General features: G+C 38.9%; 2 protein-coding genes and 1 pseudogene across 2 annotated transcripts; 1 reads left to right on the top strand and 2 right to left on the bottom strand.

Moving 5' to 3' along the window:
* Positions 1-4,008: 4,008 nt before the first annotated feature.
* LOC140155715 (uncharacterized) lies at positions 4,009-68,291 on the bottom strand. The gene is given in 24 exon segments (XM_072178649.1): positions 4,009-4,459; positions 10,201-10,327; positions 11,774-11,938; positions 12,611-12,814; positions 14,369-14,389; positions 16,106-16,150; positions 17,255-17,335; positions 17,337-17,696; positions 18,557-18,739; positions 18,934-19,047; positions 19,709-19,849; positions 20,474-20,908; positions 22,549-22,836; positions 25,545-25,708; positions 38,308-38,451; positions 39,906-39,929; positions 42,543-42,602; positions 43,442-43,609; positions 45,577-45,733; positions 46,627-46,747; positions 48,067-48,165; positions 48,684-48,808; positions 49,565-49,610; positions 67,916-68,291. Coding segments are annotated over 24 exon segments (3,576 nt in total). The 5' UTR covers positions 68,038-68,291; the 3' UTR covers positions 4,009-4,277.
* Positions 68,292-68,804: 513 nt separating this feature from the next.
* On the top strand, positions 68,805-93,290 carry LOC140155716 (uridine 5'-monophosphate synthase-like). Its single transcript, XM_072178650.1, has 11 exons — positions 68,805-68,978; positions 81,134-81,232; positions 82,160-82,321; positions 82,791-82,894; positions 83,572-83,761; positions 85,189-85,320; positions 86,999-87,132; positions 88,657-88,871; positions 89,617-89,715; positions 90,769-90,881; positions 91,607-93,290. Exons 1-11 carry the CDS (start codon positions 68,841-68,843, stop codon positions 91,682-91,684), a joined length of 1,464 nt encoding a protein of 487 aa, XP_072034751.1. The 5' UTR covers positions 68,805-68,840; the 3' UTR covers positions 91,685-93,290.
* A 1,028-nt stretch (positions 93,291-94,318) lies between these two features.
* LOC140154661 (uncharacterized) lies at positions 94,319-96,090 on the bottom strand (annotated as a pseudogene).
* Positions 96,091-110,922: the final 14,832 nt, after the last annotated feature.

The raw sequence follows: 110,922 nt of genomic DNA on the forward strand, positions 1-110,922 counted from the left end.
GGAGAACAGTGTTTGAGAATGAATGATTCACCCAGAAATAAATAAGAAATAAATTATTGAAAGAGAAAAAAAAATAACATCAATTCCACCTCAGCCTTAGGGGTAAAATTGGAGCTAGGGGATGTTAGATTTGGTGAGAAACTTAGTTCAAACAAATTCATTGACACATACATGTATATGCTATTTTTCCACACTGCATTCAAAGACTGACCCATAATACCAGCCTGGGTGCCAGTGGTGCATGGCTTACTTTCTTGTCCAGGAAAAAGAATTGTATCTGTATGACCAACTGACAGGAAGCATTACAGGATGAATGCAAGTGCTTTAATACTTATGAACCCTTTTCGAATTCTCTTAGGAAGTGCCGTCCAGAGGTTTTTTGAATTGAATACTTTGCCACACTTTTGAGCATAAAATAGGCACGTTTGATAATAGCACATAATTTTTCTTAATGTAGCGCAAGTAACTCGTTGTAACATATATTCCGATGTCAAAAGTTTAGCATGGTTCTGAATTGGAAGAAGTTCAGTTTATCCTTCATGTAAAACTGCAAAAAACTTATCCTATACTCTGATCAGCTCGTAATAGACAGGACTCATAATATCGTGGAGTGATATAGAATGGCGTATACACAGCTGGACGTAGCACCTACGCAAACCAACGATTGGTTCTTAATGAAGATTGCATTTGAGTCATTTATTCTAGGTATTCCTCATAACTGATGCCACCATAATGTATTATAGAGAGAGATAGAGGGCACTCAGTCTGACCTTGTTTGCAGAGGCATGTTATACCAGGGTTGCACCCACATTAAGTAGCAAGTTGCTCACATCGAGTCTGCAAAATATATTCTTCTATACAAGTATTACATACTTTTGATACCAGCTGTACAAAATATAAACTTTCCATGCATTTAAGCCATGAAGCATTATAATAATCAATTTGTAAATGTTGCATTTCATACTCAAAAGTTCCAAATTTGCACCAAATCTTGACACACATAGTCATTGCTCACATGCAACTTCAGTTTGGGTAGGGATGTGCTGCTGAGAATCACAAAGTGCTCCCATCCATATATAAATTTTTGAAGAAATTTATACACCTCAATCTATGGATCGAGCATGAAATGCAACCTTTAACTTGAACCAAAGTTGCTATATTCATAAAGCACACTAATATGTATGTTTCCTGAGGGATTTCCTTTATTAGTCTGGCTGCAAACTATTGTTTTATTGGGTTACATGGATTTGCCAGTTAAAGTGTTTTTCTTCAGTGATTATTATCTATAGGTGGTACAAAATAAAATTATGAATGCTGCAGAATTGTCACCCCTGGCCGATTCAAGATTTCCTTGGTTAAAGTTTAACAGGGGTCAAAATTCAAAACTGCGCAGTTCTTTTTAAAACCCATACGTTAAAATATAAAGTCTGACCAACCAATCGGAGTTATAAGCCAAACGATCAAAGGTTAAATTTGAAGAGCCATAGGGGCTAAGAGATAAAATGCTCCAATTTTCAAACTGTTGGCACTGTTATCTCAAACTAATAAAGAATAATTATAACCAACTGTAATAACAGACTTGTTACCAAGGTAACCATTCAGGGAAGTACCAGTCAACATATTATGTGTTACCTAGGCAACAAGTCATTCTAGGTGGTTCAAACTATTCTTCAGAGTTGATGTACAGAAAGAACACCATTAGACCATTTTCATCAAAATACAAGCATTTTTATATTTTAACCCCTGTGGAGTTCTCCATTTAATCTTCAACCTTTAACTTGAACTCCACAATGATAGTCATAGATATGTGAAACTGTATATTTTCTGAATTCGTATGACAAGTTTTGTATTTTGACCCCTGTATAAACTTTGACCTTGGATATCTCAAATTGCCCACGGGTGACAATTTTACAGCCCTTGGAATCTGATTTAGTACCACCTGTAGAACAATAATCCACAAAGAAAAATCAATCAATCAATCAATCAATTTATTTCATCCATTCATTATACAACGCATAAAACATATAACTGGCAAAACTAACCTACCTTGGTCTGCCATTGGACTATGTAGATGATGTTAGTGCATACGTTTGAGACCTTATTCCCTTGATTGATTAAATCATTCTAAAAACTTTCCATTTACATTTTCTTGCTTAGTTTTATTCTTGTCTTGAAGTTGAGTAAAATGTTGAATAAGGACAAAGGGAAAAATTGTGAGCAAGTCTGATATCATGAGACCCTTAAATATATATTTTAGAAATATAAAATATCCTGGTTTTAACTTGGAATACGAGTTAAATTATTGAGTATTTCATAAGCTTAAAAAGGAAACCCTTTATCTACCAATTAGGAACCAGCAAAGAGTACCAAATCCGCCACATTTGCGTGTCACTCATGGAGGGCAAATAGTGTACCGGATAATGTTGCAAAGCGCCAGGCAAATTTTGATTCATAGTGCGTTGTAGTTTGCATTCTGCATGCAATGACTTGCGCCAAAAACGCTTGCTAAGTTTCAAGTACACAGACTTTTGCAATGCTCCAGCTTTATTTTACAAATTATCGTTAGAACACTAATTGCCCCCAAAAAAGGTGACAAACCAAAATAGCGGATTACAATAGCCTAACAAACAGGGTAATTTGAGTTGGTACCCTTTGGGTATAAACTCTCTACAGAAAGATTTGCACATGCATCAAGTTAGTGTCCTTTATGAATATGGCTACTAATGCTAATTGTATATATAATACATGTTGTTGCTTTTGTCATTTTCACTTGTACTAATCATGCATCTCCTCATCACGAATTACCAGTCATTAAAATAATCACTAATACCTGTCTATTAAGCAGAGCCACAGATATTTCAAGGAAAAAAAAAAAAAGATTACACTTGAAAAGATCGTCTCATCACGTTCACTGCAATGGTACCACAAAGTTGTAGGCATATGATAGGCACCGGAGTTTCATAGCGATTTAAAACGGCAAAATGCGCGCCGTTTTTTTATAAAGCTTGAAAATCGCGAAAATTCAAGTCAAAAAGCGAAAATGCGCTTTCCAGTATTTAAATTCACGATTATGACGATACACACGCACTCGGGTCTACACCTCATTAAAATTGTTGATTGTTAAAAAAAAATAAAAGTTGCATTTTAGCGTGATATTCCATCTCCGTTTCGCTATGATAATTTTTCTCATTTCTGTGTCAGTTTTGGTCCAAAGCGTGGTCAAAAACAGGTGCAAAAACATGAGCAAAGTCTGTCAATCTTGAGCAATTTTTGTTCGTACTTTCACTTCCGCATTCCTTTTTTTAAATTAACGTGTAGTTGATGCTACAAAAACTAAAACACGCGCTACCACAAATAATACGAAAAAGGGGTTATCATTTGGATTTTGTCTTTAAAATTGCTTTTATTCATCGTAACAATAATACTAATAAAGGAAACCTAGATTATTTATGAGAAAATAAACTTAAAATCTTAACAATTGAATATTGTCAGGTTGTGATAAATAATTAAATAAACGTTAGCGGCACGTGCTTGGTTGTAAACAAATCAATCGGGACTTCCCCACCATCAAGCCAGCGATCGTTTGGAAAGCATGCAAAAAGTGCACGATTTCTTGACGTTGCATTTACAAATATTGCAGAATTTACTTCAATTCTCAGCAGGTGGGTCAAAATTTTGGGGCCTTTATTATCTGGACGCAATGACGCACACTAACGGGAAGCATGTTATGTTGTAAAAAGGTTATTATTGGTGAATTTACATTGAAAAGTAGTGTGTTTGGCAAAATTCTCAAAATTCACGATGGACCACCAAAATCGCGATGGACCCCCAAAATCGTGATTTTTGCGCTTTTTGCGCGATCGCGCGAAACTCCGGTGCCTAGCATATGACAATGTAAATTTATTCATTGCTTTCAATGTGCTATTTTTTAGAAACCATTACAAACTGAAAATACTTCATGCGTCTATACTTTGTGTAGTATCAAACGATATATCCAAAATGCCGGTTGCAATTCACCTTGATATGTTACTACCAATGCAGTCACCTATTATACTAAATGGGTTGGTGCCATGAATGATTTAGGTGAATTTACTGCCCGTAATGAGCATTCACTAACTGGACAAACATATTCAACACAAAAAGTAAAATCTTACTGTGAGTGATCAATAATTCATCTGTAGTGAATGAGATGTATATTAGCACATGTCTGCAAGCAACAACTTGAACTATATAAAATCATCACAGATTCATAAATACAAGAAAAAAACCCAACTTTTTCAGCATTTCAATAAGTCAAAGAGACTAACATCATCTCCTATTCCCCCACCCTGCTGTTGTCCTGCTGTTGCTGTTGCTGATTGCATGTTACCTGGTACCTGTTGCCGTACTAATTGTCCCTGTTGCATCATCAGCTGTGGTTGAGGAGTTTGCTGGCGAAATGGTGGTGGTGGTGGCTGACCTGCAAATAAATGAAGAAAATTATAAAAAAGTTGTGGGGAAAAATAACTTAAATGATTTGTTTGCCCATAATCCAGATAAGCAGTGTGCTTCAAACTATTTTTGCATTTTAAATAAAATAAGTGATAATGTGTTTGAATGGATGTCAAAGAAATTAGAGAACAATCCAAAAGATCAATGACATCATATAAACATAACTACATTGTAGTTTTGTTTCATAGCTGACACCTTATACCTCCCTGTCAAAGTAGAAATATAACATAATATATCACATTTTAACTCCCTCCCTCCCTAACAGAACTAGTTTCCTTCATAGGACATCACTGATCTTTTGTGTTGTTCTCTTACAGCCTGCTCTTGTCCTAAACAATCACATGTTCGGCAAACTGGGTGGAAATTGGTCTGTTTATCTTGCATAATAAGAAGTAACTTCAGCATAAGACCATATTATTACCTTCACAGCAAATTACAGAAGTTCTAATCTAATAATTAGGCCTTCCCGTCACACTAGGTTACAATAAAAGTGTTAAAGTTAAAAAAAATAGTGCATGTAACATTTTTTTTCTATTATTAATAGAGAACGTGTGTAAAGCTAGTGGTAATTCTATGAATGAACATGATGGTTTTAATGTTATGAAGTATCTCTACATGGACTGTACCAATAGGATCCCTTTCAAAAATGGAAATTTTGTTTATTGAAAAGCCTGCTACTTTGCAGTATTGGGTTTTTAAAAAAATAGGTAATGGTGAATTCAACGGATGAGGCCATAAAACACATCAAGGATCAATAAACGAAACAAGAGGATACCTTGAATATGAACTGGAAAGAAAAAGAACAACGTATACAAACTTGATGTGGGGAAACAAGTCAGATACAGACTAGACGCTATGCAGAGGGGAACAAAAACAACAACAAGTGTAGGCATAGAAGTAAGTTAAGTTCTACAGCAAAATATTACCAATTCCAAGGCCCCAAAAAGTGTTAAATCTGCAAAAACAACAGGGATCAACAAAAATATAAAAGTGGACTGGAACAAGTGATGAACTATGTGTGCATATAAGTAGACATACTAAACCAAAAAACAAATGTAGACACAAAAATAGGCAAAGTTTGATGGCCAAAAATTACCAATTCCTGAGCCTGTCAGATAACAACACAAAAGTAAAAAACAATACACTGGAACACACAGGATAAAAATCAATGTGCACACGAGCAGACAAACTAAACCAAGACAAGACAAATTGGGTTCTGTTTTGAAATGACTAGAATTTGTAGTTTTATAACCTCCTATAACAACATTAATCTTCATATTATGCGGATTCTAATTCAGTTGGTGCGTCTTGTCAAGAATACACGCAATTTGATTGGTTTTTACCCATCTATTATGACACAATAGTGGATAGTTATTTAAGACAGTGAGCGCGCCGACACGCAATGGCGGCACGCTTGTAGATCCTCAATGATCGCGCGATAATGTGTTCGCGTAATACACGTGCGCGAATTAAGAACGCGGCTCGGCGTCTTAGATGTTCGTGATGGTTTTGTTCATTTAAAACAATGGGGATGTCCTCACAAAAGTAACTGTATTTTTTCTGGAAAATAAGGCAGGTTTACTTTTAAAAATTATACTAAACTGAATAAGAATGAGAATAAGAGATAGGATTTTGTCTTTTGCCTATCCAATATCGTGTCATAATGGATGGGCTGGCATACATGCACCATGTATCACAGGAGATTTACCTTTGCTTTGCAACTTCTGTACCTTCAGAACTTTTCTGCATTATTTCCTGTCACTGATTTCTCAAATTAAAGTAAACATCCTTGCGGTCATTGTGGTCACCTTGATTTTTGAAACCGTCCCTCTGTCAGGCTGTAAGGTTGTGACTTATGAACTCCCTTATTTATTGTGCTGACTGTTCTTTGACTGTTCCAATGACATTGATAGTCATTGCAGAATAAGAATACTTTACTTAATCATCAAATGGCTGATATTCTGGTCTGAAATCTGCGGCAATGAAAGTCTCATGTGTGCAACATGAATTGACCAATTTATGGATACGGCTATTCCAGTTGAAATCCATACACCCCTATGGAATACATGGCCTTAACCTCCCACACAGGGGGTGTAGATTTCAAATGGTGTCACCCATTCAGGGCACCTCATTTGAAAATCACACTCCCTGTGTGGAAGATGAAGGTCATGTCTTCCATAGGGGGTGTATGGATTTCATCTGGAATAGCTCAAAGTGTTCACTTGAATAAATGAAATGACTAATGAGCAAACTGACTCAGTGTATTCATTAAGTGACTAGCAACAACTATATTCTCTATAATAAAGGTCCAGTGGTGATTGCATTTTCAAGAATGAGACTATTTTTGAAGGTCATTTGAAGGTATTAGTTTTCCATCAAAAAACAGTTGTTTCATTTTTTTAAATTTTATTTCAATTTTAATGCTTAAGCAAAAGGGTACACAAATAGCAATGCTAGCGCCCCATCAACAAACTAACAAACCTTCGAGATAGCTGACCTTTGACACAGCAGCCCTTTGACATAGGAGGCTGTAACCAAAGGGGTAGGGGCACTTATTACAGAGAATACAATGTACATTATGCTGAAATAATATGTATGTGGCACAACACCCAGCTTGTTCAATGTTAATTTTAGAAACATTTTCACAGCAAACCACAGTGATTAATAAATAACAATCACTGCACTGCAAAATGTATTGTATCAAGCAAACTCTCATAAGTGAAGACGAGGGGGCTTATCATCTCAAGTCAGCTTTTTATGATTGACACTCCAGAGGGCATCATTAGGTTATGACACCACTATGTCAAGACCATACACCAGCTGTCAGGTCAGAGAAAGCATCCTGAAACATTACTGCTATGAAAATAGTAAATTTCGGATTTTGTATGAAAACTATTAAAAATTGTATTGTTACCTGTTATACTTTACCAACAAGTGCAACAACATTTAGGGCACAAAGGATAATTTTGTTGTTGTTGTTCAGATTCAGTACCATACCAAAGTTAAATTCTTAAATCATTTTGTTTTATAATGCCTTCGGTAAAGAAATAAGAGCCATACTACAATACTAGTGGCTATGACTATAGGCTGGGGAAACTTTCAACTTTGGAGGCGCATCCCCCTCGTGTTGATAATGGATAATGACGTATATGTGATGTGAGCTAGCAAAATGAGTAAAATGTTGGGAATATTGATTTTGAGATATAGCCAATAATGGTACCGGTATTCAACTTCCTTTGTATCTTGTTATTCTGAGCAATACTAAAGTGGCCATATCTCTGGGACTGTAAAATAAAGCTTGAAGAATGGCGCATGAATGGTGCATTTTGATTTTGATTGATATCAGATTCATTTAGCTTGATCGCATCACATATATTGAGAGGAGTGGATTTCTGCAGAAACGGTTCCCTCCAAAATCAAAATGCAAGCAAAATAGAGAAATGTAAATACATGTAATTAATAACAAGTTAATAAAGAAATCAATGAGCTGGCACAGATTCCAAAACAAGCACTATTTATTTTTCTTATCTAGGTAAATATGGAGGGAAAGGGGGAGGGGGTATGCATATAAATTAGTAATCTAGCATCAGCAACTGAAAGTAAAATTTGGTAAAAGTCCACATGCATGCATATTCCCAATGATGATATTTCAAATGGTAGGACATTATTCAAAATAAATAAACTTGCTTGTAAAAAGTAGTTAAAACCAAAATAAGTATGCTTTGGAATAAAGTAGTCCTGGGGTCATTTGTGGCATGTTGTAAGGCCAAACCCACCGTAACAATAAAATACAAATCCTACAGAAGGACCCTTGGTTTGGTACCTACAATGACTCTTAGGGCTTGTGATGCATTGTAATTCTTTGCAAATTGACTCCAATTTCTTTAACAACCTTTTCTTATGTGTCAGCACTTGGAAAGTGACCTACATGTATGTGAGTCCACACCACTAAATTAAATATTCTGGCAGACAACGTGGGTAGCCGTTGCCCTGGTCAAATTGAGAAAAATTGTGTCAAATCATGAATAATGGTCTATTCCAGGAATACTTGCATTGAAATAAGCCAAATCGGCATTGGAAGTTTGCAATGCATTGTAGGACAGTTTTTGCAGTTTTAGGACACTTTGTCCTTTGACCTTTCAGAAAATTCAGAAATATTGGGTTTGTGTACGTACAAAATATAATCTAAAATGTTTCACAATAATTAAAACAAATATAAAAAATATTAGTATTTTATAAATTAATTATTTAGTATTTTTAATGATCAACATTATGACAATAATAAGAAAATTAATAATAATTACGTAGATTTTTCTGATATGTCAGAGGTCAAAGTGTCCCAAATCTGCTCTCAAAAACCGGAAGTTAGAATGGCGATTGGGCTTATTATCTTCTTTGTTCAATAAAAAGGAATCCCATTCGACGGGTTGTTTCTCAAAATTTTAGCCCTCATTATACCCTTTTTTCCATCTTTTATGAATACCTAGACCTTTAAAGCAAATGTATATTTGAAGCAACCATTCATTCTACAGCTGAGAAAAATGCACCTGAATAGTTGCCATTTTACAGAGTACTGATAATGTACTAGTGGTGTAGACCCATGTGTGGTTAAGTACTGAACTATGAGAGCACTATTGAAATGAATGATAAACAAAATAAAAGGTGAAATCCCAAATGATAACCCACAAGTAATAACTTCAAATGATGTTAAGGGATCTGGAATGAGCGTTTCGACAGTATATTTTGTGGGACATGAGAGCACATCAGACATATCGAATTGCATTCTGAATCTGAAGAATGTCTTTCTGATATCAAATAATTTTCATTTTTGAAAGTCACAATATAATACAAATTTTATGACAAATTTTTAAAATTTGATATTTTTCACATTTTTGATATATGAAGTAAATTTTATAAATCTAATGATATATTCTTAAAATGTATGTAGCTGGGAGGAAAAGCCGACGATCAATTGAAAATTTTGACCATTCATATTGAAGATATGGATTTTTTTCCCAAAAAGACCTAATTTTTTTTTGTGTTTTGGGAAAAAAATTCATATCTTCAACAGCATTCGAAATAGGGCCGGTCAGCCGGCCATTGGCCTGTAACTTTTTGGCCTGGCCGGTAACTTTTCTGCCTGGCATCTAGTTGCCGGCACGGCTGGCCGGTAACTTTTTAAGAGTAAGCCCGGCTGGCCTGTAACTTTTGAGGCATATTTGAACACTGATCTTCAATACGAAAAGGTCAAAATTTTCAATTGATCGTCGGCTTTTCATCCCACCTACATACACTTTAAGTATAAATCATCAGATTTATAAAGTTTACTTCGAGTACTGTTAACTGTTAAATATCAAAAATATCAATTTTTAATCATTTGCAATAAAATGTGTATTACATTGCTAATTTCAAAAATCAAAATTATTTGATATCAGAAGGACATTCTTCAGTATTCAGAATGCAATTTGATATGTCTGATGTGCTCTAATGTCCCACAATAAATACTGTTCAAACGTTCATACCCCACCCCTTAACAAAAAGCAAAATGAAAATCAGATCACAAACACTAAATGCAAACTCAAACAGCAAAACAAAAACAAATAAAAGTGGTGTTGATTTGAGGAAAGGTCGGAGGGATGAGGAGTCCACTCCTGCAGGACTTACTCTGTTGATTATTTCATTTATAACTTGAACTTCATAGGGACCAACCTTGCGGCTGCTGTTGCTGCTGCTGCTGCTGCTGTTGTTGTTGTGTCCATTGCATTTGCTGCGTCTGCTGTTGAGACGGTTGCATTTGCGAAGGAATGGTTGGTTGCATTTGTGATTGTGGTTGAGTCTGCAAAAAGGACAAGTTTGGTAAACAATGATTATCAGAGATTTCATGTACAAAGTATTTTGTCTAACTGCACCATCAAACGATAAAAAAAACACCAGGAGTTGGTCATAATATCTTGTGTTTATTTCTTTGAAATAAAGCACCCCAGCCCTGTAGGTGTAAATTACTATCCCCAGTGTCCACTACTAGCATAGAGGGTTAAGCAAGGTTTCCAAATTCGACGCAAAATCGGAATCAACTGAAATTTTGGGAATAAGCTTTTTTTGTGGATATCTACTGTAAAATTTCACAAAAAGAAGATCCTAGGATCACGAAATACTCCTTTAACCCAGTTACACCAATTAGACATTAATTGGCATACTTCAAAATTGCTAATATTTTTGAACTTGTCATAAGAAGTAAGCTTAATTTAACTTTTTGCATATTACTTCTGTATTAATATGGTAAAAGGAACAAACCATCCAACAGTTTGATGACCTTCCAAAAACAAAAGTCCTTTCATCAGGGGACAGGTGGTCAAAAAGACCAATAAGGATTGTAAAAAAAAAACTATTTGAATATCTGTCACAGTGGATCTTTTGGGTTGGAATTTTCAACATTTTACACTAATGTTTCAGGGAGGGCAGGTATAGTCAGCCTTTTAGTTGGGGGGGGGGATGTAGCAAATTTTTGATTTTGACCCCATTTATCAATTTTTTGTCCCATTGCGAGGGGCAAAGCCAAATTTTTGTCTCCATTTGTCAATTTTTTGTCACATTTCAAGTCATTTTAATGACACTCAACTCTTTGCAATCTCCATTTTATCCCTGAAAAATTTCTGGGGGAGGAGCAAGGGAATTTTCCTGGGCCTGGCTACGCCACTGACGGAGGGAGTCCACATCCTAACAAAAACACTTTCATTTATAGGTAATCAAAAACCTTTTTGTTTGTTCCCTAAAGGGAAGTATCTTATATTTACTTCATTAACATGTAACTTCATTTTCCAATAGCATCATATAACTTTTACCAATGACCATCACATGGTAGAGTGATGCAACTTGATTGATTGCCAATGTGCCATACAGTTAACAAACCTATGGGAAAAGATAACTTGACAATTGACCTTTTTGGTAAATCCCATAAGCCTTTGCGAGTACACCCAAGATGTCATCATTTGACGTCATGCCGATCTGTGCCGATGTGCATCGTTTATCGAAAAATCGTTACTTCGCATTGCAAGTTGACGTGACATCAAATGACGACATCTCAGGTGTACTCACAAAGGCTTATGGGATTTACCGAAAAGGTCAATTGTTTTAATCTCTTTGTATGTTCAACCCTTTTCCATGCAAGTCAAATAGAAAAGTAAACTCAATCATGGCAAAAGGAAGTAAATCACTAGCTTGATGCAAATACAAGATACACCCTCTCACCATATCATTATTGGGACTGAATTTGTTCACTTACTGGAGGTTGATTCATAAGTAAATGTCTTAGTTGAGGATTGTTAGTGGGTAACTGTTGACTCTGAGGTCCACCAGTTCCGACCTGTGGTTGCTGCATCTGTGCATTCTGTGGACGTAATTGTGGCCCTTGTGTGGGCTGCTGCTGCGGTTGTGGTGGGGCTACCTGCTGTCAGTTGATAAAATAAAAAACAAAACAAAATGATACACAACATCCAGATCACTAAATCAGTCAGGGTGTATTAAAGGGGCACTTGTGATCTACAGCCTCATCCCCCTACTTACTACAAGTGAGTGAGACAATAGGGGTTTCAGAGCCATGTCTGTGGGCACAACACCGCCAGGATTCAAATGCGCAACCGCCTGATTATGAGTCAGAGCCCTTACCGCTATGCCACCGTGCCCCCATACTAAACCTCATTTCAGCATTCTGAAGGTACACACAGTTGGATATAACAAAGCCTGCTTGAATGCATTATACCAACACATCAAGTCTTTTAACCCATCATTAGTCCAACCTCATTGCAACTCTAACACATAAATCCAATAAAGGAGTCAAGATGGGCTTGGGACTTACGAATAGTTTAGGACATACGCTGTGTCGCAACCATTACACTTGCTGACAGAGAAGAACGGCACTTGTTTACATTTTGAGAGTGTACACGATGTAAACACGGAAGTGGGGTTCTGACTCTCTAATTCAATTATTACGACACATTACGAGTCAAAGAAGCAATCAGCGCAGAATGGCACTCATCAAAGCCCAGCGCATGTCACTCATTAACAGGGCGCACACATCAGAGCGCCATACTTCTCTGGAAGCTAGTGTATTGAAACTCACCCTAGGTTCATTTCTTACTTGTTGTGGCTGTTGTTGTTGTTGTTGTTGTTGTATTGACGGGTGTCTTTGTTGAACCTGTTGTATGCCTGCCTGAGGCTGTGGTACCGGTATTCTCTGTTGCTGGGCTATCATCTGTTGGGTCTTTAGTTGGATATCTCGATGCTTAGCAGCCTCCAGGTTTTTGTGTAATTCTTTAATTTTTAACTGAATTGTCAAAATAGATCAAGGATTATAGAATTAATATGATTTAACCCAATATTATGTATTATGACAACATCTAGAACACACAATTTATTTGGTAGTGTAAATATTACAAACAGTGCAAGAAATGGGCTATTCCAGTTGAAATCCATACACCCCCTATGGAGGACATACCCTGAATCTTACACAAAGCGAGTGGGAATTTCAAACTGAGCTATCTGAATGGGTGACTCCATTTGCAATCTACATCCCCTATGTGGGAGATTAAGGTCATGTCTTCCATAGGGTGTGTATGGATTTCAACTGGAATAGACCAATTAAGGCAGGGCCCTCGAGCCAAAAGCCTGTGAAAATTGAAAAAGGCCTGTAGATTTTCAAAATGTCCCTGAAAAGTTTCCAACACTGCTGTTAAATAACCATAAGATGTGCTAAATTCTTTCATTGAACTGTTAAACATTACATGTCAATTTTAAAATTTTTAACTTTGACGAGAGCCAATAGATTATACATATATCTTATTTTACATATTGTATATTCATTTCAGTTGCCTGTGCAAAAAACTTATATTGATTTTACATCTTTTTAAAAATAATATTTATATTTATTTTCTTTATTTATATACTTGTATAACTGTCAAATCACAAAATATGTATTGCCCATCAGAAGAATATGCAAAAAACACAGGTGTATTTTCATGTAAATATACAATACGTACATAAGGGAACAACAAAAAGTTGATGACGTCCTATATACGAAAGTGCTTTTGTTAGGAGGCTAACCCCTCCCCCGAAATGCAAGTGTGAATGTTGGAAATTCCAAATCCAAAAACTACCATATTTGTTCCATTGACCGCCCAGGATGCTTAACAAAGTCATTTTGGGTGCGTGCTTACTTTTTACATTGTTTACAATGGCTCAAAATATGGATTTTATGTGTAGATGGTTCCATGTTTGAAACATGTGAAGTTTGACCCATGATGATGGAAGATCATTGTGTAGTTGGAACCTGCACCGTAATAATGGAGAATCAAATGTAGTAAAGTTGCTGGGTGGCATGGCATGGGCTGTAAATGGAACAAATACGGTAGTTTTATACCAAGGCAATCTGACCTTTTGACCCTCTCCCCTTAACGAAAGGACTTTAGTTTATAGGTTTTAGTCGAACTTAAATGGGCTGTAAATGGAACAAATACAGTAGTTTTTTACCAACATACTCCGACTTTTTGACCCCCCTCCCCTTAACAAAAGGACTTTAGTTCATAAGTTTTGATCAAACTTTTGGTTTGTTCCCAAAGAAATGTATGGACATGAGCCGCAAAGCTATCTCTTTACTAGATGAGATGTGGATATAAACTGTTTAAAACAAATGAAAATATAAGTGGTAGTGCAAATTGTGATATTGAAATTATTGATGAAATTGATGATCCCAAAGGAAATATAAGTGTGCCAGATATCATAATGGATAAATATATGACAGAGAATGGTTTTGAATCCCATTAGATTTTACAGTGAAGATGATGAATTAAATGAAATAAATCCTGTACCAGAGTGTAATTACCTGACACCTGTAGAATTCGCTCTGAAGTACAAAGGTAATCAAAGGAAATTTTCAATATTGAATGCTAATAGTAAACAACTGAAACAATGGGCTCTTCCTGTTGAAATCCATACACCACCTATGGAAGACATGACCTTAACCTCCCACACAGGGAGTGTAGATTTCAGAAGAAGTCACCCATTCAGGTAAACACCATTTGAAATTCACACTCCTTGTGTGGAAGATGAAGGTCATGTCTTCCATAGGGGGTGTGTGGATTTCAACTGGAATAATAGCCCAATGTTTAAAAATATTAGAACATAAATTTACAATAATTGCACTCTTTCTGACACCCAATTAAAGGAACAGTCATCTGGTTACTATAACTAATGGAATGGACAAAATGGAATTGACAAATTGAATGGAAAGACAAATGGGTGGGGTATGTCTATTTTGTTTCCAAGTCCATGACATACAAACATAAACCTGATTTATATATATGCCAAATTTGTTTTATAGAGAAAGCAAATAAAAATATATGAAATACATAAATAGGTATCATATATCAATCACAGAGCAATTGATCACTTTGTTAAAGATATTATTCATAATTCTGAACATAAAACAAGCAAAGAAAGGAATGCTACATTATGGGCAATTTCAATATTGACTTGCTAAAGGATGACAAACCAATTTACAAATACTTGAATCTGGTTTATTAACATTCTTTCACACCAACTATTTATAAACCGACTAGAATAACTGAAAACTGCTATCATTGATAATATTCTTGTAAATAATGATGATGATGTAAACTCTGAAATAATTGTTACCGATATCAGTAATCACCTACCAACCATTCATTATTGATTACAAATTACTAAGTCGCAGTCAACAAGAAATTATTTCTTTGAAAGAAATTAGTCCAGATAATAGATAATTGAAACAACATCTTTCTTCTATAAACTAGATAATAGTGATGCTAATGATTGTTACAATTAAAAGTTAAAATAAAATAACATAAAATATATGAAAAATGTATGAGAAAATATATGTGTATAACAGAAAAGAATCAAAGTTTCCCTGGTTCTACTCTAAAGGTATAAATACTAAGAATAAGTTGCATAAGAGGTATGTACAAAAACTATGGAATAAAAGGATTTGTATATTCAAGAATGATAGAAATAGGTTAAACAGTATAAAGACTATGAAGCATTTGAGAACCAAGAGAAAGATAACAATATTCTTTACATCAGGTAATCTATCTAACATCCTTGTGCTGCTTTAAATCATTTCATTGTGTATCTTATAATAGCTGTAGTTAAATGGACTATTCCAGTTGCAATACCCACTATGGAAGACATGACCTGAATCTCCCATACAGGGAGTGTCAATTTCAAAATGGGATTACCTATATTAGCAACTCCATTTGAAATCTACACTCCCTGAGTAAGAGATTAAGGTTGTATCTTTCATAGGGGGTGTATGAATATCAACTGGAATAATCCAATGTAATTGAATTTATCATGATAGTTTCTTGCATATTCTTCCTCACAAAAACAGACTTTGGGTTTGACAGTGTTATACAGGGTGGGGAGGGGCTGTATGCTGACATGTTGAGGGTATATATTTTGTTGTGGTTGTTTTGAAACTTAATTTAGGCCAGGAGAATTTGATTCAGGCCATCTGGCTTTCTGAGTAAAATGTTTGAGAATGTTTATCTACAATCCTACAAATGCATCAATTTAATGTACATACCAAGTTAGCCTGCCTTTCCTGTTCCAGCACACTTTGTCCAGCTCCCTGAAATCAAAGGATATCAAGTATAGCTTCAATTTGGGATTATCTTTATGCACCTCTCCTCTAATAACAAACACACAGAAGTGTGAGTGGAGCTTATCTAGCTTCTGCCCATTGATTGTACTACATAATACAGTCATCGCTATTATCCATCACTGACCGTGGCAGATTCGTGATGGCCAGCGCAATAGTCATGGCTAGCTATTCATGGTCTTATCCTCCCCAACTTGAGGGGTCTGTGGTTCAACTTTTCACACAACTTTTTTCTTTATCTTCTTTCTTTTTCCTTCCTTCTTTTTTCCCCTTTGCCAAAGAACAGAAATGGCCTTAGTGTTAATACATCCAAACTCAAAACAAGCATTTCAATGTGCGTGCAACTTTTGTCGCTGACCATAGTTTTGGAGTGCATGCGTCTTACCCTGCAGCTGTAACATGTTTGTGTACTGCATGTACTAAAATTATGTACCAAAAGCACAGTCATTGCACACAACTGCACCAGTTCACACAGATTCTGGGGAAAAGTCCTACGCAAAATTAACAACATAATTTACTCAGCCGTCAACCCAGAACATTGACAACTGAGGGCGTCAGTCTATCTAGTCGAGTGTCATCAAAACCGTTAGACTGAGAAAATCTAGACACTCTGTAGCCATGTTTGTAATACTATTGGAAATAATCCATTTTGGATTGTCATGATAGAGCCTAAAATAGTGCACCTCTAGCATTCATTTGTCACAAGCCTGAAACTGTGCGATAATTTGTATCTTGAAGCATGAGTGTTACCACAAGTTATTGCCTCCAACACATTACTCACAGACCATAAACAATCCAAAAGTATATTATTTTCTCCTCTCCGAGTGACATATAAACATGACAGAGCACAGATTCTCAAAGTGTAACCTCTTTTCAATGTCACATGTATGACATTAAGGAGTTACTGCAAGTAAGTCCTGTCTGCAATAGCTGCCATATGCACATTTGACAATTTTTATGTTCCATATTGTACAAATCTAAAATCTGACACCTGGCAGCTATTGCAGATCAGATCTACTTGCATTAACCTCTGAATGTTATGATATTACAAAGAATATTAGACTGCATTCTTACCCTTCCCTGTGGTCTAGGCCCAGGGGGTCTAGGCCCAATATTGACCCTTACCTGGGGTCTAGGGCCAGTATTGACAGCCATTCTCCCCAGCGGTGGTAATACCTCCCAATGTTGTTGTCGCTGTTGACACTGTAGCTTGAGGCATTCCAATATTACCCATAGTATTTGGCAACCCAGACATAGTGCCACCTGGCTGCTGCTGCTGTTGTTGTGTTTGCTGCTGTTGTTGTTGCTGTTGTTGTTGTTGTTGTTGCTGCTGTTGTTGTTGCTGTTGTTGTTGTTGTTGTTGCTGCTGTTGTTGTTGCTGTTGTTGTTGCTGTTGTTGTTGTTGTTGTTGTTGTTGTTGTTGCTGCTGCTGTTGTTGTTGCTGCTGTTGTTGCTGTTGCTGTTGCTGTAATGATGAAGTGGAGGCAAATCCCTGTTGCTGCCGTGCCTGTTCCATCTGAAAATATTTCATTTTTATATTACTTTGTGCTGGTACGATATTGGATTTGCATGAACTGTCTCCAGCTGTTTCAATAAACATTCAATGGAATAACTGAAGATACATTCTGCATCTGAATTAAACCCTAACGCTAAGGCAGAAAACAAATTGCTTGGTCGTCCTCAAACTGACCTGAATTCTCCAGTTGACCAGTATTATTTTTTTACTTATACATTATAACATTATATTGCCACAGTATGAATTGAAGACAAAATTTTCAGGGCATATTATTGAAAAAGTTGCTAATTTCACATGGATGAGTAGCTCTGACACATGTTTCTTCACCAATCTGGATATGATATTTTGCAGATCATGTCTAATAATGTAATATGCAGTATAATTAACTTTTTGCACTTGAATTCTGCTACTTGTAGTAACATGTACACCAAATGGTTGACCCTCAAGTGGGAAAAATGGGAAGGTTAGGTCGGTTGGTTGATTTTTTTTAAACCTTCCATTTTTAAAAATCCCTACAGATATGGAATAATGCTTCTTCCATTAGGGACATTTTGTCAATTTGGACTACTGGATAGGCCTACTTGTTAGATAATCAATTTAAGACTAGTATTTCCATTAATTTTATGTGAAAGACATTGAATTTTTGAATATATCTGTAAAAATCGTCACTCAAAAAAAATTGCGACCCTGATTTAGTCGGTCGCTGAGGTCAACAGAACAATTTAATTTTTAGGCCCAATTGATAATAACACCTTTACACAAATACAAGTTACTCCAAATAAATGTTGGATGAATTATATCATATTGCTTAATTACTTGAGTTGGGATATGGCTTTTAACAGTCCTGACCTGTAACTCACCAGTATTTGACTCCTTTCCACCTGGTTCTTTTTATGTTTTGTAACTTCCATGCGGAATTGATTGACAAAGCCAGCTTGGTCATTGGGTATGAGGCCAATGAATTGCCTCTTGTTGACAGAATACAACAGTAACATCACACGGATATTGGAAGGGCTCTCCGATGGGAAATGGACGCAGCCAGCCTGAAACACGATTGAGAAAAAGGTATTAGTCACACAGTTGAGGTGGGGAGGGCATAATAATATTTCCCTTCAAGAAGCATGAAGGGCAGTAAGCTACTTTGTGATGTCGTCCCTTGGATTAAAGTTGCACATGACTAGTGATGCCATTAATGTCTTTGCCCTCGGACAACATAAAATGATTCAGTCATACTTACAAAATGTTGCTGCATCACTCTCATCAAGGCCTTCATTGATTCTGGGTCGTTGTTTTGATTAGGGAATACAAAGCCAACATTCTGTGAGTTCTGAATCATCTGTCTCAAAGATTGCTGCAATTTTAAGAGAAACATCAAAACAGAATAATGAATTACATAAAAAACACCAAACCCTGTTCTACAGGCTAGACTGACCCAGATTTGTGCTTTGGGGATTTAATGCCACTTGTGTTAGGATGGTAATATAAATCTCAAACATGCAAATTCTGAACATGCGATTGTTCTTTTAAATGGAAGTGTATGGATTTCACTGATGTCACATCTCGATCACTCCCAATGACCATTTCAACAATGCAATTCACAGCTTGCCAAGAAGCCATCAGGCAGTGATTGACCACTCATTTATAAAAGACCTTCTCCCAATATAAACCTTTAAATCTTGGGGAAGAAAACACTTTTCAAAGCATATAAATCTATATGAAAAAAAATGAAATTAATATTTAGTAGCAATATTTTAGTGAGTGAATCAAACATAACCAAATAATATTTGCATTACGCACAATTAAAACAATTACAAACTGTATCATTTTGATACAGCATGTACATACTTTTTGAATTATGAAAACTGACTGTGTCGTTCTTGAAATATTATTTTTTTCTCCAAGTCACATGGTGTAGGAAATGACATCCACTTCAGTTGAGTCTGGTGTTTATTCCTAGCTATTAGGTAAATAGTGACACACGGATGTACACATAAGATACCAGGTGTACTTACCAACAATGTTTGTGGCAAGAGCTGCATGATGAGTTTATTAGGCCAATTGTCAGCTTTCAATGGACTATCTGGCTGAGCCATGACATGACATGTTAACGTACGAGTTATCTTGTTACTATTTGGACCAACAGACTTGGGTTTCTGCAAGAAAAGGGAAAAAAGAAGAGAAAAATAGGGGGAAAACAGGGAATTTTATTATAAAATGAAAAATTTATATGGAACAAAAGATAATGTTGTATTTTGTGATTCTACCTTTACTCCCAACAACCAAAAGTATAAAAAATAGTGTTTTTAACATGTACTGATAATCATGTTTATAAAGACAAGTTGATAAAACCAAGTTTATCATGACAGGTATTCAGTAATTCCATACACTTAGTTTATCTTAGATAAGCTCAGTATTTTTCTGATAAACTAAGTTCATCACGGCAAAAACAATTTCAGCAATTACATAAAAACTATGTGAAAAAACCTTGTTTTTTGTCAAGTTTGTCAAATTACTGAACACTTGGTTTCCCACACAAGTGTGCATAACAATGCTCTAGATATCAGAGCAGAGTAGGACAAATGGGCTATTTTAGTTGAAATCCATACATCCCTATGGAAGACAATAATCTGAATCTCCCACAAATGGAGTGTTACCAATTCAGGTAAACCCATTTGAAATTCACACTCCCTGTGTGGAAGATTACGGTCATGTCTTATATAGGGGCTGTATGGATTTCAACTGGAATAGCCCAATAATACAGTCATGTATCACCCTACCTCATGCCATTCCAATGTGCCATGCCATATACTTGTACTGCCTTGCTGTCCAACTGTGTTCATTTGACCAGACTGTGTTGTAAGTTGTTGCTGTGTTTGAAGTTGTTGTTGTTGAAGTTGTTGTTGCTGTTGCTGTGCCTGTGCATTCTGGACTGCAGCCATGGCAGCTGTAGTTGGGTTCAGTGGTGGACGTTGCGGGCCTTGCGGGCCTCCCACAGCCATTCCAGGCTGTGGGGTAGGGGTAGGGGTGGGGATTTGTGTTTGTGTTTGTGGGATGGAGGTGGGTTGTGGAAAGTTAGGGGCTTGCATACGTTGTGCACCAGTTACTTGTTGTGGCGTGGGCCACCGTTGTCTAGTTGCGGCCATGATAGCCTCTTGAGCTGCCCGTAATGCACCTGGGCTGGGAGCTGCTGTTACACTGGCTGAAGTGCCAGCCTGAAAATAAATTAAACAATATGATAAATAGTGATGATTTATGCCACCTATGAAAACTTTTATTAATACATCTAAGGAAGAAAGCCTCCACTTGATTGGTTGGCCCATACTGCAGAAAAATGGCATGTTGCCAATGGGGGTTGATGCTAAGTCAGGTTTGCATGTACAAACTTAAAAATAGCGCGCGCCTACACAAAAGAAACATTGTGCATGAGATGAGCGTTGTCGCAAGGACTGAACGCTGTACTGGCGTCAGCTGAATTCAATTACATTTAGAGAACACAGGCATGGAATATTCCAATCTGTGTGTTATTAGGCTAAAAAAAATTATGTTTGGTTGCCCTCAACCAACCGACCGACCCAAAAAATTGGAAATCTTGGGTCGGGTTTTTTTTTTTTTTTTCAATCACTTTTTTAGAAGAAACCTTAAATTTGGACAGAATCAAGGACTTCTATATTTGTTATTCACTCATTTTATTTATTAAATGCATATTTGATCGAAAACAAGAAGTATTTCCATTTAAATCCAGTCCAAAAACACACAATTTTTTTACCATAAAATTATCAAGCATTTGTCAATACTAGCCTTTTCAAAATGGTGGAAAAATCGAGGAAGAGTCCATGAAAAAAAAATCTACCTACCGACCCTCCAAATTTTTGTCTCGGAAGGGTAACCAAAAAATTTTTTTTTGGGGGGGGAGGCCTTAATCCAAGGGTTGGCCATAACAACTGATATATATATGAATGTGAGAATTTTGTCATAGCATACCGAAACACCCTAAAACACATGTTTTTGGCCCTTTCAAAATAAATGATCAAATTTACAAAATTGCCACTTAGCTCTCAGTAAGACTAAGCCATGTTTCATCTGGCATAACAAGATAATATTTTTTAATTAAAAAAAATCAGTATTATTCAGGAATCAAGAGTTATCAGAAGTCATGTTGGGTTATTCCACTTGAAATCCATACACCCCCTATGGAAGCCATGGCCTTAATCTCCTGCAGGAGTGTAGATTTTAATTGAGTCACCCATTCAGGTAACCTCATTTGAAAATCACACCCCCTGAGTGGAAGATTAAGGCCATGGCTTCCATAGGGGGTGTATGGATTTCAAGTGGAATAACCCATTGAATTGCAGAGATGTCACAGGCTGACCCAAAAAATCCTGAACTTGCGGGCGTAGCTCGCTGCAACACGGCCGGGGTCGCTTAAGGGGCCCCCGGTGGGGTCCATGGGCGAGGCCCCGGTAGGGGTCGAGGGGGCGAAGCCCCCCGAAGCCAATGGTTTCTGCACATTTAGCACCACAGTAAAGGCCATTTCAGAGGGTAAAAATAACAGTTCAAAGCTCCTGGCTTGTTCTACACTTTTAATAAAAAGTGCTTCCTTCTTCCAGAAAACATGCTTTAAAGTTTTCAGTTTCCTATACTTTTATGTACAAGAGACACTCTTAAAAAAGTTTTTGGCTTTATTACATGGACAATGTGGCTGATGTTGATATATGTGAAGCAGAAAGATAAGACAATAGGGCCACTCCAAAAGCGGAAAAAAAATTTGAAAATCCGAATTTTTTTTATCCCCAAAATCCGGAAATCTGGATAAATCCGAAATGTGACATCTCTGAATTGGAATAGTCATTACCTGCTGCTGTATTGACACAGGTTGTTGTGATGTGATGGTTACATTAGGTTGGATTGACACCGCAGGATTCGCTTGAGGTTGCTGCTGCTGCTGCTGCTGTTGTTGTTGAGCTTGCTGTTGCTGTTGAGCCTGCTGTTGCTGCTGCTGAACCTGCTGCTGCTGCTGAACCTGTTGTTGCTGCTGAACCTGCTGCTGTTGCTGAGCCTGCTGCTGTTGTTGTTGCTGTAATTGTTGCTGTTGTATTTGCTGCTGCTGCTGCATCATTTGTTGAGCTCTTTGTTGTTTCTGCTGGAATAAAACCAATGTGAACAAAAACAAATGTCTAATATTTGCTATATTTTGGTACACTGATATAGTGTGTGTAAACATTGTGTCTTATGCTGTTTCATACTGTCATGCCTCTTGTTGACGAATGGCCGCACTCTGTGATTGGCTGATACGTCATGCCTCTAGTTACAGTGGCATGAAAGTCTGACATGGGACATTAACTGTGTAATACAGGACAATGAAACATTTGTGACTAGCACTATAAGAGAGTTGTACAATCTATATTCATACGAGGGTCAGTCAGTATGTAATAAGAGTTGACTTGTGACATTATATGTGGATTGTTTTCATGACATTTCTCAATGATTACATAAAAACTGTACCTTTGTCTTTCAACAACACATGTAAAAATTATATCACACGGCATGATTACATAACAGCATTAGCATAAAATCAATGGTCTAGAGTCACCTGCTGAAATTGAGTCATTTTTGTTAAGGGCAATAAGAGGCTGAAATGAGGTATTGTTGTATTTATTATATTTTTTTGGGAATTAAAGTATGGAGAATGCTGCCTTTTGGAACAGTAATAGAACACAAACTACCAGTTCAATAAACCATGTTTGTTGGGCTGTAAAGGTTTTAGTTGATTTAAAATGTGTGGTCAAATATGTCTTATTTTTGACAAAAACAAGGCTTTTCTTTCTATAAAAATCTTGATATTGCCAACAATAGCAAACATGGAAATTTAAGTTTTTTTGCCAGTTCTGTTGACTAATCTCCAAACATTAAAACAGAAGTCTCCCTAGAAAATATTTGAATCTGTGATTAAAATATAACTGTTATTCTACTATTGTTACATTTATACAAAAAGTAGTGGAACAGAGAGAGAGGCCATCGTTTGAATGAGAAATTTATTTTTAAAACTTTTCTGTTCATTTCAGGTTCAGATCATCCATAAAAATTCATATGAATATTAAAATTAAAATTTTCATAGCATTTTGTGATATTTTAGGCCCTATTTACATGGCATTATGCAATTTTTGTGCATTTCCAGCATGTTCTATCGGTCATCCTACCTACGAATGCGCAGCTTGTTGTTTGATTTGCACCAGTTATCATCGCACTGAGTACCCACTCTCACACATGACCAGTCATTATATTTTAATCCGTTTCATTTTGGAGATAATTAATGTCATTTGTAATAACTGCATTTTCATTTTTGCCATTTTTGAAGAATAATTTTGCTTCCATTCAAGCCCTAAAGTTGTTGAAGTTTCCAGACGCCCCATTTCCACCCAAGTTTAATGGCAAGTCTCATATTTTACCAAAAGCAAACTGAGGACCTAGTGTTTATTCCTGCTCAAAACTAGCCATATGCACTTTGTACTTTTGCTGTTCTCGGACATTTTAAACATGTGTCTTTGCTGTAATTTAAAAGGCCTGCCTTTTTGTGTGATTTGGCAGTGTTCCTAGTCTATTGATTTTATGCTAATGCTGTTACGTAATCATGTGTGTGATATAACTTTGACATGACGTCACAAGTCAAAACTTATTACATACTGACTGACCCTTGTATGTGATCGTCCACCATATATGGGCTGTTATGTCCGCATTTTAACTTTTTGAGATACGCTATACAATGATATATTACATGTCCCTATTGCTTGATTGAAAGGGAGTCAATTCCTTGTTTTCTCTTGTTTTTTAAGATGTTCAATGAAGCATATCTCAGAACATGCTCTGCCAACATTGTGGCTCCTTTTTGTATAAGAGAATTATGTGTAATTCTGCATTGACTATCCATGTGCTCAAATTGGGGCAACAAAGGTTACTCAATATGGGGCAATAAATAACACTGAAAGATGGTATTTGAGTGCTGTGTGCCATATAGATGTTCATATAAATAGTTTAGGTGTTAAAGCATTAGTTTTCTATGAAGATCACACAGCCACATAACAGAGAGATCTGAATAATAAGGCAAGTTGGACAATGGTGAGAAGGAGGTCATATACATCAGAGTAAGCCAACCATCTTTCAACCTTGACATGGCTGATACCAGCAATTAAGAGTGTATGACAAAGTGCCAGAGGAGAGAGAAAACAGAGAGCGTACCACCAGTCAAAGTCTCTGCATCACCCGATAATGAGGGCAGATTGTTCCATGAAATGCGACAGGCGAGACTGCTATGCAATTACTGCGTATTTTCACGGTCTATTGCGTAATCGCGAAAGTACGCAACGCTCTATCGCGTAGGCACGCAGCGCTGGCGTGATTGTTAGACACGGCATGATCGAACAATCGGCCCTCATGAATATGCGAGAACTTGCATCATATAATACACGGGGACTTTGACTGTTGATACATACTCTGTAGTACTCTGTGCAAAGTGCCTAACCTGAACTTAGGTTCAGGGATGTGAGAGGCCACAGACCAAAAACGAGGAAAATCACTGAAAACAGCGTAAAATCAGGGTAAAAACGCCAAATATGGGCTGAAAATAAAAGAAAAACGCGTAAATTTTGGCAACAAAAAAGAGGAAATCAGCTGAAAAGAGGAACTCTCACATCCCTGTAGGTTGCCAGTCTTCCGATGAAGATCAAAGTTGTGACCAAGAATTAAGGTACTGTTGAGATTAATAGTTAAAAATACTAAATTGTGATATCTTGATTTATTGTATCTCAATTCAAATTCAAAAAAAGCAGCCCAATGATTAACCAGTATATCTACCTGTTGATAGCGTTCTTTCAACATCTTGAGCTGCTCTGGAGTTGGTTGAAATTTACCTGCAGCTATGTTATGCACAATACTAGGAGGAAATGCACCTTGTTGTCCAGCTGGTTGCTGCTGCTGAGGCCGTTGCGGATGTGGGGTTTGCTGCTGCTGCTGTAAACCTTTTTTACGAGTGAATAACAAGCATCAAATAAATGTTAATAAATGATAGCCCAGTACTACATGTACTTGTTGAAAATGAAATGAGGTAAAATGTGCTGTATGGATTGGACTAAGGTTGAAAAACCCAGTTGAAACACAACCCACCTAATCTGAATCTCAAAAATTGCTATAACTTTTACTGTTTTTTATCTTTCCTTGTCTGGTACATGTAAAACAGTTGTAGGTAACAGCACCTTCTACACTAGATATACATGATGTAAGCATGGGAAATTTAAGAACCTGTAATTTGAAACAATGTTAAAGCCAATAATAACTCAAATGTTAGTGAAGTTTTTTTTAAAATATCTCATGAGGCAACCTTTATAAAAGAAGACCACATGTATTATTGTATTAATTCTGCCATCAATATAAAAAACAAAACATCCCCATGTTATTATACTGCTCATTATATTTTGTTTATGTGCAACTCCCAAGCAAGCATTTTTTATTACGTATATGAATAAATCTGTCCACCACCTGCTTTTACTCCATTGCAAGTGCCTTCTTTAAGCAGTAAGCTGAATTATCAGTTTCATTTCTTGTGAAATTTATTAATTGGGAGATTAACCCTTGACCCCACTGAAGTGCCAAAACCATATACAGGCTGGGTGCATCTACTTCAACAGGTGGGGGTGGGCAAGACAGAGGACACCTCCAAACCCTCCCCCCCCCCAAGTGAGTTAGGGTTAATGGACCAATAGAAAGATTGCTACCTCTTAACACCATGTACGAGTGTGTGATCATTGGAAAACGCTTCTCGATGGGACATGAAATGTGCTGTTTGGATGATGTTGTATCAAGGTCATGCTTCATTCCATATTGAAAAGCCTTATCCAATGATTACGCACTGCCTGGCTTATACACCAAAGGATACCATTCACATCATCGGCAAAAGCAATCAAACTATAATTATGCCTGTCACTCTGTCAGCTCAGTTCAGTATTTGTGAAGTACTAAAGGGCGCCTTCACAGAAATATGCAACCTGACCCGAGTATTAAGCTGTATCACAATGCAAAATCCACTCCAAATTTATCTGTTGCAATTGCATACTTTAATTGGGAAAACTCACACTCAGACACTGATGCAATGCAAGATTTTCCATGTGCTCATTAAGAGTTTGAGTTCTCCAAGTCATGCAATACAACTTACAAAGTGGGGTGTGTAAACTTGTGATACATCTTTCTCTTAAGATCAGTACCCCGGTAGTCACTTCAATTCTCTTTCAAAATAGCATTGCACCTGTACCTTAACTGTGGCATGCAATTTTACAACACAACTTAAAGGAGTATTCAGAGATTTTCTTGGAACGGTTGACTCAATATAAGTGAAAAATCTATTAAGATCCAGGCAAGTTTCATCAACCTTTTCTTACCACTTAATTTGATTGGATATTGGTCTGCGATGTGGGTAAGCAGTAAACACTCTAGCTTATTCCTGATGCTACAGAGAGCTACAGTCATTATTTCATTATTTTAAGTTCCAGTAAAGGTATATTTTACAATTGTGATCACAGCCAAGGGGGTACTCAAGTACTCAAGTTTGGTTTTGGTAACATGTGCCTCTGAGAATATTTATACCAATTTTCTCAAATATAGGGCCTAGAATTTTGGCAAAATTTAACACAATTTCGTGAATTTTTCACATTTCAAAAGATTGAAATTTGGGCTCCAATCTAAGGTGAATTTGGAGTATATTGTCAAAAAAATGGGAAAAAATGACACATTTATATACCAAAATTGGCCATTGTTATACCAGAGGCCTGTAATGAGACGCATCCCATTTGATCATTCGTCGTAATGAGTACCCCTCTGGGATTTTTTACTACATGTATGTCTGTTTGGAGCCTCACTACATAAACTTCAGGAAAAAAAATAAAACAATTTGACTTAAATCACTGAATGTCCCTTTAAAAATGTATTGTATGCCTTATTTTTACACCACCTTGCTTGAGAGTGAATGTTAAATTATAAAGCGCCACAAAATACAGCGAGTCAATTTGCTACTTGATATGAAACTGAGAACCTACCCTTTTGTTGCGGAGTTGCTACTAAAATCTGCTTGCCTTTGATTATATACTTTCCTTCAGCAGATTTAGAATCATACCTATGATTAGCGAATCGGTATTTATTATTTCTATGTATATTACTAACATGATTTTTACGACTACATGTAGATGCAAATTCAAGGGGTCTGAATTGAACAGCAAATCAAGAAAAGCTATCAGCAAGGGGACAAAACATATCAATAGCACAGCAGCAGAAAGATGTATCTCTATTAGCCGATGTGTGTATACATTGCCTGTGATATGCAAATACACAGTCAGGCATGACTCCATGAGAATGATCATCCATGAAAAAAACCCTGAAAAGTTTGAAAAAGCCTGAAAAAGTGTGTGCCATTAGGCCAAAAACAGGCTGAAATTAAAAGAAAGTATGGAAATTTGGACCAAAAAAAGCCTGAATTCAGGCTTAATTCGCATGCCTGACAGTACATGCCCTATATGAATGCAGGCAAGCATGCACCATTCAGGAGTAGAGTCATGTATTTCACAAATCAGGGCAGTGACAGTTTTATCCATTCTTATCCATCCTTTTTAGCTGAAAATTTATATGTGCAGGCAGCAATGATTTACTCCTGAAATATTTGATTGAAAGTTACCAGGCATTATTGTATACTCCTGGTCAAAAATCCCCCCTGCTTGAATGAGTAGCAAACCTATGTTACGTAACCGTGATGATGTTCAGTTTGCAGTAACCTATTTTCCTGCAACTTACAACAAGGAAAGAGAATATTCTTAGCTTTATAATAACTAAATTTCATAGTTATGCCTGTCACTCTATCAGCTCAGTTCAGTATTTGTTCAACATTTGGAGAAAAACTGAAATTACCACATATCAAATATTTCATAAAAAGTGTAAATTACATGTTTATGCAATCCAATTTTATTTCTAGATTGTACAAACAAATTGTGCTTTGCAGCAAAAAAAGAGGGTGTTCTCTGCTTAACAAACACCAAGTTTCATTGACATCGGTCATCAACTTCTGGAAACAAATTTAATTTATCACATGCACACATTTTGTACTTGGATCACTATGCAGTGTGCATGGAGGGGAGGGGGATATTTTGAACAAGAGTATATAAACCAAGTTTATGTATTACGACTATGGCTTGCTTTTCATCAATATAATTTTTATAGCCAGTACTAAAGAATAACAGAACTTGAAATAGTCCCAAACAAAAATGTTTGGTAGACTCATAACGGGTGCGATCTTACCTTTCCGATGTTGATTAAGATACTTCTTGCATCGATCCCGAGATGCGGAAAAAACCAATAGTCATTTTGTCCCACATAAATGAATAAATAACAAAAACCCCGATCCCCGAGTGGACTCACCCATTCGGTGACGCCACACACGATAATCATCCCTTATCCGACTTGGGCAGCCCCTACTCGCCAAACTTGTAGGGGCGGCGGGTTCGGGATAATCAATATCGAAAGGTAAGATCGACCGGTTATGAGTCTACCAAACATTTTGTTTGGGACTAGACTCAGTACACCGGTCGATCTTACCGCTTCCGATGTTGATTAAGATACTTCTTGCATCAACATCTGAAAGATCGATCTAGCAAGTAACCGACGGATGGAGGTACAAGATTGGCCAGCATCTGATAAGGATCGGGAGAGTGGGTAGCATGGTAATCGCGAGGTCAAACTATTTCCCCCCCCTCACGGCCGGAAACAGAAAGACTACGTGAACAGACAAAACCCTGAACTGAAAGTGCAGTGGTTAAGAATAGAAACACTGGTTCTTACCATGTTGGAATTCTGATTGTCCGCAAAACACCTGATACCCAACCACCATGTTATCTCCCCAGAACAGCCCTGGTGAACTTATCGCCTGGTCGTTGGTTTACGTTTTTGTAGTAAACCGTGGAAAAGGACGACGGGTTCTTCCAGGACACAGCCTGACAAATCTCTTCAATGGGGACCCCCCTATGGTAGGCCCACGAAGATGAGATAGATCTGGTTGAGTGGGCCTTGGGGCGAGCATCTTTTGCCGCGCCCGAGGCCACCAACACCTGGAGCAGCCACCGTGCCAGAGTCTGTTTAGCGGCTGGACCGTGCGGTTCGGCGTGGGTGATAAATAAGCGGTCATGAGCCCTCTTAAGGTTTGTGTTCGCCAAGGTAGTGCTGTAGCGCCTCACCGGGCACCACAACCTGTCTTCGGCTATTGACGAACCCTGCCCAATACTGGGTAGGAAGAGGGGCGAGTGTCGGAATGTACTTCGCTCATTTTTTGCTAGGTTATCCGCGCGAAGAAACAGCGCCGCTCCGTTGTTAGTAACACGGAGGCTGACTTCGAGACTGCGTGCAACTCCGAAAGCAGCGCCGTCTCCAAGCCAACGCCAGAAGAAAGGCCGCTTAAGAGTGACGTATTTAAGGGTCGCTTTTGACAGGGGCTCAAAGGGGACCCTTAATATACCCAAGACTGTGTTGAGGTCCCATGGAGGGACCACCTTCCTTTCAAGCGGCGCCGTTGAACATACCGTCGAGAAGAAGACTTAGGGACCCATCTGAATTGATAGTCGACCCGTCTTCAAATCCCCGATGAATCGAGAGAATGGCTGACTTGTAGTTGGCTATCGTTGCCTGCTGAAGTCCTGACCTGAACTTTTCTGTCAGAAAATCTGCCACTAGAGGCACAGGGGCTCTAGTGGGAGATGTATTCTCTCATCGCACCATGCGTAGTAGGGAGCCAAACGCTGACTATACGTGACGGAGGGTAGACTCGTCTACCCCGGCGATGAGAGAAGCAGCTTCTGATGAAAAGCCTCCCTCCGCCGCAGACGTTCCTGATAAGGGCCATGCAGCTAACTGCAGGTGCTCTAGTGGTAGACTTGGTACCTCTCCTCCGGGCATCCGGAGTAGATTTGGTAACTCGGGGAGTACTCGCGGCTGTGCCGTTAGTAGATCCACCATCGGTCGAAACCACAGGTGTTTCGGCCAGAACGGTGCTATCAGAATGACGTTGCAATCCTCCTCCCGATCTTGGTCACCACCCTTGCGAGCAGTGAGATCGGGGAAAGCGTAAGCAGTCATTCCTCCCCAGTCTCACGGACAGAGCGCCCACGGCGAATGCCTGTGGGTCTGCGACCCTCGAGCAGTACACCGGCAGCTGATGATTTCGATGAGATGCGAACAAATCTATCGAGGGGTGGTACATCACCGCGAAGAGCGTCTGGGGGACCTGCGGAGCAAGGGACCATTCTGTAGGTCCCGACACCTTTCCTCGTGACAGATCGTCCGCGAGGATGTTGGTGACTCCCGCTATGTGCATCGCTCTCAACGTAATCTGCCTGGCCTTGCACCACCCTATCAGGCGAAAAGCGTGCAGGCACAACCGTGGTGACCTGGTGCCCCTTGTCTGTTGAGGTAGGCTACCACGGTTGTGTTGTCCGCTTGGACAACGATATGAGATCTCACGATCACCTTCTCGAAATGCTGGAGAGTTCTCTCCACTGCCCAAAGTTCGAGAAGGTTGATATGGAACTCCGTCTCCGTGGCCGACCATAGGCCCGAGACTGAGTCCCGTGGATGTGGCCCCCAGCCCAGCTTTGACGCGCCGGTCGTCACTACGTGACGCACCGCTGGTGCAGGAAACCTGACACCTTGAGTCAAATTGGGCTGATGGGTCCACCACCAGAGTTCTCTCGCGCGATCTCCGACATCGAACCGCGAGGGATATTGGGTGACGACTGGGCCTGTAAAAGGCTAGAAGGTGTAGTTGTATAGGCCTCATGTGAAAGCGGCAGTACGGCACGAGGTCTACCATACTGGCCATAAGGCCCAAAACCTTCATCCATGCCACAGCGGGTGCTCCTCTGACTCGCCAAGAGTCGGGCACACTCGCCATGTTCGTCACCCTCTCGGGTGAGGGCGCGCGATCCCCTCCTTGAGGTTGATCTGGGCCCCTAAGAATAGTGGTGTCTGCGTCGGGACCAAATTGGATTTCTTGACGTTGATCAGAAATCCCAGGTCCCACGAGACACTGTGTCTCCAGTGGGGTGCGTCCGTAAATGAACCACTCGTCCAGGTAGCAACACATCTTGACTCCCCTGCGCTTCCGGTACGCTGCCACCGCCCTGACCAGGAGTGTAAACACTCTGGGGAGGTGGACAAGTCAATGGCAGGCATCGAAACTGGTAAGTTTGACCTGTACCTTGAAACGTAGAAACCTCTGATCTTGAGGTGCGATCGGAACATGCAGATATGCGTCCGAGAGATCTAGCGATGCCGCCCACATACCCTTGATGGGGCAGGCTAGCACCGAAGCGAGAGTCTCCATTCTGAACCTCTTGGGCCTGATGAACTCGCTCAACGGCTTGAGGTTCAGAATGGGCCTCAGTCGCCGGTCTTCTTTGGAGCCAGAAAAAGTGCTCCAAAACCCCTTGGTGAAAGGGGGTAGACCGGGACAATCGCTTGCTTCGTGAGAAGCTGAGTGACCTCTGACAGTAGTGCCCGACGCTGGGGGCCGTCTGGCGGCACTACCGTGGACCTCTGAATCGTGCAGGCGACGAGGGGTGGCTGGTAAATTCCAGCCTGTAACCCCACTGACCACTGACAATACCCAGGCGCCCGGTGAGATGGCATGCCATCTCTGGGCGTGTAATGCACAGCGGCCGCCCACAGGGGAATCCTGTGGAAGTCCAAGGCCTGCCGGCATGGACTGTCGACCGCCGTGCCCTCAGGACCGATCTGGTTTGCCACCCTTAGAAGAACGGCTCTTCTTGGGGGCTTGCCATACTGATCCAGCACTACTCTTGCGCTTCCCAGTTTTTTTGGGAGGCGCTGGAGTAGCCTCGGCTCGGGTGTAGTCTGTGGTGCTGGCCCTGCTGAAGCGGAGCTGGCGCTGAAGAACGCTTAGAAGACTTCTTCTTCTTGTGCTTCTTCGCCTTTACTGCCCTTCCCTTGGTCAGGGCAGCCTCTGACTTCTTCAGAGTGCTCTCATTGGTGGCCTTCTTTGCCCGGTCCTCTACCGTGAGCGCAAAAGGCCTGTCCAAAGAGTAGCCCCTGTCCCACCGAGTCTGACTTCTTCATTGCTTCAGCAAAGTCGGAGCCGTAAGTTGACTGGAGGGACAGACAGGCATTCTCCGGCGGCGAGATGACATCCTATGGGCTAGGCCCATAGAACTCTCGTTGAGGTTAGCTGTTAGCACCGCTAACAGATTAACCTCGCGGAAGAGTTCGACGTTGCCCGTGGTCGTTCGCTACCTTCCTACCGAGGTGCTCGGCAAGCGTGGTAGCGACGCTAGAGACTCTGATAAGCGGCGTGCTCGCTTATCGATGAGCTTTAGCTCCTCCTCCCACTGGGGGAGAACGACCCGGCGCCTTGGCCGCAGCGGCAGGCGCTGGCAACGCTCTGGATCCATGTCAGGGACCCTGAGGTAGGTTTCAGAGTCCTCCTGCGAAACACGCAGTGGAAGCGTGCAAGCACGCTGCGTCGAAGCTCCAGCGAGCCTGACAGCCCTACAAAACCTACCCTTGAGGTCCGCCGGCAATGCAAGTGCTGGCGACCCTTGTGTGGACGCGCTAGCTGGGCATCCTACTGAAAGATGCCCTGGTCCTCCTGAACGGACTCCTCCTGAGAGAAAGCCAGGCCCAAACCTTGGGCCACACGGCTCATCACCTCAGCGGTGTCCGCAGGCAGACCATTGCTAGCGAAGTTCCTCACGGGAAGCGGGGAAGGATACCTGAAGCTACCTGCACAGCCTCATCAGACTGTGAGTCGCTACTGGTTTCATCTTCCGACTCCTTTCCCTCGCCTTCAGACTCTGACTCACTCTCTGATGAGGAAGAGATCTGACGACGGGCATCTGAAGGTGGACAGGGAGGTGTCGCCACCGTGTGGCTAGCCAACTGAACACCAGCAGAAGAGGGAGTACTCCCGCCAGACCCCGAGATGCTAGCCATAGCACCCGGGATCTGCCCGCTCTCGCTGCTGTCGCCCTAGCCATAGCAGCGGGCGGCCTACCCTGAGCTGTATCAGGGTTAGCCACTCGCCGCCCAGCCTGGGTAACAGCTGGTGGTACTGCTTGCCCATCGCTAGGCGGCACTTGCCACGGTGCTAGACCGTGGAAGAAACCACCCTGCGGCGGATACCACGGGGCATACCCTGTCAGTAGCTGACCCTGAAAGGATCCGCCACCAGGGGAACCCCATGGAACGGCAGTACCAGTACCGCCCCCCCTGTTGCCACAGAGACTGTGGTAACCAGGACGCAGTACTGCGGTACCTGCGTGGTTGTAGCGTAGGTGCCCGGTAGGGCTCCGGCCGCGCACCACTGTACCCATGCCTCACAGCGTTCCCCGCTAGAGGATCAAGCCGCAGTGTATGGGTACCCGCTATACTGGCTGTCCCTTGGCTAAAAGGAGCTTGCCTAGTATCACGGGTAGCTGAGCGTGTATACCCTCGATCAGTCACCTCGCTACCTGAATAGGCAGTATCAATCAATGGAGCCATGCTCCGCTGAATAGATAGTGATCGATCATAAGAGGGTAATCGACCCATTGACTGTAATGGATCACCCACGCTCTGCTGGCTCTCGAGGACATAAGTGGGTTGTTGATCAGCCAGGCTGTTCAAACTACCTACCCTAACCTCTTGAGCCTCACCCAAGGTCGCTGTGTGTGGCGGACCACCACGGCAGCTATGGGGCGTGCATAGTGGCTACCACTGAAGTCGAGCCGTAGCTCGCCTCGGTAGCTGCCAACGCTTGCACTTGGGTCGCTGTCCCGAACCCCGGTATAGCCGCTTAGCCAGTCCCGGAGGACAGCCGCAGCCATTCCAAGGCCCAGGGCATCACTCGGCGGTCCCGCCATGGAACGCTGCCGTGTGACAACCCCAGTTGGTTCTGCTAAGACTACACCCAAGCGTTAGCCCCGGTATCGTTTCTGCTAAACCCATGCACGTTTTCATTCGACCCTTGGGAACGAACGAAGCGTGCTGCGTGTCGTGGATCAACCCAGGCAAGCCCGGGTTCCACTGGCACGCTGCGTGCTACAGACCGCCGAGGCAAGCCCGGAGGTCCGTTCGCACGCTGTATGCTAGGATTCAACCCAGGCAAGCCCGGGTACCCTTGGCATACTGTCCGTCGCCGGCTACTTCGCTGGTGCTAGACCCGCCGTTCGCCAGCAATAGACGGGTGTCCACCTGCAAGAAACTCGCTAGAGATCTCACTGGTAGACTGGTACTCGCCTGTTAGGGCAAGTACCGCCTGCTGCCTGCTACTAGCTTAGACGTTAAGTCAGTGCTTTCGCTGGCTGTTAGGCCTTCGGGCTCGCTAGCAGTCCCCGGAGGGTCCGCCTGCTTGCCCGGGACCGAGCCCCAGAGGTTACCTTAGCGTGGCCCTTGCCGGGTCAGCGCTAGTACCTACCATATCAATCTTACCTGTAGGCTTCTGTTTCTTAGTCTTCGTTTTCTGTCTGTGTCGAAGACCCAAACGAGCGCTACTTTCTAAATCCTCGAAGTGGATGTCCGATAAGCCTATGCAAAAGGAAGCACACTTATTTGATTTAGAGCAATCCCTGTGAGTGTAGCAGAGTGGATGCGGGTCCCACTCTGCCACAAGGGAAGGGCATGATTGACAAGGCCTGGACATTGTAGTAATCGGGGAGCGTACAGCACTACCCCCCCGAACACAAGCTCAAGCCCAATAAACAGACCCACACGCACAGTGGCTGACGCTGATGTAGTGGTATGATATAAAAATATATGTACAAAGGGATGAAAAACTGAAAACCTTTTGGTATAGATTTGTCAGGCTGGTCCCTTCGGAAACCCACCGAACTCTTAGCAGTAACTCGTCATCAGACGCAGCATCTGAAAGATATAACGATAGAGCACACCATAAACATAGCGATAATCACTCACCATACATGTATACACAGTACTGTACAAACATCTATTGTAACTTACTAGTCTGCTATAGTTGTTTTACGTGAGAACAAAAATAAAATGGCGTCCTAAGGGCGGCCATTTTGAAATGTGTGTTCCGTATACGAACGGGAACACTCATACAAGCTAAGTTTTTGGATCGCTTTTTGTCACTTTTCTAGCCGAAAAATGTCGTCAAAACTATCTCCTAGCGCACTATACTGGTTGGTTTTACCTCAGGTGTAACAAACAAACTGTATATCTCGTCCTTTGGTTCGTAATGATACTTAGCGTTGGTAAAGAAAAATCCACACGTCTATCTCATCTAGAAACCAAGGAGGATAAGGGATGATTACAGGGCATGAATTTTAAAAAACAGCAGGTGTGCTACAAATCGCACTCCTGGAAATAGTCAGGCGAGCTACAGGTGTGCTGTTAATTGCACTCGGTGAGGATTTTAGGTGTGCTATCATTTGCACTCGGTAAGAAGTTTAGGTGGGCTATTTGAATTATTGCACTTGATATTCAGATAAGAAGCATTGGTGTTGAATGTGGGACTACAATGTACAGAAAGACAGGGAAGGAGAAAGAAAGAAAAGGAAAGAAAAAAGAAAAGGAGAAAAAAGGGAAGGAGAAAGAAAAGGAAAAAAAAGGAAAAAAAAAAAAAACACGGGCCTAAATAAAATAAAACATAAATACACTGCTTAAATACATAAAATTATTTATTATTTCATACATAATCATAAACCAACAATTACTATGCAAACCACGCCCGTAAAACATGTTTACTATATTCACCCATTGCAAAAGTCGCCAAATTAAGTATTTACACAAAGTGCCACTTCACTCACTTTTTGCGCAAGGCACCCTCCAATCTTATTTAACCAAACATTTTATGTACAAAAACTACATTTATTCACCGTGTGCACAATTTAACTCACCGTTAAACTCTGTTAGTTAGATATTTGGAGAGTAGTTTCCGAAAAATCAGTTCGAAATCGCCACTTTCAAATTCACTAGAAAGTCGCCAAAATTTGCCGCGAACAAGTGCCAATCATGTGTGTTGGTACCATGCGCAATGGAGCTTCAGTTTTCACTAGACTTGGAAACCTACGGCATGGAAACACCGCGGTTATCAGCGAATCGCAAATTGACCTTTTCATTGTTGACCTGCTTGTGAACTGCGACCTGACAGTGCAAGTGACTTGTTTTAATTACGTTATAGGAACACTTTCATCAGTACTATTTTCGTTACATATTTTATGCATGTGAAGAATATTACGGGGATGAATTTGAAGGCTGAATTTGATGGCTGCAACTTTGGAAACTCCTTCAGGTGACAAGGTGCGCTATAAATCGCACTCGGTAAAGTGATTTAAGGTGGGCTCTATGCGCGCGATCGCACTCGCGCGCCTTAAAATGCATGGCCTGTGATTATCGTGTGTGACGTCACCGAATGGGTGAGTCCACTCGGGGATCGGGGTTTTTGTTATTTATTCATTTATGTGGGACAAAATGACTATTGGTTTTTTCCGCATCTCGGGATCGATGCAAGAAGTATCTTAATCAACATCGGAAACGGTAAGATCGACCGGTGTACTGAGTCTATACTGTGTGCAAAAAGTATCCAAACACTTAAAGCAATATCTTATAGATACTTAACCTAAAGTACCATTATAATGTAATCATTAGATAAATAATATTGTTCTGCGTATTTTGATACCTCATTTGGCACGGTGCAACTTTATTTCCCCAAGTTATACCAAATTGAATGGAAAAGGCCAGGAGAGCATTTCAAAAGTGACAAATTTGAGCTGTTTCCTCCTTCAGGGTGATTCCTATACGGGCTCATTATAGCAGGGTGATTCCTATACGGGCTCATTATGGGCGCACACCACTAAATAATCTTCCCATTGAAACACGTGTAAAAACACCGATTTTCTTTGCTCATTTTGAGGCCTTTTGGGCTCGTTGTAAAATATTTTATGATGACCAGTCGATTGCAAATCGATGAAAGTTTAACATATGTTTCCATGTATGGGGGTCCTTCCACCTCGTTTTCCCGCTACGAGGCCGCGAACAGCGCCATCACTGTTTTTGACATGCTCTCAAGACTGCAAACCCGATTCTGCCATTTTTTAATTCATGGACCTATTTTCTCAATAATTATAAAATGCAACTTTTTGGCGACTCAAATTTATGTATAGGCTTTACACTTTTATTTAAGCTATAATTCGCCACTCTTTCTGATTAATAAGTCTAAAGACCAGCCCAAAATACCTCAAAAAGTTTCTGTTTTTTACCGGAACTCATTAGGGTTACACAAATGGCGCATTGATTTAGTGGTGTGCCCCCTTATAGCAGGGTGATTCCTATACGGGCTCATTATAGCAGGGTGATTCCTATACGGGCTCATTATAGCGTGACAGATCAATACTCACTTGCCATGCTCATAATAAATGTGTTTCGAAAGAAAAGCCTATGTAAATTTTGTCACTTTTCATTTAAATTGGTATAATTATCCATCTATTGATTACTTCATATGGTAAATAAGTTTTAGTGTATTTAAGATATTCCTTTTGTTTGAAGTGTTCAGAGACTTTTTGTGTGCAGTATAGAATACCTCCAGTTGCTCCTGCTTTCTGCTGTGATTGCTGTTGCTGCTGCTGCTGTGGCTGCTGTTGCTGTGGCTGAGCTAATGGAAAGTTTGATGTTGTTGTTTGCTGTGGTTGTCCCGGTGATGGTTGATTTACGACCGTGCTTGGAGCTGGAGAAGAAATAGGCAGAGTATACAATCAGGAATAAATATTTGATTTATTCTCTTGTCTTTTATTAGTAAACAAATGCTATTGCTTAATGGTTCCCAATTAGCATATCGTTATACATAGCATATAGCTATCCCGTACTGAACAGTACAACTTTCATTTCAATTTCTTTCCTTATTTTCCCAAACTTAAATCATCAATTACTTTCAGAAGCAGACTTGCCCACCTTCTAAAACAATTCTCAGTATTCTCAAGATAATTTGTATTCTTCCATATAAAATCAGTGTTTTCATACTTCCATGTACAAAATTATAGCATTTTTAGAATTCTTCAGTATTTTATCAGTGTTCTTATACTGAATTTTAGTATTAGTTGCCAGCTTGCAAAACTATTAGCCTATTCAACCTAATTAGCACCCCGCCCCTGCAGAATTTTTAGTGACAACTGTCGAAGCGCCCCTTTTCAATGCACAACTAATTTCTATCAAATGTCTGAATAAAATTACCTCTTAGACCTCACTCAAGAACTCTAGCTTGGAATTTGCACCCGATAGTTACGCATTCGAGGTTAGAGTTCTAAGCTATCGTTTTTGGTAGATCAGCGTTGCAATTATTTGCAACGCATGTGAAATATTCTGTTAATTGACTTCTTGAGTAACTTAAACCTTCCAGTTTATTATTATGCTGACTTCAGATACATTGTATTTTGAATATTTATGCATGTAAATTCAAATTTATCAGTAGCTTTCATGTTACCATTTGATTAAGCGCCCCTTGAAACTCAAGTACCTGGGTGCTAATTAGGTTGAATATACTAATGCATGCTTATGTATCCTTCGATATGGCCAAACACATACCAATTTGAATTACAAATTTCTCTTTGGCATTCAAACTTTTGATGTTCAATGATATTCTATAGCAAGCCCATATAAAAAAGGCAAAATATTAACTGTTAAGTCCGCCCTTAACCAGAATATTTTGAAAAAGAACAAACTATTATACATGTTAGTGGGAAGCATATTTGATTTATTACATAACCAATTCACCAAAGCAATATTATGCAGATGCTGTTGCCTTTGCATCATTTTGTTTGTACCATTGTATAACCTTCAATGCGATTTCGTAAGTAATGAGCTTGTGAATAAGTATTTCCCTTTTTATTTATTTTTAAAAATATCTTTTCTTGTACATGTACATTTTGTTCAGTGTTGGCTATTTTAAATTGAGCACACCATATGATGGATATAAACATAGTTTTCTCAGCATGTGGACTGTTAAGCTAAGCTTTCACCATTAGAAACATGCTGATAACTTCTTGTTGTGGGAATAAACAAGCTGGGGTTGATTTTATGTCTGTTGCTTCTTGATCAAAGTATATTAGTGGCATCTCTGTATAAATAATCATAAGCAGCACTTAGCAATATAGTTATATGGGTTATAAATCAAATAAAGGTTACCTGGTATGCCAGTGAAAGTAAATACTGTAATTGAAAAACACAATTTAATCACAAATGTACCACAAATATTATAACATACAATCCTAGTTCTCATAAGCAAACTCTCAGTCATCCATCTGACTGGTGATTGCCAACTTGAGTGATTGCATCAAGTGATTGCTTAGCCAGCAACACATCCATCCATGGGGGTTTGCGAACTTGGGCAGCTTGAAAAATGCCTAAGCTGTTAATAGCCCCTTCAATAAAAACCCTGACAAAATGAATTTATAGTAGAATTTTGTTTAAAATCAACAACTTAGAGCTTTTGTATATGGTCATTTTCACGGTAAAGGGTGTAACTTTGGATTTTTAACATTTTAATCCGTAGTGTTCCAATAAAGCCACAGAATTCCATGATTTTTGGCCACATAAGTCATCTAGTTAGCAGCTACCTTGGGTAGCATAATCAGCTTTCTGAGTTACTGCGTTCAGTTTTAGCAGGCTTAAATGTACTTAATATTGCCATTTTGAAAAACTATAAAAAACAGTAACATTTTTGTAAAACCCTGTGTTTTCTTCAGTTAGTTCATGGATAATTTTTCTTATCCTGAAAGTACAGTCATATGTTCAGTAAACACTGCCACATTAGATTTAATTGTGAACGGCCCTGTATTTTTGAGAACCGGACTTGATATTTGTCGTTTCGAGGCTTCATTTTCCGTTAACAATTGTTAACAAACTTTGTGGGTGTAGCTTTGGTTCATAATTCTTGGTTATTTCTTCACTTCTTCTTGATTTATAACAGTTGTTATCTTAACTTGAAATGGGTAACAAAAATTAGCCGATTTGCAAGCTTTTAAAATTTTTATAAAATCTTGACTTCAAATAGCCGTTTTCCGTTAACTTTTTGAAGCCTCGAAACAAACTGTTCAGCAAGCTTGTGCAAATATAAATAAAAGAGCTCATCCAATCTATTTATCAAAATGTAGCAAAGTAGATCCTCAAGTCACATGTTTTTAAATCGTGGAGATATATATCACCGTTTGAAAATGGGACCCAATACAAACTTTCCGTTAACAATTGAAGCCTCCGAAACAAATGAAGCCTCCGAAACAACAGTAAACTTAATTATCATCTATGCATATCTAAATTGGTGTGTTTCATAATGATATATGCATTGTAATTATTACTTGATATGTGCAGAATGTCATAAATTTAAAAAAAATTGACATTATGGTTAATGTTTGAAAAATATACTGATACCTTAAAAAGCCTGTTTCGGAGGCTTCACATGCAAAAAACACCATACTTAACAAATGGGTGAAAAAATTAATGTGTGATAAATCTACAATATCTGCCGCATAGAATCATTGATTCAATACACACAAGAAAATAACAGCTTAGATGATCCCAACACTGTTGTTTTCAAAAAACTACTTCTGCAATGTTTAACAATTGTTAACATTAAGCCTCCGAAACAAAAAAAGTGACTTGCTGTGATAATTTAATTTTTGTCACAACTGAAATTCAATACTTTAGAAGCAAAGCATGAAAATTGGTAATTGTGATATTTTTTACCTATTTTTTTATGTCAACTTGTAGTAGTTAGCTGAATATTTTACTTTTATGATCACCTGTGTTGTTAACTGAAGCCTCCGAAACACAAATCGCTTGAATTGCCAATTCTAAAAAATAACTCCAATTTCTGTGAAACTTGGCTGGGAGGTTCCTTTCATCAAGTAGTATTTGTACATGAAGTTAGACATTCAAATTATTTTAGGAACCCAATTAAAACTTAAAAAATATGTTTAAGGTTTGGAAATTTCCATTGTATGACACTTGATGTTAAAAATTTTCAAAACTGCAATTACAAACATAGCAAAACATGGTATAAAATTTAACTTATATCTGTTGACTTACTTTGGAATGGAATTTCACATGTATTCCAGCTTTCATGTCAAAATTTTCTGAGGTTATGTAAAATACATTTTTTCTTAGATTTTAACCAAAATGTTATGCAAATGTCAAATTTTTATTAGAAATCAAAAGGTTTAAGCCTTGAAACATTATTTTACTTGAATTTAAGTTGCTTCTATGCATGATTTCAGTAAACAGAAACATATTTAAGTGGTTTGAAATTTTGACCCTAAAAATCAAAAGTTACACCCTTTACCGTGAAAATGACCATATAAGAAGGCAATTTCTGATGTATTCATCTATTATCGCAGTTGCATCATGATGAAGAGCCAGCAGTTAAAATTTTGATTTTACTGCAAAATATGTTGGTTGTAATTTACCATGTGATGGCACACTCACTGGCAGCATAAATTCCATGTCAGATCAGACTTAGATCACCCCTAATAAAATCATGTGCTGAAATATGGATACTATGCTTGAACTTGAACAAAGATGACTCCATAATTAAGACCTTATATAATTAAAGGAGGATGATCCAATCAACAATCTCATACACATTTTTTCTAAATCATAATGGAGATTTTGGTTCAGTGGAAAGCCCATATTTTTCTCACTGACCTTGTGAAATATTAGGACTGAAACATATTTTGTATGGATTTTGCCAGTATCGGATGTGATAGTTCTGACATTGCAAAAAGGCTTCCCACCTTTATATCAGGGTTATTTTTATTGCATGCTTACCTTGCGATGTTGGTTGACTCGGTGCTGGCACTTTAAATGGGGCTGGTGCTGGGGATCCTCCTGTTATGAAACAAAAGCAGCTTATTAGGAAATGGAAAACAAATTCAACTATTATAATGCAACATTTCTAAAGGCATTATTATCATCTTAGTTAGGAGGTGTGGTTTATCTTGTACGCACTGAATTTCATTGGATCCTGGGTGTCGTCTATGAAGCAATTGAAGACAGTGGCCATGTCATTGTGGAACATGTTTGCTGAAGCGCGCTTATGTGGTGCAATGTAGGCATTTGCCTAGTGTGTATTACGTACACTATCTTGGTACGATTATGACGATTATCATTCATCCAGGTATAAATAACTATGAAATGAAAGTTATAATCTGATCTACTGGACTTACGTTTTTTAATGGCAATATTTCACATCCTATCTCGGATGCATCGTCATGCCATCTGATGTTAAAGCGGCAAAATTTCGTAGACCTGTGAAGAGGATGTTACGTCACATATCGAATATGAGCCAAACCTCTGAGGGATCTTCTTTATTGCTGAACAATAGGCCCCTGCCAAGTTGTGTCATAGCCCACCTCCCTTATTAAGTGATAGGATTGAAATATTGCCACTCAAAAACGTAAGTCCAGTAGATCAGATTATAACTCTAATTTCATAACTATCTTGGTGCATGCAAACTAAAGTTGTGAACAAGTTAATTTAGAATAAGGGAACTTTTCATGGCAGTAATTTGTTTTTTTGCTAAATAAAATAGTTTTTACAATAATATTTAACTTGATTAAAAATGAGAAGTAGGAATTTTAGTTTTTACATTCCCCCATAGTGTCATAGAGGATAGGCAGGTCTAATAAGTTGATACTGGCTGATATAAAGCACTGTTTGTTTCCTACCTGGCTGCATTCCCATAGGGCTAGGTACAGAAGTTATTGTTGTGGTAGACCCCTGTTGTGAAGGCGGCACTGTTGACGACACTGGTGGATTCACCTGACTCGCTTGCTTTTTGGGTGAAGCCATTTGTTTGGCTGCTCCATCTTTTACATCACCTCCCACTGTTTTATCTGCATTTATTGAAAGATGTTCAAGACAACACAATGATGATTATTAGCAAGTATGTGTATATTAAAGATAGGGATAACCATCAAAAGTTCATGTTGACCCTATTGCTACAAAAGATTGTTTTCTGAGTAGAACTAATCAACAGAAGTATTTTGGTGGTTAAATGGTCAAAATCGGTCAAAACTTTTGAATTATGAATTATCAAAGTTTCCCATTCTGACCGGTCATTGGAACGAAATAAAATGACAAGGTCCAAAAATAGCAGTTGGGAGCAAAATTGGCATAAGCATATATTTACCTTTATATATTTCTTTATTTTAACATATTTGCAAACATGAAACAAGCATATTGTGAAAGTATCAAAGGGTTTCTTATGAAATGGCACTTAACTAGTCACTGGCATAACTTATTTCTTCAAACCAAGGCATTGAAATCATGCATTTAGAGGACATTTGCCAAAAATCATCCAAGATAGCCGATATGGCACAAAATCAAAATTGCACTAAGTAGGTGAACTTTTTTTTCACAACCAAGAATTTCAATGTTATTGGGTTTAATATGACCAATTAGTAGGTGTATGTAAACAAAATCTTAAGTTTTGAAGGTCATTGACTCATTCACAACAATAGAGATTATCCTCATCATGCTCATGTGTATTCCTGTAGTATTCCTCATTCAAACCAAAGTAGCACTCAATACATTATGAGTATCTTTGTTCAAACCAATTCAATGCTTGACCTCGGAGTTACCTGCATGACTATCGCGGGCTATTTTGAAACAGTTATGGTTGCACATTCAGGTACTTCTTTTGAAAGTCCTAAACAAGGTATAGCCAGCAGCAAGTTGTAGATGTTATAGGCCTAAATATAAGAAAGCGTTTAGGGTTAAGATCAGGTGAACAATACATCGAATGAGCACGAAACTTCACATTTATGTTCAGAAAGGTGTCTTCTTAACATGATTTGAAAGGAATATAAAAATTCCAAAGGGAAGCTGGTGATTTAATTTGTAACTCGAGATCTACTTGTTTAATTTTTTAACCTTTTTACAGAGGGTATGATAGAGGTATTACTGGCAACTCTGCCAAATTACAGCTCAGTAGGCTACGTTTTTTACCTGATCTTACTGATTTGAATATGTTGTGCCATTCTTGAGCAGTGCTAAACTCAGCCACTGGCAATTAAGCGCACTGTGGCGATGGACCAATTTTGACTCGCACTTACAGAAAAACAAAATAAGTTATGTTGCTGTAATTTGCAAGATAGTTACAAAATATAATTGGCAGTAACTTCCCAAATTTTACAGAAAAATATTGAAAAATAAAAGAATGAGATCAATTTAGAAATGTATGTGCAAGCAGTGCACAGTTGAGCTCCCTGCATGTCTATGGGAGTGTTCTATCAATTTGATGGTTCATTGGTCATCCCTATTAAAGATGCACTCAGAGCATTACAATGGATATGAAATAAATGCTGAGAGTCTGGTCCATCACTTGCATTTTCAGTCAAGTTTGCTAAATCGGAAAGGCGCTAGACTCCGGTGCATTGGTATTTGACGATGTGAGTTCAAGAGACTGCAGTCTCTCTTTGTTCTTGTGAATAATTGAGCTAATTTGAAATTCCCCTGGGCAAGAAATAACTGCTTGTTTGTCTTGGTTAACAAATTGGGGGAGCTGATCCTGGCTGTAGTATGTATAGGGTGTATGCGCTTCTTTGCAAGTCCCTGATTGTTGCTAAATGGTTTATGGTGTGTCTTGGGTCACAGTGGTCAAAGAATTCCTGTCAAGTGTGCTGAGGCTTGTGGGTTTTTGCCTGTGTTTAGCGCACTATAAATCATTGCGCTTTTTCTTTTTTATCTATTATCCTATTAAGTAGCTTGCAGTCATGTTATACAAAAGGCTAACCAGGAGCAAATTTTATGGTAACCGGTGGACAAATAAAGCCTAGAGCTGGTGTATTTGTTCCCTTACCTGATTTCAGTTCATATCCTTTAAGTAACACAAGATGTCTTGGATCTGTGGTGTAATCTTTGATTGGTAACATCTGCAGTTCCCCACAGGCTTTGTCATATAAATGCTGTAGAATTGGTAATTTACGAGGGGACATCACAGACAAGCTGATATTTTTCTGCAATAGTGAGAGATAAAGAGATGAATAATGTCCAGTACCACAAAGAAGTAAATGTGTCTAGTCAGGCTACTCTTAATGGCAAGTAAGGGCCAATAGAAGGGTGTATAACCCCTATGTCAAGGGTTAGCAATCAAGTTAGCTCAATCGATAAAGCCTTTGACTATGGTGCAAGAGGTTGCGGGTTCAAACCCTGGTGGTGGTTAGTATGCTCTCATGTTACAAATTGGGTTAGCTTGAAATTCCCGAAAAATAAATCAATCCTACACGACGCGAATGTGTGCGAAAGCAGTGCGCATAGTACACAGAGTGCCATTATACAATCAATGCACTCTTTGTACTTTTCTAGCTGCTTTTCTGACTGGCTGATTTGAATCCTATATCATATAAAGTTGTTTTCTTAAAACTTCCGTGGTCGTGCCTGTGCGTATCGCGTACACGAGCGTAAACACAAAAGCAATAAACAATCACGCTGATTGCACTTGACAACAAGCCGGCTGACCCATTGGTCTTCGGCGCGGCGCGGCGCGGCGCGTAGTAGGCGACCTTAATTCGCAATTCACCAGCGCGTACTCGGACCACGGAAGTTTTAAAAAAACAACTTTAGGAGTGTATGAAATAGAGTTTAATAAAGTTTTGATGAGTCAAATTCTTAATTATCTATAACACAGATGTCACATGCTGAACTGAACTGCTCCCAAAGAATGCATTTAAAACTTCCAACTGCCATAAGATGCAAAGGTATAACATTTATTTACAGTAACTATGGGTGTGTAAGAAACATCAAATACTAACAGGAAAACTTTCAAACCTAACCCTACTCATTAAGACTTGATGACAAGTCTTGCGCAAACCAGCACAACTATCTGAATAACAAATAATCCTGACCTTACCTGTGCCATAAATCCTGCTAATTGGTCAGCCGTATAGCCAAAGTATGTACTACCTTCCATACAAGGTGAGGAGTAAGGCGGTGAGTTACAGATTAGCACACATTGTCTGTCACGAGATACACTAAAGAACAGAAAACAAAAAGTAAAGCAGGTTATTGTAAATGAAAGGTCATGTGTCTAAACTGACTGCACAGACAATTTTGAAATATTACGACTTTTTGAGTGATCTATAGTATTGCTTCTTTCCACCCAGATGTACAAATAAATGGGAACTAATTTAGGCAATAGAAACAAATTAGTTTGATCTTTCGATTGACCAGTGATGCTTGTTGATCCTAATTATTTTTATATGAAATCAATTAGGGGTGTCTATTCGTCAATTTTTTTTAATTATTCCCTCACGCTACCATGCTGTGGCCACAGCCTTCCCCAGATTCTTACCCATCCTGAATCCCACAGAAATACACCCAAAAGGGAAAATATTAATTCATACTTTACATTAACTTTGATCTACTCCCTAAATGACTAGTTTGTTTTATTCTGTCTTCCCTACAAACCTCAAAACTCTCCCTTAGATGGTGCAGTCTGGACACTGAACCATTGCATCAAGGGAAAGACTAATGGTTCCAAGGGAAAAGAGATTTGGGACTGTAAAGCACTTCTAGGGCTCTTTAGTATCTATAAAGCTTTCTAGTCAGCCTTACAGTAGAGTGTTAAATGGTAGTCGAATGGCAGTTTTAAATCTTCTTGGAACTCCATTTTTTGTGTGTGTGTTTTTTTTTCTCTCGTTTTTTTCTTCTTTTCAAAACACAAAATTATTCCCCCAAAGGGCTAAAATTATTCCCTCCCCTTTGGGGGAAAATGAATGGACGAATAGACACTCCTGTAAAGAATATTATCAAGTTTTATATCACTCATACATAAATTCTAGACAGTTCATTGGTTGATTGCCATTTATCATTTTTACCATCAGCCTCTCAGTGTGATAGTTTTTACCATCATACAATGTAGTGCTGCGCCGTAGTGCGCCTGCGCCAGGCCGTGCGCTGACTCTTAGACTCGCCGATTTAGTTATGGGGTGGACACCGAAATTGGTAAAACATGGTGTTATGTTGATGGAAAAATGTATTCCCTATCTTAAATAGTATTTTTAAATAATAGAATTTATGCATGAGTGATATAAATCAAATATTAACTGTCTTAAATTTGTGTCATGGTCGAAATATAATCACTTGGTGAAAGATGTATTGTTCCATTCCACTCGCTGTTCCGGCTTGTGGAATGGAACAATCCATCTTTCACCTCGTGATTATATTTCGACCATCACACTCATAGACAGTTAATATTTATATACTACCAAATGCACAGGGTTCGCAGGTTTTCTGACAATCCGAGTGACAAAAATCAAATCCAATTCTTGTTTATACATCTGAATGTTACCTAGGATTCCTTCGTGAACTTAAGTCATCAAATATTTGCATAGCAGCTCCCATGCCCTCAGCTATCAGGCTAAAGCTTTCTCCTCCACCACCGATAAACCTGCAAATAAAAAAATAAATAAATAGATTAACTAGAGCGCTTGTAGCACTATAAAGGTGGAATTAGACCATAATGAACTGGCTTCATGTTCTTACTTGTCTTAGGAAATATGCTAGTGGCTGCACATAGCAGCTATCTCTTAATAGCCTGTACTGATGTTAACATCCAAATGGCTGCCTGGTGTCAAGCCTACTGCAAAATATCCCTGTCTCAGGTAAGATCTATATAAAGTTCTCCTTGCCAGGCTTTTTGCACAACATGCCGGGCTTTTTGCACAACATGCCGGGCTTTTTGCACAACATGCCAAGCTTTTTGCACAACATGCCGGACTCATTGCGCAAGACCCAACTGTAAGTCACATACAATATACACAGTATTTAGGGTGGGGGTCTGCTCAGACAATATACACAGTATTTAGGGTGGGGGTCTGCTCAGACAATATACACAGTATTTAGGGTGGGGGTCTGCTCAGACAATATACATAGTATTTAGGGTGGGGTCTGCATCAGAAAACTTACGGTATCCTATCCAGCAGTCTGTTCAGCTCCCAAGCATTACTAGTAGGTGCAAAGCAGCTGACAGCTGGTTCAGGGTAGCAATCGGCTGAGCCAAATATCACCAAACTGTACAGGGTACCACCATACTGAAAAAATAAACAATGACAAGTTTTTTTAATTACACTTGCTGGTTGAAACGCAGAGTCTCTAACTTACACTTTCAAACTAACCAGGGATCGCATTGCATGTTTGAAAAATCATAGAAATTTGACATAACTATGGTATTTTGAAGGGCAACATGAGGAAATAATAAAAAAATCAAACAGCAAGCCCTCGCCCAGACTCGCATGTAATCGAAGATCGTAAAAGATATTTCAATAACAATACCCATCAATAAGCCACTTCCAGTTCATTCATATACTGTTCCTTAACTAACACGCTCACGATGTCCAGTCATCAAAAAGCCACCCTACTTTGCAAACACACAAAGTTTTAAACAAATTATGGATGGGCAAATGTGGATGCACATATGTGACATGATCAAGGGAAATGAGTCACATGTCGACCCTGGTCGAAAATGAGTTTTACAAATGTTTCTAAAGAAGACATCTAGAGCTTTCAGAAACTGAAAACCCAGTGTTGATACAACTTCGCAAAGAAAAGTTACGTCAATTTATCAATTGCTAAAAACGATATAAAACAAAAGAATTTGAACACTGTTTTTGCCAATATCTCAAAAACAATATTAGCGACATCCGACTCATTTCCCTTAATCGTGTCACATATGTAGGTGCAGATCTGTGTGCTACGGTTCTACTATTGATTGCGTGGCTTTTGGACACAAGTTAAATAAGCATCCTTTTTGAAAAGTAAAAACAAAGATAATCATTTGCTATACTTACAGCTCCTGAAAAATCTGTTTCTATCAGTGGGCCATTGTTGTAATGTCTGCAAAAAGGGAAAATTATGCATTACAGAAAATATATGATAAAGTACCAATTTGATTATAATTATAAACACAAACTTAACAAAATGATTAGTACTTGGCATAGAGCAGTATTCAAATTAAGTGGTGTCCTGATGCCCAAAAATTCACTGGAGGTTATCCCAGGGGTGTGAGTGACGGCAGTGACCTCTATTGAAAAAAGAGGAACTTTGTTCAAAAAAGAGGGGAAAGGAGGAAAAAAGAGGAAAAGCACTGAAATATGCTCAAAATGGGCTGAAAGTGAAAGAAAAAGCTAAATTTTGCCTCAAAGAAATTACCAAAAAAGAGGAATTCAGCTTAAGGCCAGAGTAATGGAAGACACATTCGCCCACGCCCGAATTTGAGATTTCTTGATATTTATCAACACTAAGATGTATTCTTTCACTTGAAACTGATAAAATACAACTCGCTAATATTTACTCGTATTTTTGCTTGATTTATTTCTCTCTTTTCAACTCTAAAAAGTCACATGGCGGGAAATTATGAGTCAGAAATGTGTGAATGCGAAATATTGTGATTACACGCGTGATCCGCATCGCGTGACGCGGCGCATCTCTGCGCGTATGTCCAACGCAGTCAAGGCGCATTCGTTATGTTGTTAACACCAGCAAATGTGGTGTAAACAAAACAAAAATTTGCAGTCAAAATGCCTCTTAGATTTATTTTGAATTTTGGCGCACTGAAAGCAGACATTATAGATTCATTGGTGCAAAAGGATGCATATTTAGATCATGCACCAGATGCAGCTTTTACAAGCGTGAAAGTCTTACCGTTTTAAAATATAAGGACGTTTTGTGCATAATTTTTGCTAAAACATTGATTTCTCAGAGTTCACTTTTGACAATATTGCACGATTTTTGTGACAAAAAAAAAAAAAAAAATATGCAAGCAAAAGGTAAACTTTTTGCACTATCGTTTAGAGCACATCAGAGTCTAGGTAAGGTTTTCTCATTTTTTAAAAATATTTGTTTTAAACAAAAATATACACCATTATGTGCAATTTGTAGCTTAATAGAGTGACAAAATTGCTTTTTTCACATGTTTTTTTTTCAATATTTCGAAAAAAGAGACAAATAAAAAAATAAAAAAATAAAATAAAAAAATAAAAAAATAAAAAACCCTTCCCTAAGTTCATTTCTCTTCTTCATGAAAAGCTAACTGAATTTTTTTGCTCCGAACGGATTTTTTTCTAAGTTGTCACAAAAAAATTGGGGTAAAAAAGTGAATTTTTGTGATTTTTTCAAAAACTGACATCACCATGAGATTCCTTGACTCATATCCTTTCTAAAAATGTATAGTTATATATACTTTGGACATACAATTCAAGGTTACACTATTTTAGCCCAAAATAAAGGTGAAATTGTGATTTTGTGAGTGTTTACTGGAACGAGTGTTTACAGTGGAAAATTTTCAATTTTACACGGGGGGATATGTGTGGTAAAAAGTTTGCTTCGGGTGGTTTCAGGGGGGTTGAAATTTTCTTTTAGAGGGTTGAGTTAACAAACCAAATCATTTTGGGGTTTTAAACTACCCTGAACACCCCCCCCCCCATTATCCTCCTGCAAAAGTCACATTGCCCTTCCCTCAGGAAAAAATATTTAGAAATAGGGTCCTACATGTTCACAAAATATTTATCAGTATATTTATGTATACTCTAAGTCATATGTCAAGTTAAATAAGCATGCAACTGTACATAGTCACATGTACCGTATTTACAGCAGGAAAATGGAAATTGGCAAAGCCATCAATCATCTATTCACCCAAGCCACTTCCTGTACTTGATATTGCAGCTAGAGCTATACAGCTTATTAAAACATTGCTTATCAGCTACTACCCGACCAACCAACCGGGTACCCTTGCTTACAGCAATGTTGATAGGGCAAATTGTTATTAATTCTGAGTTTAAGCTAGCCTCTCTTAAAATCAAATAACAAATGTCATTCTAATATTGCGGTTTAAATATGCACACCCACTTAAATGTCACGTTTTTCATTCACACCTTTTTGTACGCAAGAAATTTTAAGACAAATTCTGAGATATTCATGGAAATTGATAAAACCCCATGTCATATGCAGCAAATTTACATTTCTGTATGTTAATTGTTATGCAATTAATGAAAAAGAGTGCAGATGTTGACATATGAATCCATTGATTCAAAATCAATGTATACCCGGTAGCCTACATGTTTATTATTCCATAGGAAGCATGGGAAATTAAAATTACTTCTACTAACTATTTTATTAACTCCCAATTTGTTAAATTTTAAGTCATTTATGCCTTTTGACTTTATAACAATATTTTACTTTTATAACTTCTTTTAAAAATTGTTGTTCTGCAAAAATGGCACACAATATTACAAAATAATATTTAGCCATGAAAGAGCTTCAGATTTGTACAATAACATGGAAATTAACTCAACTGAGTGACCCGCACTCAAAAAGGAAGGATGAAAAAAAAATCATTATAGTAGTATACTATGTGGGCGTTATTGCACAATGATTTTATTACACCTTTCACCATCAATTTTCACACTCAAGTTAACTTTCCTTTTCTACAAGTATCAATGTGTTTTTAGGTTCACTAACAACGTTCTAACACTAACAATAAAATATATGTTTGTGTGTGTAATTTTTTGACCTTTTCCATTTAAAGGAACATACATTTTATTTTCGCTGAGTAAGCTGTACAGAGCGCAAAAAGTGTACAAATTAATGTCTTGCAACATTTTCAACTTAGTTTTATGTATAAAAATGGTATCAAAAAATGACAAAAAATAGGTTTTTGCACAACTGCTTTTAAATCAGTGCATGCCAAAAAAATATGTAACATTATGTTTTGCCAGATGAAACATAGTAGCTCAATTCTAAATTAATCCTTTATTTGATAACCTACATGTATGTAACTGGGAATAAATATTCTATCACAAATTTTCAGAGAAAAGGCCAACAACCCTTTTCTTGTGCTTTGCAAGTTTTCTGACAACTAAGAGGGCTGTTATTTTCTTTGGAATGGGGGGGGGGTCATGAATATACTGGGGGGGGGTCATGAAAATCTTATACCAAAAATAGGGGCCATAATTTTTTACACAAAAATAGGGGGGATTATAAAATCATTAAGGGCTGGTGACTCAACATTTCTGCACGCTACATACATGTGCATTAACTTACAATACAATGCAAAATTTAAACAAGTTAGTCAGCCTGAATCACTTGCAAGTATTTTTGTGGAACTCCGACTAGGGGTCTAGCCCCTCATAATCTTAAACAAAAAAGGGCCTCATCCAGGGTTGTAGGGAGCCACGCTGGTGTTGGGTAATTTTACTATCCAAATCGTTTTAGTGAATGTGAGTAATCTGAGAATAAGCTGCAGGGGTATCACCCCCTAAAAATGATTTTTTGCTCTTTTTATGATCATCATTTTCATCGTTTATGATCATTGTTTTCCTGGCAGATGCTGAAAACTGCTAGCAATGTCAATTTTTATGTGAAAACTGGGGACTGCGGTTCTTGTCTTGGTGGGAGATGGTCTTGGCATGGTCTCTTTTTGCTCTGGGGCCTAATTTAACACTGTGACTTACATGGGCAAAGGTTACTGGGCCAAGGGCAGACAGGGACCAGGGACCCCTGGCTCGGCAGCGGCATTCCCATCAGGTGGAAGTATGGCCTTCCGTTAATGCGAGTGGACTTGCCCATTTGGTACTTAATAGTGCAATATTGTTTTTATAGCACTTGAATTTTAATGTGTTTTTCAGGGCAACCTGGGTGTCTGGCATGGGAAGTGTAATCGGGGTAGTATACTATGGGTGCACGACAGTGGACCCAGAAGGGTTCATACCATAAAATACATGTCAGCTTCCATAGACATAACTAAAAGTATAATAAGATGTTACCTGAGTAGTATAGGTATACTATTACTAGTCTCAGGATGTTACTTATTCTTTTTTTATCTTTCCACAGAGCACACAAGGTGCCCTGTGCATTTATTTATCAAACATGATCTCAGTTATACATAGTTATATCTGAGACTAGTATACCTAAAGGTTATATGAGCCACAATTATACAAAACAAGTGAATTACAATAATATTACATTGATGAAAAAACAGTTATTACATATTTATAGAGTTCCATCTTTTATTCCATTCATGGTATGTTACTTATTCTGGGAAATGTTGAAATTTGATTGAAAGTTATTTCAATGAGTCATCTTTTAAGTAAAGGTTGCCTATTTTAAACAAACAAGGGAAGAGGCTTACGCATCATACATTGGAACATAAAAATATCCAAACATTACAAACTAGCGCACCAGATCAAATTAATGATCATGCTTATTCATAACTGAATACTTGAGTGGAAGAAGGGCCCAACTCCATCAAAACTATTTTTGAGACCTAAAAAAAATAGTTGGAAAAGTTTATAGGTAGAATGTTTTCATCTTCAGGGGAGCTTTAAGGGGGTACTACACCCCTGCCCAATTTTGTGCATTAACTTACAATACAATGCAAAATTTAAACAAGTTAGTCAGCCTGAATCACTTGCAAGTATTTTTGTGGAACTCCGACTAGGGGTCTAGCCCCTCATAATCTTTTAAAACAAAAAAGGGCCTCATCCAGGGTTGTAGGGAGCCACGCAGGTGTTGGGTAATTTTACTATCCAAATCGTTTTAGTGAATGTGAGTAATCTGAGAATAAGCTGCAGGGGTATCACCCCCTAAAAATGATATTTTGCTCTTTTTAGGATCATCATTTTCATCGTTTTATGATCATTGTTTTCCTGGCAGATGCTGAAAACTGCTAGCAATGTCAATTTTATATGTGAAAACTGGGGACTGCGGTTCTTGTCTTGGTGGGAGAACTTGAGGTCTAAGGAACTAATAGGACAGCCAAAAAGGAGGGTCTAGGGAACTGATCCGAAAAATCCGAAAAATCTCGGAAACTAAACCCGCAGGCCTAACCAGGGTTCAATTTTGTTGCGTTTTTGCCACACATTTTGGAAGGAATCGATTTCACTTTGAATTGTGCATTAAATTATTAATCAGGAAAACCATTAATGCAAAATAGGTCTGGTTTGGCCTATTACGATGGAAACCTCAACAAAGCAAAACAGCATTCAAATCAAAATTACTAGACCCTGTAGTAGACCTACAATCTATGCTATTAGCCTACTGATAATTATAGCAGCAGCTAGCAACATTACATAAAAGCCCACCATAAAAACAAACCCACAAGAATTATTTTTTTCAGTCCGAAAAGAAAAACATTTAGACAACATTGAACTGCCATGCTTAACATGAGATGATTGAGTGAAGTGTGCAGAATTTGACAGCCATACTCCCGATTTCACTAGACCATTAGATCGTAAATTACCTTTTAATTCATATTATTTATGGAGAGCTGCAAGGATGTGTACATAATTATTTAAGGTACTTTTCCTCATATTTGGCAATTTTATTCCCAAAAGAGATCTCAAAATCATTTATTTCTAGCTAAATGTCACCAGCTGGAGGCATCGCAGTCGGCAGGCACTCGGCAGTGCTGCAATGTTTATAAACAGTCAACCAGTGTTGCCACTACTATTAAGGAGCCCAAAATCCCGCCCAAAGTTCACCTTATTCCTTACAATGTGTTTCAATGGGGAAGAAATTAATGGAAAATTCCCTTTGAAGTTTTGGGCTCATAAAAAGTAGCTTTTGGGTCTGTTTTTGGGCTTGAAATAGTAGGACAGAAAACACGCCTCTCAAGATGCCGATGAGAGCGGAAATCGATGATCTGAGGGTCTATGGAACGGCTAGAAAATTTTTTTGGCTTCAGAGCGGGCAAACAATGAATTCAGAGGGTCTAAGGAGCGGCCAGTGGCTCTGAAAAAGGGGTCGTCGCCGGCACATACCCGTATACTATAGCTGGGAAATGTGAGTGCCCCCCCGGGAGTGAGACCTAGTTGGGTTAGGGTTAAGGAGGCCTAAGTCTAGGAAAAACATGCATATTTTAAACCCTAACCCTACCCGTGTTTTTTTTGCTATCGGAAGGGAAAGAAGGAACGAAAAAGGAGGGAAGATGAGAAAAGTCACTTGGCACCCCCGGGATTCGAGCCTGGGACCCCTCGCAAAGCCACGCAGAAGATCCCAGCATGTAGCCACACAGGTGGCGTTAGGCGCGCCAGCGATTCCCTGGGTATATATGACTTGGGCTGATTGCATCATCAAGTCACATGGAATGCATGCACGCAGAGCGGTTTTAATAGTGAGCTTTAGTGAGACCTAGTTGGGTTAGGGTTAAGAATAGGGTAAAATACATGAACATAGAATAGGGTAAAATACATGAACATACAATATTACATACATTCGAAATTATATATGTTTCCATGGCAACGGTACATGTCTTAATTAATTAATACGAGCTGGAGTTGGGCCCTTCTTCAAGTAATATACTGCAAGTGCCAGTTCCGTATTAAAAGCACATTAATCGCGCAAGTGCAAGCATGTAATACATGTATGTTAGCAAGAAAGTTTATTGTAGTGAAAAGCAGATATCATGGATGAACAAAATTCCTCTTTAATATTTGTGGAAGGGCTTAGCACTAGTTACGTGCTCAGTACAGTGCTCAGTACTGTAGGCCTACCATGCAGATGACAATGCAACTCCTAAACCACAGCTGGCGCGCTCGGTCTCACCATCCATATATATTTCACCAGTTTTGCTTCATTATGGCAAATTTTTTCATACCATAAGCTTACTTTGTTGCCAAAAGGTGCTGGATTCACATGTATATCACTTCAAGAAATGTTTCCAACCCCATCCCCCCAATGTCAACAAGAAATCTAGGTGCATAATTTTTACTGAGAGAGGCATTTTATAGTTTTGGATATGTGATGAAACCCCGTAACAGTATGTTTAGATATCGGACTGAATGTAAACTTTTAGGCAGTAGAGGCCATGTGACTTTTAAAACTGTGTCGGTCAGCATTCCACAGGGGGAAAGGTGTCCGAGGGGGGGGGGGGAGGGGAGCTTCCCCTTTTTCTTCTTTCTTCCCCTCCTCTCTTTCTCTCCCCCTCCCTTTTTCTCTCTCCTCCCTTTTACCTCTTTTTTGCAAATCATAGGGGGGACCTGGGGAAGCCACCCCCTGTATAAATGTCACAATATATTTCAGTCTGTGTAGCTCAGTGGTTAGACTTAGCGCGTCCACCCGGCAAGTCCCCTACGCCTCGGGGTTCAAGTTCCCTCACAGGCAGAAATTTAAAAAAAAACATTTTTTAAAAATTTTTATTCAAGTTGTTTTTGTTTTTTCGGTTTTGTAGTGTCCCCGGACCTAGACCTAAATGCTAGGATCATTCATGGTTGACCTAGATAAAAAAAAAAAATTTCAAGATGTTTTGTATTTTTAATATGAAAATTGATAATTTGTATTCATCGTGTCATACTCTATTAATGATTTCAAAATGCATTCAAATTCAATGTATTTTGAAATCATTAATAGAGTATGACATGAATACAAATTATCAATTTTCATATTAAAATACAAAACATCTTGAAAAATCTTTTTTTTTAGGTCAATTTTTTTGCAATTTGGTACCCGGTTACCCGCCGAAAAATGCGCGCTGGTACCGGGTACAAAATTACCGAAAATGCCAGGCCTAGTAACCATATTATATTTGAAGAGTCCAAAATTTTGTTGCAAATTTGACCAAAATGATTGCAATTCAATTATAATCAAAGTATTTCTTGGCCAAACTGGAACACTGTGAATGCTAGTGGCTCCGCGATAAACACAAGCGCACATATAGCGTGGTACAGAAGAAAGTATACACGCACCTTACACTGCGTACACGCTTAGTACACTACATGGACGCAACGCGCATGTTCCAGTTTGGCCAAGAAATACTTAATTTGATTATAGTTATATGCATCTGATTTATTTTTTTTAATAGGCCTTAGGTTGATCAAAAGTCTATCCTCAATCCGCCAGGCCACAGATAACTGACACTGACAATATGTGACTATCCACCACAACTGAGCCTGGATGTCGCCAGTGCCACTATTGAGATATGCTCCATTGAACTTAACAATAAACAATAGGAAACAAAGGATTTATTGACTGTTTTATTGATTTTTCACTACTTAAATAGTCCCAAACAGAAATGTTTGGTAGACTCATAACGGTGCGATCTTACCTTTCCGATGTTGATTAAGATACTTCTTGCATCGATCCCGAGATGCGGAAAAACCAATAGTCATTTTGTCCCACATAAATGAATAAATAACAAAAAAAACCCGATCCCCGGTGGACTCACCCAAAAGGTGACGTCACACCATATGATAAATCCCTTATCCGACTTGGGATCCCCTACCGGACCAAACTTGTAGGGGTGGCGGGGTCGGGATAATCAACATCGGAAGGTAAGATCGCACCGGTTATGAGTCTACCAAACATTTCTGTTTGGGACTAGACTCAGTACACCGGTCGATCTTACCGTTTCGATGTTGATTAAGATACTTCTTGCATCAACATCTGAAAGATCGATCTAGCAAGTAACCGACGGATGGAGGTACAAGATTGGTCAGCATCTGATCAGGGATCGGGAGGCGGTAACGATGGTTTTCGCGAGGTCAGAAAATATTTTCCCCAACGGTCGGGAAACAAAAAGACCACGCGATCACAGACATAAACCTCCTTACTTAATAAGTTTGGTGGTTAAGAATAGCGACACTGGTTCTTACCATGCTGAGTATTCTGTATAGTCTGAAAACCTGGTACCCGTACACCACCGTATTATGATCGCCCGAACAATGTCCCGGTAAACCTCCCGCCCGTCTCTGATAACTAACGTAACGGAAGTATCGTAGAGAAGGGCGAAGGTGGCTTCGGGACACCGCCTAGATCTCCTCAAGGGACACCCGAACGGCATACCCAAGATGATGAGATAGCCCGTGTCGAGTGGGTCGTGGGACGCGAAACCTTCGCGAGCCCCCGGACCCCACCAACACCTGGACCAGCCCTTGCGACAGCGGCTGGACCGAAAGGCTCTGTAAGGGTGATGAATGCGGTCGTGAGTCCCTCGCAAGGCTTGTGTTCGGAAGAAATAGTGCTGCAGCGCCTATCGGACACCCCAGCCTATCTTTGGCTTCAGCCGAACCTTGCCCAACCCTGGGGATTGGAGAGGGACGAATGTCGGTATGCACGCGCCCGTTAAGTAGTCACGAGAACAGAGCGCCGAAACAGAGTCGCACCAGTGTTTGTGAACACGGAAGCTAACCTCGAGACCGTGTGTAACTCAGCACCGCCGTCCGAAGCCAACGCCAAACCGAAAGCCATCTTGAGAGTTACGTATTTAAGCCGCTTTTGACGGAAGGTCAAAAGGGTGACCCTTAAAGTAATCGAAGACTGTGTTGGGATCCTTAGGAGGGTCACTTTCCTTTTTGGTAGACACGCGTTGAGCATAGCGTGGAGGCGTAGACTAATAAGGTAACCATCGGCTATGATAGTAACCGCCTCGAAACCTCGGTGAATGGAGAGGACAGCTGACTTATAGCTGGCCCCAGTGGCCCGCTGAAGTCTTGCTTGGAACTTTTCTGTCAGAAACTCCGGAACTAGCAGCACAGAGGCGCTAGCGGGAGAGCTATTTGTCTCATTGCACCAAGCGTAGTATGGAGCCAGACTCTGGCTATACGTGACGGAGGGTAGACTTCCGTCTAGCCCGGCGATGAGAAAAACAGCTTCTGATGAAAAGTATCCCTCCGCTGCGTGTTCCCTGGTAAGGGCCATGCAGCTAACTGCAGGTGCTCTAGTGATAGACTGGGTACCTCCGCTCCGGGCATCCGGAGTAGATCTGGTACCTGGGAGTGCCAGCGGCCTTGCCGCTAGCAGAATGACAATGCAGTCTTCCCACCCGATCTTGGCCACCACCCTCATGAGTAGTGAGATCGGAGGGACTGCATAAGCTGTCATCCTCCCAGTCTATGGACAGAGCGCCCACGGTGAATGCTTGGGGTCCGCGACCCTTGAGCAGTACACCGGCAGTGGATGATTGCGATGAGATGCGAACAGATCTTTCGAGGGGTGGTACATCCCCTTGAAGATCGCCTGAGCGACCTCGCGGAGCAAGGGACCATTCTGCTGGTCCCGACACCCTTCCTCGTGACAGATTGTGCGCAAGGATGCTGGTGACGCCCGCGATGTGTATCGCTCTCATCGTAATCTGCCTGAACTTGCACCACCCTGTCAGGTGTCATGCATGCAGGCTCAATCGTGGTGGCCCGGAGTCCGCTTGTCTGTTGGGGTAGGCTACCACGGTTGTGTTATCCGTCAGGACAACGGTATGTGATTCCACGATCACCTCCTCGTAAGCGAGGGAGGTTGATGTGAAACCCTGTCTCTATGGCCCCCATAGGCCCGAGACGGAGTCTCCGTGGATGTGGACCCCCAGCCCCGGTTTGACGCTATGGTCGTCACTACGTGACATACCGGGGTGCAGGAAACCTGACACCCTGGGTCAAATTGGGCTGAGGGGTCCACCACCAGAGTTCCTCCTCTCGCGATCTCCGACAACGGAACCGCGAGGGATATTGGTGACGACTGGGCCTGCAAGCAGGCTAGAAGGTGTAGTTGGGTAAGCCTAACGAGAAACGGCAGTACAGCACGAGGTCTACCATACTGGCCATTAGGCCTACCACCTTCATCCATGCCACAGCGGGTTTTGCCCGAGACTCGGCCAAGAGTCAGGCACACCGCACCATGTTCGTCACCCGCTCGGGTGAGAGCACCGCCATGAACCCCTCCGTGAGGGTGATCTGGGCCCCTACAAATAGTGGTGTTGCGTCGGGACCACGCTGGACTTTTTTGAGCTGGTCAAAAAATCCAGGGTCCCGCACCCCACGGACTATCAACCCCATGAGACCCGTAGTCTTCAGTGGAGTGCGCCCGTATATGAGCCAAACGTCCAGGTAGCAACTGATGTTGACACCCCTGTGCTTCAGGTACGCTGCCACCGCTCTGACCAAGAGTGTTAAACACCCTGGGAGAGATGGACAGGCGGATGGCGGTATCAAAACTGGTAATTTTGATCCTGTACCTAGAAGCGCAGATGCCTCCGATCTTGAGAGGCGATTGGCATATGCAGATAGGCGTCCGAGAGATCTAGCGATGCTGTTCCCATGCCCCTGATGGGGCAGGCTAGCACCGAGGCGAGAGTCCCCATTCTGAACCTCTTGGGCCTGAAGAACGTGTTCAACAGCCTGCGGTTCCGGATGGGGCTCCGTCGCTGTCTTCCTTGGAGCCAATGGCTCCAAGATCACCGTAGAACGGGGTAGACCGGGACAATCGCCCGCTTCGTGAGAAGCTGTGTGATCCCTGTCAGTAGTGCCCGACGCTGGGGGCCGTCTGACGGCACTACTGTGGACCTCTGAAATGTGCAGGACGAATGTGGGGAGACTGGGTTGCCAGTCTGTAACCCCACTCACCACTGACCATACCCAGGCGCCAAAGAGATGGTTTCCCACCTCTGGGTGAAAGCCATAAGCGGTCGCCCACTGGGAGATCCCCTGTGGAAAAACCGCTGAGCCCCCAGGAATGCTCTGCCTAGCTTCCCTTGGAAGAGCGCTTGCTCTTCTTCGGGCTTGCCAGCTGTTCCTGTGCTACCCTTGCGCCTCCCAGAAATGGGTGCTGCAGAGGTAGTGGGCTCGGGTACTGTTGGTGGTGCACGGCCTGCTGAAGTCGGAGCTCCTACCCATGGTAAGGGCAGTTTCCGACTTCTTCAGAGTGCTCTCGTTGGTAGCTTCTTTGCACGGTCCTCCACCGTAGCGCAGAAGCATCCAAAGAGAAAAAGGACCCTGCCTTTCCATCGCGCTGAGCGATTGGAGTGGCAGGCCCCTCCCCGGCGCTGAGTGGACACCCTATGGGCTAGGCCCATGGAGCTCTCGTTGAGGCTAGCTGTTAGCACCGCTAATAGGCTCACCTGGAAGAGCTCAGATGTTGTCTGAGCGTGATACGCTTGACGACATCTGGGTCCCTCTCGGATCCCCTCAGGTAGGTCCGTGGTCCTCCGCGTTACACGCAGAGGAAGCGTGCAAGCACGCGGCGCCATAGCTCTACTGAGCTCGACAGCCCCACGATATCTACCCGTGAGGTTTGCCGGGAATGAGAGTGCAGGCGCCCCTGTGAGGAAGCAGCAGCTGAGCATCCTACTGAAAGGATCCCTGGTCCTCCTCCATGGACTCCCCTTAGGGGGTGTCCGGAGGAAGATCAGTGCTGTTGCTCCCCTCGGCGGGGCAGCGGGGAAGGAGATTGTAGTGATGTCACTACCGGACTCAGCTTCCGACTCCTTTCCTCGCCCACAGTATCCGTGATCATGCTCCGATGATGACGGTAACTGAGGACGGCATCTGAAAGCGGGTAAGAAGGCATAACCACTGTGTGGCTCGCCGACTACCTGCCAGCAGAAGAGGGAGTACTCCCGCAAGACCCTGAGGTATCCGCCATGGCACCACTGGGTCCGCATGCTCGCAGCCGTCGCCCTAGCGCTAGCAGCACGGGGCCTACCCTGATCAAGAGCTGGGTTAGCCCCATGCCGGCTGGCCTGGTCAACAGCTGATGTTGGTACTGCGTGGCCATCGCTGGGCGACACTTGCCACGGTGCTAGGCCGTGGAAGAAACACCCTGCGGCGGGTACCACGGGCATACCCAGCCGGCAGCTGACCCTGAAAGGATCCGCCACCAGGGTAACCCCATGGTACTGCAGTACCAGCACCGCCTCCCCCCCCCCCTTGTTGCCACAGATACTGTGGCGACTAAGGCGGGTGCTGCGGTACCGGTGCGGTATCAGCGTGGGTACCCGTGAGGGTTCCCAACTGTGGACCGCTGTACCCTCGCCACACTGCGTTCCCTGTTTGGGGGCTCAAGCTGTGTGCTGGCGTGGTACCGGCGCGGTACAAGCATGGGTACCCGTGAGGGTTCCCGGTTGTGTACCGCTGTATGCGTGGTTCCAGCGTAGAGGTGCCCGTGAGGGCTCCCGGCTGTGTACCACTGTACCCATGCCTCACTGCGTTCCCCGCAAGGATCAAGCCGTGTGTATGGGTACCCGCTATACCGGCTGTCCCTTGGCTAGAGGGAGCTTGCCTAGTACCACGGGTAGCTGAGCGCAGATACCCCGATCAATCACCTCGCCACCTGAATAGGCAGCGTCAATCAATGGAGCTATGCCCTGTTGATTTGACAGTGATCGATCAAGAGAGGGTAATTGACCCATTGACGGTAATGGATCACCCACGCTCCGCTGGCTCTCGAGGACATAAGTGGGTTGTTGATCAGCTAGGCTGTTCAAGCTCCTTACTGTACCCTCTAGAGCTTCGCCCACGGTCGCTGTGTGTGGCGGACCACTCACGGCAGCTATGGGCGGGTGCATAGCGGCTACCACTGAAGTCAAGCCGTAGCTCGCCTTTGTAGCTGCCACCGAATGCACCTGGGTCGCTGTCCCGTGAGAGACTGCGAGCCCAACCCCTGAATAATCGCCAGCCAGTCCCTGTGGACAGCCAGCAGCTATTCTAGGGCCCAGGGTATCACTCGGCGGTCCCGCCATGGAATGCTGCCGTGTGACAACCCCAGTTGGTTCTGCTAAGACTACACCCACAGCGTTAGCCGCGGTATCGTCTCTGCTGAACCCATGCATGCTAGGGTTCAACCCAGGCAAGCCCGGGGTACCCTTGCATGCTGCCCGTCGCTGGCTACTACTGTGGCTGTTTGAGCCCGTAGATATGCCTGCAACAGACGGGTGTCCTCCTGCTAAAAACCCGTGAGGATTTTCGCTAGAGGACTGGTATCCTCCTGCTACAAAACCCGCTAGGGTTTTCGCTGGTGGTTACCGCTCTGCTGCTGCTACTTTGCTCCGACGTATAGTCAGTGCTTTCGCTGGCTGCTGAGCCTTTGGACGCGCTTAGCAGTCCCGAAGGAACCGCTTGCTTGTCCGGGACCGGAGCCCCTTAAGCAGACCTGCCATGACCCATAGGGGCTGTCACAGCAGAATCTACCGTGATCGACTGGTATCCTCCTGCTGCAAAACCCGCTAGGGTTTTCGCTGGTGGTTACCGCTCTGCTGCCTGCTACTTTGCTCCGGACGTATAGTCAGTGCTTTCGCTGGCTGCTGAGCCTTTGGACGCCGCTTAGCAGTCCCCCGAAGGAACCGCCTGCTTGTCCGGGACCGGAGCCCCTTAAGCAGACCTGCCATGACCCATAGGGGCTGTCACAGCAGAATCCACCAGATCGACCTTACCAGTGCCCTTGGTAGATTTCTTCTTCGTCTTATGGCGATGACGGAGCCTATCCCAATCGTCAAGCTGGAACTCGGAGAGTCCTAAGCAAAAGAAAGACATCTAGAAGATCGTGAGCACTCCCTGTGGGTGAAACAGAGCGGTGTGGGTCCCGGCCCGTCACCAGGGAAGGGCAAGCCCGACAGGGCCGAGGCGGCGAGGAGAAAGGGGGGGGCACCCCCCAACACGTGACTCAAGCCCAGTAAGCAAACCTGAGCACGGAGGCTGGTCGCTAACGTTAGTGGTAAAGTAAGGACTGGCTAACTTTATTACTAAAATGTCAGGACGGGTCCCTACCAATCCCCACCGTATGAATATCTGATTAACTCGCCTTTATTGGACGGTAATGAAGACATAACGATAGAGTAATCACCCTAACATAGCAACAATAACCTACCGTACATGAAATACAATGTGTATGTACAAACATCTATTGTAACTTACAGGCTGCAATGGTTGTTTTACGTGGGAAACAAAATGAATGGCGTCAACGAGCGGGCATTTTGAATTGCTCGTGTGTCCCGTATACAAACGGAGGCACGATATGTAGCTAAGTTTTGGATCGCTTTTTGTCACTTTTTCGCCAGAAAATGCCGTCAAAACTATCCTCAGTCGAACAATACCGGTTTGGTTTTACCTAAGGTGTGAAACTACAACCGTATATCTCGCCTTTGGTCGAGAAATTGATACACAGTGCTATGAACAATCGATAGGCACGTCTGTGTCAGTCGGAGACCAAGGAGGATAAGGGACGATCATATGGTGTGACGTCACCTTTTGGGTGAGTCCACCGGGGGATCGGGTTTTTTTTGTTATTTATTCATTTATGTGGGACAAAATGACTATTGGTTTTTTCCGCATCTCGGGATCGATGCAAGAAGTATCTTAATCAACATCGGAAACGGTAAGATCGACCGGTGTACTGAGTCTGTCAAGTACTATATAGACATGATACATCATTTTAAAGCTAATTTCAAGCAGAATATTTTGGTTGAATATCTCAAAAATGATGATTGGCGATTTCGGGGCTCAGTTGTGCTGGATGGTCACATATGAGGATAGAATGTGGAGTCATGGGCGTCAATCCAGCGGGGGACGGGACAGGGGACATCACTTTTGGCAAAATGATCCACTTTTGTTTTTTAGCTACTGTACTTTTTAACAATTTTGGGTGCCCCCCTCCACATTTCAAGCCGGATTTTTATTTTGGCACCAATGCGTGGAGCTACATGTACATTGTATCTCAAAATCCGTCAGAATCACTGAAGCATGCATGACACCATGTAAACAGTGCTCAGAATACCATGCATACATGCAGATGCATGTAACTTTGACTCTGTATATATAGAATTTGCCTGTGCATGTAAAGTTTTCAGAGTTGTGCATGCGTGTAAATTTTATTAAAATTGTATTTCGACCCCTGCATGTAAAGTAATGGAAATTCAGAAGTAAAACAACGCCAATCACAATGGGTAGGCCTATAGCGCCCGAAAAAGTAGCTCAAATTACACATCGGCGAATTGTAGATTTCTCGATCAAGCCAAAAATCCAAGTCTCAACCACAGCAGTTCAGCTAGAACCTAAAATAATAATTTCTCGATCATGAGAGTATGAATGTACTGCGCGATCGATTGTGCACGCACAGGAAATGCAGCGTTACCCAAAGCGTGTGTGGTAGGCATTGTATGCCGACGAAATTGTCATTGCATGCCTAGATTGAACTCTCATGATCGAGAAACTATTATTTTAGCTTTAATTAATCATAATGCGGAATACAGTTTTTTAGTTTTTTAAATGTGTGTGTCAGCACTAGACTGCGGAACTCAGTCCTCAATGATAGTCATTTATCTTTTGGTCGTTATATGACTATCATTTGAGGGACTGAGTTGTTATAATATATCTTCCGAGGTGCAATTTCAGACAATAGCTGGGGATTAGTGGGGCAGAGGTTATCTATTGAATCCTTTCATGACCACTGAAGCATAGTCAAGTCTGCCAAGGACACTCGGCACAAATTGAAAGACCACACGACACATGACACCAATTTGGTGTTTGTTATGACACCAATTTGGTGTTTGTTATGCTCCTCGAAATTAGTACCTTACGGTCTATGTCTGTGTCAGCACTACCTGAGCTGAGACGAATATACCTAAATATATATATTCGTCTCAGAGCACTACTACACTCAAGCTGGTTTTATACTACCCTGCCGCTTGCCGCTGAGCGGCGTGGCGCACGCGCATTGCAGACAAACGGACACAATCAAGGCTTGTCATTGGTTGAACCGCCCTGCCGCTTGCCGCAGCGGCAGGAAAGTATGCTGGGGGCATCAGGCTTTGGGACGAGCATTGTCATTGAATTTGAACTTGAAGCATTTTCATTCAAGTAGTGCAAAAAGTGTCCAATAAGGCTAATGAAAGTTGACTCCCAGTTTCCCGTTACCCGACTCCGGTCAGAAAAAAATGCCGATCAAATATTTCATTATTTTCCATTATTTCATTATTTCACATTTTTCAAGTTTTTAAGAAAAAAAGGATAGTTTTAATGTCATCTTTCACGTCCGACATGTAGTTTAAGAACTTTTACGCCGACCCTGACCGGCCCGAATAGTCTTTGCAAACGCTGGGTTAAACTACATTGGTAAAATGGCGATATCAGAGGGCATTTACTGGAGACTAGGAATTCCCTGCATCTAAGTTTCTCCTACCACTAAATGGATAGACCGAACACAAAGAGAGGCAGCCAAGTTCGCGGGAACCAGCGTATGAACAAATATGAAAGCATTTCTGAGAGCGCACCACCAATGATTGCGCCATTGGATTACACAGGGAAGTACGCACGTTTGGATGGCGTTTTGTCACTGCAAAAACGTAATATAGATAAAAAGTTTGGTATCAAATTAAAGCTTATCACGTGTAGAATATTATTCTTTTAACAGAATATATTGGTGACCATCTACTTTTTTTGCTATTTGGCATAAAGAAAAAGCGTGCAAATTTAACCCTAAAAATCACTCAATTTTTGAAACCGGACATTGTCCAAATTCAAGCGCCAAAACTCCATCTCTGAAATAAAACATTGCGACTTTTTCTCATATTTTGTCATGTAGACACTTGTCGGAAGCAAATGAGCTGAAAATGGGCAAATTTTGACTATACGTTTTGAAAATAAAGCCGCAACAAGCTCAAATAAGCGGTGGACTATTTTAACCGAATTTCACTGGTACATAAATCGTGGAGTGAGTTGGTGGTGCGCCCTCTTCTACCGTGCACTATGTAGCGCGCTATATATAGACAACATCAAAATAAATAAAATAAACAAAATTTGAAGTCAAATTTATTCTGCTTTTCTTACAAATATTTATGTATTTAATAAAATAAACTTATAAATAAAATGATTTATTTGTCAATTTCTTGCATGGTTGTTTTATTACGTGCACCCTGTGATGATTTTTACCAGCAACCTCCAGTTTGTGCAAGTAGACAAACTAATTTCCGTATAAATATTGCTTCCAAAGATGTGCTAGTGGAGAGTAAGTTTGGTTTGTAAAAAGTAGTGTGCAATAGAACACACAGACACAGTGTATTTATGGAAAAGTGGTTCTCCAAAGACTATCATGGACTTCTGGTGCTTTCATATGTTGCACAACCTATAGGTTAATTTGAAGATTCCAAAGAAGATGTGCTTAATTAAAATTTGTTTTGAAGTGAAGCATGGTCATTACTAACTATACTTTATTATTTTATTTGGGCCTCAAAACATAGCATTCCGTAATTAACTTTGCACCGATAATGAAAGTTTGAAAATAATGAATAATGAATAATGAAACAGTCACCTACCCAGTCATGAAAAACTATGTAACGGGAAACTGGGGATCAACTTTCATTAGCCTAATGTTGCGAATGTTGAGACTCTGGTTTTAATTTGATAAGGTGGCCTTATTAATTATATTATTCAAACAAAAATTTAACTCACTCAAGTGTTGGCTGAATGTAGCTACTTTTTAACTCTTTGAAATATGCGCCCAAGCTTGCTGTTCCTTCTACGATGAACACAACATCCGCATTACAAGCGATGTCTGCAGATCCCACCACCATTTTTGTTCGTTTTCTAGCAGTCTTTTAACCATATAACCGATGTCAGAAATGTTGGCTCCAAGTAGATAAATGATTCAAGGAAGTTTTTGCCGATTTTGCAGCGAACTCTATTCTTGTCGGACTTGTAATTTAGTCGGGGAATTCGCGTTATTTACCCACATGTTTACAAGTTCACACTCGACGGGAAATTCATCCTGATTGACCGATCTTGTTTGTGTTGTGTATCTTGTTACGTTAGCAGCTAAGATCAGTGTGCTTACTCCCGGTGATTTACCATCCCTGAAGCATATTTACGAAAGGAGTGAGTTTTCTCATGTGAAAAGCTGTAGGGGAGCCGTTTTGCGACGGTGAGGGACTGAAATGTCATGATTAATTCGTTTATATTGTCGTTTGAATACAATAATTTTAATCTAATCAAATCAAAATGTTATATTTGATGAATATTTTGCCACATTTATCCAAGTTTCTTTCAGAGAATTATTTATTATCAAGAAATAAATACATTATTTTTAACCGTGTAAAATAAGTACAGTGTACCCCGTAAAAGTTCAAAGGTGAAATGTGTTTTTGACTTATAAAAATAATAAACCTAAAATCAACCTAGATTTTTCTAAAAAATAGCTCTTATTGATTTTAACAGCAACTTTTTTCAAAAGACTTATAACATTCCTAAATATTCAGCAGTTTTTTAAACCAATTGAATATTATTTCAGGTGTTTTCTCCTTCTTACTTAATGTAATGAATTATAGGAACATCAAAACAGAAAACTTGCTGTTGCGGGAAAGTGCGAATCTTGTCGAAAATGGACCGTATAACCAAACTTGTTCTTCGTTTGTACGAAGTAGAGGCCGTTAAATTCGGTAACTTCAAACTTAAAAGTGGTATCATGTCACCTGTGTATTTTGATTTGCGTGTGATGGTTTCTTATCCTGATATAATGGTATGTGCATGCATGATTTGTAAAAATCAATCGTGTGTCGAGGCTGTTGAATTCTGCATCCTCAACAACAACAACAACAAACCAATGAAACCATGTAAAAATTGCCATGTAATAAAAATGGTTTGTTGTAAAGTGTTATTCAGATTTCCTTTGACGTCTTCTTCTTCTTCTTGCGCATACTGCCCAACACCCTCTATTGAGGGTCAGACGAGCAGGGGTTAGGGTTAGTTCTACTACACTGCAAGATTCTCATCTGTGTGACGCCGATGTCACATCAATGTCACTCCATCGGAAACTACACCTCGGTTTTCCATATCGCCGGTCCGAAATAGCCGGGTAGCCAGCCTCCTAGGTTTCTACAGAGTGACTTCGCGACGCAGTGACTCATGGACTTCGCAGGAGAGTCACACCGGTGTGACTACGCGACTGAGCCTGGGTGCTCAGTACCGGCGTTTTGGGTTGCCGGTTTTGCTTTTAGGCCTATTGCCATATTTTTTATATTCTCTTGATTTATTCAAATAATATTCTTTATTTCTTGCTTTTTTTTAGGGGATTAGGGAGGGGGAAATTGCAAACTGGACTTTCAAAATAAGGGAAATATTAGATGAATAAAATAAATTTGTTAGTAAAAGAAATAAACATGATAAGTAAAACAAAGTATAATTCAATAAACTAATAGGCCCTACGATGAATAAAATACATTTTTGTTAATTGATGGTTATTTGAATAACTAAATAAATAACAAATTAAGAAATAAATAAGCAAGAAGAAACCAATAAACGAAGAATGGAAGAAACAAAAAAACACTTCGAAAGAAAACAACTTGAGAAAAATTGCAAATAAAGAAGTTAAAAGTAGGAATATTATAAGAAGCATGTAGGCCTATTGATGAATTAAAATATTAAATGTGTAAAATAAATTATTATAACAATAATAATTCATAACAAGCATTAATAATTGTGTGATAAAAAATAAGACACAATTTCAAACAAACACTGCAATAGGCCTATATTGATTTATAGGCATAATTTGATAACGTAAAAAAATCAACATGAAAAACAAATCAAACTAATAGGCCTATAAAAACACCATTTTGAAAAACGGAAAAAGAAAATAGCACAAGCCAAAGTTTTGCATAAACTTACGGCAGTAAAAAGTATAACTTTGCAATAGACCTTTCAGTAAAGTGACAAGAAGTAAAACAAAATGCATGCTAGGCCTATAAATCAATTTTAAATATAACAGAAAAATTCTTGCTTCAAATAAGTAAAGTTTTGGCAAATCAAAATGTATAAATTGAAAATGCTAGGCTCATAATAGGCATACTTTGCGAACCCGCTGAAAATTAATATCTCTTTTAAAACATTTAAAAACATTTTTTGTTTAAAAATAAAAAAAAGTTTCAATAGGCCTATATAACGTTATCATGCAAAATATGAAAAAATAGGCCTAATTTGATAGCAAAACATGTCATCTAACCACTGAAGTAAACAAAGCAATGAAATAAGTTTTGTGGGAAAACAAGCAGAAAAATAAACAAAATAAAAACGTTTGAAATGAAACAAACAAATAAACCAAGAACAAGAACTGCAAATATTGAACACACACAGTTGATGAGATTATTAAACAGGCAGCACGAAAAGAATTAAAATATTATAAAAGAGAACAATAAATAAATGAAACAAAATGAATCGGAAGTCTCACAGTTGAAATATAAATGATAATGCAAAAGCACAATAAAAAAAAACCAAAGACGGCAGTAGAACCACAGACCCACTGTACAGCATGCATCAATCAATTAATTATAAAACCAACTCATTCCAGTCATGAGCCTATACAAGCAAGCAGTAAACAAGCATGATCGCGTATTTGTCATCATCAGCGGCGTATTTGGTAGATATCGTGGCGTCCCCAAGTGTTGAACTCATAACAGGGTTCGGTCAACGACCTTTCGGCAGCGTAGTCACCTTGAAGTTCACCGACTGGGCACCGAGCAGGCGGCGCATGGGACACTGGCTACGGAAGTCACTTTGATGTGACTACAAGATGTGGACCACTGTCGGAATCTAGTCGGTGGTGTACATCATGAGTCGCCGATCTGCATCGAGCAGGTAACACATCGGAGGCTAGCAGTTAAAGTCACTCACGTGATGACACTGCTGCATAGTACCCTACTGCCTTGTTTCCGATGTAGTCACTCTCCTGTAGTGACTCTGTCGGCCACCATAGGGTAGGTTATTCTGGAGTGACGGCGGTAGTGACTTCAGAGTTCCAGTGCGATGTAGTCACTCTGTCGCCAGGAATTTTGCAGTGTACTACTAGTAGAGTTCCAGTTCCAGTGCGATGTAGTCACTCTGTCGCCAGGAATTTTGCAGTGTACTACTAGTACACTGCAAAATTCCTGGCGCCAGAGTGACTACATCGCACTGGAACTCTGAAGTCACTACCGCCGTCACTCCAGAATAACCTACCCTATGGTGGCCGACAGAGTCACTACAGGAGAGTGACTACATCGGAAACAAGGCAGTACTAGGGCACTATGCAGCAGTGTCATCACGTAGTGACTACAACTGCTAGCCTCCGATGTGCTACCTGCTCGATGCCGCATCGGCGACTCATGATGTACACCACCGGCTAGATTCCGACAGTGGTCCACATCTTGTAGTCACATCAAAGTGACTTCCGTATCCAGTGCCCCATGCGTCGCCTGCTCGGTGCCCAGTCGGCGAACTTCAAGGTGACTACGCTGCGAAAGGTCGCTGACCGAACCCTGTTATGAGTTCGAACACTTGGGGACGCAGCGTATATCTACCAAATACGCGCTGATGATGACAAATACGCGTATCATGCTTGTTTTAATGCTTGTATACGCCATGAATGGAATGAGTTGGTTTTATAATTAATTGATTGATGCATGCTGTACAGTGCAGTGGGTCTGTGGTTCTACGGCCGTCTTTGTTTATCATTTATATTTCAACTGTGAGACTTCCGATTCATTTTGTTTCATTTATTTTTTATTGTTCTCTTTTATAATATTTTAATTCTTTTCGTGCTGCCTGTTTTTAAACAGGCAGCACTATTAAAATTATTAAAATTATGAGATTATTAAAATAATCTCATCAACTGTGTGTGTTTTATTTGCAGTTCTTGTTCTTGGTTTATTTGTTTGTTTCATTTCAAACATTTTTATTTTGTTTATTTGTTTGCTTTTTTTCACACAAAACTTATATCATTGCTTTGTTTACTTCAGTGGTTAGATGACATGTTTTGCTTTTTTCATATTTTGCATGATAACGTTATATAGGCCTAGCTATTGAAATGCTATTTTTTTATATTTAATACGAATTGTGTTTTTAAATGTTTTAAAAGAGATATCAATTTTCAGCCGAAGTTCGCAAAGTATGCCTATTATAGGCCTAGCATTTTCAATTTATACATTTTGATTTGCCAAAAGTTTACTTATACTTATTTTGGAGCAAGAATTTTTCTGTTATATTTAAAATTGATTTATAGGCCTAGCATGCATTTTGTTTTACTTTTTGTCACTTTCCTGAAAGGTCTACTGCAAATTTATACTTTTACTGCCGTAAGTTTATGCAAAACTTTGGCTTGTGCTATTTTCTTTTTCCGTTTTTCAAAATGGTGTTTTTATAGGCCTATTAGTTTGATTTGTTTTTCATGTTGGTTTTTTTACGTTATCAAATCATGCCTATAAATCGGTGTCACATCAATATAGGCCTGTTGCAATATTTGTTTGAAATTGTCTTATTTTTTATCGCATAAATATTAATGCTTGTTATGAATTATTATTGTTATAATTATTTATTTATTTTACACATTTAATATTTTAATTCATCAATAGGCCGACATGCTTCTTATAATATTATATCTTATAATATAAACTTCTTTATTTGCAATTTTTCTCAAGTTGTTTTCTTTCGAAGTGTTTCTTTGTTTCTTCCATTCTTCGTTTATTGGTTTCTTCCTGTTTATTTATTTCTTAACTTTTTATTTATTTAGTTATTCAATTAACCACCAATTAACAAAAATGTATTTTATTCATCATATTAGTTTATTAAATTATACTTTGTTTACTGATCATGTTTATTTCTTTTATCTAATATTTCCCTTATTTTTAAAGTCCAGTTTGCAATTTCCCCTCCCTAATCTCCTAAAAAAGCAAGAAATAAAGAATATTATTTGAATAAATCAAGAGAATATAAAAATATGGCAATAAAAGCAAAACCGGCAACCCAAAACGCCGATGAGCACCCAGGCCCAGTCGCGTAGTCACACCGGTGTGACTCTCCCAGAAGTCACGGCACGTGAAGTCACTCTGTAGAAACCTAGGAGGCTGGCTACCCGGCTATTTCGGACCGGCGATATGGAAAACCGAGGTGTAGTTTCTGATGCAGTGACATTCTGGTGACATCGGCGTCACACAGATGAGAATCTTGCAGTGTACTACTAGTAACTATAATAACTCAGGTCCGTAGATATAATTTATGTTTATGATAAAGACTGAAGTCTTGCTGGCAAGACTAGGGTTGGGGTGTGCGCATTGAGGAGATTAGTAAAAGTTGTAGTAGTTTCTGACTGCTGTTTTGAATTCTTCTTTCTTTTTGATGGTTGTAATGTGACTAGGTAGGCTGTTCCACTGTACCAATGTACGTGGAATAAATGACTGCTTATAACAGTTCTTGTTGGCTGTAATAGGAGTAAAGTTGTTTGCTTTTGGTACTGTATGTCTTGTAGTCCGTTGGACTGGGCGCAGAATTTTTTCGTGCCGGAATGGCGAGTTGACCCGTTAGTACATGATGGAATGTTATTAGGCGGGGCACCTTCCTTCTAGTTTCAAGCTCCTCCCAGTTTAAATTAAGTCCTTTTTCATAGCTGTTACACTCATGTGCCTACTGCCTACTGTATTTCCCGGATACAAACCTGGCTGCCCTGTTTTGGACAGCTTCAATTTGCTTCACTAAGGTTTGCGTGTGTGGGTCCCAAACTGAGGAACTGTATTCCAAGATTGGGCGGACCAATGTTTTGTATGCCATGTTTTTGATCTCTTTGGTACATGCATACAGGTTCCTTCTCAGGAATCCCAGCGATTTGTTGGCTTTCGCTGTTATGTTCCCCACGTGTGAGTTCCATGTTAAATCACTTGTAATATTCACACCCAGATAGGTATGGATTTTGGTTTCTGTCAGAGTTGTGTTGTTTAATTTGTATGTGTATTCAGATGGTGATCTGGCGTGGGTTAGCACGTAACACTTTTCCGCGTTAAACATCACCTGCCACTTATTTTGCCACTGTGTGAGTTTATCTAGGTCTCTTTGTAGTCTGTTTGCGTCTTCCTCGTTGGTAACATTGGTATACAGAATACAATCATCTGCAAAGAGACGTACGATACACTCGAGGCCCTCTGGCAAGTCGTTTATGAACATGAGGAAGTCCAATGGCCAGTGTTCGAAATTTTGGTTGTCCGGTTGCCCGGGACAACTAAAAAAGTCGCCGGACAACCAAAGATACTGATTCTGTTGTCCGCTGGACAACCATAAATTTGTAGCCAAAACTCACCTTTATATGTGTATCTTTAAATATTCCAAGATCGGACAACCAAAAACTTAGACGGACAACCATAAATTGTAACCTGGTTGTCTGTGGGACAACCAATTATTTTTCCTTAATTCGAACACTGCCAATGGCCCTGTTACAGTGCCTTGGGGGACACTGGAGTCTACATCCACCCACGATGAGCATTCGCCATCTACAACGACCCGTTGTTTCCTGTTTGTAAGAAATGAGTTGATCCAGTTATGTGTTCTGTTTCTAATACCATATCGCTGCAGCTTGATCAGGAGTCTTTGGTGTGGAACTTTATCGAAGGCTTTGGTAAAGTCCATGATAACGACATACATACATACATACATAAAGGTGATTTAAGGCGCTTATGCAAAAAATTGATCTAAACGCACAAAACTACATTACCAACAACAAACAATAACCAGCCAGTGGAAAACAAGAAAAGTCAATGTAAAGACAAAATGAAAAATACTAAAAATTGTACAAGTGAGTTTTCAGCAGCTTTTTGAATTGTGTGAGAGAAGAAGCTTCTCGTACGTTCCGTGGTAGGCTGTTCCAGATGGACGGTCCAGCAGCTGTAAATGACTTATCACCACAGGTTAACTTGCACATGGGAATGTTTAGGAGAGTTCTGTCCAGGGCAGATCTTGTAACAGGGCCACTGGACGGTGTTGGCTTAAGACTAATTGAATCGATGAGGTATTGCGGAGCAGAGTCAATCAGGCACTTATAAATCAGAAGACAGAGTTTGAATTGGATGCGGTTGCTAATCGGAAGCCAATGAAGATTGTTCATGAGAGGTTTTGGATCAGTACGTCTAGGGACGGAGAAAATTAGCTTGGATGCTTTGTGTTGAAGGGATTGAAGGCGGCGAAGATCTTGAGACTTGAGTCCATAGAGAAGGCTGTTACCATAGTCCAAACGCGAAAGTATAAGGGCCCGGACAACATGATGTTTAGTGTCCGTATCCAAATGATGCTGTATTCTTCTGATGTTGCGAAGCTGGAGGTTGACAGAGGAAACGATGGAGTTCACCTGTTTTGTCATAGACATATGACTGTCAAAAATCACCCGAGGTTACGCACATTTGGAGATGGTTTTATAATGCTTTGGCCAACTTTGAGTTCAAGATTCGGAAGCTTTTGAAGGCGATAATGGGATCCAGCAATGAAAAATTCTGTTTTGTCACTGTTCAGTTTGAGTTTATTTATATTCATCCAGTTTTGCAGTTCGTGGATACAGGCTTCAAGAGTTTGTAACGCTTTCTCAGCAGCGCCGGGATGTTAGGACAAAAGGAAACATACAATTGAGTATCGTCTGCATATATATGAAATGAGACATTATGTTTACGAATTATGTCCCCCACTGGCAAGGTATAAATAACAAACATCATTGGCCCAATCACAGAACCCTGTGGAACACCAAATACAAGAGGGCTTGAATTGGAAACACAACCATCAATAAATACACGACTACTTCTACAATTAAGATATGTACGAACCCATTGCAATACATTACCAGACAAACCAATTCTATCCTGTAAACGTTTGAGCATGATACCATGGTCGATGGTATCGAATGCATGAGACAGATCTAAAAGTGCAAGAAGGACAACTTCCCTCTGTCTCACGGCATTCAACACATCACTTTTCACCTTTAAGAGAGCGGTTTCAGTACTTGTGTTGGCTTTGTAAGCCGATTGATAGATTTCACCTAAATTACAGTCATTGATATGATTTGTTATTTGCTGAGTTACAACCTTTTCAATGAGTTTGGATATAAAAGACACATTTGATACCGGCCTGTAATTTTTAAGTTCATCATGATCAAGAGAAGATTTCTTAATGATAGGAGATATAACAGCTTTGCCAAAAGGTTCCGGGAAAATACCAGATGAGAGAGACACATTAATGATATGAGTAATTGATGGAATAAAACGCTCAATGTGGTCTTTCATCAACCAAGTAGGGATTGGATCAAGGATACAAGTACTGGTGGAGGAAGCATTGACAAGTTTGCAAACATCTTCCTCAGAGACCAACATGAAATCACTGAACACATGTTCAGTGCGGTAGTCAACAAATTGAGATTGGGTACCAGGATGCAAATCAAGACATTCTCTGATCGTGGTGACCTTATCATTGAAGAAGTGGCAAACTGGTTGCACAAACTCACAGTGGAGTCTGAGGAAGGGAGGATACGCGTATTTTGGTTCAGAAGGGTTTTTACATTCTGAAACATACCCTTGACATCGCTATTGGCAAATTTGTTTTGATAGAATTTAGCTTTCTCAGAATCAATAAGATTATTAACAGCATTCTTTTGATCAAGATAAGCTCGCTTATCCTCATCAGATCCGGTCTTGCGCCATTTACGTTCTAACTTTCTACGCACTTGCCTTTCTTCTTTGATAGTACTATTATACCATGGAAAGCGGGTTCTTACCGTGCGCATTTTAACAACCTCTGGGGCGTGGTGATCAAGAATATCCCGGACCTTGCTATCAAATAAGATAACCAAGTTGTCAATAGGATCATTAAGTTCAGTTAAGTATTCCAGTTCAGTAATAAGATCACTTCTAAATTGCTCGTTATCAATGAGTTTGTAATTCCTTACTCTACTGGGTTTCTTGGTTTGAGGTGGCCTTTTCCGATTCAGGTAACAATGAACCATGCTATTGTCCGGCAGGAAAATGCCTTGAGAAAGACAATTGTGAACAAGATTATCTTCAGGTCTTGAAATAATCAAATCTAAAATGTTACCAGACCTGTGAGTGGGTTGGTTAACGTGTTGGTGAAACCCAGAGACCTCAAGGCATGTCAAAAATCGTCTGACATCAGATTTCCATGGTTTATTAACATGCACATTGAAATCCCCGGGTAACACAACCTTATTAGGGAACAAGGCTATCTCACCCATGAAATCCTCAAACTCATTAAGAAAGGTAGATGTTAATAATCCATTCTTTTTGGAATGAGGGGTCTGTAGATGACAATATATTGAATGCCATAAGCGGGTCAATTACAGAAGCAGATTCAAAGGTGGTAACACTATGTTGAAGCTGAACAGTGTGCAGTTTTAAAGAACTTTTGAGATAATTGCAATGCCACCATGATCACTTGTACCTCTGGGTACATTAACAAACGAATACCCTGGAGGGCTACATTCACCAATTACAACATTATCATTCTGATTTAACCACGTTTCTGTTATAAACATAATGTCAACATTATCACCAATAAGGCAATCAGATACAGATGTAGTTTTATGTCTAACTGATGTGGGGTTCCATAAACGCATATTAAGACAGTCTCTTGTGTTGATGGATGTTGTGGGTCTACTTATTCTGGAATCAATATGTTCTGATGTAGGCCTTGATTTGAGTTTTTTGCCACCTCTATTTCCACGGTGACGCCATCGTTTTCTCTTGTTAGTCTTTTGGGGTGGTGTAGATTCATGATGATGAGTTAAACATGGCTGCTTTAAGAGATTAAGTGAGTCCAGTTTTTGACAGGTTTCAGTTGTTAGCGGGCAGTTGGTATAATTGGTAGTAGACAATCCACATAAGAAGAAAGCTGTGTATTGAAAACTTAATGTCATATTTGACTGAGATGATTTGGATGAGGGCTGATCACACTCCATATTGAAAATACATTGATTAGTCACTGGTAGTGGAGGATAATCACTTCCACTTGGTAGGATGATAAGTGGGTGATCAAGATGATAATAATGATCACCCCACTGGTAGTAAGTTGTAGTCAATAAGTTGTTTCCAGGCTGACTTGGTTGAGTAGGCAGATCAATCAACAGGTAACTGCATGATACTCTGTATACTGTCCATGTAGGCTCATAATAATACAGAAATGTTACCCAAAACAGGCACAAAATACAGAAAAATAGCCATCTATTTCTGTCTGTCTTGCCCATAGTGATGTTCTAGAGGTAAAACACTTCCATCAGTAAAAAGTTGATAACATATCATGGCCTGAATCAGCAGTAATGACTATGGTATTAGAGAGATCTGTGAAAGCAGCCTCTCGGCGCTGCAGCAGTATACTCCTGTTTGAAGTTTATTGTCCAAGTCATGAGCTATGTCCTGTATTGTGGAAATTAGTTGGGTTTCGCAGGAGTGGTTCCTGCGGAAGCCATGTTGTTGATGACATAATATATTGTATGAGTCAAGGTGGGACATTAACCATCTGTATACGCGCGCGACGTCATAGCGTGTGCATTGGACCTTGTGCAAAATAATACGCGCTGGACGGCTAGCATGCACGCTTAATTTGTAAAAGGAAATCTGAATAACACTTTAAGACCTCACCTAACGAGTAATTGTGCACTCGTGTAGTCAATTGAATTTTCGACAGGAATCCTGTACCTTTGGTACCTGAAAAATACCCTTTTGCTTTTCCTTTTAAAAAAAAATTAAATTGAAATGAAAAAAAGAAAAGAAGAATTAGAAGTACAAAGAGTCCGGTGGAAATTATATTTTTTCATAGAACTTTAACAAGTTTGGTATGGATACCGGTACTGGAAAAAAAATTGTCATTGTCTATTGACAATAGTAAGTTGACATTGTTTTCTTGGATCACAAAAAAATAATATAAAACCAGTATTCGAAATACCACATGCATACATATGCACAGATGCATGTAACTTTGAATCTGTGTCTGTGCATGTAGAATTTTGCCTATGCATGTAAAATTTTGTAAAAATCATCTAATTTTTAGGAAAAATCAGAGTTGTGCATGTAAGTTTTATTTTATATTTTGACCCCTGTATAAAACACTGGAGTAAACATTTACACATTACACAACAAATGAGCGTTGTGAAAAACTACTGGAGAAAATATTTTTACACATTTTACACTTTTACACATGTTTTAATACCTTTTTTAATCTGCAGGTTGAAAGGGGATCATAGATATTCTTGAATTATATGTGACCATCCAGCACAACTGAGCCCTGAAGTCGCCAATCATCATTTTTGAGATATTCAACCAAAATATTCTGCTTGAAATTAGCTTTAAAATGATGTATATCATGTCTATAGTATTTGACATTTAGTGAAAATCAATAAAACAGTCAATAAATCCTTTGTTTCCTATTGTTTATTGTTAAGTTCAATAGAGCATATCTCAATAGTGGCACTGGCGACATCCGGGCTCAGTTGTGGTGGTGGTCAGGCACATATGTGACCATCCACCACAACTGAGCCCGGATGTCTCCAGTGCCACTATTGAGATATGCTCCATTGAACTTAACAATAAACAATAGGAAACAAAGGATTTATTGACTGTTTTATTGATTTTTCACTACTTAAATGTCAAGTACTATAGACATGATATACATCATTTTAAAGCTAAGTTCAAGCCGAATATTTTGGTTGAATATCTCAAAAATGATGATTGGACTTCATCAGGGCTCAGTTGTGCTGAATATTAATGGTCACCTATGTGACGTGTCATGTCAAAAACAGACACTTTTGGGCAGGTTATCAATTTTGAGGTTTTTACATATTAAATATAGAGATATTTTGCTCCACAACGCCGTTTTCCCCAATGAAATCGGACATTCCTAAGCGAAGATATTGAATTCGTAAGTTATGGTATTATAAAATTGGAAATTGAGATATATCGGCCTTTAAAAATATTATTGACCCCCAATGAAATCAGACATTCCTAAGCGAAGATATTGAATTCGTAAGTTATGGTATTGGAAATTGAGATATCGGCCTTTAAAAATATTGACAATGTTAAGAGTAGGAATTATCTTGAAAAATGTCTCAAAAAATACCAGATGCCAGTTCAGACAATATTTTAAACATTAATAACATCACAAATTCGCAACAAACCCAAATTGTGAAAAAATCACCCCGGACAGATTTTTGGCTATTTCTCCATTTACGATCCTGCCCAAAAGTGTCTGCTTTTGACATGACACGTCACATAGATGCAGAAATATGATTTATTTTGTGTGTGTGTCAGAGAGACCCACTGTAAATTCCCATTCCAATTTGCAGCAAAAATGGTATTTTTGTCATTTTTGTCAGTGATTTGTTCATATGTACGATCGTAAAAATCATCAAAATTCAGATTTTGGTATCTTTGTCATTGTCATAGATGTGCTAACATAACCTGCTAGTGGTTCAGCCGAAAGCTGTGAATTTAAGACAAAATAAGACATTTTACATGTACATGAATATCTGTAATTTATATACTGACAGTATATAAATTGGCTACATGTATTTGAATGGGGCTTCAACTTTCATCAGTATTGCTGTTTTCTTTGTTTTTTGCCAATTTTTTCATTTCATTTCAAAAATACCAAATGACAATTTGAATGACTTATCCTTCACTTCTAAGCAATTTATAAACAATTTAAATTTTTTTGTGCACTTGCGCTGAGATCACTGAATGGGTCTTTAAAGACATGGATTTAAAAAACAACCAAAAAAATACATTTTGCATTTGACTTTTTTGACCTGCTACAGGAAACAAACATGTTTTTTTTGCCTACATTGTAATACTGATGATATCATTTTATATAAATGGTAAAATGTTGCATTTTCAGGATGAAACAGCCGAATTATTGTGGGAAATAGCAGAGAAGAACAATGTAAAAAGCAGTGTCCTCTGTGGAGTACCATATACAGCCTTGCCATTGTCAACGGTAAGAAATACACTCAGAAGATTTTCAACACATCTCATAATATTACCAGGGATTGAGTTTTAAGGCGTGCAAGTGTGATGGCACAGACAGGCACACCATCACACACCTCAAATCCCCTGTCTGAATGCGATTTATTATAGCACACCTCAATTCTTCTTACTGAGTGCAATTTAATAGCACATCTGAAAGCCCGCCTTAAGATTTCCAGAAGTGCTATTTGTAGCACTCCTGCTATCCCTGCTGTATTACATTACAAAACATAATAATTATGCCCACCACGAATGGGCTGTAATGTCGGCAGAATTGAGATCTACATGTATATGGTCTGCTAAACTTCTCAACAAAAAAAAAAGTATTTTTCACTTCTTTTAAGTTCTTTGCACACAAGCAACAGGGAAAAGTTATTTTTAGGAGAACTTACCTGTCCCATATCTCAGAAAGTGAAAACACTGACATTACACCGAGTAAATACAGCCTATTTGTGGTGGATGGTCACCAATATGCCTATGTACTGAACAAACTTCAAATTATTAAATATGGATGTCCAATAAACTGCGCTTTGTGTGTGGGGGTGTGTGTGTGTTAACTCGGTTTCCAGAATCCCACGTACCCAACTTTGGGTTATTCCAGTCATAGACTATGAATAATCAGAGTTTATGTTCCAGTTGAAATTCATGTAGCCATGACATGACCTTAATCTTCCACACAGGGAGTGTGAATTTCAAATGAGGTTACCTGAATGGGTGACTCCATGTGAAATCTGTACCCCCTACTTGGGAGATTAAGGTCATATATTCCATAGTGGGTACGTGTATATGGATTTCAACTGGAATAGCTTTATCCAAAGTGAAGAAGAGAATATTAGAATGTTGAATAAGCTGTCAATTGGCCTTGTGCCCTACAACTTGTCTTGTGTTGTATCTGTAGTTGATGGCAGTGAAACAGAATAAGCCCATGGTGATCAGACGTAAGGAAGCTAAAGATTATGGCACCAAGAAGATGATAGAAGGCGTGTTCACGGCTGGTGATAACTGTCTGATTATTGAAGATGTAGTCACTAGTGGCTCAAGTGTTTGGGAGACAGTACAGGTAAACAGGTTATATAAAACATGATACCCAAGAAAAAGGAAACAGTGAACCAAAATGGGGTGTCTCTAATGTGAGCTATCATTATTGAAAGGAGGCTATTAAACTATGCCATTGGATATTAAACCATTTGGGCTTCAATTCTGACACCTATTTTAAAAACAAATTAAAGTGAGTTCTGTGTTGTAAAACTCAGTCCTGGTTGCGACTAAATTCAGTTGAACCGGGACTCGCTTTTTCCCAAAACTGAATCCTTGTTGAAAAGCTCTATGTATTTTCACAATCACTATTGGAAATCTACACCCCCTATGTGAGAGATTAAGGTCATGTCTTCCATAGGGAGTGTATGGATCTCAACTGGAATAGGCCAATGTAAATAAAGATACACCAGCTAAATCATCATTAAAATAGAATTAAACCCACATCCAGCAATGTATCTATAATCTGTTTTCAATTGTTTTCATATTTGTAGTCATTAGATACAGTTGGACTGAAGGTAACCGATGCTGTGGTCTTAGTGGATCGTGGTCAAGGAGGCTCAGAAAGGCTAAAGAATCAAGGAATAAGCTTACACAGGTAATTTGTCATCTCTTTTGTAGTACTACACTGAGGATTTGGATGTGTGAACTTATCTAAGTAATGGATTTATAACACATGCAATCATGCATACCATCAAAACAAGATGTTCAGGGCACAGTACAAAAACAGTTAAGAAAAAACAAAAGTATAAACTTAAATACATTGAATATATTGTATGGAGATTAGATTTTCATTTTCATATCTCAAATTAAGGAAAATGTATGTGTAATGACTGTATCCTCTAAGGCCACCATGATTTGATTAAATAGAACAGTCTTAACGCTCCACCGGGCATAAATAAAATTGTCCGCTTTTTGCATGTTATTCCCGCTGGATTGAGTAAATTACACAGTTTTTTTTCTGTTGTTTCATTTTTTCTTCTAAATCCACCACACAGAAATATTACGTCTGATACCTAGCCTAAATCGTAAATCTCAATAAAAATCTTCATCTTGACTATAGTGGAACCTCCTTGACAGATGAAAAGGTGGTCTATTCTTATCAAAAAGCCTGTATCACAGATTAAAAAAATTAAAATTAAAAACCCTAAAAAAAACGCATTCTGCATTAGGTTTTCAAACTTTGAGGAGCTTTAAGATTAACTATTTAATTATGGTGGCCTAATTTGCATATTCAAATCGTTTCCCCCATTCTTTATTGATTCCTTTTTGTAGTGTCATTACTCTTCCAAAAATATTGGAGATTCTTTGTGAGCAAGGGAAACTAGAAGAGAGTGTTGTGAAAGAGACGGAGAAGTTCATCCAGGAGAATTCCTTTTCTGCAGCAGCACCGACCCAGCAAGCAGCTGAGAAGACGTCTAGTGGAGACAATGCCACCTCTAATGAAAAGAAAAGGGCCAGAAAGGTAGGACATGCCCACAACCACAACTATTAGCCATCACCATCATATCCTTCAGCTGCAGAGCAAGCAACCTCAAGATTTTTCTATGCATAATGATCATTGGCAAGTGTGGCTATCTGTTATACTTGAATCATGCCTTCATCATACCATATATCATTTTCACCCAGCCCTCGAATTAACCAACGGCACCCACAGCATTTTGCCGTGGGTGCCCATCCCCACTGCCGTAATGCCCTCAAAATATGTCCTTTACCCAAGGCAATCACTTGCCGTGCCCTCTAATGAAGTTGCCGTCGGTGCCCCAGCTCTGCCCCTTCATTATAAAATCATCTATCTATGTTTGTGTGTGTTTTTTTCACTTTTGATAAATAGCCTTGGTGCCCTTCTCAAATTTGCAACAGTTGCCATGATGCCCTTTTGAAATATTACGAACTGCCGTGCTGCCTTGCCTTTTCAGTGAAAATCCAAGGCAATTATCAACTTGCCCTAAAAAAGTTGCTGTGCCCCTTCAGATCCTTAATTTGAGGGCTGTTTTCACCCTGATTTGGCAGTGACGTCAATACATTGACACAGCTATCCATGCACACATCTATGCTGTGTCTTGAAGCGAGTGTATGTATGCCAGTGCTTAGAGTAAATCCTAGCGATTTGAAGCTGCGCCCAATGAAATGTACACTAACGTCACTGCCATATCAGGGTCAAAACGTTGGTTGTAGGTTAAATGTGACATCCAGAGACTCTTTCGCCATGGGTTGGTATGTAGAGAGCATATCTTCTATATTGTAATCAGCTTATAAAAGGTGATAATTATTTGGTTTTTGTTACTGCACGCATCAATAACTTTCACTCATGCAATTTCACAAAGTACATGTCAGTCACAGAGTATGCAAAGTGTAGTTTGTGTAGGTGCTGCACCCGCTGTATGTACATCATTCTATATCAATCCATGATATGAGTTCCACCTGTTATGAGCTGATCATAGTATATCAGGCTCTTCCTTTGGCAGACAAAGGATATGCCATACGAATCTATGTCTGCTGGGAATTCATTGCATAGTGAATAAGATGATCAGAGTTGGTGCATATGCTGGTACTTGAAATGCCCAACATTTTACTGCATGTATATCAATCCATGATGTTATGGGTCACGCCTATTACAGGCTGAATAAAGCATGCCACTCTTTCTCCTGACCAAATGACTGTACTGCTTAGAGATTGGTAGTGATTTAGCTGCATGTTTTTATCACACCATTCTTGGAATTGAGCATAGAGTCCAAAGGTGACACAATCATAATGCTCTCTCACACACAGAGGTCTATGCATTTGTTACTACCAATCTCGAGGGGTTGTTCAAGAATGCCCATTGCCCAACCTCGTCAATACATAACGATTTGAGTGTAGAATAACATGTGTGTTCTATTTGCATTTCAGTGTCTCTGCTACAGTTCCAGGGCTGATATTTGTGAACACCCGCTTGCCAAGCAGCTATTCAACATTATGGAACAGAAGAAATCCAACTTGGCATTCTCTGTTGATGTGACCACCTGTGCTGAACTACTCAAGGTAGGTATTGGGATTGATCAGGGATATATCTTAATTGGAAAAGTCAAGAAGTTGTCTTGTTTGAATAAATGTGACCATTGTCTAAGCTGCCGTCTAGTTGATCCAACTTCTAGGATATTCACTCTTTGTATAATTGTTGCTTGATAATTATTCCGATATAATAATAATCGATCAACTATTATACAAAGAATATGAATCAGGGGTGTATGCTAGTTTTTCTTTTACCCTAACTAGTTGGTTGAGTAATTCTTAGAGCTGTCGACAAAGCAATACACCAATTAAGTTCAGAGACCACATTGTGCATTGATAATTTACACCAAAACATTACCATATACCACATACCGTATTTCGTCAAATAAACGCCCCAGGGGCGTTACATTTTTCCAAGGGGGGCATTTATTCAAGGTCAATTTTAGAACAATAATTCCCCGTAAAATCAAGTAAACTTAAAACTCCCTCTAAAATGACGAACTATGAACTAGAAACACTGACTTCTGGTTCACTTCCGGGTTTCCAATCCAGATTTTCGCCAAAAAGTGATGCTATTATCGACCATGTGGGCAACTTGGTAAGCTTACTACACAAGATAACATGGAAATATTGGCATTTTTGAAACATCTTGGTTGAAAAAGTGGTGTTGGCGTTTATTTGAGGGGGGCGACTATTTGACTAAATACGGTATACGGATCATCAGAATATTGGGGTTGTAATGGAAAGATAATCTGCACCTCTTACGAATGAAAATAGAAGACTGATGCAGTTATTTTGCAAATAATGGTGATGTTTAGCATATCTTAAGGCTACACAATCTATTGTTAGTTGAAGCAGCCATAAAATCTATTTTAATTATCACAATCAATACATTATTAAAAATAACCCTTTGATGTTTTGCAAAAATTCACTCTTAATCATACACTTTGAAAACTTGCTTGATTTATTGTAGTGAATAAGTTATATACATTTCACAAAAGTGTTGTTGTTTCAACCTACAACATAACTCAAGAACCACAGGCCCTACAAGAGTATTATCTGTGATATTTGAATTCTACACACTCGCTATGAAATGATCAATGCAAATTTTGCCAAAGCTCACTACCATTCGCAAGATACTGTGAACTACTAAATTGCAACAGTTTAAAATAGTTGCTTACCTTATCCCTAATATTTTATTGACTTTGTCAACATTATTGTTCCATGCTTGTTGATAATCAGGAAAATTGCTTTGTCAACAATATTGTCGTCAACAGCCTTGTCGACAACAGCCTTAGTAATTCTATAGTGTCTTGTGTAAGGACATCTGTGTGTAAAATCCCTTTATTTTATTTACTTGTCCATGTCTAATAGATACTGGGTACTAGTAATTTAAGTTTACTTGGGTGGTTTGTTTTTGCTTGTATGTGTCATTGCATGATGGAACTAAAGGCTAGCCTCGAATTCTTTTTTTTTTAAACAGCTTGTTTTTACATAGGAATAGATTGCATACTTATGTATGTTCAGTGCCATATTTAATTGACATAATTATTTAAATGTCAGATTGTATGTGATGATGAGAGGTGTACTTCACTAAATGTGACATTGCAAATTTTAAATTTCTTCCCATGCAAAATTCAAACACAATGTGTCAACATTTTGTTCAACATTTTGTTCAATATGAAATGTGGTCATGTGTTTGTTTTAGCTTGCAGACCAAGTTGGACCAAACATCTGCATGCTGAAGACTCATGTTGACATCCTGGAAGATTTCAACCAAGACTTTGTCAAATCCCTTCAAGAACTTGCTGAGAAACACAACTTCCTGATATTTGAAGACAGGTATGAACTAAATGAAAGAGTCAAAATGTGATATATTCAGTACTGCCTTGTGTAAATATTGTTATTTTGTGCACTGAGATCATTTGTAATTGCTTATTAAAGTAATTTTTCTAATTCTTCCATTATGTGCTGTGTGTCTAGTGTATACAAGCGTGAATGCAGAAGCGTTAAACAATCACACCAATTGGTTGATCAATAGTCATGACAACAATACAGTTGACCGGCCATTGGTCATCGGCGCGTAGAAGGGGCAGAGACCTCTCCTCTACCATGCGATTGATGATCACCAATCCATTAGGGCCGGCGTCGGCACCGTTTTTTGATGTCGACATATTTCGTATCTTGACGTCGACAGTGTGTCGACAAACATTTGGGTTCGAAAAAATACCAGGACTTTTTTTTCATGATTTTAGGAATATTTTAAAAATTTTAACCTAAAAATATCTAGAAACACCAGCGGCAATTTCAGTAAAAAACAAGATGGCCGTTTTCATAGCGAGCACATAGCGATAAAGTGTACAATTTATACCGGAAAACAAGGCAAAATACTGTCAAAAGTATGACCCCTGAAGGCAAATAACAAGAAAAGTTGGCGAAATAGTAGGTAAAAGATAAGATTTGGCATTGCATTTTGTTGAAAATACATTGGAAATGGCCAATATTTTGATTGAAAATGAGCTTGCCTGACAAAGTTTTACTGGGCCATTGCCTGAGCACTGTGTCGCCATGGACGAAGTTCTGTCGATATGTTGACATAATTCACTTTGTCGACAGGATTCCGACAGAGGACCTGTCAACGCCGGCCTTACAATCCATACCCAGACTACAGAAGACTTAATTCTATATAGGACATAATTTTTAATGACCTGGGTTTCACCCTCTCAGAATACAAAGGCTGGTTACGTGCGAGACCACTGATAGTGATTTTTAAAATACTTGTACACAAATTGTCTGGCAAGAGAAACATTTATACGCTGGTGAAGTGACGTAATAAATCAGATTAACTACCATAGCAATAGGTGAAAACAATTTCGAATATATAGCGCTGCACTACAAGCAGGTTGCACTCATCACCTGTATTATTCTGCTATCATAGATTGAATACAATACTGGTCTTTTCAAAGATACTAATCTTTCAGGTGCAAGTGAACAGCATGATATGGTTTAATGCAGAGATACCACGTGAACGTACCAGTGCAGCACGGTATATTCAAAAGATGTTTTCACCTATTGCTATAGTAGTTAATCCAATTATTGCATAACTTTGCCATATACTTTTTACTTCCATATTATTATTATACATTCCAGCTATGGTGACACCTTTTAATGTCACACTGGACAAATTCCATTCATTCTCAGCAGTTTGTGGTGTAAATGCAATGGATCAAATAAACATGTAAGCAATTTGAAATTGAGCAGGGCACCTGTCTCATCAAATCACTCTAATACCTGTTTGAAAGTGACAGATGTGTCATCAAATTTGAAACAGATAATAATTATTGATGAACTCATTTATTGTTTTAGGAAATTTGCTGACATTGGGAACACAGTAAAGCATCAATACAACTCAGGCGTGTATAAAATATCAGATTGGGCTCACATTGTAAATGCACACACTGTTCCAGGGTCTGGAGTCATCAAGGGTCTGCAAGAAGTCGGAGGGTCAAAGGGCAGAGCCTGTCTTTTGATTGGTCAGATGAGTTCAGCTGGTAATTTGGCAACAGGGGAATACACTTCAGGTAAGATGATAATCATTTATATTGCTGTAACTACACTGGCATCCAGAGCAGAATGGCACTCTTCCCTGTGGTGAGCATACATAGCATAAACATGGAATTGATGCTTTGATTGGCTGACTCAGTCATAACAACTATCAGACTGGAAATCTGATTGGCCAATTATGCGTCAAAGAATGGTTTGACACAGAGTGGCGCTCATGAAGGGAACACAAAAGTTTGGCATATGTCACTCATTAACAGGGTGCGTGTGTCGACCAGAGCAAGGAAATTCTGTACTTCTCTGGAAGCTAGTTAAAATTGATTATATTAATGATGGACCCATCAAAGTAAAATCCTTTGTAGGATGAGGGTGTTCCAGGGGAGTTGAATTAAATGATTTCAAGAGCTTGGAAAAGTGCATACTTTTTTATGTTATTTGAATGCATATGAATCTCATACCTGAAAATACACCAAAAAAGCTTGCTAACTTCTGGTAACATGACAAGTGTAGAACTTTGCATAGAATCACAAGACAGTCAATTTTCCAGCTCAATAGGCGGTAGCCTGTGGGCTGGCCCACCGACCAATTGTGGTTGGCCCTTGAACAGCTTTGAGTTATACAGTAATGTACACTAATAAGTTTGGCCTCGGCATGGTCCTTACGCAAATATAATTGAGATCCCCTGCATTTAAGGTATACTTACAGAACCTTTTCCTTGAAATATATATTTTTTAAATTTATGTTCATTATTTTTTCTTACTACAGCAACAGTGAAGATGGCAGAAGAGCATGCAGATTTTGTTATTGGATTCATCTGTACATCAACATTGACCTCTGACCCTAAGTTCATCCACATGACACCAGGTAATTTAGCCTAAGAAGTAGATACAAGAAGGTTAAGCAGATGAGTTGCTGGCAAGATGTGTGTATCCTTGGTGTAAGATATTCATGAGTGTAAAGATTCTATTGAGGATTAAAACAGCTAACCGAATAAAGCTGTATAATCATTCAATAGAAGATTTCTGTGCTAGGATAATTCTGTATTCTTTTACATGAAGGATAAATGAATGTGCAGTTGCTATGAAGACATTCTTATTCAATGGGTGCGTCTTGTAAAGAATTCATGTAATTTGATTGGTTTTCTGGTGTATAATATCTCACAATAGTTGATAGTGATATTAGTCAGGGCGCGCGCCGCCACATAGCGGTGACACGCTTGTTGCTCCTCAATGATTATGCGATAATGCGTTCGCATAATACACGTCGCGAGAACCAAGAACGCGATTCGGTGGCTTAGATGTTCGTGATGGTTTCGTTCATTTAAAACAACGGGGATGTCCTCACAAAAGTAACTTTATTTTTTTCTGAAAAAAGGCAGTTTTTCTCGCAAAAATTACATTTTGAGTAGTGGATACCGGCAGCGCCGGCATCCACTACTCAAAATATTGGCCAGCCCATCCATTATGACACGATATTGGATAGGCAAAAGACAAAATCCTATCTTTTATTCTCTAAGTGTTGCACCTCCTTTGTATACTATTGAGCTCTTTAGTCCAACTCAACACTGAAACACTCCAATGAGATTTCAAACAAACTAAAACTTCTGAGATAAGATTGAATGAAAGGAAAAGAATGGTCAAATTAAGAATCTTTGCTTGATCCCATTACATTTTTGTCCTTTTTCGTTATTAGGCTTTAAAAAAAAATCACTCTCCAGTGAAATTTATGAGGTGGATCGGTCGGCAAATATTTTATGCATTTGCAAATGAATAGGAAAAGAACCATGACTTTATGATGTAATTTTTTTTGCAAAAATTTTACTAACAGCACCAAAAGACATGTGCCGTACATCTATGATGCAAAGGTTGTAGGCAAATATGAGTTTATATGTGTTGTACCATGTTGTGTGTGTTACAGGTGTGAAGTTATCTCAGGGTGGAGATGGCCTTGGCCAGCAATATTTGACACCTGATGAAGTTATAGGAAACAGAGGCACTGATATCATTATTGTTGGTAGAGGAATTTATAAAGTAAGTGATTGTCTTTTGTTTACTCTCCATCTACTGTTTCATATGTATTTACATTGAGTATACCACAGAATTGAAAGGGGAAAGATGATCATACTAAGGCAGGACTGTACATTACAACTAAATTTGTCTTTATATTTAAGAAATAAAGGGTAATACATTATCCTTTACACACAAATAATGTGTCCGAGGCAGTAAAAACGTAAATAATCTCCGAACCCGTTATTTAAATGTTTTTACTGCTGAGGACACATTATTTGCGTGTAAAGGATAATGCTACACCCTTTATTTCTATTCTATTACCACAAAATAGTGTGATTTGAAGAGAAAATGTCACCTTTTTGCCCAAATATTTGAAGTTGTTTACCTGAAGATAGAGCATGTGCGCGTAGCCAAAGCTTTTGTGACAGCGAGTATTGTGGAAATATTGAACGTTTGCATAAAATGTCTAACAGCGCTAATATTCTGCATCGTGCTTTGCTGTGCGCTGTTATGCAAGAAGAACATAAAGTTTGTTGCCCTAGTCACTTTATTGTGAATTATTAATGGTCTTTCGCATGATGCGTTTCAACAAATCAAAGTGCGCGATTTTGAATAATGGGTCGTGGAACAAAGAACATTATATGACTATAAACTCTATTTGTAACTGTTTTATGTTTGCCTATTTCAATCATGTGTTCTTGATGTACATTTTCATTTTACATGGCTCTTTTGTTTTTTTCTTTTAGGCTGCTGATCCAGCCAAAGCTGCACAAGAGTACCAAACAGCAGGATATGCTGCCTATGAGAAATGGATCGCAAGCTGAGTTGTTCATTGATTTCTAAAATTAAAGAATCATGATATTGGTTTGATTCAAGTGTACCGACAATTCCGAGATGATTATAAACCAGCCCTTTGTATTAGAATGCCCTGGGCAGCATTATTTTTTATGCTGTGCAAAGCTGTTTGTGCCTTGATTGCAACATATGCTTAGCGAATTTAGTAAATGATGTTTAGGGATTGTTTATTGTCATCTGGTAATTGTCAGTATATGGACGCCATGGCGATGTGATGTTGCAGCTCAAGGCCTGGTTGCTCTAGAGATTTTCAGTGCATGTTAGTGCACAGACCACATGGTCATGACCCATTAACAGTGTTGGGATGTGGAGTTTGACCATGGGTTTGAGCATTCATTGTGTTCAAGTCAGGTTGAATCTGGACACTGGTGAAATTTAACCTTCCAAGGTATCACATTCTGAAATGAAATCTTGCCATCATGGAATTTGTAATACTGTTACAAAGTGTGCAACATTATGGCTTTCTTATATTTTTTGAACTCTTTCTATATTTTCTTGTATTGTTACAAAATGTCATATAATTCCATTATTTTTTCCAAATTTAGGAAATGTCCGCATTCTTTACACACAATTGTCATAAATTTTCAGCAGGTCAGCGGGTAGATTTAACTGACGTCTATTTTTTGCCCAGTATATTATTTATTTCATAGCAATCCAAAATGATGCACACATCATGCAAAAATTAAATGTATCTTTTGGAGTTTTCCCCTATATTATTTGTATATTTTTGCAAGTGCTGGCTTGAAGCCCTGCACATCTTTTTGGGTGTAGTGTAGGAGTGTATTATAAATCAATATTACTGATTTAATATGAACTAGTAATATCCTTTTATCAACATTATACAAATACTAAATGGTTAATAGAGAGGAAAAAGGGCAAAGTATTTTCCCGAGGTTCTGGCTATGGGCCTATCAACCTGGAGGTTGAAGTCATTGGCCTATATCAAGTACTGACGGAAAAATAGTATACAAATATTGACTGCTATGAGGGGCATGGTTAAAATTATAGGCCCAAGGTGATCTCGAAACCATGACTATGCCCTGAGGCGTAGCGTTTGATCACCGCAGTTGATGTACCGTTGTTAGATCCATTTGTGTCGCTGCAAGGTAGTCCTCAAATATTTTAGTGGCATATTTGACCTGCTTCTTTGTATTATCGCTATCCGCCGATTCTATGATATCTTGTAAGCTATCATCATTGACGAGAGCAAACCGAGGTTGAGATTGGGCCATGTTTTAGCCGGTTTTTGACAGTGTTTACTTCCAGCACTATGGTCGATCGTAGCGTCATCTGCAGGTAAAAAAATCATCACACTGATCCATCTCTGCTACAGTCTTAATGTCACACTTGGCCAGGACGCATTGTAAACAGCATTATTATTCAATCGAGAAGAAGCGATTGCCCGGGGAATAGTCATTTTAAAAAAGACTATTCCCCGGGAATAGTTTTGTAAAAAAAGACTATTGCCCTGGGAATATTTCAGTTTTAGGTAATTCTTAAAAAAGGAGGGCATAGCTAATTCAGTGACTGCAATTTTAACCAATCAGATGACAGGAATCTATGAGGTGTTTCCCTGATATATACCATGTAGTATTTATTTCATTACACCTCTTGCATATAAGCTAATGGTGCCAATTAGTATCAGATAAATACACAATAACTTACCATTCTTCATTGGTCCCACATTCCAAAATCAAGTACCAAGTTTCTTAGTACTACTGGTGCAAAATGTAGTGATCTATTGAAAACTTTGAATACTCCTAAAGCTTCCATGTATCAGATGTTATTACCAATCAGTAGAAATCCAAAATAGGAACAGATAATGTTCAAAATGGGAATTATTAATGTAGAATTTAAATGGCAAATTCACAACATAGCAGTCTCTTTATCTTGGCTAATAATGTTAGTTATTGGGTGACGCATCTATATGGTATGGGAAATTATACCATGTGTGAAGTGTCAAACCACAGTACCTTTAAGGGACCGGATAGCAACGTTTGCACAGTATTTTTTGTGAGACATGAGAGCTCATATATCAAATTGCATTCTCAATATGATGACTGTCCTTCTGATATCAAATAATTTTAATATTTTGAAATTCGCAACATAATTGAAATATAATTTCAAATAAAAATTGATATTTACTGTTAATTTAATACTAAAACGTTCAAATGTAATTAATAATATAGATAAAAATAAACTCACTATCAACTAGCTGATTATATGAAGTTATCCGAAGTAGATTAAATTCATGTAAAAGGTTAAATCCACAATCAAATCAATTCAATAGAAAGCTGAGTAAATCCGTAAATCCAACAATGAAACAAAGTCAACATATATACAGTTCATCTTCTTTATCTATGATTCAGGTTTGTGCCATGTGGAAAGTTACTAAATGTGCAGTTCTGGAATATGATCCTTTGGGTCGAAGGAATAACCATCCTTGGGGGCAGATTTGCTGTTACCACAGTTTCATCAACAATGGAAAAAATTTCCTCCAGTTCCCCTGATGTGAAATCAAAGTGCAATGCCACAAAGAAGATCATCAATTACTAAATTAGCAAAGCGTGCATCAATTTGTCATGAATCTGGTTTTATTCCTTCCCAAATACTGCTTCAATATGTGGTCCATTTTCAAGCTTGACACTACCTCTATACGATCTATCTTGACTGACATCTGCTTGCAATCTGTCATCGACTTATGTATCTTGAGGACCATATTTTTGACATGGTGACATCTCTTAAGTCTTTTGCTATATACTCAGTGAAAACCTTTGAAGTTTGACTGGATTGCATTATTATATATGCATCTCCAACTTTTACTGTAACAGTCTGCAATTTTTTCTTTTGCAGTCGTCTGAAACTGTTGCTCTTTGTTATTAATGTAATCTGACCTTTTGTCTCTGCTTTTTCAGTATATTGATCTGCTGATTTTTGGAGGCTTTTTACGTCATTCTGTAGTCTGGCTCTCTTTGCTTTGAGTTCCTCTAATTGATCAACTGCTTCCTTCCTCTTATTATCATTCTTTGCTTTCTCTTCATCCCTCTTCTTTTCATCAAGATACTGATGGTATCTTTGCCTTTCAGCTGTTGCATTTACAATCAACTTGTTTGTAAGTGAAATGTTTTGGATCCCACCAACATATTTGATATGGTCATAGACTGCTCTTAAGCTGATTAGAGACTGTTCTTGCAGATTATTCTCCTCAAGCTACTTGTTAACTGAGAAACCTCTTTCAATTGAGGCTTGGCCATGGGATAGAATTAGTAACATGCTTACTATCTTCCACGGACTGCTGAATGCTGGCTTGCTTGTAAAAAATGTGAAGAACACCGAGTCTAGTCTATCTTTCTGTTTATCAAAGTTAGTCATTGTTGGGTCATTAGCTGCAGTGTCACATTATTGTCTGATTACATCATCTATGTCTTGTTCAAACCTGTTAGCATCATAAAAAGAAGACAGCACACGTTTCATTTTTGAACTGGCCCTTTCCTTATCATTCACCATTGCCTCAAGGTCCAGACATGCAAGATTCCTGATTAGTGCATACTTTAATGGACATCTTTCTTTGAGTAATTTTGGTCATAGCCACAAGTAACTTCTTTGTGTCCATATTGAACTCTAATTCCTGCCGTCACTGATCTTCTTTCCCTTGAACCCTTGGATAAGCTTGAGGCAGCTGAGTGCTTTCACTGTTGATGTCAACTTGATCAAACTGTAAGCTGAACTCAATGTTGCTTTGTCTAGTTTCAGACATTTCTTCATGATACTGTATAACACTCTGGTAGGTCATGGGTTTGTCTGTTTGATAATCCATCAATGTTTGAAACATTGTTAAAAGACAGTCGGTGATTCGCTACTTACAGAATTCAATCAGCAGCAGGTGCTGGCTGCTGAATATGCGATTTTACTTTGATTTTAAGTGTAGGCCTGACAATTGGAACAGATTTTAAAAACATGGAAAAGGGTAATGAAAAGGCTAATTTTAATACCATTTTCCGTGCCCCATACAAACCATGTATATACCTTTGTACAACCGGCAGCCATACTGATTTTCTTCATCATATTTTGAAGCGTGTCTCAACCGAGAGGCGAGTTGTCTTACCATGTGCACAAAGTTGTCTTCTGTGACTTGTTTGGGTGTCGCCACTTCCATGGACATTGGGGATTCAATCTTTCCAAATACTTCTTCAATGTTGCGACTGGACAATGAAGATTCTCTCAGATATATAAGTTCTTACTCCTTGGCTCTTGATGTCATCCATTGCATGGTTTTTTTTGTTCTAAAATCCTTTAGACTGAAGAACTCCCTTTCATATTCTGCTTCTGTATGCATCACAAAGTCCTCAGGTTCCATGACCGTCAAGTTTTCCATGCCTCTGTTTGCAAAATAGACGACATTGTGTCTACAAACACCTTATTATGTAAGATACAGGCTGTAGTTGTATTGGGTTTCTTGATGACCGGTGTCCGCTTCTTTACTGCAGCTTTCCCTGGCTTATTTCTCACTTCTGTGTAAAACTTGGAAACATGGCAGATCCAGAGTTGCAATGTTAAGTCCACCATAATCGATGCCAACCTGTTTGATTTATTCATTAAATACAGACATTGTATTTAATTTGCTTCCTAGTGTTGTCATCATTGGCACTGTTGAAAAAAGTGATCAGTTTATCATCACTGAATAGCTGAAATTGTGTTGGTGGTGTAGCCACATCGTCGTTTGCTTCTTTAGCATCCATGTTGTTTTGATTTTCGTGGGGAAAAGACCTGTGCTGATTATCATCTGCAGGCAAGGCCAAATTACGCTATGCACCTGGCTGACATTGTACGATTACCATTTGTATAGCTGTCACCCAGGGTATGTCAGCGGTGACAAAATATTCTCATAGTCATTGAGGTTCAATGTTATTTATGCTGTATGGATTATGCTTGGGTATCCTGTGTTATCTGCAAATAGTAAATATTCAGAAGTACTATTTATGGCTTGGAAGTATGTATAGTACTTTCTGCACTTCCTCAAAAAATAGTGTTTATTTTTTGATTGTGTGACATACTTTTATCTAATCAATGAACAAGAATATAATTACGAATTACGTATATAAAAAAAATAGATGGAAGCTGAATCTATTTTTGTTGTGTCAATCAATTGGGACCATGAGCTCATGAATATGTGAAAGGTGTAATAAAACATTATAATCCCCAATCGGGTATACTAGTACACTATAAATAATTGTACTATGTTAAAATCATCAAAATATTGTTGTCGTAAATTTGTCCTAACATAAGGTATAAATGTAAAAATAACCCAACAGACATTAACAAGGTCACTGAACAGAATGATAAGGTATCGTACTGATAACTATCAGATTGTTCACTGCCCTTCAAAGCTGTGGTAGGTTAAGTTTATCTCTTGACTTACTACTAGTAAAGTTCAGTGCTTGATTCAAATCCAACCTCTTGGTATCCATGATGGATCGAAGCAAATTGCTTAGAGGCCGGTTAAGTGAAATTCAGGACACATGAATTATGTGTAGTTCTGCAATGATTTTCCAGAGTGGTAAAGTTGGGATAACAGGGAAGTACTGAATAAGGGGTGTTACTATTTATGCTGTAGATTCAAAGCATAGAAATAAGGCTACAGAGCTCCAACCAAAACTCATGAGAATTGTACATTTTTCTTCTTTGTAAGGCCAAAAAAAAGAAGATTTTTCTCATGTCCTGCATGCATTGGATTTCTGATGGCGAAACCGTTCAAAAATAAAATTTTATTTCACAATTTTTATTTTATTTTCAAAAAATTGCCATTGGCAAAACATAATGGGCCAATACCGGTGAGTTTTCAAGGGGGCACCTGATTTATTGATAAAAAAAACAAAAACGCATACTGCATTCAGAGATGCCACTCTTCCGATTTAAATCGGAATTCCGATTTTTGTATTTTTCCAAAAAAATCAGATTTTCTAAAAAAAAAAAAAAAAAAAAAAAAAAAAATTTTTTTTTTTAAAATTTTCAACAAATATTTTTGGTCAAAAAAAGCAAGTTATAGGCCTAAATTACTTGTTATTCAAGGTTGAAACCATAGAAATACTGCTACTTCAAAAAAAAAAAAATTGCCAATTTTATTTTACAAAGTTGGATAAAGTTGTACATTTTGATTACTTTTGCTTCTATGACACAGTCAGGAACACATTGAATTAGTATACATTGCTAGCTGTTCAGTAGAAGTAAAAGTAATTAAAATGTACAACTTTATCCAACTTTGTAAACATAAATTGGCAATTTTTTTAAGTAGCAGTATTTCTATGGTTTCCAACATTAAATAACAAGTAATTTAGGGCATATAACTTGCTTTTTTGGCCAAAAATATTTTTTGAAAAGTTAACAAAAAAATAGGGTGGGGTCAAAAATTTGATGAATCATCGTTTTTATATTCCGCATTATATATATCCATTTCAGCCATGTAGGCCATGTTATTAGGCCAAAAAAATACTTTGGAAAATGTCTCTCATGTACAAAAGTATAGGAAACTGAACATTTAAAACCACTTTTTTGGGATGAAGGAAGCATTTTTTCATAAAAAGTCTAAAACTGGTTTTTATGTTAAAAATGGCCTTTTGGGGTGCTAATTCTGCTAAAATTGCCTGGGCTTAGGTACCTAATTTGCATATTTTATGGTATAATTTTGAGAAAACAAGCCTTGAAGAATATTACATGTAATAGATAGTCTTCAATACTGCTATCTAGGCTTGTTTTCTCAAAATAACTTTATTTTTTAATCCATTTGAATGTAATTTTACCCTCAGAAATGGTGTCTCCTGCAGTGTAAAATGTGTAGAAACCCTCTGGCCGGGGGCTTCACCCCTCGACCCCCATCGGGCTTTGCCCCTGGATTCCCACCAGGGGCCCTTAAGCTGGCCCCTGGACCCCGGCCGTGGGGGCGAGACTTCGGTCGCTTCGCTCCCTACGTTCGCAAATTTCAGATTTTTTTGTCATAACCCAGTGGCATCTCTGTGCATTATATTTCAAACTCCATGGGACATGAGACAAATCTAAAGATATAACACTGTTAAAAGCACATTTTCCTTGGAAGAATACAATATCAAGCCGAATAACAGAGATATCTGTATGAAACGGGTTGACCTGTATAATAAAATGTTGCAGTTTTTAAAAATAAAATAGAGGTGATGGGATTTTTGTAGACATGGTAGCTCATATTATAATTCAGACTGGCGATAAGGAATGTATGGGCATTTCCTGATGAGACCAGCGTTTGGACAATTTTAAGGCCAATTTTAGTTTCTAGAATTTTATCATGATCTTAAGGTTGTATAGACAGACTTTCCTGAAGTGGATTTCAAATGAATAGTCAAAATATACGAGATACACCCATTTGCAAACTTTTTGCATTAAGACCACCAACATCTGCTGTATAATACTAGCTTCATTGGCACCCTACTATTAAAACGATCCAATGTATATTTTTGAAACTAGGATCAAAAACAGCACATACTTAGTATTATTCTTATATTTTCTTATTATTGTTCATTTTATTTGATGAGTTATATTTGTGTATATCTCGGATCAAGAAAAATGGATATATCTGGTTTATTCACAGGGAATTTTAAATGGAATAGCATATTGTTACATCTCATTTTGTTCTATTGGGACTTACTTTAAATTCTTAACAAGTGCTTATGTCAAACTATGTATTTATGATACGCAACTGGAATAAATGACCAAGACATTTCTATATGAAGCAACAGATTTGTGAACCCGTGTTTTATTATTATCTACTTTTGTTTGCTGTTTTTCCAGATCCAGATCCAGAACAGTAGTTTCCTGAATTAATAATCGTAAAAATGAAAAGTGGTTAATCTGCTGAGCACCCAAATTTGGTACAATTGTGCACTTTTTGATAAAACCATGGGAGTTTCCACACATTTATAAGTACATGGTCGATCTAAAGTTTACTTTAAGATATGTGGAGGCATTTTGGATTTGACCCCTAGTGACCGTTAGAGGTCAAGAAAGGTCACAAAAGGGTAAAAATACTCCAATCTTGTTGAGTGACAGATATACCGAATTATTTGTATGGTCACAAGGATTTTGTGACCCCTAGAGGTCACTATATACGGATCAAATCCAACATGCAACGAAAGTGCAAAATGATTCAGCTTAGCAGCTGTACTAAAGTGTATGCCTTAAGTTGGATGCAATGCCATTTTGAAAAGAATTTAAATGATCCTGCCTGGTGTAATGCTATCTTGTACTCTATGGTTCAGCAGCAACCTGTTATATCCCCCCCCCCAAGTCTTGTCAGTTTTAAAGGTCACATGATGAGTTTATTCTTTGCTAATGGGGTGGTACAAAATTTATTCTCTGGTCCAACAAATTGCTAACTTTTTATGTGGCTGTAACCTAGTTTAGTGACGCGTCTTTAGTCAACATGTCATACACAAGCATTAAGTGAAAACGGGACTATGCACCAAGAACCTGAAAAAGATTGCTCCACGGTCGATTTTACTAACTTTTGTGTAAATGCAGTCCTAAACCCATCAGAAATGCTATAGAAGAGTGCAATTTAAATTCTAGTGAAATCCATTCCTGCAGGAATGTGTGCTGAAATCAAGTCCCAACTGCCATATCCAAAAATTCCTTATTTTACTGTTTTGTTAATAATTTTGTAATGGGTTTTGCAAAAATAGCAATTATTTTACTAATAAGGGGCATTTTATAAGCCACTTGTTTAGCTGACATTTTTATGTATGTCTTAACAAACTAAAGGCCCTGTTTTCTGTGATTAATATTGACAAAATTGTTACAATGTATGACTTGCCACACATGATTGGCTTTTGCAGCAGGCAAAAATATGCAAAATATTGCCCAGTGCCTGGTCCTGTAAGTTTCATAAGATTCCAAGAAACACCAGGTACAATAACGCCATGCCACCTGCCTACACCTAACATCATCATATACCAGGGCTGGCAACTTTTCGAATGGCGTGAGATGCTGTCAATGGACGTACCGGTATAGAAATATTGTGTGCCGACTTAAAATTTTTAATCATTTTTTTCACCACAGCACTTGAAATTCTAATAAAAAGGGTGGGGGTATAGGTACATGTAGGGACAAAATTTTGGTGGATATGGGAGATTTTAGAACCTTGGAGTGCAAATGTATGACTGGGCAGCTAATTTGGCATGAGAAAGTGACCCAGAGAGTGATAGTTGACATCCCTGCATATGCTATACTACTGTCTGAGTGTGTCCCATTTTGCGAGATGGGGACAGCAACACATGGGGCACCTCTGACCAAACTACCCTAAACCTTTATAATGAGATGAAAAAAGACACAAGAGACACTTCTTTGTTAGAATCAGGGCAGTCTTTAATATGCCATTTGACATTAATCATAAAACTTATCAATGTTCAATATTGATATTACAATATTAATTATTATTATGAACACATTGTAACATCACATCTCCCCACAACACACACACATTTCTATACATATATGCGAGTTTTCATCTTCAGAATGTACAATATTTCAACAAAATAACTCTAGATCAAGATTACAGGTTTCAAAAATTATCAATAAATACAATTAAAGATATTGCAACAAAATTGGTTTACAAAATTAAACAATGTAGTGTACTTCCCAGCTGCAAATATGTACATGATTGTTTCAAAATGATTGTTACATAAAAGATTTTCAACCCGACCCTCCAACCCCACCCTCCAAACAATGACAATATTTACTGTCGTATTTCAGTAACTTATAAATAGTTATGGCCAGGGTTTGGGCAATATTTCTTGTGGCTGGCTGCTTAATAATAGAACAACATTCAGCTATGATCACTAGACTGGTCTGTTTGGCAAACTCAGCCTTATATGAATATGCATGTGTTACATAACAGATGCGATCATGCCGCTACATAGCATCACTTTGTATACCCCATAAGATTTATGGTAGGGGTTTGCAATAGCATCAACCTGTTGTCTACATGATCATGCCCTAACTATACCTACACATTTTGTACCTTATCTACTGAAGGGAAATTGTGGTGCTATGTATGGTAAGGGCAATCTTTCTAGTGCTTGAGGTCTCAGTTTCATTCCCTGGTAGTGGCAAATTCATGGGATATTTGAGTCGGAACTAAAATAACTTAGGCAACAAAAAACAACCGTTCTACAGGCCCGATTGACCCAGATTTTGCGTTTCAGGAATTTTTTTCAGGTGTATGCAATGAAAACCATTATGCATGCACACTGAATATCTGCAAATCTTACAAATCGGTTATTTACTTTGCCCTGATCAAACTGTCCCAAAAATGAACCTATATAACTGCACATTTCATGGCATGCAGTATAAAGCCATAATAGTACTACAAAATGGAATGCAGTAATTCAAGACTTGGAATTTGGTAATGTTTGTCATATCAGTGTTATCAACTTAAAATTGACAAAAGAGTCATGAGTATAGTAAAGTATGAACTGTGTCCTGTAAAAGTAGACAATTTTATGCCACATTAATGATCACACTTTCACATTCAAAGCATCCATGCAATTAAAAACATCTGAAAATGTTTAATTAGAAAACTTGAAATTAGAGAAATTAACACGTAAAAATATGCCAATTCATGAAAATTGAAAATACATACTTTTACAGCATCACATGTTTCTTTTTTTGCCTTTGACAAACAAAATGACATGAAAATAAGCCAGCATGGTCCAATTAAGATTCCTAATGTTTGCTTCATGTTGAATATAAGCTAGTGTATAAAATAATGACATGAACCTATGTGAATGAACCAGGTATTTCTCGAGCACCCAAAGTTGACAATGACACAATTGTATGTAAATCACAGAATATTTTGATATCAAAATCAATTATATCAAAAATTGGGGCATTTATTTAAAATTATTATTTTGTGACCATAGCCATTGACAAAATATTTCAACATTTTCAGGACATTGAAAAGTGGACCACAATATCAATGTTTGCAAGATGGGTACACAATGTGATCAACATTTTAACCTTCCACCCTCCCATAGGGATCAAAACAAAAGTTGCCCTAGAAATGAAAGTGCTTTCCTTTCATTAGAAGGCTGACCCCCTCTTCCATAAACTTATTGTAGTGCAAAATGTTGAAAATTCCAACCAGAAAAATTAACTTTCTATATTTTAACTAGGTTTTTACAAACAAAATCAGACATTTTGATTTGACCACCTACACCACCCCCCCCCCCCAAGAAAGGACTTTCATCTATAGCATATCATCAAACTTTTGGTTTGTTCCCTTTCCCAACTTTGAAGATGGAATGTCTGTATTCCCCTTGCCTTTTAAAAGCAATGCAAAGGGATCATCAAAAACTATGTATATGTTTCAATGAAGTAACCTGACCTGAGCATAATCAGAAATTTTGAAAATTGAGTTATTAGCATTAATTACTAAACTTGCTCAGTACCTGCTGAGTTAACTGATGATGAAATTTCCTCAGTCCCTGGCAAACTTGGTTGTAAGGTTATGAAATTTTCACATGTCAATTTTCTTGATCGTTATTTGCTCCTTACGTTTGCCTATATCTCAATTGCCAACTTCAATTGGTCTGATTGGATCAGATTGTGTGATTTGTCATGACAATAGTACTTGTAAAATAAACAATATTTTCCCCTCCAATAGACAATGGGCTATTCCATGAAATCTGTAATACCCCTGTGGTAGATTAGGGAAGAGTCTTCCACAGAGAGAGATGTTTTTTTTTCAAACAAAATTGGCTAGTGTTATTTACTCCCCTGTAAATGGCTTTACCTATATCAAGTTACCTAATTGTCTATTCTATTTTGCAACCCATCAATAGGAATAGCCCAATAGCCCACTGTTCTGCAACCATTTAAGTTCACAAATCTTGGCACTATAGCTGCAATCTTTGAATCACTCCAGAAATGTATCAAATCAAGCGGAAATGAAGTTGCAAAATGTTGCCACTTGTGCATTAAACATATATATAAATCAATAACTGCCATATGGTGGGATATGTTATTGGAAACATAAGCCCAGGATTGGACAAAATATCTCATTTCTAACTGAACATAATTTCCTCACCTTTCGGAGGGCTGTTCAATAATTATGTGTACCCCTAGGTGGTGAATTCTCAAAATGGTCTGTCATAAAATACTTGCCCTTCCCTTTGGCTGTGTCAGAAAATCTTTCCACCCCTTTTGACATGCCAACAAATGTTTGTCTCCCCCCAACTCCTTTACACATGAAACATGGGGAATCCAAATTTGAAACCCTTATTATCCTATCATGTGATGTGAGTGCAATATTGAAACAATACCCAAAAATGTATACCAAAAATGCCTGCCAAAAATCAAAATGCCCCACTATAAATCACTACCTCAGGGGTACAAACAATTATTGCACCACCCCTGATATATTTGTGCAATAAAATAATACATATGGATAAATGGAATTTCCATCCAAATTCCACATTTCCCTGCCATGCGGTTCAAAAGGTCACCAACACTTTTGCTGGCATGTTTGAGCCCATGCAACTTAAACATTCAGAAAAGCAACCACACATATCATGTACAGTAAAAAAATATTTCATTCATTTACATTCATCATAGATACAATCAAATATTTATCACTTTCAACCATTTGTACAGTTTCGATTCTCTAAATTCTCCGCTATGAATATGTTGTATACAACCTTGGGCATAAATCCTAAGGGGCCTGGGCCCACTTCTTGGCAAAATGAACCACTTTATGGCAACTCACACCAAACCACTTCAAGGCGGATTGACGCTGCTGTATACATATACAGTCCAACCTCTCTTATCCGGCCATGTTTGGTCCAAGCACTGGCTGGGTAAGTGAAAAATCTGCTTAAGTGAATTATATTGAATGTCTCAAGTGCTAACAATGAGACAGCAAAAGGTTACTCAAAATGGGGTAATAACACTGAAAGATGGTATTTGAGTGCTTTATGCCACATACGTGTAGTTATGGCCTTCTAAATTCTTCAGTACATGAAATCAAACATGTTTTTCTATGAAGATAATATGTCCGCCTTGTCCGGATAATACAGGGATCTGTATAAAAGAGGTCTGGATAAGGGAGGTTGAACTTTACAACAAATAATCATTCGAAAGTTGTTCCAAGTGGTTCAGTTGTGTCCATTATCAAGTTCATAATGAAGTCAGCCATCTTAAAATCAACTGTCACTGCTTCAATTGTTTGTTCCCAAATATTTGTGAAATATCAATTAATTATTATGTAATGTACCGTAACGATGCAGGTATAGGCCTGATTCCACTCAAAAAAGGGGATGGGCTTATACCCATGGAGGGGCTAGTATTTGAATTGAAAACAAATCTTTGCAATTTGTATACAAAATCATCATCAGTATAAGGCAATAGAAACAAATTAGTTCGATCTTTAGATCGACCATCAATGCTTGGTCGATCCTTATTATTTATGAAATCAATTTTACTTTTGTTAATTGTGATAAAATGGTAATTTGTGCCTGTAGTGATATAGACCAATATCAATTTAGCAGTAATTCCGATTAATTAGTTGATAGTTCATTAATAACAAGCATCGAAGCAGCATCGATGGTCGATCCAAAAAGCGAACAAATTTGTTTCTGGTGCCTAAGTGAGCCACAAATATCAAAATAAACATTGATTTGATTGTAGAACTTGGCCAAAAATACTGCATTATTACAAATAATAACTGCATTATTGCACTCTGAAATTTGCCTGTTAAAAACAATACAACTTTCAAAGTCAGGAGGAAACATTGGGATACATATTTTTTAACGATAAGCATTCTATTGCACTTGATACTCCTGTTATCATATGATCTTGTACCTCAACTTCAAATGTAGGGTGCAATATGGCAACATGGTCCGTTTATCCCGTGTCTGTCATAATGGCAAACTTTATTCTAATCATGCAGTCAAACAGTTGATTACAAACTTTTAGTGGGGTTTATTTATATTTGCATATCAAATTCTCTAAATTCTATCATTTGTTTTTGTTTTTTTCTCTTGTATACTTAGGTGAACTGGTTTTACTGTTAAATTATGGGAGAATTAGGCTATTCCAGATGAAATCCATATGCCCCTATGGAAAATATGACCTTAACCATGCACACAGGGTGTAGATTTCAAATGACTTTCCCAAAACAGACGACTCCAGTTAAAATCTACACTACCTGTGTGGGTGATTAAAGGTCATGTCTCCCATAGGTATAGTATGGATTCTAACTGAAATAGCCCATGTTCATTCATTAACTATAGAATTGGTTGGGGTTGTTTTTCAAATGGTACCATTTAAAGTTCTATTCATATTTGACAATATTTACAGTATTAATATTACACTCAGTTCTGTTCATTCCATACAAAATGTTACATTTGTAATTAAAAAAATTGCTGACATTCTTTTATTATAGCACCTGTGACGTCATATCACAGAGTAAAGCTGTACACTATCGTTAGTACAGTTGTGTGTATTCTGTAAGCTTAACCACAGGTGGTGTAACAAAAGATTGCCAAATAGCCTAAAATATGAAAGTCTCTCCCCCTCACAAAAAACCCATAAAAATCACCTTTGTTATTTCCTCATGAGCTATAGTGGAAACATTTTTGATTTCAGTGGCAAAGACAGGAGTTTATGTTGAATAAGGGCAAGTCTGTGGTTTCCTAATCATTTGTAGAAATGAACATATAGCAGTCCAGTTAACTCCATCAGGAAGACGCATATGCTTCACAAGTGCTTGACGGTACAAGTTCTGAACCCTGCAGTGTCTATTGCTGTTCTTGTGGCAAAATTGCACTAGCTTGAAATTCCCATGGGCAAGTAACTTACTGCTAATATTGTCCTGGTCTACCCATATGAAACTCGGGAACTGATACTGGGATCCTGTGATGGTTATTATATATAGGGTTCTGCATGTAGTATTGGAATTCATCTCTGAATGATGCTAAATGGTTTAGTAAGGTTTGTCTTGGGCAAAGTCAGTGATTTTCTATAAAATGGAATCATCGTAATGTAATTGCATTTGAGTTGACAGCGCTTTGAGTGATAGCTCATAGTTAAAAGCTGCCAACACTGAAAATTCACTTCTTGTCTCTGACTGCACTGGGCAAAAAACAGTTAACCCCATGGAAACTACTGGCTGAATTATCATCCTCTAAGAACTATTTTGATTGGTTACAAAGAGGGCTATATCATGTATTGAGCCAATCAGATATATGGTAAGAATAGTCGGTAGGGTTGAAGGGGATTGAGTCTAAACTTGCTAAGAGATCTAAAAGCTCTATTTTGATTGGTTACTCAAGATGATTATATCATGTAATTAATCAATTAGGTGAACTGTAAGAAAGATGGTAGTACCCATGGGGTTATGTGTGGCAAATAAAAATCAAACAAAACTGAGAGCAACCAAGATGAACAAAAATCAAAATCAAGACGCTTAATAAAACAGGCATTTATATAAATACACATCAACTTCAAATGGGTTCATATAATTCCCACAGTTAATAAATAATAACAATTGCAGCATAAACATAACACAACAGCAGCACTCTTAGTTTAACAAATATCTAAAAAAATATAGCACATTTCATAAATTATAATTGCACATAAAATCAAATCTTTCACCATGTGTGACAAACAAATAGATATATTGCACTACAGTCAAATTAAATAAGTCAGAAGCAATGTGGTGCTCGTGAATGTCACAAGTTAATGTTAAATGCACAAAAATCTACTTGCATCAGGATAAACTTTCAATGAATGTAGGGCATACTGACATTACACTGAAGCACAAATGTTAAAATGTGCTTACCGTATTGTTTGTAATAAACGCCCCGGGGGCGTTGCATTTTTCCAAAAGGGGGGCGTTTATTGGAAGTGAATTGTCAGTGAAAAAAGCTTAAAAATCATGTTCAATTTCCCGATGGTGCTCCTATTAAAAGGAGGGATTCACACTATACATGATGGCGGCGCCCACAGAAAATGATATTTTCGTGGGGAATACAACAAAATTACACCTGTAAGTGCATGGAATTAGTGAAATTCTACCATAATTAGGCAGTGAAATGGATGGGAATTGAGTCATAATAGGTTTTGTCCATTCAATTTAGCGATCGTGACTGACATGACTGATGCAAGTTTTAAGCTTACCTACACGATATGTCATGGAAATGTTAGCATTTTTTAAATTTTCACAGAAAAATTGGAGGGGGGCGTTTATTAGAGGGGGAGCGTTTATTACAAACAATACGGTATATGCATTATAGGAAACTTCACAATTACATGTAGTGATAATTAATTGGTATTTATTTTTCACTTTCTGTATGATTTAGTTTTTCTATGTGACCCAATCAAGACATAAGAATCATTTGTTGCACAATAGTTTCACTGAAAGCTCTTGTCTACTGGGGTATTCCAGTTTGAATCCATACACCCCAGATGGAAGACATGGCCTTATTTTCCCACACAAGGAGTGTGAATTTCAAATGAGGTTAACTGAATGTGTGACTTGAAATTTACACCCCCTGTGTATGAGATTAAGGTAATGTCTTTCATATGGGGTGTATGGAATTCAGCTGGAATACCCCATATAACTAGCTACATTAAGATTGGATGAATGGTTCCTGAGATATGAATATCTATATTTTGAAACATCAAAATACAAAAGAATGTCGACCATCTTGGATATGCGAGTACATTCTTAAACACTTGAGAATGTTCCTGCAATCTTATTGGATCTTACCTGTGTGATATGACGACGTGATACACATACTTGCTATTTGAACCAATCAGAGTTGCATAGCAACAACGGAATTGATAGATTTTAAGCCCTAGGTAATTCCTTATAAAATGTAGGATTAATTTGATTAAAATTTGGTATACTTGTAATATTTTTATTTGAATGGAAGTGTTTAAGAATGAGAATAAAGGTATTGTTTTTAGCTGCTGTCATGCATCTATCATCTCATATAACACAGGCGACATTGTTTTACTTAAAATAATGATGTAGCCCATGTTATATGAGACAATAGATTCACAACAGTGGCTAAAAAGTATGCCTTTATTCTCTAAATTATAAACATTTGAAATGATTGTTCCTCATAATCAATTTTTATATATTCACCTTAACTGCTAATCCAAGATGGCTGCTCACTCCATGGCAGCCATCTTGGATGTGCAGGGAAGGGAATATCCCATTGATGGGTGCAGAAAGTGTTCACACCTGTTTCAATTGCATCTTTTAGCAACAAAAAATTCATCTTCTTGATAGCACCACACATACCATTATTAATTTGCATCTGGTAGGAGTTCACTTGAGAATAGTGGTCACCATTACACGCATAATCCTAGTTTTATGCATGGCCACATTATTGAATATATTCATGTTGGCTGGCTTCACTTTTGCAACCATGCATCAATGACATGATGTATGTTTGATATATTGCATTGCATTAACAATACATCATTGATCTATAAAGAGTCAAATGAAATTTTCCCAACAATGATTATTTTTGCTTTGCTGAACATATTTATCAGGACCAGTATTTGTAATTCTTCCAAAAAAATCACAATGCTCCTCCACTGAAGCACTGGTTATAGACGTATAAGCCTTTAACATAAGCCTTTTTCCTATAGATCAGGTGATGCCAATTTTTATTGAGATTGTTTTTTTAATAGCTTATTTTCCTTTATCAAATTCAGCATAAGGTTGAATTTTATGCACAGGTCCTCAACAAAACATAATACTCTTGCATACTGGTAGGCAAACAACAAAAATGACAAATACCAACCAACAATACAGTATGACATCTCACCTCATCTAATACATGTAAGTGATAAGTTTCTGTTTATCATAGAGGATACTGGTTGCGTAGTATTAATAGGGCTCACAATAGGTTTTAAAAATATTGTCAAATAAAAAGTGTTAGGGTCCCTTCTTGTTGTTTTGTAATCACATATTGTATCCTTGAAAATAATTTTTTGTATACAAGAAAGCATTTGTGAACAATAGTCCTAACTGAAGAAGGAAGCACCAATGGACATATCAAATGGTTCACTACCGCACAGAAAAGATAAGACCATAAGTATTGGTCTATGCAGAACAAATCCAGCTTTGAAGCTTCAAGAGCAGTGTCAGAGATATAGCCAACAACATACTCCAGGAGGCTGTTCCATGTGTGGATAGCAGAGAGAATGAAGCTTCCCTCTTAAGTATGTCCTTGCATCTGGGATGGTGAGCCCATGGTCTGGCATCAATGTACTGATTGACACAACATCTTATCCAGTGGAGGAGGGAGGGAGCATTGTGTATAGATCTACTGGGCACTGTCTGCAATGGGCTTTTCCATTTGAAATCCATGCACTTTCTATAGAAGACATGTTCTAAAGCAGTGTGAATTAATGTATTCAGCCATTCAGGTAACCCCATTTGAAATTCACACTCCCTGTGTTTTAAGGTCATGTCTTCCATATGGGGTGTATGGATTTGATCTGGGATAGCCCAAAGCATCCGGGATGGGGGAAACCAGGTGGTAATTATATGGTTGACCAACCAGCATCCTCTGTGATGTAAACAAATATGCTTCATTGTACAAGACAGGATATTTTTCATAGGGAGGGAATGTCATTTTGGTCTGCAATACATTTTGTGAAGCAATATGCTTTTATTTTATCCAGACTAGATCTGCAGACTGCAGATAATTCTTAAATTCATCTTACTCAGCAACCATACACTAGGGTAGGGGAAATATTAACATTTTTGGTTATGTTTGATAAAATGCTAACTTAAATATATGGGCATTTAAAAATTGCACATTTTGCTCAGTTTGGCATGGTATAAGTTTGTCTTCATTGATAAGTTATTATACCCTTTATTGGCATGCCATATAAATTAGCATGGTATTTGACATTCTTCATTTTTATTGCACATTGTCCCCTTTGGACCATACATTTGGAATGAGCACATACATATTCATTAGCACACAAGTCATGGAATGTTTCCAATAATTATGCAGAGCCAAAAGACAATTAATTTTAGAACAAAAAGTACATAAAAGGAGATTCTGAACTCCCTGCCTGTTTTGTTGGAATGTATTAGGATCTAAACACTACTTGTGTGCGAGATTCACATATCAGGCTTTTATAATTTAATGGAATG

This window comes from Amphiura filiformis, chromosome 6, assembly GCF_039555335.1.
Source record: "Amphiura filiformis chromosome 6, Afil_fr2py, whole genome shotgun sequence".
In the NCBI taxonomy this organism is placed as follows: Eukaryota; Metazoa; Echinodermata; class Ophiuroidea; order Amphilepidida; family Amphiuridae; genus Amphiura; species Amphiura filiformis.

Coding starts and splice junctions, on each gene's coding strand:
- LOC140155716 (XM_072178650.1), top strand. CDS start 68,841: ATGGACCGTATAACCAAACTTGTTCTTCGTTTGTACGAAGTAGAGGCC. Junction 68,979..81,133: donor TTTCTTATCCTGATATAATG/GTATGTGCATGC, acceptor TTGCATTTTCAG/GATGAAACAGCCGAATTATT. Junction 82,322..82,790: donor GTGTTTGGGAGACAGTACAG/GTAAACAGGTTA, acceptor TCATATTTGTAG/TCATTAGATACAGTTGGACT.